Consider the following 113,589-nt stretch of genomic DNA (forward strand, 5'->3'; position numbering starts at 1 on the left):
ATATCATCACACTATAATCATGTTTTTTTTTATTTGCATCCAAAATACTATAAAAAAAAAAACATAAGTGCTTATCGTCAATAATATAGCAACTAGCATCCATTCCCGACAAAGGTGATTATTTTTAGATTATCACAATGCAACTATCATTTCATGTGAAATATCCAAGCTTTTGTTCTTCTTTTTTTTACTGTCACATCAGTGAGTAGATCTAATGAAGAATTGCACTGTTTTTCATTGTTGGAAATAAAATATATGAAATGAAACATTTGTGTAGGGCAATGGGAGACTTGTGAGGTAATGACATCATCCATCCTCACCTGATCGAGTATTTGCATATTCATATATGCAAATATCATTTGCAAATATATATAGGCCCTTTATACAGTATATATGCATAATGATACAGTGGACTCCCATTATAACGAAGTCCTCGGGACCGGCAAGTTTCTCTCGTTACATCGAAATTTCATCATAACCAAACAAATAAACAATAAAGAACAAAGAGCGGATAACTTTGCCGCCTGAATTTTTACTTTGTTGTAACCGGAATTGCGTTATAACCATGTTCGTTATAACGGGAGTGCACTGTATCTATATGGTTGCTTTGTAGTCCTCCTATCATGGTTTTGTAAAATCATACAAAACTAGAAACTTCCATACCTTTATTTTAGATCTGCACTCGTGATGAAAAGTTTGTCACTAATTTGATATAATGAGCTTACTGCATACATTGCGGCCATCTTAGGAAATATATGACATTATTTTTTCAGTTTACTGGTATTCAGAAGGACAATTTAGTGCCTGGATCATTATTAAACTGTTCTCACTCTAAATGTTTTCATTATTTTCTTTCCATAATGTTTTAGTGTAATAATCATCTGAAGGATTCTGGTCTTACGTGTTCATTCAAAATGAGCTGAACAGATAATAAAGCATTGGTTGTGCAGAGCTATCATTGTCATTGAAGTACTTGCCACCATGATGCAAATTTTATCACAGACATGAATAACTCTTTTCATAAAATACTAATGTGTACTCAGTCACACCACACCATCCACACGGCTTCATTTCTGGTGTTTGCTCCTCATGCAGTGGAATTAGACAAAATTCCAACAAACAAACAAACAAAACAAAACAAACAAACAAACAAGTTAACAAACAAACTTCTGCCCAAACAGGCAACCTGTCAGAATTACGAAACTCATTTTGCCTCATGGTCTGCAGTAAGTACAGCAAGTAATATGAGAGTTAGCTTTATCTTACTCACGGCATTGGCAAATTCATTACACAGTACATGATCTTATTTCATTTTGTCTAAACTTTAGCAAGGGACCTTGAAAAATACACTACACTCGTGGTTGGTGAGGCCTTACCCCAGCATAAATGTGTATGTGTATGCCACCGAAGGATTCAACATTTACTTATTGGATTATAAGTGAAGAAATCTCCAAAAGTATTTTCATGATTACAGGGTCATATTTTTTTTTTAAAGTTTGTGTTTGTTTGTTTCTTTTTTTTTGGAAGGAAACCAAAACCTAAAGAGAAATGTGGATTGAGTGAAAGCGGCAACATTAGTAGGACACATCTGGTAAAGTTTGAGGAAATCGGACAATCGATGCAAAAGTTATGAATTTTTAAAGTTTTGGTGTTGAAACCGCTGAATGAGGAGAAAAAAATAATTTTTCATGAAAATTACACATTCCATAGGGTAGCAATTATTCTCCCTGCTTTCTGAAAGCGGTTAGTCAAGTCCTCTTTCATTATGTTAGAAAAGTGAATTTGTGTGGAATTCCCTTTATATTTTCTTTATATTGTTGTCCACACAATATGATGTCATAACCTCTAGTAATCTCCTCATCCAGCAGTTCCAACACCAAAACTTAAAAAATTTATAACTTTTGCATTGATTGTCCAATTTTCCTAAAACTTTCACTGATGTGTTCTACTAATGTTGCCACTCTCACTCAATCCACATTTCTCTTTGGCTTTTGGTTACCTTTAATGAGGGAGTTTGATTATTGACTATAGTGACAGTGGATCGATTCTTTTCCTTGTCTTGTCATTCTTTCCATCTCTACTCCTCTATATGTTGTATTTTTCTCCCTCTATCTCTCACCCCCTCTCTCTCTTTCTGTCTCTCTCCCCTTCCTATCTCTCTCTCTCTCTCTCTCTCTCTCTCTCTCTCACTTTCTCTCTTACTTTATTGTTCTTTAGTGACAAGGGACGTTAAATCAAAATGCAAGAAGTAATTTCCTTCTTTTCTTCCAACACTCATCAAAATAGATCAGTAATATATGTCTTATAGGATACAGGTCAATTGATATTTTCATTCACTGATTTTTTTTAACATGTGTATCCTGTGTTCATTGAATGCAGAATAATTTTTGACATTTCTCTCATTTTTAGATACAGACTGTAATTTGTTCAGTATTACAGGATAAGAAGCAGTGCCCTCTGTTGTTAAGCGGGCATTCAGTTTCATGAACTATTGTATCATACACAGAAGTAGACACAGGTAATTCTGTAGTATTATACTGCACATATCTGAATTATGTGCAATACAGGCATCTGCTGCAAGATGAAAACTAACTGTTCACAGGAACATGGTCAATTTCATAAACATTTGAACCTTCTATCCATGGGAACTCTACAGCAATTTGTGATGTCATAATTGCAGAAGAAAATCTAAGGGGAGTTTTACAGACAAATTTTTATTTAGAGACATCAGCAAGAATGAACCTACAGCTCTCAAGACTGTTTATATGCATATGATATACATATATGTATATTTGAGTTTATGTTTGTATATACAATTATGTTATAGACAGATAGAAATTTTAGAAAAAGTTGAGGAAATGTTTACTTTAAATTATATTCTTTGTACTTTCAGTAGACTTTTCACTAATCGCTATGTATTTATTAAATCCGTGTACTGTACAATTTTGGAAAACTTTCCCTATAACAGAAGAATTTCATCCTACACTTCTATATACTTATTTATGAATATACCTCGCCAACTATTTTTGCTTAATTTTAATGATAATAAAAAATTTAGTTTGCATTGTATATAGCATTGCTTTGACAACTGAGATGCTGCATAGATGCCTAACCTTTAGTTGTGTGTTCAAAATGTAGTCAGTTTCATACCTTTTGTTATTGCTGAATGAAAAGAAAAGAATGTAAGAGATGATACCCAGGCCAGGTGTCTTTTTTCCCCTAGATGTAATTGGATGATGGCACACACTTTTGACGATGTTTGATGGAAATTCCGGAATCACATCTATCCCTTGCTACAGCTTTAGTATACATTACGTACATTGAATTTTTTGTTTGTGTTCCACGAGTTTTAGGCTCATACAAACCAATGAATGAAGTCATGAAACTCTGCAATATAAAGTATCAAAATAAAATTCTTTTATTGATAAAAGCCATATCAATGGACAAATACATCTCAAACATAACAACAGGAATTGCAATCAGTGAAGATGGAAAACAAGGAGTTAAGTTTATGCTAAAACATAAGGAGACAGTTAGGCACATTAAAAAAAATTTAAATTTAAAGCAAATAAACTAACTTTTATGAAATTCTTGTTTTATTTGAAGTCTTTCCCAATGTCTCCTTTTCCACAAGTTGGCAGATCAATTCTACAGATGGAATGATCTGTAGCATTTAAAACCATTTGGTCACTTTAACAAAAGTTAACTCATAAAATGTAAGCACAAGTAAATTCCACTGGATTCAAAACTGCCAAGACTTTACTTTGCCTATGGCTCATGAACATTTTAAAACATAATGCATCACCTAAAACTCAGTATTGGCAAAATGGTGTGAGACTTCTTCAGTGATGCAATTCGGATGGCATTCTTGCATTGCTAAATTACTTGGTTGACAACAAGTCAAACTATTTAAAACAAAAATGAAGACATTATACACATTTCACTGTTGTGAATAGTCGAGGAGATATATCACAACAACAAAAACAACATTGAAAGGCATTGCTAAGCACAATTGGTGACATCTGTGGAGGCATGTTAAAAACAAAAACCACCTTTACAGGTATGAATGTCAGTGGACAAAAAAAGCAAAAGCCAGACAAATTCTATTCAACTTGATATACAAAAAAAGAAAAAAACAAAAACAAAAACAAGATGTCCAGAGGGAAAACAATGTGATTGGCATGCTTTCCTAAAAAATGTCAATGTAGGTTACTTTAGTGAGAAAAGAATGCTACAATTAACCATGAACAATGCTCTCTTCTACATCCATAACAAAGGATCAATACATCTGGTTGAAACAAGTTTTTAAGAGGCTTTGTTTTAAGAAACAAAATTTTCACAAAATGATGTAATCACATATCTTTCAAATTGAGAGATACAAAAATCACAATGTCCTGCCCTATCAGAAAACATGTAATTTGAAATAAACAACAGTTAATATGATTGCTTTTCATTATGTTTTGATTGCATTTCGCGATGGACAAGGATCTCTTAAACAGTTTTTTTAAAAAGGGGCTGTGGATACTGGTAAGTAAATACATCAACTATAATTGCACTTGAATATCTACTAGCACCAATTTAAACACATAGGGAATTAAGGCACCTCTTTATCTTGAGTAACTTTCAAAATTCTTTTTTTTTTTCCTGTCTCTATCTCTCCTGCCAACATGTGCAGAGCAAAGTCGGGGAACAAATTGGAAACAATGTGCTTGCTTGATTCTTGTCCACCAACTGCAGTGAACATGGTTAATGTTGATAACCGAAATGTTAGCCACATCATTCATTTATGACCCATCCCCATAAGTACACCAATAAAGCTGTAAATATGGTGATTCGATTATAACTTTCTTTATACAACTGTGCTGTCTTGTGGCTATCTTTTTCTTCTTTTATTTGTGGGAGGGTTTGGGGAAGCGAGAGAGAAAGAAAGGAACAAATTTATATTTCAAACTCAAAATCTGGAAGATAATGCAAATGTCAGAGTGAAATACCAAATGTTCAGCAACTTTATATGATCGGGTGAACTTGACGATTGGTCAGAATTTCTGCCACTCTGTGAAATTCTGACAGCAACATGGCATCATATCATTGTGTAACTTTGCAGAATATCAGATCACTTTAGCCCTGCATTAAAATATCCATCAAATTTTACCAAATCACTGGAGAACTCCTCAATAGCATACACAAGAATTACACATATGACTTAATCAATCACAGAAATATTGAAAAGAATGTAAGTTTACACTGTGAGGTTATGCCTAAGGCTCAGACTTTAGAACTAGATCAAAGAGTTACAGGTTTAATGGACTGCAAGAGAATAACAAGATTACTGAGAACTCATTAGCATGCTGTGAGACAACAAACATAACAGATTTATCGATGCCATATTGTTTACTTCTTTTTACACGACATACATTAATACGATATCACGCAAATCCATGGTCATTACAGGATATAGAAATATATAATATATATAGTCAGATGGAGCATCTTCAAAGCAAATGAATTGAATCACAAAATACACAAAAACCACATGAGAATTAACCAATGCTCAAAATCTCATTACAAAATGAATACACTTATAGATATATTCACAGTATGCATGGACACACCATTCTTGCTGCTTCTCTGTGTAAAAGAGCTTCAATGTACAGCCACCTTGTCGTGTGTATGTACATAAAAGATTTTTTCTTTCCTCCCGGCAAGACTGGATAAGTCAGAATGGAAACAGAATCTCCCATCTCACGAAAAAGGATGCCCAAATTAGAAGAGAGAATATCAGCACATATATACATATAACATTTACAACAAGGCCTCTGTGGACTCCCCTTGGGCAATGGCACTACATCTGAATACTATTAAAAAGGCAAATGCTACATTTACCTGATTCTACACGTACATGAAATATATACACATCATCGCTGGCTTCCACACAGGGCAATATACAGGCTATCTGGGTATTGGGGGAAATAGACTTTAGTGGTTTTTAATCTCACATATTGTTAACATCAGCAGGCATTACTGTGAGAGCATTCTGGTATCACACATTCCAAATTTCTGCATGCGCTGCCCCTACATATTTTTCTTCCTTCTCATCAAGACTGGTACAAGTCTTTGTTCTGCAGTGACATAGTACTATCAGAACCTTTCTCTTTTTTTTTTTTGTGACCAGACACTGAATCAAATCTACAACTCCGTAATATTGGTTATATCCTGCATATTCTGTTTTCTTCAAAGTTTCATGTGCCTACATTTCTGAATTGACAAGCTTAAATAATGATGATTGAGTCCGTCAAGTCAAAACTTGTGGCTAGCCTCTTCTGCCTTTGCAAGAACAGTCACCCCAACAGAGCATAATGACTGTATATCACACCAGAATTATATTTCGATCCTGGTAATGCCTTCCATGTTTTCCATGTGGAAGGTATGGGGCTGACATGTATGCCTAACAGCTAAATGAGGAAATTACAGTTGTAACCCATTGAGGACTTGCTGATTTTGCTACAAAATGCATTCCCAAAGACCCCTGCCCGAGTATACTCCGGAATCGTCCTTAACAGGTTAAGCTATCCTTTCTACGTCACTGAAAAAACAGGATATATTTCCACAGGAATGCAACAGATACACATTTAATCTTTATTTCACAATGTCATATCTATTTTTCTAACAGGCAATGGCAAATACCTGAATACTCCACCTTTCCCCACAAGCTGAAAAAAAGAACTTTTGATAAAAATTCACTAACAGCAGTCCCAACTTTGATAGGGAAATACCTGACAGAAGTGTGAAACGGAACAATTTAGAGTGGGGTAGCCTGGCTTGTGGATATAACATAATGTGTTCTTCTTCTCTGGTGCACTGACAATGTAGGAAAAAAAACCATTAATCAACTGAGGATGTATTTGGGCTGATTCTGCTATATAACATACACACCTGCCCAAGTACACTCCGGACTAGTCTACAACAACTTGAAAAGTTGACAAAATTCTGCACATTGTAATCAAGTTAGAAGACAAAGGGAATAGGTGGAAGATCAGTCCATTTGATGTATTGCAATGTCATAGTTTAAGGCTGTTGTAGAAATAATGTATCATACTTCATTCCTTATTCCTAAGTCTAATATATGCACTAATCATGTCATCATCCACAGACCTTACAGAGATCTTACTTGGTATGACTTTATATAGCACCATTTGATAGAGCTGCTAACGTTAGCACACATTTTCAAAACAGAACGATAGGAGTCATATTTCTCTCACCCTCTCTCACACATTCTCTCACAGACGACTAACACTCATCGAAAATGACAATATTGAGGTATATACACATATATCGATACATTGCTCTATACATATCATACGAAACTGAAGAGGTGATAGAATAAAGCAAAATACAGGACTCTGCGACAAATGTCATCTTGTTTGCGACAGAATCCATCATCATTTGCACAGTTGAGGCAAGTCTGTGCTTGTGATGTCACAAACTCAAAACATCAGTCGCGGCAGAAAGCATCAGTATGGCAAGAAAGAGCAGACTACAGTCTCTTCGAACACATTGCTGGCGTAGAATTGCATCAACAATCTGATTACTTATATTTCACTATCATTTTGAACTCTTTCCCCTTTAATGCTTTGCTGACAGAGCTGGCAAGTGTGACGGCTGGGAATATTACATTCTCCTCAAAGTATTTGTTTCCTTGGATGCAGAGACGCAAGTTGTCAACAGCATTGTCAAACAGGAAGCAAGTTGCAGCACCAAAGAATGTCTTCTCCCACTCCATCTCAATATAGATGCTTTCCCTTCTCTGCAAGGCCATCAAAGAACCAATCAAATTTGGCGTCCTTATGAGGGAAAGTTCCTCCAGCATTTCTTTGTTGATTCATGATCCATCATAAGGTCATATAGCTTGCAGTGTTACCAAATATTGGCAGCATTGTATGAACATCATAGCACCACAGTGACTCCATTTTCATCGATAGCATCATTCTTTTGTTTCAGGGTAGAATTCATTTCCTTACACAGGTGGAAAGGCTGGTCTAATAATGCACTGGGACCTCCACTACCTTGCTGTATTCTGGCGGCGGGTCGTCATTGCCGTCCGAGCCATAACCACCTGAACGGAATCCGCTCGATGAGTCGGATGAGACAGACTCCTCACTCTTGCTGGTGCTGTTGCCATGGCGATGATGATGATGATGGCCCGTGTGGTGATGATGGTGGTGGTGGTGGTGGTGATGGAAGACAGGGTTAGACATGGTCTGCTGGAGTGACTCCAGGCCCGGCAGGCTGTTGTGCCGATGCAGCACTAGACGCGACGATCCCGTTGTCGTCGTCGTCGACTTCGTCGCGGAAGAATTGTCCAGGTCATCGCAGGGGTCGGATGAAACATCCGTCAGGCTGGCATGTATGGAGGTCGGCCGTCTCTCCAGGCTGCTGCACACGGGCCGCTCATCCTCCAGCTGGTAGGTGGAGGTGCTGGGGTTCTGCTGGTAGCCAGACGTGCTTGGAAGTGAAATGTCTGTGACCTCCAGGGCGTCGACCCCCATCACCACCTGACTGTCGGTGGATGATGTGGCAACGACCTCGCCATCCTCATTGTAGAAGGAGATTGGCCTCGACGCTCTCTGCTCATCATAGGCTACATCAAGGTCCAGGTATTCCTGTGGCACAATGAGCACATCAAAAGACTTGAGGATTTGACAAGAGGAAAGCAATTCAAAACACTGATTGTGTAGTATATTAGATACTCCACGGGCTGATGTTAAATATCAAAAGTTGAACAAGGAGCTCTTTCTACGACAATAGACTAACAGTTGTTCCCATCAATCAAACACATTTAGGCCTATCAGACACCATGTGGTGCAATGAACTTAGCTTCATGTCATGATCACTGAGGGGCAAGATGTTATTGTGTTCAACATCGGCAGGTGTAGTAAGATTATTTTCATTGGGGAATGATCTTGATCATGTCACGAGAAAGAGCTTAGATTACCATTACTGAGTACGAGTGGACATTTTTCATGCATCAGACACTGGACATCTTCTAAATCAAATTTGAGTTAAAAAAAAAATTCCTCTTTGCCATCTGTGTTAAGAAACAACTGAGTGAACCGCTGCAGAAACAAGCATGACAAGATGAAATTAAACAAGGCAGAGGTATGATGGTGAGCTACACCAACCTGCTTAACGTTGGCTGCTAGCTGGTCTCCCAATTTGTGGACCAAGTCGCTGAAGTTTGGTCTCTCCTTGGGTTCAGTGTTCCAGCAGTCCAGCATGATGTGATAGCTGCCAAACAGAAAGATACAAGCACATGCAAGTCAGCAAATATGATGGAACATGTTTATATGTGCCCATACAATGTCACAATTCCTGGATACTTCATAATATTCAATCCCCTGATACTCAGGCAGACTTTGGATAATTTTAGACATACACGGAACTTTGGTGGAGCTCAGTTCTAGGGATTATATAGGCAATGAATATTTGATGAATTGTAAGAAAAGAATACATTTGAAGAATACAGATGTCATCATAATTGATGAAATATCATGTGACTCCACCCAATTAATTTACTCTACAACCTTATTGTTGAAGAGTGCATTTGCTGTTGTAGCGGTATTATAGGAGTATCAAGTCTATAATTAAAGAGTGTCATATATCATGTCCCTAGTGAAAACGAGTGGGAGGAATATTTCGTAGAGTGAGCACAAAAAGGAGACTATTCCCTTTGACTATTACGAACTGAGAATATAAAAACAGGTGCATTCATTCTCTGCTGTTGCGCGAGGCCAGAGATTCAACTGAGGCTGTTGCTGCTTACATTTCGTGTGGCGCGTAGTCCGGTGCACACATCCGGTAGCCACTCTTGAGGCGTTTGTAGAACTCCTCATCCACCACCACACCAGGGTATGGGGAACCGCCCAAAGCAAAGCACTCCCACATGAAGACACCATAGGACCACCTGCAAATTGGTAACATATATGTCAGATCGCTGCAAATTGGCCCTCATCACACAGTACTCGGTCACGATTTTATAAGAAAACATTTCGAATCAAGGCAATCTATTGTCACATATTATTTCACTCATATTCCATCTTCTTTCATATTCATAGAGGTATTCTTGGTAAACATTAAAAAAAACAATAGGAGCATTAAAATAACCTCCAGCAAATTAAGTACTGTTAGATTTTCTCAAATAACACTTTTATATCAAATTCACATCCCTGTGGGAGACATCAGTGGAGTCTAGTGAAAGTAAAGTTGCTAAAACAGTCGGACCTTCACTGAAAATCTGCATGGAGGCTCCACTTAGCCAAGTTACATCATATTTTACATCTACGGGTGTATAATGTCTGTAACGACAGTATCCCACCACATCAAGGTCAGCTGCAGAGGTGAAAGGTTATCAGGGACACACTCAGAAGATGAAGCGAGGTCTACATGAGTAAATTAAGGACAATAAAAGAGACAATGACACATAGATACTCACACATCGCTGTAAACGGTGAAGACCTTGTCAAAGATGGATTCTGGCGCCATCCATTTAATAGGAAGACGACCCTAGGAGGAAAAACAACACATTGATGAGAGTCTACAGTTATTTCTACATGCAGGTGACAAAAGTGTGGATCTGGAAGTGAACAATATATATACCCATAAATCTGATTGAAATCTGAAAACTTTTGTAGTATCACTGGGTGGATAAAGCATTAACCCGTTGAAGATGTGTCCCGAGAATACTCGGGTATAGGTGCATGTCTACAGGAAATGTGTGCTATAGCAAAATCAGTCCATCCTCAATGCTCTACAGCAGTGCTTCTCAACCAGAAAGCCATGAAGCTTTTGCAGGTGGGCCATGATATCTTCTCAAAATAGGATTAAAAAAAGATTTGTATTCAGTCTAACTAGGCCTTAAAACAAACACACAAACAAACAAACAAACTTTGTAGGAGTCAAAGTGGGCCTCAGGTTAAAAAAGGTTGAGAAGTACAACTCTACAGAATAGGGCAGGTTTCCTTGTTTAATTAGTAGACTCTAGAAGGTTGCTCAGCTCAATGATAGCCAAGCACCAAATGATTGAAACCATCTGAACTACTGTCATTATCATTACAGCTTAAATAATTACATCACAAGTGTTTTAGCACAGTGGTTCAGTGAGGAATAACGCGACCTCTCTAACTGCATGTTTCCTGGGAACTTTTGATTGTTTTAATTTGATTCATGCATGCTCTACCGGGCTTTCAAGTTCTTTTTTTTCATATTCCCAAACCATCCCCTAAGTCTCCTCTTCTGATGCATCTGTGTCTGTCCAAAGGAAGTTCTGTAATTTTTTTTCTCTCTAAAATCAAATAAGTACCAAAACTTTAGAAAAGAAGCTTTTGACACAATTCCATGTTTAATGAGATGAACAAAAAGCTATGCTTAAATTCTCTGCTCCTACTTGGCATCTGAAAAATCAAGCACCTTGTGGTTTTCTGTTAACCAAAATGTATTTACACTTACCCCTGTCTGAGTCACATAGTCGGGATCTGAGTATATATCTCTGGAGAGACCAAAGTCACAGATCTTGACGATGTTATTCTCCCCCAGCAGTACGTTTCGTGCAGCCAAGTCTCGATGAATACACTATACAAAGGAAGGAAAAGTCACTGAAGTTAGTTCTCTGGAGCAATGAAAAAGGCCACAAGAACACAAGGAGAAAGAATTGCTTCATATACTTCAAGGCTCATCTTTGTTAAAGTCAGATGTTAGCAGAATTATAAGGCAGCACAGAGTTAATCACAAAAATGTCCTCGCTGAAAGAAATTTAGCATTTCTTACGAAAGAAAGCTAGGTAATAAGTTGCCATCTCCAGAGTGGAAAGACTAATCTCCTTTCACTCATAGTTACATATGTGTAGAGCGCCACCTGGAGTCCAGGGGTAGTGCAATAAACATGGCCAAGGGCCAAGTACACTGGAATCAGACATGCCCAAGACTGATTCACGTTTGTGACCAGATTAGCAAGTGATACGACTGTCATATCGAGAGAAGATAAAGAGAGAAACAGTCACCTTCTTAGATGCGAGGAATTCCATGCCCCTCGCCACCTGGAATGAATAGCAGATGAGATCCTTCAGGGTGAGTGGTTCCTCTTTCTCCATGTACTCAAACACATCGTCGTCTCCTACTTCCGTCAACGAGCCCCCCATGTGGCTGGCCGCGCCCGCCCCCACCTCGCCCCTGCTGCTGCCCCTCGAGGACCGGTTGGTGGTGTTCATTGGGAGAGGTGACAGGCATTCGGGCTCAGCAACATAGTTTTTCCGCTTGGTCTTGAGGTAGTCAGACAGGTTGCCAAAGGGACAGAACTCCGAGATGATGTACAGATCTGGCATGGTGGAGAGGAAGGAAGGATTAAAATCACTGTCAAATAATATTCATATTTATGCAGAAGTAGCTTTAAAAGTCAATGATTTACATTTAAGGGCCTAAGGAGACTTCTCCCTTGAAATGGCCGGCTTTGCAATCCATTCTGTAATGAACATAGATCAATAACCCTAACTTTCTTTAAAACAAGCGTATTGGGTGTTCTGCGTTTGTTGTTGTTGTTGTTGTTGTTGTTAATTCAATTTGTCCTTGTATATTTTCTATTCAAATGAAAGAAATTGTGTAAAGGAACAGTGAAAACTAAAAAATGTATCAGCTACATATCAGAGTGCTGGTCCAAAGAGAAACTATATAAAAGCCTTGAGACAATAATTATCATACCTTTCTTTGTGCAAGCTCCGAGCAGGTTGACGATGTTGAGATGCGGGCCGAGGTGGATCAACATCTTTAGCTCCGTCATCAGGGCCTTCTTCTCACTCTCTGCAGCATCCTCTGAGGTCGAGACCAATGACATTTACACAGCAATTAGTACAAAACTGGCTTCAGGTGGCAGACAGTTCATAGCACACAAATATCACATTGCACATCAATGTCAGAACAGAATATCAGACCACAAGACATTCACAAACTTGACACAATAATAGTCGAAGGGAGTCTCAAAAGAGAAAGTTGATTGTTTGATGCTCAAATCTCCTAGTGGAAAGGATTAATGTGATTGCTCTAGTACCTTCACCCGACATATTCGTGGGTTTCACGAGGCTATACAAAGTTTTGAATATTAAATGTCTCTGTAAAAGCGTTGCAACCAAAAAACAAAATGTATGTGTCATTGTGGATAATACTTGTGTTGGGGTCAAAACTTTCATCCACAGAAAACTCTTTCTTCCATGAGTTACAGAAAATACATTTAAGCTGCACAAAAATTGTACATATGTACAGACACACATGAGCATGAACACACATACAAACACTCAAAACAAGCACAAAACAGTAGACAGAAGCAGTCATCATACCTTTCAGCATTTTTACTGCAACAACTGTACATGTATCCACAGCATCAATCCCAAAAGCTGAGGCCTTCATGACGCGACCAAATGCACCACGCCCAATGATGGGACCTATTCAAAGAAACAACAAGTTTGATATCTTAACCCATTGCATGAGGACAAGCAGATTTTGCTATAAAACACATATTTCCCATTGACATCTGCCTGAGTATACTCAAGACTAGTCTTCAAAAGGTTAAGCTGTTTATTAGCATCATAACATGATTGGTAATTGCACTGTAATGAACAAAAAAGTCCAAACAAATTAGAAAATGACTAGAAGTTTCACAAATGACATCTGTTCAGGAAGAGACAGCATATCAGATAAGTATAATGAAATATGTAAAACCTTGACATCTAGCTGGTTTTGCAAAGTGGAGCTCAACTGGTCATTTGCCAGGTCCATTACAAAGGTCCCCAGCCCCTACTAACCTTTCATATGCACATGAAATATTTGATGAGCATTTGAAATGACTGAGGTATCCACAAACAGAGTAAAACAAAGTGATCCTAATAAAAAGGTGGGCCCCATCTTTCATTAGGATTGCTTTGCTTTGGATATCTCAGCTATTTCAAAATCAATTTTCATCAAATAAACTTTGAATTCCACTCAGAATTATATTCTCTCTCATATTTCTTAACAGGTTTCTCAGTATCTCTTAAAAGAAGTTGAAAACTTGAAGCCCCATCTCAACCAAAACTATATCATCCCTTTAATGCTTTAAGAGTAACTGCTACACCCTTCATCAGGATATGGGGGGGGGGGGGTAGAGATTGGTAATCACCTTCAGATTTGCTACCGCATGCAAAGGGGGGGGGGAGGCGGAAGGGGATGAGGATAGCGATGATGTCACTCACCTATCTTGAGTCTCTCTCGGGGGAATTCCCACTTGGAGTCATAGGGGAGGTGTTCGCAGATGTCCAGCAGGTCGTTGTAGTCGCCGATGGAAATAGGCAGAAGCATGTCGTCTCCACCGGCGATGTATTTGGGACGCAACTGCGGTGGGATAGACAAGAGGGACATACAGGGTTGAGTGAGGCGGTCAAGAAAATGTATCATAAACTATGCTTCAATCATTCTTACTTTCACTCTCTCTTTCTGTCCTTCTCCATCATGTCTTTCACTCTCCTTTAATAACACTTTTAATCCTTCTCTCTCTCTCTCTCTCTCTCTCTCTCGCACACACAAAAATCCATAAACAATGGTCCATTGATGTGCTTTATTCTTAAGGAATTACTGTATAAGTCTGTATAGCGAGTCTAATTTTTTGCGAATCGGGACTTACAGGCAATTTCATGAGTGGAGTATAGCACTGCACAGAGAAATGTATGTGTGTATTTCACATTCATATGGGGATCAGAGTTGACATTTTCAAATATTTTTAAATTGGCAAATAGCACCTGACTCGCAAAATTTGTGAAAATACAAAACCATCTGAAATCTTCCATGTATACAGTACTTTTTGTGACTGTTTGATGTCTTATCTATTTCATGTATTATTTTGTATCTTTCAATATCTTTTTCGTATTACCTTCTTGATCCTGAAAATGATGATTACAAGGACGATGACGGCAATGAAGAGCACGGCCACTGCCACGAGGGCAGTGTTACGCTTGGCGGTGCCAGATGTTTGGAGATGAATAGGCTCTCCACTGAGGTCTGAAAAAGAGGGAACTCATTCAGTTACGATGACAAGTTAGAGCATTTGGAATGCACAAAACCCTGTCAAAATCTATGATAATGATACAACAACAAGGGAGGTGATGGCTTCAAACAGATTCCTGAAAAGCTCAGTAGTATCTTTGGAGAGTGGAACCACGTACTGGACGAGTTTGATTGCAGAACGCTTTAAGTGCCATACTTAAATATTTTGAAGTAAGTCAATCATCAGATACAGCAAAATAAGCCTAAATGATACCTCCCTTGTTGCATAAAAATGAATATTCTTTAAGTTGTGATAAAAAAAAAAATCATATCTTATTATTTTCCTTGTATTTTAGCATGTTTAATTGCAAATATCTCAAATTGACAAGAATGGAGTTGACTTGTTTTTCAATTGAACTCTTTATCTTTAGCACCAGCTTCACACCCACCTATCTTGAGACTGACGGTGCGGATGCCGCTGCCCAGCCTGTTGGTAGCGTTGCAGGTGTAGGTGCCCTCTTGGGGCTGGTCGATGCCATGAAGCACCAGGACGCCCTCGCTGTTGTTGTACATGTGTGCTGGGAGGCGGTGCTTGCCGCGCCCCTCGGTCACCTCCCCTTTCCCCTCTTCCCCCTTTTCCTCCTCCGGCACTTCCGGCTCAAAGTGCCAGACGATGGTGGGCTTGGGGTTGCCTCCGTCGTGACACGTCAAATTGGCCGCGGCACCCTTGGCAACCAGCTCCACACTCTCCTTCACCTTGACGTAGGGTTGCTCTGGAAAATCAGAGTTTCACAGGGAATATTTTTGGCGATCGTCAGTCAAGTAATTCTGAGATTGGCAAAAGATATTTCTCTCAATGTGTGATACTGCTGCCACCAGCCAGACACTTTCCTCTCTTTCCATGAAGTGATATTCTCGACTGACAAAATCTTGCATAATGGTTCTTAAAGCAATACATTTCAACAGTTTTCTCGTCATTAAACTCGTCCTTATGAGTCATATTTACTTCTTCAGTGTGACATATGCCACTATCATAGTGCATCAAGGGCACAAGCTCTACAAGTTTTACCAATAAGTTATTACAAATCTTTTCTCTAGCTTTCAATTACTAATATGATAATTACATCTCAAAGCTATCAAAAAAAAAAATCCCCTTAGGTTTAGGGTAGAGCCTAATAAAAGTTCAGGGCCCTGTTTTATGAAGAGTAATGATTGATTATATTTCTATCATAGAAATTATTGATTGATTATCGATTGATTATATTTCTATCATAGGTCTATGGCAGCCTGTGTGGTAAGGGAATTTATGATTGATTATATCTTTTGGTACAACAGGGCCCTGGAGTATCATTGCAAATAGCCTGTTACAACGAGAACAACATTGCTCTATGAAAAGTTCTACTCTCATCTAGATACATTACATAAAAGACCGATAAGCATTGAGGGCAGATTCCACCATGTACCTTGGACAATAATGAAGGCTGAACTGTTCACATGACCTCTCAGGTTTGAAGCCAGGCACATGTAACGGCCGCTGTCGATGATGTCGATACGTGTGCGCTGGATCTCGGAGAACATGGTGATCCCATCCGAGAGCGTCTCAGAAATGGCCAGCGCCTCCAGAAGGGTGCCATCCTTGTACCACGTGATGGTTGGTGGAGGATCACCGGTCGCCTCACATCTCAGCGTGAGGTCCTCTTTACTCTTGTCGATGATGGTCGTGTTGAAAGAACGGACAATCTCAGGGGCTTTGGTGGCTGGATAATGGACATCAAAGGTTAGGAAAAATGAGATGATACAGTCTATAAGGTATAGCATAGATACATAGACAACAGAAGATGAACTAATTGCCCATGACAACAAGTTGGGTCAGGTATGTATCCAGTTGCCTCATTCAAGACAATGCGAAGCATCAAGGTTGTAGTTTGGCCATCTGATTTTAATCCGTTGAGGACAAGTCCCAAGTATACTCGGGCAAGTGTCTATGGGAAATGCATGTTGTAGCAAAATCAGCCCATCCTCAACGGGTTAATATAGCAAACCCAATCTACACCAGTGAAACATATGATGAAGTGAGAGAAAGAATGAGAAAATGAGTGACAAAACAACTCTTTGTCACTAAAAGTGAATGAAAACGGTTTATAGAAGTGGATGATAAAGAGATAATGAAGAATTACTACAGGCCCCTTACCTCTGACAGAGACAGTAGTGGTACTGGTATGTTCTCTCCTATGCTTCCTGTTGTTGTTGTTGTTGTTGAGGATGTTTTGGCCAACGCACATGTAGACTCCATTGTCAGAGCGACCGACATCACGGACGTGGAGCACCGATACATTGGAGAGGCCCTCAGAGTGCGTTGTGATGGTGATGCGCTGGGCTCGGGGGCGCAAGAGGCGTGTCCTGTTGTTAGAGCTCTTGAATTTCCACTGCAGGACGAAAGAGAATCATACAGATTTTGAATATTCCCTTTGTTAAGTTTGACAGACTTAACAACATTAAAAAAGTGTTCCCACTGACCCCGAGTCATAGTCAGCTATTGCTAGAATCTTGCTCTGTTTGTACATTTAATGTTACTTTATTTGAGTTTACAGAAGACATTTAACCTAAATAAATGCACAATGAAACTTACTCTCCAAAAATGTTAAAATTTTGGAATAGAACAAAGAGAAAAATAGTTAGTGCTTTACATAATACGAGCTGAATTTTCTCCTTTGAACTCAACACCGGTAAACAAAAGTAGCAATTACAGTGACATTTGTATACAAATGACGCACAGGTCTGAGTGCGTCAGTCGGAATTGCGTGCATAAGGTAACTATGGAATGCTTAACCCACGAGGCGAAGCCGAGTGGGTTTAGGCTAAATTCCATAGTTACCGCATGCACACTATATTCCGACTGACGCACGAAAAGACATGTGCGTCATTTGATTTATAGAATGGGTAATTTTCTTGTCAAAAACCCAGTTTTCTATCGTGTTACCCGATGACAAAATTACTGGATGCATTTCCTTTTGGCTTTCCATAAAGGGCATGCATACCCGTACTTACCGTTTTTACTGGATGCATGGCCAGCCATGCATCAGTTTTTACTGGATGCACGGCCAAGCTGAGTGCGCGAACGCTTGCTTTAGTGCGCGAACCTTTGTTACAAGTACGCGTACTCTTGCTAAGTGCGCGATAACATGTTTACCACTGTGACTCAGCGTGCGGCCAGTAAAAATGAACACATAGCTCTCGACCAATCAGATCGCAGGATTCTCGCTACCCATTCTATAATATGTAATGACCATATTTTCTTCTGCAACATGAGTGAGAATTTCTGTTCAAAGGAATGGAAGATATGATGTTTGTAAAATGTCCAAGTAGCCTTCTTTTAAAGAAATGGGAGTCTCAATCACTCAATCAGTTAAAAATGGTGATATCCACACATTTGATTCCTCACATGAAACATTCAATAAGATATTCAAAAGTTCTATCATTCTGTCATCATTAAGTGATAAGAGACAGTTTGTTATCCTCATGCTATTTAACTAACATTGATCTAAATATATTTGCCAAAATGGAAAGCTTCTTGCACCTATGGACTAGTACACACTGTCTGTCATAATCCACAGGCAGAGTCATATTGCTTATATATTCTCCAGAGGAGACATATTAGTATAAATAGATGCTTTATACGAATAAATATATTGTATATAGTGCACCTCAACATTCGGAATCATGTAGGGGCTGCTCTTGCATGCGATGGTGAGGTTGTGCTTCTCATACACCTCCTGGGTTTGGTCCACGATGGACAAGCCTCGGTCCACATCTAAAAAGGAACGATCAATAAAGTCACATGTAACCTGGAACCACATCTACTTTCTCTTGGCCTGCACATAATGAATGTAAACCCCATGGTTCTGAAAACTCTCATATGTGAAACTTAATCAGGTTGTTACACAACATTCCAATGTCAATATTGATATGAAATATGCAACAATAAGAATAAAAGTCTTGCAAGGCATAAATGAAATGAAAGACAACAATGCATTATTAGTGAAGTGTTTTTTTTCACCAATTACCCTTCCTGTTGGACTGAGGCACACAGCTACACTTAAGTGGGCTTGCTAATCTACAACTAGGTCACGTTTGAATGGATTGCTGAATGCTGAGTAAAAAGCTTGGTAAGTTATGCAAAGTGCCCAGCCATGTCAAAGGGTTAGGTATTTCAATGATATATGAGACTTCTTATTTGAAGCACTCTAGTAAGAATAACCCAATGCTACTCCTTTTAAAGTTGCATTGTCTACTATTACTGCCTTCTCTCATATCAAAAAGATCAAAGAAAGCATCTAAAATAATGAGGAAATTCAACAAGGAGCCACACCTGTTGGGATGACCTTCTGGTACTTGATTCGCGGTTCAAACCAGGTCGAATTGACCACACAGCGCAGCATCCTGGGTTGGGTCAGAACACTGACATCCACGGCGACCTCCGCCACATGGTGATTCGGATGGAGGCGAGAGGGGAGCTCCTTCCAGCGACCAGCCCCGCCCTGCTGCCTGGGCGTGAGGCAGGTGGCATCGGGCGTGGCACATTCCCCCCACTCCCACCACACTCTGGAGATGGGGCGGCCCACCGCTGTGCAGTTGAAGATGTAATGGCGGGTGTTGAGGAAGAGGACTGGATCACTGGGGTCCAGGGGGGAGGGGTGCGGAGACACTGTGATGGATATTTCTGGTTCCACTACAAAAATGTGAGGAAAAGAGAAAATGTGTTAAGAATAAATGAAATATGTGCATTATGATAAAAATGCTGTGAATGTTTAAAGTTTCCACAATCCATTTTTGATGGAGAAAATTTCCACAATCCATGTTTGACGGTGAAATAGTCTACATTTGGTTGTCATTGTATCATTCAAATTAACTAACACTCAGAGTACTACTTTTCTTAATACTGTACATCAAAATATTTCTGGGACTTCCAGAGACTCCAACTCTCCCGCTTTCGACGGGAGATCTCCTGCCGAAAGCCCATTTTTGCAAAATCTCCCGTTCTCCCACTTGAGATTTAATTTCTCCCACCCTGGCTCCTTGTCTCCCACCCTGGCTCCTTGTCTCCCGCTTGAAATGATCTCTTACTTAGTGTCATCATATGTCGAAAAATAAGCATGAGATAGCACAAGGGAGCATCTAGAACCCTAAAGCTTTCAGGGCCCGCTTCAGGGCCCTGTACCCCGGCCGGAAGGAACTTCGGGCACATCAAGTTGGAGTCTCCCAGTGCTAGGGGTTTCAGGCGATAGAATCTCCAGATAAGAAGGTGCTTGGGGTTGGAGTCTCTTGACTTCATTTTTATTGTGAGAGACTGCAATGTTAGAATCCTCTATGCCAACAACATACTTAACAGAATATCAAACTAACCATTCACATATCATAAAGGTTCTCGGAAATTAAAATAAAAATTTAAAGAATAGTGTTCATCTCCCAGAGCATATCTCTAATGCCACCTGTTTGGTCACCAATGATCTTACCATGGACTATGACCTGAATGGTGATGCTCTCCTGGACATCTCCGTTGTCGCCGATGAGGGTGTAGTTCCCGGCGTGGTCCTCCCCGATGTCGGTCAGCCTCACCAGGGCCAGGTCCTGCTGGATGCGGCCCCTGATGCGGCGCCGCTGGTTGATGAGCCCGTCCAGCTCCTCCCCGTCCTTGAACCAGGTGAACTCCGCCACGGGAAAGTAGCGCAGCAGCACCATGATCTTGTCGCGCTCTTGACCTTTGACCAGGTGGAGCACCCTCCCTTTCAGTGGGTTCATGTGGATGTACCCTTGGTCTGATGTTTATGGATTGAAGAGTACATAAGTGACAAAAGTGCCTTGATGATACCTTGTAAGCATAATTCCAGAGGTAATACATCATAAGACCACATCAGGGGCGAATCCGGGAATTCCGTAAAGGGGGGGTTCACCCCCCATTTTTTTCTTTTTATTTCTTTTGTTTTTAACCAAAAATAAGGGTGGCAGGCCCGGTACGCTCCCCCTGGATCCGCCACTGCACGCACTACAAAACACTGCACTGTACAACCAGCCTGCTAAGCAAACTTTGCAGTGTTCCAAGAATTACCTACTTCCAATGAGTCTGTAAGATTTGTGGTCAGTGGAACTTGGCAACGTAACATACTTCCTGGATTTTTTGGTGTCATTAGCTGAGGAGTACTTCAAAGGACACCCTGGCACTTTTCAGTGAGTACTCGGCTATCTGAGACAATACTGAACACTCACTTTTTATCAGCATAAATACTTGTGTACTCAATCAGAGACACATTTTCTGTTGCTATATATGGAGATAATTCTTCAAGCTCTGTTTTCATACATTTTACATAAGAAAAAAAAGTTCTCTGAAATTTATATAACAGATTAATCCATAAAACACAAAAAAAAACTCATATTTGCAGACTACCCCTGGAAATAGACTATGAACACTGACTTCTTGACAGACTCTCCTATGGGAATAGAGACTTTTCTTTCAATTAATTGCATCTATAAATACAGGATAATTGCTGCTCTATTCAGAGGGAAGACTACTTACTTATATTTTCAAAAATTGGACATAAACCTACCCAGGGTTTCGACCTGTGTGCTGGTGTTGCCGCTGCCCTTGTGATTACTGGCCGTGCAGGTGTAGGTGCCGTTGTCAATGGCACTAGCCTCATTGATGATGAGGGTACCCATAAACTGGCGGTAGGCACGGAATGTGTTGGAGCCCTCTACAGGCACCTTGACTTCCTGAGAGGTCTTTCTGATGATGTAGTTGTTTGGATCGTGAGGGTGCTACACAGACACAAATACAAGAAACTAACTAATAAGCAAAGATTAGAATTTGTGATGTGGTGCTTTGACAACTTATGCCAGGAATACCATGGTAGATATCATTAACACTGCCTTTACTAGTGGGTTGTGACAAATGTTTTCTTATAGATACTACAATAACACAGACATGCCACATGTGCTCTTCAGCTCTACACCAATGTTACACATTTTCTCTAAAAGACTGTTACATTAAACTGGCTTCTTGTAATTGATTATAGCTGATGCAAAATTTACCTGCCTTAAACACATTATGACAGTCCTTTGCAAATGGTAACGCACCCACTGTATACGCTGTTATTTTCGTGTACAGATATTTTCACGATTGATGAGGTCGCAGACATTTTCGTGAGATGTTTTTGCGAAACGACGCCAATGCTCAAGTTGATGATCTATTCACAAAGATAATTTCGCGTGTTGTTAAATTTGAGATCTAACTGTGATTCGCGATCTAACTGTGATTCGCGAAATTTGCGAAAATCAAACCCTTGCGAAAATAACAGCTTATACAGTAGTCAGTTAAAGTAGTTGAATCCACTGAGGAAGTAAAGATACTGGATACATGGGAGGTGTGTGCAAGTAAAGGGAGAAATCTGGTTATCTGGTTCAGATTGCTGAGTTTATTCAGTTTTTTTTTTTTGGTGATGCACTCATATCATTTAAAATTGTATGATGATATTTTGCAATATGAATTCATTAAATTTTATATTTAAAACAAAGTAGTATTTGAATAGTATAATCTATGTTCTACATGTTGTGTTTTAATTGATGAAATTATGTTATTTTTAGGTCATTTTACTACGTATACACAATTATCGCAATTCAGCCACTCAGCTGTGAAGATAATTGAATAAACCATGAATTGAAATGAATTGAATTGAAATATGAATCTTACATTGAGTGCTGGGTAGCTCCACTCCCACATCACCTGGACACTGAGGGGTGCGTCCACCTTGCAGGTCACATTAAACGTCTCCCCGTGGATGACCTCTATGGGACTCTCAAGCCTCGGAGCTGGGATCGGCGCCTTAGCTGAAAGGCAAGAATAGCAGGGACAAGAAAACAAAACACATGGTGAAGCTTTTCCTTTATGAGCTCATTGTAAGGCGTATAGGCACTAGTACTCTCTCGTACTGATTTATAAAATCCTTTTGATGTGCCCTTGTGAATTACTCAAAATATATACATATATGCTCAAGATCATTTTCTTATATCATGTTATGTTCTGTGGAAGAAGAAATAAAAATAAACTGGACTGAAACTGAAATTGAAATATATAAATATAGATAGATAGATAGATAGATAGATAGATAGATAGATAGATAGATAGATAGATAGATAGATAGATAGATAGATGCACTATTCAAACCTTTCATTAAGTGTTCAATTCATTAAAAACCAAAATGTACTTTTGTTTTCTTACAATACAACCGGTGGTGAGAGAGAAGGGTGACTTACGATTATGTTATATCAACAGAAGAGAGTAAGAAATATTTGTCAAAACTTTTATGTTTTGTCAAAAGTCAAAAAAGTAAAAAATTGTCTTTCTTGTCTAAAACAATCGTCAATGTTAAAAGCTCAAATTTGCATTATATAGATTCACATTGTTTAATTGTTTCAAACGGTGTCAGGGAAAAAGATTCTCTCTGAAGGATCATTCATCTTTTTTTTTTTTTCAACTGACAGGATCAGACATAAAGTTGGCTTTTTAAACATAATGAGTATAGATAGTTGATGGGTGCACACCACCTGGCATGAGGCGTAACGATGGGAGCCATTTTGCCCCCCATGCCACGAGTGGGGGAAGAAAATTTGTAGAGTTGCCACTGTCACTTTTTTGGCAGTGATGAGTGATTAAACACTTCCTGCAGTTTGCCAGGTTTCCATGGATATTGTAAAGGATTGAGACGGTTAATTTCAGACCCATTAGCTTGAGTAAAGGCTCAGTGACGTTGAGAGTATTTTCTTTGTACTTTTGAGGTGAACATGATGTACACAATTCATCCACAAGATCTCATAATTGCTGACTTCATTTCAAATATTGTTATTAAAGTTGATGTGTGAGGACCTATTCAAGAAATAATTGTGCTATTTCTTGACCTCTACTTACAAACTTGAAGTAGGTAAAAAGATAACATTCCTCACTCCAGCCAATGGAATTAAATCAAAACTGTCTCTCTCTGCATTAAACCTCCATGACTATGGTAAAGGATGTAGTTCACAGAATGAATTGAACTGAATGAAAGTTGAGAACAAACCAAACAATTATGGTACACAAAAAGATGGAATACGCTGCCACACAAGGAACATAGTCCTATGCAATCTTAAAAGTGAGGATCACTGTCTTTGCTGAAACAAATGTACATTCGTCAATCATTAAACTAAGATACATCTTCTGTGCAACTCTGCAAACATATCTTGTGTTTGCTGAGATAGCAGTTTTTCTTGGCTTCCTCCTGCAACACTTCCTACTGTTTCAATCTTCATTGAATGAATATCTCTTTACATTTGGATGAAATTATCCAAATAATACTACTACTACTACTACTACTAATAATAATAATAATAATAATGATAATAATAACAATGATAATAATAATAATAATAATAATAATAATAATAATAATAATAATAACAATAATAATAATAATAACAATAATAATAATAATAATAATGATAATGATAATAATAACAATGAATAACACTTAAATAGCGCTTACTGCTGGTGTTGAAAGTGCATTAATACAAGACAAAGAAATCAGATTCAAATACAGAATGTAATTACTAATGTTGTGATATAATAACAAAAAAATATCTTATATTGGGTCAGTGTGATACAGACGGCACTAAAATGACAGACCCTGATCGGTTCTCTCTTCCGGCCCCTATGGGCTCAAGGACATTGAGGCAAATTTCAGCTTAAGCATCTTATTACAGTGGTGCCATCCTGACAGGCTCCCCGATTATTTAGTTTGTGAGTCAGGTATGAGATTGGCTTGGATCAAGGCTAGCTGTGTCTGAGATCACCTATGCCTAAAGCTTGTGTAGCCGACAGTCTCTATGGGTCATGCGTACCCTCCCTTCCTCATTCTGAAACTTTTATATGCAGTATGGTAATCTATGATGGGTTATCATCACTGTTTATTTGTCCTTGTGAGACATTAAAAGTTACCATAAATATAAGCCTGCTCCTTGTGGATCTTTGTGACTGCAGGACTCTAAACCTCCCTGTTAGCTTTGTGTACATCCTAGACTTATTTAATGCATCATATCGATCCAAACGTGAGTGACAGAGTTATTGTGTTTTGTAATCATATACTCATATATCCCTCTCTCCCTTTTCTTATTTCTAAACATCTTGACCCTTTTCCCCCCTTTTTTTTTAGTATAAGCTAGCAGAATAAGTTTGCATTTAACATTTGAATGACTGAATATATAATTTTCTAGACATACAACAAGCCTATCATTGGACAAGGAAAGAAACTTAGGGAATTAGAGGACTAATTTTCAAAGTTATATATGATAGCTCAACACATTACTTGTCAGCCAAATAGCAAATCCTAGAATCTGCCAAGTAAAGCGTCACAGTCTTACTGTACCCACTCAATCTGGCACAGCTGTATTAAAGTAGAAGTCATTTATTAAACTACAGTCATTGGGCCCTCAAATTACACCACCTCTGTTCTTATCAACACATGACTAAAGGTACTAAACAGCACACCTGAACTAATATAACAACTATTAAGACGTACTTAGGATGATGTATCTTTTGACATTTTATAGAAAGTGGGATCTGGTTAAAAGGATAAATGAATGACTTGAATATCACTCAAACTCGCAGAAGGATTATTACATTTCGAAAGGTGCTGGTCCGTGAGTGACAGCTTAACCTGAATGCATAAGCCCTATACAAGGTGAGAAGACAATTAAGCTGTCAATCATACTGAAGGCAAATTGGCAACACTCCATAAACCCACAGTCTGGTTGGAGGAGAGGAAGTCTAACCCATCGCTCCAATTAAAGGCCTCTTCCGCTCGGAGAAACTATTTTAAAGTCTTGCCTCAATTCTTTCAATGAATAAAATGTGAAGTAAACCCACCTGCCCTTTTCAATGTCCTTCATCTAATAATATGGCCATTAAGGCTAAATGATAGCTAGCCTTCACACTGTATTCTACTGTTTATTGTTCGCTGTTTGTCCCTCTTTTCAAGGATAACTAATAATAACGACCTACCAACACTGATTTGTTTTTTCTTTAATCTCCAGGAAACAACTTTGTGCTGTGTATTGTCATAGTTAGTGTGTGTATTATATCACATCAATTTCAAATACTGGAAGCTGATTGGCCATTTGAATAGCCAATGAGTCTTGTACTTCAAAATGATTGCCACTCGTGCAACTCTAGGATCATGAGCCAAGTGTGAATATGTACGTTCCACTCAAGGCACCATACAAGAGGCTGAAACACATTTTTCAATGTGTAAATGTGAACGCAGCTGATGCATCTGTATTACTCTTTAAAGCAAGTCAGCGACAGCACGCCATGTCAATCATGGCTGACTGTTCATTTGGCATGTATCATCATTATGTTGCCTTGTAATAAATTGGGCAATATCTGCAGTGAATGTGAACAGTTATCATCAGCAATCGCTAATAATGTCACATATCAGTCTCTCCTGTTTCAAAGTATACCATGAATCTGTAATACTATTTGTGCTACTATTCGTGGCATACCAGTATCATCATGTCTTACCATCTTACCGGACCGACTATCTTGAATCTACACTTTCACTTTAACCCATTAAGGACAAGCTGATTTTGCTATAAAACACATTTCCCACAGACACCCTCCCCAAGTATACCGGTGACTAGTCTTCAACAGGTTAAACATAACAAATACACACTGTCATCAACCAAACTCACGTCATCGTCTTTCCCTTACGATCATACTCGCAAGTAAAACCAACTCGTCAGCCAATGGCAGTGGGAGATTCATACAGTCTACAATTTTAACCCAATGAGGCTACCATACCTTCAAACTGGATGAAGACGAATTTGTCGGCGGTGAGGTTGCCTTTCCTGGCCCGGCAGCACAAGATGGGATGGTGGTAGTCGCTGTAGTTGCCGGGGATAGAGAACCCCATCCTCGGGTCAAAGGTGATGCCAAATCCTTCCTCCGAGATGTTCTCCTCAGAGGCCAGGAGGGAGACATTGATTTTGGGGTCGGTCACCGCACAGGGGATGGTGAAAGGATAGCCAGCAATGACCTTTGACCAGTATATGGACTTGTCCACAAAGAACCTCTCCTGACCTGAAGAAGCAAAGGAAAAGAAAGCAGAGAAAATATCATACTTCCTTTGTCATTGGACACAGAACATGGGCAACATTATATCATGCACACATATTTTTTTTAAAAACTTTTACCCATTCTTTCCGCACTTTCTGTTTTTTGTACATTGCAACTATTCTCCTTTAATGCTGGCATTACAAATGGATAAATATTGACACATTCGTTATACCATTCTCAAATTCTGTTTGACATGTAAAACATTGAACAGGAACCTACATGCACACTTTCACATATTGACACACAGGTATATGAGCATACACTGTATGATATGCTCATATGTGCATATATATGCATGTATGTGCATATAATATATGCACATATCATGTGCATATATTATTCGCACATATATATGCACAAACATCCGTATATGGTTGCAAACTTGTGAAAATTGAACCCCTTACTCTCTGAGCTGACGTAGGTGTACACTTCAGCCTTGGATTCATTGCTGACACGTCCCGACTGGCGAGAATAGATGCACTGGTAGAGGCCCGTATCCTGATACGTCACGTTGGTGACGTGCAGGGTGCTGCGGAAGCGCAGAGCAAGGGGGCAGGAGGGGCACCCGATGGACTTCTGGGATACGCGCTGCTCGGTGGAGGGCGGCCACGACCACTCCAGGGGGGAGGAGCCTGTGCAGAGCAGCTCCAGGTTGTGGTGCTCCGGCAGCACAATCTCCGATGTGTTGATGTGGAGGGTGGGCGGACCGTCCTGGTGCAGCTGGGCATCTATGCAAATCAGACACAGGGAGGTGGGATCAAAACAAACCATTCTACCAATTGGCAGGTTACGATTACACAGATATTTGATTGTTTTGATGCATGCATTCTTGTCTTAAGTAAAAGTCATACTATGACTTTTCCATGATATATTCATAACTCTGCATTTTCCATGACTTTTTCAGGCCTGGAAAAACATTTCCAAAATTCCATGACTTTTCCAGGTTTTCCATGACCGTGGGAATCCTGAGTTAGGATCCATCTCAGGTTGGGTCCATGGATGATAGAGCATGATTCACAAAGACTAGTCAAAGACCTGCTGATCATCTGACATGATTACCTCATATTTGAACAGCTTCTAATCACAAGACCACAATTCCTCCGTAGAGACATACTGTATACGCCATATATTTTGCAGAGTTTTAATCTTTGCGAATTTTGCAAATCTAGTGCTCTTCGCACCCAACAACCCAGAAAATATTTACTCTAATCCCAACATGAATGCAACGTGCACGCATACATGCTTCCTTGTATACTTTAATCCAAGATCGTGATTCTAACCACTCCTGAAATTGTTGGGAATTTCTGTTTCGTGAAAATTAGACTTGCTAGATATATGCTGTGTACAGTAAGTCACAACAAATGGCAATTACTGTACTATAGAGTGCTGTTCTTCTATGACAATAAAGAGTGCCACATACCATCAGCTGTGACAAAGATGTAAACATCGGCAGCAGTGGCAGGGGTGATGTGATCCACGTAGCGGCTGTAGACACACTGGAACTGGCCGCTGTCCTGAGGCTCTGCAGCCTGGACGGTCAGTTTGCTGGTGAAGCGGCTGCTGTGGTTACAGGAGCGACAGAACTCTGAGACCAGCAGGACCCGTGTGCGCACGGCATCGGGGTAGAGCCACTCCAGCATGAGACCACCGGAGCAAGACACCTCCAAAGTGGTGTTTTCCCGCATCACCAGCTCCGAGGTGTTGGTGTGGAGGTGCGGAGGCCCGATTTCGTTCAACTTGCTGGCACCTGTTGCCGATTACAAACATTGAACCACAAGTACAACTGAAAATTGTAAGTTCATATCTCATTCAGACAGGCAAATAGTACAAATTCTTATTTCATTCTATTGAAATGATGCATAATGTTCTTTCTTTGCTATAAATATCTGATCATATTGAATATGTTGGTACCGCACTGGGAAAAAAAGCAGGAATATGAATATATATCAAAGGAAAAGTGACCCTTGCGGGAAAATATTGGAATAGACAGAGTCAAATCAAAGGGAACTTAAGTTTTGATCATTTTTATATCAGTCAACATGATAGATAACCTACTAAAGGTATCTCAAAATGATGGTCTCAGTCTCATCATTGCTATATAAAGAAGTTTGCATGGCATGACACATCCAGCTACAAGCAAAATGTCACAGATTTTGTAGCACCCTAACCCATTCCCTACTGTATCCTGGTCTGTCACACGCAAAGATTCGCAGGGAAAAGGTTAAGGAACCAGATTTAATCCTGTCTTGGCAACATCACATACACAGGAAAATAGTGGTCTGAAACAAGGATTAAAACAAGTTAATTACTTAATGCAAATCAGAGACAAAAATAATGTTTTTGCCCTTTTTACTGGGATAAAGAAGTGATGTCACAGTTTCACAGTCACATGATCAGGGAGGTTATTTTGAGGATCCACAGGATGTCAAGTTTAGATGATTTAATGACATTCACATTTTAAAAGGATTTTCACATTTCTTTCACACTTTTGCTCTACTTATTTTCCTGATCAGTTTTCCGCTTTCAGTTTCTTGGAAATTAATTTCATTACGGCATCAAATAACACATTATTAGTCATCATGAGTCAAGTGTTGTTGCTGAAGACTTGCCAAGCAGACTGTAAATTGTATGGGACCCCACGATGTGAAACCTAGAAAATCTAAACAAGGAATGTCATTCCCTCACAATTTACATTACTATATAAGGATTTTTTTGATCCTGAATAGAAATTCATTTGATTTGTTGGCAGTCGGTAGCTCACTTGTATGTCTCTGCAGTGTGGTGTAGAGAGGCATGGTTAACTTACCAAGCACATTTACAGCTGTCCCCTCGTAGTAACTGTCCCAAAAGTTGGTTGCCACGCAGGTGTAGGTTCCGTTGTCGTAGGCCATTGCCTGGACGACCTGTAGGGTGCTGACGTATTTCTGTACGTGGCCGGCGCTGCGCTCGCCTCCCTCCACCTTGTCCATCACGATGCGATAGTTGGCTTCCTTGCGCTCGGCATGCTGGGATACCAGAATGGAGGATGAGACAATGCGAGAGAAGAATGACATGCATGCACAGTGGGTTTTGTGGGTTTCACAAAGTCTGTTCACATGGAAAATAGTGTGCAACACTTTTATACTTATGACAGGAAACAATGTATATCTAGCATTTAATTGCCTTGTGTTGCCATAGCAATTTTACTGTAAAGAAACAAGAAAATAACACAACTTTGAAGCCCTTGATTCACAAGTGTCCATCCATCTTGGAAATCACTGACCTGCATACAACTGCTTAAATTCCATGCATGCCTGTACCCTTATTTGTGTGTCTGTGTATTATATGATATCTAAGAATGTGTGTGCATTATTTGCTTGTTTCATTCTCATCATACCTGTATTAATTACCCAACTCTGCAAATGAAACCTCCATTAAGATATAAAAAATCATTTTGTTGGAACTCCTGTTAGGCCGTGTGAAATTTTCTCATGTTATACATAAACTTTTTTTATACCCATTTTGCGCAATACAGTGCCAGGTATCAAACAGAATATGATTATGATGGGTTATGTCTTTAACTTTGGTGAAACAATCATGGTTTAAAAACAGCTATTGCAACACATTTTCATGACTCTTCATACCTATATGCAACTCTTCACTATTCGAAGGAATGAAATGTGGATATCCAAAGAATGACTCAAATTGATTGGTTAACACCATTCTGATGCTTGTTGCTCTTTTATCAATCACCTGTTCACAGAAATTTTGCAAAAGTAGACAAGTTGACTCAATGACAAAGTAATCCCTTCAGCAGCGACATCATTTCAACCCATACATCGAACAGGAGTGGGCCTGTACATACATCGTTTCTGAAGGAGTTCTTTTTTTTTGAACGGATGAAATTAAACTTCCTGTCTCCCTCTTTCGTTTTTATCAATCCCAGCCCTAGAATCATGACATTTCCTCTCAACTCAGGAGTGAAAGAGCCCCCCCCCCCCCCCTTCCACCTCCTCGCTCCAGCTGACAATTTGGGGTTAAGGAGTAGAGAGAAGACACAGACTTCAAAAATAGAAATCTCCCGTCTATTTCAGAAGCCACATGTGCCACCTTCAATCCTGAACAGGTTTGAAGAAGAACCCAAAATTTTACTTCCTTTCTCTCTATCTATCTCTCTCTCTCTCTCTCTCTCTCTCTTCAAATCATGACAATATCACCAGACATGGGGGCTAAGAGAGGTTGAGATGACTTCAGATGTTTTTCATTCACAGGGGGGTAAAACAGGGAGAGATGCCTACCCTCTCGTAGAGCACATACCTCCCAACATTTTGGGCCGGTAAACGGTTGGTATTTTAAGAAACCGGAAGGATGTTACATTGTTCAAGGGCAATCCAGTTTTTGTCCTTCCTGCTCGTCAATTGCCAATAATTAAAATCTGTGTGACAAGGTTGTATGTGCGTGTACATGCAACCCTCTGCTGACGAAGGGGAATTTAGTCCTTGGTTGTCAATTATCTTTAAACCATTACAAACTAATAAAAAAAGAACAAATATATGTCATCTCAACAAAAAAAAATCACAACAAGAAATATTGCCTTGCTCTCGATACATCCTTAATGCATCTTGATACAAAAAAGACAGAAGCTTTTGGGTTCTATACAGTATATGAATATTATTTAATTCATAAGTTTGCTCTGAAGAGAAGCAGATGATGAACTTTCTTTATCAAAGCACAGAAATAATGTTGAACACTGCCAGAAGACACTCAGGGCATTCAGACGCAAAAAAAAAAAATTACTAGAACGGTATAGCTACACGAAAATGGTGTAGCATTACAATGCATTTATACGTCTGAATGCTTACTATCAAACGAAACGACGTATAACGAAATGACGTATAGCGAAACGACGGTCAGAGCATCGTTTCCAACTAGAATTTGATAACGAATCAGCATTCCATCATGTCCATTGTGTGTCTGAACGTATGGCGACCACAGAATGGTATAACTTGATGGGGCTTAATGGGAGCGAGCACGAAAGGTGACCTCGTACCTGTCACTCATGACCATAACAACATGCGTAGTGAGAAACTGCACATCTATATGACGTTTTTCCGGAATGGTCGAAATTAGCATCTAAACAGTCTGTCGGCAATACGATGATTCTTTATACATCGTTTCTTTATCAAGTTCTGGTATAAACTGGCTTGCGTCTAAATAGGGGGCGAGAATGCCACTGGCTGCATTATCATCTTTCCCATGTTTGCAAACATGGTTTTAATACCCACTATCATGTAAATAATATCAAATAAACATATTTGCAAAGGATTTTCGGATTGCGTTTCTTGAGTTGTTGCATTTATCATCTCCATCATGAGTTGAGAGGTAGGTCTTGTTACTGTGCAGCTCCACTGCGCATTTTGACCTGAGGAGCGGAGTTGTGTAGTTGGCAGTGGTTGGCGTGGGCAGGGAAGAGCTATGCAGGCATTTCAAAATGACTTTGCATTTATCATCTCCACAGAAACACGTTTCTGGCTCAAATGCGCTTGCCATCGCACTTTTTTTGGTGTTTCAGAAACGTGTTTCCAACCCCACAATCAAAACAGCTTTGCGTTTATCAACTGCCCAAATCCTCCTGAAAGTTGTCTCAAAACCTTAACTCTACACGAGAAGTGAGTTGATAAACAGGCCCTAGATTTCACCAGAAAGCGCATGACATGTGATATTTTTCAGAATCCTTGGGACACCTTTAACCAGTTTTGATGCAGCTAGAGTGATCAATCATTTAAAAAAAATGTGAAACTTCAGCACATTCAACATATTTAATAATAGTTCTTCCCCTTATCTGCAGGAGCAGATCATTCTGTGTTCAATCTGCCTTGTCAACTGATACCAGCATCAATCTGGCATGCACACCAAAAGTTATATAGGGCCTACATATTTCATGCTCACTGCAGGTTTGCTAGCCAGCTGTGCGAACGGTACGCTAGCGGAATTCTGACCGGAGACTGGGGATTAGCTCGCAGACCGCAATCATTCAGTTTCTTCAAGATACTATATAAACAAAATCTCACCCCCCCCCCCCCAAAAAAAAAAAAAAAATGAAAATAAACTGCAACATTGTGCAACAATCTTTAAGAAGGCTGAAGTTTCCCCTGAAGTTCTCGTTTGTATGTTTTGTTGCTATGTTATCTTCCTGGCTCTGCATGCCATGCACTCTGTGAGTAAGAGTTCAACTTCCTATACAAAAGGCAAAATATCCCCCCCCCCTAAAAAAAAAAGAAAGAAGAGATAATAATAATAAAAAGGAGAGACAGCAGGAAAAAGTGAGACATCTAGGCTAGACATGTGGTTGGAAGTTGCTACATCTGTATCAATTCCTGGCAGCTTCCACTTCACTGATCCTCTGGAAATGGAGTTGTTTTTGCAAAGACAGAATATATAGAATAAACCTTGAGAAAAAAACAAGCAAACAGCTCAACCATGAAATCTTTTAGTTTTTGTGTTAGAGTGTCTTGATCTCTTTTTTGTTAACTTTTTTTAAAAACAATATGCCTTCACTGGAAACAGCCAGTATATCACATGGTTCCTATTGCTTTATTCTTCCTTTCTTTCGTTCTTTTTTTTTTGGGGGGGGGAGATTTAATTACATTTTTGCAAAAAGTTAATCATTAGATAATATAGTGGTCCATTATGATAATTTTGTACATATCACAGAAATAATCACAGTCACTTGTAATTTGGAAAAAGAGAAGCTTTAAAGGGATGGTATAGTATTGGTGGAGATGAAGATTGGGCTTTTACCTTTTGCGACATATCAAGAAACCACTTGTGAAATAGTACAGAGCACACTGTTCTAGGTGGAATTCAAAGTTTATTTGATGAAAATCGGTTTTGGAATTGCTGAGACATCCAAAAACAAAGTAACACGAAGCGATCGTAATAAAAGATGGGTCCAACCTTTTATAGGATTGCTCTGTTTTGGGTATCTCAGCCATTTCAAAACCAATTTTCATTGAATGAATGTTAAATTCCTCTGGGAATTACATGCTCTTTCATATTTCATATGAGGTTTCTCATTATCTCACCCCAAAATGTTTGAAATCTGAAGCTAGGTCTCAACCAAAACTATATGGTCCCTTTAAGCATGAACAACTTTTAGCCCAATTGAACACTTACTAAAAGCCTTTTTCCAATTATGAAGCTTATTGACAATTCTCTTACCCCCTTCTCATAACTAAAATATGCTAAGAAAGTTTATTTACACACACACACACACTTGATGAAACTCCAGCAACAATGTAGCATGGAGTACCAATATTTTTTGTTTAAAGAAAGCAGATAATTGTTCATCTTCTTTCAATGCCTTTATCACTTAGTTCAATGGGTCCCAATCAAGAGTACAAAAACCTAATGACCAATGGTGGCATTGTTGTTTGATCAATCATTTGATTTATTAGAATAAAAGATCACAGAAGCGAAGAAATGATTGAACTGACATCCCTGATGATCATGCTACTGAATAGCACAAAGTGACTTTTTTTTCTCTGACTGGCAGTAAATGCATCTAAAATCTAGAATCACTGCTCTTGTGTTTGGTTATTGGGTTTTCTTATCTTAATTTTATCGTGCTTAAGTTTTGCAAAGTTTTTCCCGCTGGGAGAGAAGAAAATGTGACATCACAAATCCCAAGGCGGATTTGCACTGTTCCCCTCACCCTTTGAACACATGCCAAAACAGTTTGCGGTTTTCGAGACGCTTCTTCTTGGCCCACGGGCTTGTATCCAATCGCTCAGCGCGGCGGATTAGAGCTCTTGGCTCATGCCTGCCCTGCAGAAGGACCTGATTGAGGCTGCTGCATGAGCAAAGCCAGATAGTACGAAAGCTGCTGGAAGTGTTTGCCGCATCAAAACAAACACATGGGATCATGGGATAGCCATCTTGTAAGTGATGAATTTTGCACAGCCTCCCACCTAGACCTGCACAGGCTGGCTCAGTGACATGCTCTTGAGCATGATGGGGCCTACAGATTGTACACATACAAACCATACATGCTAAAATTATATTTTCAGTAGCCTTCACAAAGTCATTTGAAATTATAACAATGCAAGTCATTATCGTAACTGAACTGCCACATTTATTGGATTGGAAAGCAATGCTATCAAGGTACCTCAAATAAAAAAACAACAACCGACAAATGCCAAAAAGACAATTCTGTTTCAAGCTGATATATACAACATCCCACTTTTCTAAGGTAATCCAATAAAAAGAGAAAAACCTCAAATAGAAAATATCTTCAGATATGATAGGTATGATTTTCTTCAAATTGAATCTCTGATACATACATCTGTTATCTAAATACCAACAAGATCTCCATGAGGAAAATGAATCTGAGAAGGAGTGAGATGAAAAAGACACCAGCTTGGATCTGGGAGCATTTTATGTTGTACTTTGATATCAGATGGGTGCATTTCTTACCGCTGCAGCTGGATAATCCCACGTTAGCCTTTCCACGCCATCAGAGGGCGCCCACACCTCACAGGTGACGTTGAAACCTTCCAAGCCCTCCAGGACCTCATGTCTGTTGACGGAGACTTGGGGCTCAAGCGAGGGCGCCTTTTCTGTTGACAGGTAATAAAAGAATGTACATCAGAAGTGAATCTTTAATATACATGTATACAATCAATGAAAAGGGGCACCACTGTTGGCCAAAAATTGTGGGTTCTTTGTTTCAATGTGAAACACGTCTTGGAGACCTAGATTTCATCATTGCTTTCAAGTATAACACTGAATGAGAACAGCAAGTAAGATCTCATAAATTGCGAAAATCATGCTGTGATATCAGAGACTCCAACCCGAAGCACCTTCTGATCGGGAGATTCTCCCGCCTGAAACCCCTAGCAAACGGGAGACTCCAAGTTTATGTGTGCGAAGTGCGAAGTTCCTAGGGTTACAGATGCTCTCTGGTGCTATCTAAGGCTTATTCTTGCAACATACGATAGCAATAAGTAAGAAATACTTTCCAACGGGAGACATTGAGCCAGGGCGGGAGAAATTAAATCTCAAACGGGAGAACGGGAGATTTTGCAAAATTGGGTTTTCGGCGGGAGATCTCCCGTCGAAAACGGGAGAGTTGGAGTCTCTGTGATATACATATTTGAATAAGAAAGATATTGAATAAGAACATACAGAAATTATGTTCCAGATTGTCACATTAGACACAGGTCACGTGTGTGTGTGTGTGTGTGTGTGTGTGTGTGTGTGTGGTGTGTGTGTGTGCTGTATAAATAAACATCATTGAGCAAATATTCACAGACTTTTTCAGACAGTGTGACTTAATCTTTCTTGCTAAGAAATGTGAGAAATAGATCTGGACAAGTACAAGTTACAATTCATTAACTTGCACTCCTCTAATATTATAAAACTGTGGAGGTTAGTTGTATTCTGGGCTTTTTAAAGGTAAAGGTTGGGTGGGTTAGAAAGGAAACCGATGTGTCTTGAGTTTAGTATTTTACTTCAAGAACATGGAATACATAAACAATGTATGATATGTTTAAATCTCTTGTAGGGCTACTTGGTTCCATTAAAAAAAAAAGAAGTATAGCAAAAAGAACAACAGAGGGAGCTATCCCACATTTTCCATTTCTGTGGGTGGGTTATTATGACTCACTCAAAGTTTCACAGTCACTGTGATCATCCTACAAGCTTTGATTGCTAATCCACATAAACTCAACATTGCGAAACTGTTAGGAACTGATGATTTCAACAGTCAGTGACAGTAGATAACACTGTCCTTTCTTGCAATTCGGCTTTCCCATACTGTAACTGCTGGGTTGTGCATCAAGTTCTGAAGACTATCATATATATCTCAGGCAATGGTTTCAGTTAACATGCTCATAAACTTTTTTTTTTTTGGGGGGGGGAGGAGGGGGTCAAAATTCTGCCTGCCAACAACTCCATGTTATCTAAACCTGTTGCATTTTGAGATATGATAAATTCCCCCTAGATTTGATGAATGGTGAAGCCAGCTTGTGTCTGCTACAGGTTAAGGGTAGTATGTCTACCGACAAAATTGTGAATCTCCTGAAGATTAAGTGAGTCACAAAAGACTCTATAGTGGGATCTGCAGTTGAACGTCGGTGGAGAAGCTGACCTTTTCAAGATGTTCACCTTAACATAGCATTCATTTCATCTGCGTCTGGGGCTTCACGTTAATTAGTCACATACACTGAACAGACGTGCCAGGAGGCACAAATATTCAGTGCAGCGGGACGGGAGAAAGATTTGGAGTCGAGTTGGAGACAAGGTTCGCGATGAGAGATGAGCAGGAGAGATAACCGCCCAGCGAGAAGAGGATGTGATCGTGGCCGTGTCAGAAGGCAGCCATGGACTTGAGAGCGGACGTGGAAGTGACGGCGTTAGGGGGAGTCATGGGGGAAACAAACATTGTATGAGGTCAGAGAGACTGGGGAAGTCTAGGCTGGATAAAACCTTAGTTCATCCTGTGTCACAATACTAGTATCATGTCATCATTCTGAATTTCCACTGCAAAGAAAGTAAGGGAAGACAGGAATATTTCAATGGGGAGACAATGACTTCAGAAGTTCCAATCAGTTTCTTGATGAAGATTGCCTGTCATATGGCTGCAATGACACACATCTGTGAAAAACACATCCAAAAAATCTGTCCTGAACAAAAATGACATAATTTTCATAGTGTATAAGAAATATGTGGAAAATCTCCTATATATATTTAGTAAAATATTCATTATAGACTGTATGTCATAGTTTAAAACTTATATGGGGTCGTGTAATACAATTGACATCTTGATTCATGCCAATATGATTTTAAAGTAAAGCCTGGAACAATTTTGAAATTGGTATTCCCTATAAAACTCTAATCCGGGATCGGATGGTCTTTCTTTTACACATCACGTGCACAATGAGACGCATTCTGTGACGCATTTTCAAAAATTACGCCTTCAAGGTTCGATGAGGGAGTCTGAGAAGATCAGCTTCAATTTCCCGCCCTTTGCTCAATCGACTGCTCCTCGACACAAACTTTCCAGCAAATTGATCTCGGCACAGATCACAGGATATCCGTGCATCGAAAAAAAGAAAAAAAAAATGGAGGAAAGTCACGGTCTTGGGACAGAACCGGAGTCACTGATACCAGGGAGAGGAAATGCTCAAGGACAGAGGGGTGCAGAAGCACACCCCTTGCTCAGGAGCATACACATCTATGGAAGTCACATTCATTATCATGGGGTACACATTTACTTTTTCTGTGAACAGCCTTTGGATAAAATTCTATCCCTATGTTTTGCCATCCTTTCTAAAGTAAAGATCCTTCATGGTAGGAAGGAACTTAATTGTGTCAGTCCTTTCCACTTTTTCCCCACAGCGCCTCTCCGAAGCAAAACTGATAATATGTTTATTTAGTCATTTCTACGGGGAAAGCATTTCCAACTGTAACCGAGACGGATTTCATAGATATACACATTGATAGCATCATCAATGAAATGCTACCACAGTGATTGGTTGATGAAAGTTGACTTCTCTGCTAACAGAAAGGCTAAGTATTAGTCTCAAAGAAGTAAGAGTGAACATCACACAAATTACTTGCAACCTGTATAAATGCATACCTGGTCAGGTGTAAATCTTGCGCTAGTTGAATAGCGCACACAAATACAGGCAGAGATGGACATGATTAAGATTTCAGTAATGTTCTGTTTTCTGTAGCAGGTTGAGGCACTCAATTTTACATATATATATTAAAAAAAAACACACACATTTTGCACAATAGAAGGGGTGACACTGAAAGACAAAAACCCAATGTGAGATTTAACCCATTGCATGTAGGAACCAAGTGTGCCATCGTATGGACTCCATGGGGAATTGCAAGACATGGCAGGTGATGGGTTAACGTACATTTTGCTTGTTTGCAATGCTTATTCACACTGACTCACACACCATATGAGCACCACCTGCCGGTGTATCTACTTTCTATTCTTAGCTTGGCAGAGGGGACATCCCAGGGCCATGCAGGAGGGCTAAATGACGGATGATGGCGAAAGTCAAGACTCTGAGTTCATATGGAGGCTGATACCATCTTTCTCTCACAGTTGTTTGATACTTTCAATCCACCTGCCTGTATAAATATGTAAATATCTGTACTCATCATGGCAGAGGGTAAAGCTAAGCTCTGCCTCCCTAATTCTCCATGTTTAAAACTGTCCACTGTTGCAAACCATTCAACCTAAAAATGTCACACCCAGAATTTAAAAGTAAAAGCATAGTTTAGCAGAAAAAAAATACACATCTGGCAAAATGTGATTAAAGTGATTAAAATTTGCTTTCAGACTAATATTGAAAATTACCCAATTAGTATGAAATGAGTTTATCAAACACATGTATTTGTTGTTGAAGTTCTTTGCTATCCTGAAAGGGCTCATGGACATGCATACCTCTCACTAGTATCTCTTAACCAGTTGAGGACGGTTTGATTTTGCTTCAACATGCATTTCCCACAGACACCTACCCGAGTATACGCAGGACTCATCCTAAATGGGTTAATATTAAAGTCTTCACACAGTTTTTATCCATTTCATCTCCAGCCTTCCTTGATCGCTGTCAATCAGCCTCAAGGTTTTGTGACAAAGGAAAATGTTCTTTGATTTTTTCTTTTCTTCAAATTGTGTGGCAGTCGTTCAGTCACCTCAAGAGTAACATTAGGTAATTCCCTTCTGTCATAATGTGTCACAGTGGTACATTCAAACAGGAATCCAGAATGGCGACGTGTCCGCTCCATGAATCATCATCAATCTGTGCAACAGCAAGGTCTTTTCTGATTCCAGACTTTAAAAGTTGTTTCACCACGACAATGCTTTACAGTCATGGTGGCGAAAATATACTTAAGGCTCCAAAGGGCTGTTCCATTGCGTCTTGGTTTGGCTCAAGGGAAACGATTACCGTAAAACCAGAAACATTCGTAGCATGAAACTTTCACGAATTGGAGCAGACAGTATTTTCCACAGCATGAAACTTTCGCGAATTGCTGATCATAACGGAATAGAGCATTGCACAGGCAATCACTGCATCATGCAGACAAAACCTTCCATGGGCATTTTACTTTTGCAAATCTTGTCTCCTCGTGACATTTGCAAAAGTTTCATGCACGCAAAAATTTCTGGTGTTACAGTAACAATTTGCCTCTGAAATATGGCAATTGATAATGGAATTGTCATTAGTGTTTTCGGTTCCCCAGGCACAAAGGGTTAAATATTAACACACTACCCATGGCAACTCGGTGGGTGATGTGGACAGCCTGTGGGAGTTTAAAGTTTTGCAGTAAATGGCATAATTTTTCTCTTTAATCTGCAGCTTTCTAAGTACTCAAAACATAGGCCATTACATTCAGCTAAATTAGTCTGATGTCATTTTATTGTCTAACCACAATAAGGACTCTTAAAGCCTCATGAGCAACATAGAGGATCATATCTGGTCTTTCTCATAAGTTACTGTCCCTGCTGGGTTTACCAACCAAAGGCTATGTTATTTGAACATTTTGAATACTTGAAATAGGACCTACTCTGACTTCTTAAAGGCAATGTTACTTTAAGATTTTGAATACACTTGAAATACACTGACTTCTTCCCTGAGCCAAGATATCCCAGGGAAATACTAGCTCTTAGGTAGCATAAGCTGGACATACTACTGTTAAACTCCATGTGCACATGCAAAAAATAGCTACCAATATCTCATTTTAAAAAAAAACATAACATCAAACTCCTGACCTTCCAGGCTGAAAGATTGTTTTGAGACTCCTGTTCAGGATGTCGCTGAAACCTTGTAACATGCAGCCATCGCTCAAACAGCTGTACTAACCTCACTACAGATGAAATCATTCAGTTTACCTTGTAACATGGCTCCACTTTGGGAACAGAAGCCAGAGAATCTCATAAGTGTGCTACATATGATGCTACAGCACTATTATGGATGGAAAAAAAAAACAGGCATGACTAAATCTGCTTGTAGAAAGGTATTTAAAGATTTGTGAACACATGATGATACCAACAGAACAGAACAAGAACATTTCTAATCTTTGAGTCATGTAATTCCACATCTTAGGAAGATCATAATCAGTCATGAAAAATAAACACATTTTCTAGTTATTATAACTCTCCCGATGACATTTATCATCACACTTGATGACAAATGTTGACTAGTTTTCTCTTTTCAGATCCAGGATTACAGCTAGGGTTTATTTGAAGGTACTAGTTCTCTGACAAAATTGCATCTGAAGGTTCAAAAAGTAATGGTTTTGATGTCAAAATTGCATTTTTTTGTTTTTTTCTGATTTAAAGCAAGCTCTTGTAGGCTTCAGAGTGACAGAGGAATCAAGGTACTCCTTGAATATCCTTCCATTTTCTGAGATGGTATATGACATCTTAAATTCAGCACAAACATAATAACTACAAAAGTGAATGTATATTTATGACTTTGTATAGAATAAAGCAGTATGTTTACCAAGTAAACTATCAATTTAAAGTGAAAATCCATTCAATGTTCAATGTTTGATAACAACGAAAGCAGGAGCAGGTATATCAAACCGATATACCACTGAACATTTGACAGAAATTGGATGGATAGTAAGAAATTGACTTGGAGTTCGGAAGTTACAGATAATTTAATTCCCCCCCCCCCCCCCCCAAAAAAAAAAAAAAAAAAATTGATGTCAGTCAAAGTCACATATGCACATTATTAAAAGGAAATTATGTCATGGCCTCTGAAGTTTTACATTAGTTTGCACTGAAATTTTTGATATATTTGCACATCTATAATTCATTTGAAATTATACCCCTTCCAATCAAGGTGTTCTAGAGTGGTAAAGTTTAGAAATTCATATGACTGTGGAAATGGAAAGGTGGATATTGTTATTGAATTAGTAACAAAAATGACTAGTATATAACATTTCTTTAGAAATACAAAAAAGGGAGAAATTCTTGATGAAGTGGCTTCCTTGCATGCCTAGTCTCATTTGCATATAAGATAATTTTGAACATATATGAATGTTTAAAAAAATATGTACAAGTTGTAAAAATTTAATAATCTCTAACTTTAGTCTGTCAATTTAAATGAAGCTGTCTGCTATGTTTTGTGTGATTTTTCTCTTCTCATACAAGTAATTGTGAACACAGAGTGTAATTTTCTTTCAAGCCAAAGTTGATTTTGGTTTGGAGACCACCTCTCTGCCATAGAGTGTCAAGAAAGGCAGATACAAATACTGATGCAGACATTCTTCATTAGTCTTTCGTCCTTTCTTCCAACAAAACAAAAAGATAATTGCCATCCAGGTGAAAATAAATAGACAGAATTTTAATAATCATGGTTCAGACATAATACATTTTTTTAAATGTAGCAAAAAAAACCCAAAAGCTGCTAAAAACGATGTATTCAATAGTGGTGAGCCAATGCTTTTGATCCTAGCTTCCCTATATGTTTGTCATTGTGCCTCTGACGAAGATTCTGAGCACTGGGTTCGAATGCTCAGGCCCCTTTTGACTACATTCCAGAAATAATACATCGAAAAATGATCATAACAGCCTTTAATCATACCATGGAAATATCAAAGCTGCTCCTTGCCACTGATCTTCCATTTATCACAAAGGCATTTTCCTGTCATATGCCTTTTAGCAGCGGTTAATGGGTTCATGCACAAGTAGGGAGAGGAAGACAATACATTCTCCCTAAACACTTTCTAAAGTGATGGGGATCAATGTATCAAGGACCATGGCACCAGAAAGCTTTAGAAAACATTACATGAGCAAATCTGTTACCTAGCACATCCCGTCAGCATGCCTTGCTATGCGTAAATGCGGGTCATATTTCACCACACCCATTCAGTGATGATTAAGAGGTCACAGACAGCTCTGCATGGCGTGATTGACAAAAAACTGTAAAAAAGAGAGCCACTGAGGGCAGTCTAGGTGATTTCATAGCCATTCCTATAATTGCTATTATGCTATTTTGATAATCATAATGACTGTTAAAGATAATTGATATTCAATTAAATTAGTTGCTAATCATTCTGAAAAAACAAAACAAAAACATGTTTAAAATATTGTCTTCAAAACAAGTAAATAAAACTGCTCTTTATGTGTCACAGAAAACTTAATCAGCATTTTGCCATTCAGTTAAAGAAAAATAACAGATAATCCTTTTAAAATGTACTGACAAATGGTGTTCAGATTTAATGGAGTATGGGATCATTAACCAATGGAGAAGAATAAGATCTTTTGTTACTCATCTTGGTGTTGGTTTAAAATAACACTACAACTGAGGAGTAACTCTACAACAGTAAAGTAAATAATAAAGTAGCAGATAAAGAAACAAAGCCGGTGAGGTTTTTTGAGTATCACATATTTGCTATTTTAACAACAGCACACATCATCAGTTATTCTAGAGTACTCTTTAATCTCACAATAAATGTTAATGCCCATTATGTGCATGAGAAAAAGATATTAGCTCACTAGCTTTCTTGGAAGATATTCTTTACAGACAACATGCAGTTGGCAGTATGTCAAATTTATCATAGACATCAAGGAAAATGAATATCCCACTTCCTAACACCAAGGCAACATAGAATGCATGGAGATGTTTCTCTTGTAATACAACACACATCTTTCCTTTCGACTCAAATGCCACAGACTAGTTCTGCTCTTGCATAGTTACGACTATACATGCATCTGTTGCACATATCTCAGGCTTGGAGTGGATTCTGGACTGATATCAAACAAGTGATGTAAACCTGGAGACAGAAAGAGACATTTTGTTCCCCCTCCCCTCAAATAGAGTGTGTGTCTACTCTCTGTGAGAAAAGACAAGAAATGATGAGTGTACAGTGAATCACAGGATGTTGTCAGGGCGCCTGGGGAATGGGGGGAGGTGAGCTCACTGGGTTCAGTCCACACGGGGGACTCCCGCGAGTAACAGGGCTTGCTGCGGCAGTAGGCGTTGACATGCAACGAGGCTTGATGTAAGCGGGATTTTCCACTGCTTTTGCTATCGTTTTGCCTGGTATAGGTGGATTAAACTATGAGAGAGGGTGACTGTTTTATCCGTATGACATATTCATATATAAATATAATTATATATATACATATATATATATGTTTGCCATGCCGCATCATTAGCACAATGAGAATTCAAGAATACGTTGAGGATTACATGTTACATTAGAGGGGCATTTTCTAGCTTCAGATATCAGCAGTTCCTCCTTAATTGGTTTGATTTGATGAACATCATAGATATGAATACATGGAATATACTGTTAATCAAAGTGTCTACTTTTTGGTCATTGATATATCCTGTTCACGATAAGATGCGTGTAGTTGAAAACATGTAGATGAAAATTGTGGTCATCTGTGAAATTTATGGCCTATGACCATATCTGAAGTATGATGTCTCTGCAAGTAATACAGCATAATGTCACATTTTGGAAAATTTGACAGATGAATGACATGTGCTGGCAATACAGTAAACAAGAGTATCGAAGTATTGCTATTATGTAATGTGTATTATGCCAAGCTTAGTTTGAGGTCCTCAGACACCAGTTCTTTGATCCTGCATCCATATCATATATTCTGATCTTCTTTAGTTTTACTATGGCTTGCAAGGCCTGTAGTATATATCTATCTATATATATATATATATATATATATATATATATATATATATATATATATATATATATATATATATATATATATATATATATATATATATATAATACACATATAAGTAGTATGTTCTCACACATTAGGGTTCACATTCAAATATTTGGGCTAGCTTTTAAAGTGCATGATGATCAAAAGGTAAGTGTTATTCCTATTCTACACAATACTTCAGATTTTTGAAAGTGCTTAGGAAAAGATATAAGAAACAATGGAAATAACAGGTGAAACTTTTGATCATGCTGTACTGATAATCATGAATCAAGACAAGGACACAACCCAGGGTATTTCAATCATCTTAGACCTCCCTACCCCCTTCAAAAAAAAAAAGAAAAAAAAAGAAAAAAAAGAGGGGGAATGGCTTGCTAAAGTGGTGGCATTCACATTACAGGTATTGACTCATTGTCAGTACAAGTTCCTCCATTAACACAGGGTTGCCTGGAAAATGAGAGTGAAAGAGTGTAGTACGTAAGGCCTACAGACTAAGTCAAGATATTACCTTTTTATTACACAATTTCAAGCGAGGGTATGAAGTATGCACACATGCAATTGAAGCTTAGTATGCACAACAGCTTAATTTGATTTTGATAATATTCCATTTGGGGCATACTATTGTAGATTCACAGATTTTCCCTCTTTCCTAGAAAAATATGGTTTTGCAATTGAAATGGCTAATCAGAGAATGTTATATACCATAACAAACAGCACTGCCCATGGTATCAACCTGTTGAAGATGAACTGATTATCCTGTTACACGCATTCTCCATTTAACCCAGCTCGAGAATACTTTGGTCTATCCTTAAACAGGCTAAAAGTACAGATGCATCTCCATGCACACTGCACCATCATGGAGGTGAATTCCCCCTTTAAACTATAGCCTTCAAGGAAGATTTCAGGCTATGTCAGATCTTCAAGAAAGACACAGGAAAGAGGCAAAAGGCACCTAATTGGGCAGATCCTGTCTACGGCTGACCATTGCTGAGCCCGGACCACGTTTAATCACCTGTTTACCAAAACCCTCAATTTCCGTTTTGGCTTTTTCTCTCTCAGCAAGACACGAAGCACACACGAACCCTAAAGCATGCAAGCACAGGCCAAAAACATGGCTTGCCACTCAATATGGATGTGTGTATACAACTGTCCAAAATTCTCGCAGTATGAAATTCATTTGTATATGCTTGTGTACACGCTCAAGAGATAATCTGGTGTAATTCAGGTCAATAACAGTGACTGTTATACTGTATAGCCAGGTAAAATCCTTTTATACTGGGATATAATGAAAGCTTAATCTGTCTGTAAAGTGATTTCAAGTGAAATACATTATATGTGAGTCATCAACCTCTACAAATTCTGAAATTAAGATTCAATCAATTGAGTTACAATTACCCTACACCAATATCTATCAGTACCGGTAAGTCATCAAAAATAGGGTCTTGTGTTCATCTCCAAATTATTGTTCAAATGACTGCATGCAACATCTTGAGTGATGAAATCCTACTTTGCGTATGATTAAATGAAAACACTGGTTTTTGTTTGGTGGTTTTGGGTTTTTTTTTTTTTAAGTTGTATAATATTTAGAATACTCTGCTTCCAGAGGTCGTTTTTGCAATGACAACATAACTACGATACATCTCAAGTAAAAAACTGGAGACACATTAACCATCAAAGGAGATGAGAGTTACAGATTCCATGCACAAAGCAATATGTTGCCAGAGATCAAAGTCAGGTGGGTAACCTGCAATGATTAACAGATATTCAGATGACCATAAATTTCATAACATTTGCCTAATCTAATCTGTGTGTAAAATGTTGCCTACTCTAGATTTCAAATGTGTTTGAATATGCTGAGCATTGCATATATAGATAGTTGGTTCCCAACTCTTTCACCCTCTCTAACATACAAACAAACAATATGATTCCTCCCTATTAATGCCAAGTGTGCAATATGATCTCCGATACAAACATGTATACTCAGATATGGGACCTTATACGCTATCCAAGCATATCTTTGAGGGAAGCATCAAACAGAAGTACAGACGAGGGTAATTTCAGCAAAATCTGGTTAAAGGATGGAGATGTCCCAAGCCCTCTACAAGGATATGAGCTGTGACAGCATAACCGATGTGACTCACAAATTTTAAAAGTTCAAGCTTATTGCTTTGACTATCTTTTGCGATAAAAGCGTTCTCAGGATGGGTAATAATCTCTTCAAACACATAACTCTCCTAATTTGAAGAAGGACACATGTTCCAAGATAAGGATTCAGTCACGCTAGAGGAAAGTGCCCTACACTGGTTGATTTACAGCATGGAGGATTCGACTTGCAATTCAAACCAAACCGAATCCCTTTCTCATTTACATATCACTCAAAATTCTTTTTAAAGTGAAATCCCTCAATTTGTTCATGTTCACTGTATTTAAAAGAGGAAACCCAAAATGATAGAAATTACATCAAATCACACATAAGAATAGGAAGTTACATAATTTCATTATTTCACTTGTATTCACAAAACAAAATCAGTGATCATAACCATATAGGTCAGTCAGATGTGAAGACATCATCACCTTGATCACATTACCCTGAACACAATTTTTCTCTAGGTTTCTTTTGTAACATTGAATCAACAAGATTGTGTGCATGTGAGTGTGTGTGTGGTTATGTGTGTTGGAATAACTCTTCTATTTCTAAAATAGGAAAGGATTGCAATTGCTGAATGCTTGACAACCACCCCCCCCCCATAATATTCAACAATATTTTGTGTGCAGATGAAGAAGAGAGTTGTTTTGAGTTGATGACATTATCCCCATAGGCACGTACAGCAGTGACTAACAATATTTGAAAACTCACCTTGAAATGAGAGACGGAAGCAGGCTCTGTCAACGTGTTCTGCCAATCTGGTCTCACAGCAAACGTCCCCATCAAGTTCCCTGTGATTAGCTGATATGTGGAACCCCTTGGTTGGCTCGTATCTATGGAAACGGCGATCTGTCACCTCAACATCCATTTCTGCATTGACGAGAGTGACGTTAAGATCAGGACGAGTGGTCCTACATGGCAATATGAATGGATGCCCACTGTAGATCTTGAAGTGGCGTCTCTCTGGTGGAACAAATAATTGCTCTGGAAGAAAAATGTGGAAGAAAAAGATGACGCAATCATAGAACAGAATATTTGATCTGACTACTATACACTGCATAACAACAATGGTGGAGTTATCACTTTCAGTATACAAATACCAGTCTCACAAAACTGCAACTGTTTCAAATCTTCATCCATGTATGAATTCCACTCACCATTTGAGCTTACGTAGACATAAACCTTTGCTGCTGTCTCTTCATTGACTTGATCCTCGTATCTCCTATACAGGCAATGGAAGCTGCCGGTGAAGCGGGCCTCGGCCCGTGCTATCGTCAACGTGCTTCGATGCCTCTCGCTCAGGTCGCACTCCGGCGTTCTGCACTGGCTCTGCTTGATGGAGATGTGCATCTTTGCGATGCCCTCCGGATGCAGCCATCCCAGCTTAAACCCGCCAGTGCACGTGAGCTGCAGCCTGTCCCCTTCTACGACGATCAGTGGTGACGTCCGTACGTCCAACCGTGGAGGACCAACTCTGTGCAATGATATACCTGAATCGAGAGAAAATGAAACACAGACAAGCATGATAGATACATTCAATTCAAAACAGGTCTGTATCTACTGATCACCAGTACACAAATTCATATCTCTTAGCTGCATCATAGATGGAAAACCTCAGTCTGTCGTTGTGAAGTTTAACCCCCTGATAATCATATCGACACATTTTCACAAATTGAACTCACTGCACAAATATAAAGCATCGATCATCAACTGTAAATGTTTTCCTTTTCATCATGTTTGTGTATAAACATTTTGATATATCAATAATCACATATCAATTTATAGAGTGCAGAGCCTATGTAAGGAGTGACCCTTAAGAATCTGGATCTACTACAGATTGGCCAAGCACAGGTATTTTAGACTTGCTACATTCAATAGCTTCAGCTTATATTTCATTCACAAATGTCAGTGCTAAAAACAAGGTTAGGGCCTCTGAAAAAATACTTGGGTATATGGCTGGGAAAGGATATCTCAAGATGAGTAGGAACCCTCTGATTTGTGCACAAACACTTTAACCCGTTAAGGACGGACTGATTTTGCTACAACATGCATTTCCCATAGACACTTGCCCAAGCATAATCGGGACTCGTCCTCAATGGGTTAAAGACAATGAAGAGAGGCTTGGGAGATCTAGTATGCCTGGAGGAATGGAAGGGCACAGATAGACACCAAAAAAAAAGGGGGAAAGGCTGAAACTCGGGAAGTACTTACTTGTATACCAATGACAGTGAATTAGTCTAGCAAATTGAGACTTAATCTAAACCTTAATTCACTATGCGTACTCCGCTCATGCATGTGCCAGTGCATGTTCGTTATTGGATGTCCATTGGCATCATGCAGTATGTCACGGGCATTTATGCATTGTGCATAATCCACACACTAGATTTAATTTTGCTTCTTTGAATTTTGACCCTGATGTCTGAAACATCATTTAAAGCCATGATTGTAATATTCTTCATAATCTGAAAATATTGTATCACATATTCTTGAACAAAATATTCAAAATTCTTCATATATCATAGTTGATAAAAACCCTACAGCTATGTGGTATTCCACCTTCTGCAAGTAAGTCCCCTCTGGTGACATAATTCAGTCTTTCAGTTATTCTCCTGGAACCACTAATTTCCTACATCATTTTCTAGTGAGATCTGAGATTGGCACCATCCAATGTAAACCATTTGATTTGGTGTCATCGCATCAATCATCAATAGAGAATCGACAGACTCATTATCGTCTGGGAAACAATGAGGTGGTATAAAACTTACAGTACCTGACCTTAACCATTCACTCCGTAATAAAAACTTACACTGTTACCACATTTGAGAAATTAATCAAAGATCAGCCCCCTTTACTTTCTGACATAAAAACTTTATTTTTACTTTATAAGAGAAATGCACTCAAAATCTGGGGGGAAAAGCTTTACAAACCAACTAAAATCTAGGGATTTCTTGGTGTTCCTCTTCTGCATTCCCCACCCCCCTTAGTTACCATTTGACAGCCAGTGATTAAAGGTTAAAAATTTCACAAATGTTGCAATGTTTCACTATCAGCCTGAATGCCGACAAACAATAAAAGGCTTAGTCCTACCCTCATGTTACTGTGAAATGTTATACCTCAGTGAATTTCCACTTTAAGCAGAAAAAATGCTCAAAACAAATGACTATTCCTGATGACAAGAGGTATTTCCTGGCGGAAAAACAGCTACACAAACAGTTTTCCTTGTTGTGTCATTATATTCAACCACAGACACCTTGCTGTCACCATTGAAGTACCGCAAATGTAAAAACACATGTAAGCATTTCCTTGAACATTAAACTGTTAGATAATTATATAAAATCCATTAAAACCCAAGTGAAGCTTTCATAACAGTTACAAACATTTGTTTTCAATAGATATTGTCTCAACAGTTGAAATTACACACGAATTAACACATCCTCGGCCTTCACTGAAAAGCAAAACAACAAATTCTGCAGCAGATCAGACATCTTTACAGACAACACCACGACAAGTACTTTTGTCAAAGTGTCTTTATAAGATCCAAATACCTACTTCATGTAAAAATGAGGAATGTTGTGTTCATTTTAATTCTGCAAATTTTGCAAGAACCAAGATTCGTAAAATCAAAATACACGCAAAAATTCTTGTTTGCACTGTAGGCATATAATGCCAACGGCAAATTCGCAAAAAATTTCATGCTGTAAAAGAAGCCATCACCTCCACTTCACGAAAATTTCACGCCGCAAATAATATATCGTGTTTTACAGTATTTCAAAATTGAAAGATAAATAACTCCTCCACCAGTTTTGGTTCATACTTTAGATTAATGAGGTTCCACAATGTATTCTTCAAGGCTATGATTGTGGGTAACCTATGTTAAGCTGTGTCCTAATGTCAAATACGTGATTTTGTTTGTGGAAAAAAAAAATCCTGACATAGAGACAAACATGGCAGGAAATTGAGCTGAGCAGTGATTGAAATTTGAACTTTCAGCTACGATTGGCATTGAGACGCATCAGACCACAAGCGCAAATCCATTTTAGGCGGGTGAAACTGTGGCGCAACGTGCAGTCAAATGCATCAGATCAAATCCATGAAATAAGGCCATATGTACAAAGTATTTTCAATTCTCTGAAAGGTGGTTTTGTTGAGTTCGCCTTTTCTTTTGTATGTGTATGGGGGGGGGGGTGTGGTGGGGGGTACAGAAATAGTCAAGGTGGTTTATGGCTTGTAAATTATCCTCTCATGCAATCTTTCAACAATTCCAGTCAGCTTTATATGAAATATGACAGGACAAAAATGTTCTGCCAGTGTTTATAGAAACTTGATGTGGCTTGTATTTGATACAGTGGATTGGAGGGTTGCCATATTATGGAGGCAACAGGCCAACAGATTACTGGCTGCTGTCTGTGATTGAGACTACAATGATATCATGCCTGACAGTCAGAAAAAAAAGAAGGAAATTTAGTGCCTTAGATGCATCCATTCATTTCTGTCAAGTGATGTAGGTGTCTCTCTGTTGACACTAGATGAAAATGGTACAAAATTCCTCTACACCATATAGTATTGATACAAAGTCACAGCTGTGTTTTGTTCTCATTCACTAATCTATCACCCACCACAGTTTGGTGGCCCATGTCTGCCGTCTACCTGTGTTGAAAGAGAGACCGTTTTCAAATATTGTTAAATGAAGTTGAATTGATCTGTCAAGGTGCGATGCAAGATTGGAACATATGTCTTTCACTTATCTTGAGAATAACTATGAAAAAAAAAATTCTTATAAAAAAAGTGACAATTTTATTCACATGGTCAAGCTTCTTCCTGCAGTTTTTGATTTCATTAATACAATTCCATGAAATATATTTTTCTCATTCAATTATTTTTACTTCTGATAATTTCTCTTGAGAGAATAAGACTCTTTTCAGGATAACATGATGCACCCATCTTGTTTCATCAATAGCAAGTCATCTTTGGTATGAAAACTAGCCTCACTGTAGGAGGTCCCTTCTCCCTTTCCATTATAAACAAAATTTTGACCCAGTATCTTTTGGATCTTTTTTTTTTTTTTTTTGGGGGGGGGGGGGGGGGTCATCTCTATTTCATAACATGAACCTAATTTGTCAGAAAAGGTTTATGAAGAACTTTTCACTAAGTGGCTATGCCAAGGTTGGGGTTATTTATGGTCAAAGCTATATATTCTAGTGCTAAGACTTCCCCCAAACTTACGATTATTCTCAACTCTTGACACAATCCCTTTAACTTTCTTTTTCTTCTACTGCATGGTACCTTTTCAGTGGTTGGACCCATCCTTAATCATGCTAGCTACCTTTAAAGTTGGCATAGCAAAATGTTTCAGCATTCATGGAAGAGAAAGGTAATGGGGGAAGGGGCACAGTGAAGTTTCTGTTCACTTTGAAACCAGCACAAAGACCCAACTGCACAAATAAAGGTCTGGAAGACAAGACCAAGTTCAGTTGAGAGCAGGCTCCACTCAGCAGACTGGATTTAGCCTTCAGGAAGTGATTTAGCTGTGACCTACAGGATGTTATCTGTCTGCTCTTTATCACCAGCTCATAAATGCTCCTCACTAGACACCTATCTTTTCTGAAAAAAAGGCAAAAACACAAATGTTTCCATAATCCTTCCTTTGATGTTTGCACAAGTAAAAAAAAGAAAAAAAAGAAAAAACGAGGGTAGACATTATAGTCATGGATCATAAGAATATCATAAACTCAACCCACGCTGACAAGAAATCGGAAGAAGAAAGAGAAGAGGGTAAAGCTAAATACAACAAAGCTAAACATTCTGACCTCAGCTCACCTCACTTTTAAGAGGTGCACACATCCTGTGGACTTTCTTTGTGAGAGGCTCACTATATTTGACTTTGGGACCAAAGTGTAAGCCAGTGTTTATAGGGCCAAATAAGGATCACCTCCAATCAGTATAAACAAGATGGAGAGGAGACTGAAATTTCTCCAACATGTACGCAATTATGAGTAAGTTTGATCCGTCTGGGAGGATGTGTGTCTGTGTATGTGTCTGTGCATGTGCATGTGTATCTTGATGCAGAGAGCGATGAATAAAATGTTCCCAAGATGTCGTACACAAGTGGCGGATCCAGACGGGGGTACACTGGGCGCGCACCCTCTTTATTTTTTGCTAAAACAAAAGAAATAAAAAGAAAAAAATGCGGGGGGGGGGGGGGGCGCTACGCACTCCCCTTTAATTTTGTAAAGGGGCCTCCCCTTTACCAAATTCCTGGATCCACCCCTGGTACAGTGTACGTTTCAACTATGGAGCTATGGAGCTAACCTGTCGGAATTTATTGGCAAAATTTTAGCCGAGACAACAACCAAGGTGGGCTACCCAACAGAGAATCCAGAGATTGATGTTGATGGAGTTGATGCCCAACATAAAAACATATATGTGGGGTACGCTTGAAAAGAGAGTGCTGAGCTAACAAAGACTTTTGATTACCCGTTTTCACTTTAAAAATTACATACCAACAAAATAGCTAGGATTTCTGGGCAGCGACAGCAAAAAAGTAATTTCATTGATAGCATTTACGAAATTATGAAGTATATAAATTACATGTCGTCGTGCGCATGGCAGATTGTCATTACAGCGCCTCCTTGCGCCTGGCAGATTGTCGTTACAGTGTGGGAGTGCGCATGGCAGATTGTCGTTAGGGTGTGGGAGTGCACGTAGGGTTAACAACATTCTGCCATGCGCACGGAAGTGCGCTAACAACAATCTGCCATGCGCACGGAAGCGCGCTAACAACAATCTGCCATGCGCACGACGATGTACAATTTTCATCTGTTTGCACATTTTAAACCCATTGAGGCTGATTTTGCTACAACACACATTTCCTATAGACCCCTGCCCGAGTATACTCGGGACTCGTCCTCAATGGGTTAAAGAATATGCATACTTTCAATGTTTATTGCTTCTAAATTATTAAGTCCACTGCATCGTTATGATAAATGCATGCACAGTAGGCTTGCACTGGTAAGGTAGGAATTTTTTTAGATTTATATATTTGTGATATTGATAAATGGCATATCTGAAACAAAGCAAAAAACAAAGTCCTTGCCCTGCAGTGTTTTTGTTCATGTTCATGAACAAGTTGAAGTTGTTCATGACTGGTTCTTAGTATGTACACAACTTGTATTAGTTACAACCACATGGCATGGTCTTTAAAGGGATTAACTTCATACTCCCAATCAAACAGCTGGTACCCGTAGCTGACATCATTCTGCATATTATGTCCATTATGTAAGTTAAACATAGTAGGGCCTATCCACTGCAACTCACAGCTGCCAGTTTGATACAGATCTTATACTGTGTTTTACATTGTTGCCAATTGTAAGATTTAGGGGACTTCTTTTTTTATCATGTTTACTTTCACATTAGATATCATTTATCATAAATAAAGATGAATTTCCTATGCTTTCCATTACGTTCTCTGTACCCAAGAAACCAGACACATAAAGGTTTATGTTGCAGCTGTCAAACAGGTGTCGACATGCTCTGTTCTGTTTCTTTGGAGCAAAAATGAGGAGTGCTACTCCAAAGGGCTTTTTACACTTGTAAATTTTTGCTTAGCCCCGGACCAACGGTGGGGCTAAGGGGGGGCCTTAGCCCCACCGTTGGTACGGGACTATCCTTAGCCCACTTTCTGTTTACACTCGTTTTTGCCAAAGTGGGCTAGCCCCACCGATAGTACGGTACTATCTGGCCCTGCAAAATAGCAGGAGTTAGCACCGCAATTGCGGTGCCAAGCAAGTGAGTGTAAACAGAACGAAAAAATAATCCTGGGCTAAGTGACGGAGACGAAGTCCGACCCTCACTGACCAATCAGAAAAGAGGTAATCAAGCGCTGCCGGTGCGTGCGTGTACGTGTACAGTACACAGCGTAATTATGAATATTCATGTGGTTTGGAAAGTCCGGGGCTAAGAAATGCGAGTGTAAAAAGGTCAGTTTTCTCCTTAGCCCCGGACAAGAGATAGTACGGGACTAATTGGCGAGTGTAAAAAGCTGAAAAAATTGGTACGGGACTAACGATAGTCCTGGGTCAGAGAAAGTCCGGGGTTAAGAAACACAAGTGTAAAAAGCCCTCAAGTTTCCTGTCTGAGGAGCATTCACGGAACTATGTGGCTTGTTCCGTTCAAAGAGGGCTTTTTACGCATCATTTCCGTTAGAGAAAATTTCAAGCAGCCACATACTGCCAGTAGGTGGAAGCTATTGAGGCCACTAAACAGCTCTGACTGCACTCATGATATACATATTAAAAGTTTTGTTGAAACTATACAATCACTATGTTTTGTTTTTTTCTCTCTCTATGACCTCTACAAATAGAGATTTGAATTAATTCTTTCAGGTTTATGAATGCACTGATGTGACAAAATATTGAAATACTGAAAGTAAAGTCAGAGGGGAACTCTCTGGCAAATATGGGATATATAAAATAAACAGTTCACACTGATCATACAAGCAACAAGTTACAATACGCAGAGAAGAAATTTCTTGGATTCTTCCCCAATCGCTCAAAGCCTGCATTCACATGAAAAGTTGCAAGCAAATACTGGTAGTTGCACCTGGTGGCCCAAAGAATAGCAGAGAGAGCAAAAAAACAAAAAGACAAAACAAAACAAAATGGAAATAGCAATAATTATTACTGCAGTGATGATTACGGCATTTGTCACCAACTACACGTTCTAACTGTCACAAACTGCGATGAGAATAAAGCTGCCCTTTGCAAGAGTGTGGCAGCCAATAAGAAATCGGCGAGCACTGCCAAGCTCTAATGCAGCCAGACCACCACTATCAACCTGATGCACACATTCGGATTGACTCTGTCGGCTTCTTCCGATGATGCTCCAAACTCAAGTTCATGACTCTCTATCTCCCCCTCTTCCGTTCCTCTCTCCCTAGAAACATTTTCCGTCCTTTCTTTCTCTCTTCCTCGTTCATCTCCCATATTTTCTCAATTCTCCAATTACTATTTTTCTTTCCTTCTCCCTTGTTATCTCTTTCTTTTCTTTACTTGCTCTCACAGTCAGAGCGGAAAGATGACTCCCCAGATGGGGTAATTTAGGGGTAAGCTTGGCACGGAAATGTCTTTGTGGGTAGCGCTGCTTACCCCCAACAGCTAGACCAATAGCAAGTTGCAGTGTACAAGCATGCATTAATGTAATGTAAACAGTGCATATGTTACAAAATAGGGAAATGCCAAAAAAAAAAACTACCAAAGCTGAGATGGTTGTAAACTTTATTCCTAAACATAAAGAAAGAATTCCTGAACTGTAAGATGTGGCAATCTTTTCATCCATGTTAATGAAACATCCATCGGGAGAAAAAAAGAAATCATCTACAGTGTACGGTACAGAACACTCTCAAAGTATTTTATACAATGCTGACTTCTGATATGGTCTTTCAGGAACACAATTTTTCCTACTACAGTAAATTGTCGAAAAATTACTGCTCAATTTCATCAGATGGAAGATCAGACTGCCACACAGGGACTGCATAGCATTTTCATCATACACATGAACATGTCATATTTTCATGGGCTGAATACTTCCAAATCTAAACTTTGACACTTCATGCTTTCCACCTCTTTTTTCTTCTCTTTCCTTTTTCTTAATTTTTGTTCCTACAGCTTGACTCTGCATTTACAGATTGTCCGAAAAACAGTGACAAACTTTACTCTCGATGAAATCACACATTTACAACACAAAGATCATACTGATTTGAATACATATTTTGCTGATTGCAAGATCTTTCCATTTGCAGGCAAATGAGACAGAGAATACAAACTTTGCTTCATGACAAACGGTACGGTAGTTATTTTACCGACACAGTTCTCAATACCTGGGCCAAGACAATATGATAAGATTTCTTGGAAGCAGTCAAAGCAAAGGTCAACTAGAGGAGAACAAAATTGGGAGTAATCATGTAAAATAGAAGGAAGGGTGGGAAGGTAGAAAAGGGATGGCAGCGAGGGAGGAGAGAGAAGAGACGGAACGGGAGAAAAAAAAGGAGAAAGAAAAAGAAACCATGGCTCCAACTTGCTACCAGAGGGAGCATGGTAACCACCCGAGATAATTGGTTTCCTGGACTGGGCAGTAATTTGGGTCCAGCGTGGGTTCTAAAGGAGGTCATCCTATCAGTTACTGCCACTCCAACATGAAGGCAAAGAGGATGTACTCCATTTGGACCAGCAACAGCACCAGTGACAAACAAACAACTATGCTATATCTGATGTAGGCCTACTTTCTTTTTTCTTTTATAGCTGCATTTACTGTAAAACATGATATATTCGCGGCACGAAATTTTTGCGAATTGGAGCCGACGGCCTTTTTCGTGGCAAGAAATTTCCGCGAATTGCCACTTGCGTTCAATGCATATAGTGTAGATAAGAAATTTCGCGTGCATTTTAATTTCGCGAATCTTGGCGCTCGCGAAATTCGCGAAATTAAAATGCATGCGAACATTCCTCGTTTTACAGTATCTAACTCCAGAGAGAGAAAAATGTTTCCACAGACGTTTCAAATTGCGTTTACGAACGTGGTTTGAAATGCAAATCTTGGGGTGCCACGTTTATTTAAACATCATAAAAACGGTGATTCGAGAGTGTTGTCACTGCAGAGCTGCTTTGTGCCGTTTGACCTGGGAAGCAGATGTCAACTGAGGTGTGCACTTTTTTTGTAACCAATGGTGTGTACAGTATACTGGCAGTTGACCTTGGCAGCTCCGAGAAATGCGTTTCAAAATGGCATTTCATTTATCTACACACAGAAAGGCGACCATGGTCTCAAACAAATTTCAAATCACCCTTTGAATGGCATTTTACATCAGCGTTTCTAAGCATGTTTGAAAACACAGTTGCATTTTTCTATCACCCGAAAATACCTTAAACGTGGATTAGGATCATAATTCCTTGCAGAAAATTTTTTACATAAATGCACCCTAAAACCAGGGAGGTGGAAGAAAGATGGAGTGTGCTCTTTTGAGTTTCCTTTGAAGTCATGCGTGGCCCCGACAGCATTTTTTTCCCCCTCCCGTAATCCCATTACTCACGCTCGGCGCACTGCAAGTCGTAAATCTTGTGGCGGAAACTCACGACGCGAAATGCATTGTGGTCGGGGAATAAAATGGCGTCCTACGGTGTGAGCACAGAACTCTGTCTCTAGAGTGTAAGCAGTGGTGTAAGCAGTGGTGGTGGTTCTGGCGATCGTGATTTTGACGGAGACGAGTTTGTTGAGGAGGAATTGCTTCTTTAGCAAATTCAAAATCACATTGACACAGCAACTTAACTAAATTTGATTTACAATTGAAACTGAAACTCAGAAAGTTAGTTGGGCCTTGGCTTGGAAATTGGAGGCCAATTAGGCAAGGGCAAGGCTCAGGACACTGTTTAATAGCGCAGCGTCACCTCAGGTATGCTGCCTAGCAAAAGCATACCTAACGTTAGTCCTAGCTAGTAGACTCTAGTATTTCACAAACTAGAATCTAACCACTGTTAAACGTTAGATTCTACTAGCTCCAGAGGTGTACTCTACTTTTCAATTCATTTTTTTGTAACGTTAGCATGGGGTAGAGTCAAGCCGATTACCGTATTTACCGATGAATGATCGAGGGAGAGCGAGGCGAAACACTGTATACTAAGCTCTGTTTTCCCCCCTAAAATATACTTACAGCATCATACATCTAGGCTTTTATAGATATCATCTTTAATTCTCTACGGAAAATTATTATAATCAAGGCTGATATGTCTAATTTACACTTTTCAACACTCAACTTTCCATTCCAATATGTATTTACTAGTAACTCAAATTCACCGAAACGACGGCAACGAACGCTGTCCGGACGCCTACGCGGCGGCCCTACAACAACCCGACGAGTACGCTGAAAAGCCCCAGCTCGCTCGGGTGCAGACGAATGAAATCCCGCTTCGGTCTCTATGAAGCACTACTTTTACACTCGATCTGTTTGAAAACACGCTCGAACACGCTCATATAACTTATATCATTTTGAAGATCAAGGTCAGGCCTACCTCTCTAACTATAAAAAAATTGCGGAAATGTGCGGAATTTCTCATAATCGATACAGAAACAATATGATGACATCTCTAGCGCACAAAACTAACTGCTCAGTAACTCCGTTGTTTGTGTACCGATTTCGCTGGTTCAAACGGCAATCTCCTCAGCACAGTCTGCTGAACCAGCGAAAGGTATAGACATACCACGCTACCCAATTTTTGAGCCATAAGTTGTAGCTTTCGAAGGGGGACGTCTTTCACTAAATGTAATAGACTGCCAAAATGTTGAATATGACGTCATTTTGTCGGTGCCACGCATCGCTTCAAAGCCCGATTTTTACGAGCGTGTGTTTATGGAAGGCCTGGAAAGGAGATCATGTTGCGTCACTCTAGTGCGCCGGAGGGTGATGGGTGGACCAATAAGGCCAGATTTTGACATATTTATCACAGAATGAGGGTTGGATTTCAAGACGTTAATCGGTGTAAGACCACTTGATTTTTTCTCTGAGGGAAGCTCTCAGAGTGCCATCTCCATCTTTCTTCCACCTCCCTGCTAAAACTTTACCTTACCTTTTTGGTACAAACACAGAGAGAAAAATGGTTACACTGTGCATTATACAGGATGAGCATTGCTTTACGAGCCCCTGAAATGGAATATGCCTTAAAGTTTATAAGATTAAGTGGAGGAGATGCCAACAACAAAATACAGCTGTATGTGTCAGGTCATGGAGTTCATGGACCACAATTAATATCCAAAGGGAAATACAGAGAAATGGATTTCCCCTGATAGTCTGGGTACATTGTTTTCAGATCAAAACATTATATTGAAGAGTTTCTTGAAATAAATCATGATGCTTGAGCTTTTTCTGCATACTCACGAAGTGAGAAATAATAGCTCTTTTTTTCCCCCACTGTAATATTCCCTGGGCTAGATAGTCTCTACTATGCAACAACAGCTAGGGCCTACATATATACTGCGTAATGGAACAAAAGCTTTAATAAGCACCTTGATGCACGGTTTGTGTGTGGTCATGGGGGGGGGGGTCCATAACATTGTGTGGAAGTCGTGTGACATATACTGTATAAGCTGTTATTTTCGCGAGGGTTTAATTTCCGCAAATTTCACGAATCACAGTTGCATCGCGAATTTAACAACAGACGAAAATGTCTCATTGCGCTTTGTTAATAGTGCAAGCGTCGGCATCGATTCGCAAAAACAATATCTCGTGAAAATATCTATGACCTTGTCATTCTTGAAAATATCTGTATGCGAAAATAACAGCGTATACAGTATAACTATTTTTTAGTGTTCTCTGCAAAATGTCACAGTTAACTTCACACGAACACACAAAAATCACATTCTGGTCTGCAATTTTTCTGGCAATGTTTGAGGTGGATATTGGCACAGTTTCCTTGTGGCTTTTACCAAATTGGCAAATGTGTTTGCCAATTTGGGCTGTGCTATAGTGTGTTGTAAATGCATGCAGAAATTTTGACACATTCTGTGATTGTAATATCCTGCTCATGCACATGGAAGTTTGTTCCTAGGTCTGTAGATTCATTTACGGCATCCCAACCACACTTTACATTAGCAGTCGATTTTATTGCAGAACCCCTCCCATTTGATATAAGAAATACAACATGATGAGCTAAACTACAAGATATGATCATCATAAAATACAACAAAAATCTAGCTTCCACAGATCAAACTGGTATTTGTACACAAAGCTTATGATATAGAATTAAAATTCACTTCCTGTTGAAATCATTACTACATTGTGCCTTGTAAGCTGACATTTATCAGAGCCCGACATTAGCAGTGGCCCCGGGCCACTAAAACTGATGTTGGGCCACCAAATTTCCCAAAAGGTTGTCTCTTGGTGGCCCAATCAGGCAGCTCAAATTCAAAATGAATTTTCCTATTTCTTCTTAATATTGGTCACCAAAATTTCAAATTCAAGAAATATTTTTTTTGTGTGGCAAAAATGGACCACCACAGAAAATAATTAGCATCGAGCCCTGATAACAATAAATGGCTCGTATGCACACAATATCATACACATGTACATATCTGAAGGTGGTCTGACAGGGCTAATAGAATTGTGTCATATGCAGACAGTGAAAAAGATGAGCAGGGAAGAATCTTGTTGATTGTCAAATCAGTAAAGGAAACTTAACACTTCTCCAAGGTACCTACACAGAGAATTCTGCATTTGAATGTTCTATTTAGAGAGCTCCACATGTTGCTTTTTGATATGACGAACAGATGTAAGGAAAGTAATGATAAAACCCTTTCCCCTTGCAACATTTGAGGAAGAAAGGCTCAATAACAACCAGAAAGGATAACAAAACTGCTACAGATGCGTTTTTGACTTTTGCCTAACTCTGGGTCATACCATACCGATCATCAGAAATTGGATAACGCGATTAGACAAATTCCGATACCATGTTACGTTCTACTTTGAACGTTTCCGTGAGACATGACACCAGAAGTCTAGCAAGGGTGCAAATTGACCCCCTGAAGGTAAGAAAATTGGTTTGGAGTGGTAGATCGGAGGAGGACTAATTTGGGTTCAGGCGAAGGGTGACTTGGAAAAACGATGAGTGACGGGGCAAGAAACACCACAAACCATGGAGATTTGGAGCGGGAAACGACATCTGTCAGAACACTGAGCACTCATTCATATTCTCTCTTACTAGATTTCGGAAGATTGTCTCTCTCATGTTATTGTGTGTTTCTGAACTCTGTCCTCTTCAACATTTTTCTTGTAATATCATAATAGTTCAATTATGTTCATCGTTGCTGATATTATATGGCAGTGTCTCTTTGAGTCAAATATTTCTGAAATGAGGTATTAGGCACAAATGAGGTGTTTGCCACTTTGTTAGAAACAAGACTAAAAAGATATTTGAAAGAAACCTCCATGAAAAAGAGAAGACAGATGAAAACTCTATTAAAAGTTCATATAAAATGGAATATTCATTAAATGAATGTTTCCTCCAAATATACAGAGGTAAATTAAATATGTATGACAAAGAGATACCATAGAAGGTTGATATAGCACATCAGTAATAGGGTAAACTGACAGAATGAGAGAACAAGACTTTCAATCACTCTTTAATGGCTAATTGTGGTAATGCCACTGAAATAATTTCAAACAACAGACAAAGCATAACGTGATTCCTTTTTGCTCCACTGCAACAGTATTAAAGAGATTGTATAGTTTTGGTTCAGACCTAACTTCAGGTTTCTAACTGTTTTTGGTTAGATAATGAGAAACCTCATATGAAATATGAAAGAACATGTAATTCTATGAAGAATTCAACATTTCTTTGATGAAAATTGGCTATGAAATGGCTGAGATATCCAAAACAGAGCAATCCTAATAAAAGGTGGGACCCACCTTTAGGATCGCTATGTTTTACTATGTTTTTGGATGTCTCAGCCATTCCAAGACTGATTTACTTATGATAAAATTTGAATTCCTCTCAGAATGGTATGCTCTATATTAGTTCATAAATGGTTTCTTGGTATCTCGCAAAAAGTTAAAAGCCTGATCCTCATCTCCACCAATACTATACCATCCCTTTAATGCTCTTTAATCTCTTCACCCACAGACAGTAGAAGTTGCTTTTCTTCCCATTCATGATTATTTGCTTATATTGTATTTGACCAATGAAACGTGGGCTAACAATAAAGAGATCATAGAATGGGAAGTTCATGGCCAAAACAGAGTAAACTGAACAACAGGTTCAGGATATCCTAATTCCTAAACTGCCGTCCAGTTTCCAGGATGCTACTGTCTCTTTCCTCCACTACACATCTATTCATTGTCTCTGTATTGCTTCCTAGGCCATGCTGGTCTCATCTCAAGACTTTCAGAGCAATTTATTCAAATTCACATCGTGCTCACCAACTTTTAGCACTTTTCTCATTCTTCCTTTTCCTTTTGATTTGGTTTCTGTACACAAGGTATGTCTACAAACATTGTTCTGTAATCCATAAACAACTGCAAATATCAGTTGAAACTGACTAACATGTGTAAGCTGACTTTGCACAATTTGGTATGACATACCATATGAGAGTATTTTCGAGTTCTGCGAACCCCCCCCCAAAAAAAAACCATCCCCCCCCATCCCCCCCCCCCCCCCATCATTTGCTCCTTGGTATTTCAGTATGTGTAAAATAACCACGGAAATTTAACCGAACGAAAAAGGTCTACTTTTCTAATACTGAACCCACCCCCATAAAAATCCTAGTTACACACCTGCCAATAGACAAAAGTTTCAAGAAAGTTCAGCTTCAATACTGTACTAGCAAAGTCCAGTCAAAGTAGAACACATCAACCCTCTTCGCAAAACATCTCTTCAATCAACTCCACATTTATGTCCAAATTCACCAACAGCGTTGACTAATTTGTCTTTCGTGGAAGATGGGAATATTTGTGGGAGGGGAATCAACAAGTTCCTCTCGGAGGGCAGAGGTCATGAGGCATCCTGTTAGCAGTGACAATGCCAGACTTATGGGGTCAAAGGTTAGAAGATGCACTCTCTAGATTACACACATTTGGGATGATGGTCTAGCTATTTCTAACACATAGCCTAGTCTTACTTCTCCAGGCATTCCTACTTCTCAGTAAAAGGCATGACACCCCCTTTCACTTTCAGCAACATTCTCTGATGTCATTCGGCCGAGCTTCAGAACTTGTAATTCTGGAACAGACCATTCTGCAGCCTATCACTTTGTCAGAATGCTAACAACACTAAGATAAAGTTAAGAAAATAAATATTCTGAATGCCAGCTTTAGATGAACTAATTAGCTCTGGTTGACATGGGTGACTTCTTCTACAAATTGGTACTGATATATACGGAGACTGACATACAAATGTAGGGTGCTTTTATCATTTTTTAAAATCAAGAATCATGATCCTAAATGCATTTGAGGCATTTTTGGCATTACTTAAACTCAATCATGTTTTCACACACATTTAGAAACGGTGGTAGGTCTGAGCTATAAATGCATTTCAAAATGACTTTGGGTTTATCATCTCAAAAGAAATGTGTTTCTAGCTAAAATGCATTTGTGATTGCATTTTTTTCAGTGCTTCAGAAACATATTTCTAACCCTATGATCAAAACAGCTTTGCGTTTATCAACTGCCCAAATCTCCCTGAGAAATTGTTTGGAAACCTTCATTCTATGCCTGAAGTGAGTTGATAAACACACCAAAATATCAATCTCCTGATTTTAGAATCTTCTTATTCTCCTGATTCTGGATTCTTTCCAATGACAAACAATTTGTTTATTTTTATTTCAGACATTCACCACTGAATCAGAAAGACGGCCAGTCAACAACAAAATAAACACTGTTTTGATGGATTCTTGCATTAAATGACCTGACAATCAAAACACAAAAGGTCATACAAAACACCATTATAACTCATCTCACAAAAAGTAATAATTATTTAATACATTCTTAGAATTATAGATATGGACATACTGTATGGTACAATGTAGGGCCTAGTAAAAAGTCAATTTCAAATTCTTGCACAAATATTGAATTTCTCCATTTTCAGTCTAATCACCTCATTTTGCCATTTTCTTGGCTTTAATGGCTGTGACCCTAACAGGGTAAATTGGTAGTGGGTCACAGATATCATGAATGCCAGAGTTTCTTAGCTTAGTTCCTGCCTGAAAACTAACAAGATGGCAGTGCACTTGGCAAGCCACACGAAGCGATGCATGTGAATGATGGACGATTGTGATTATCAACATTATGCCGTAAGATCTAGAAATCACTGCAAATACTAAGAACTGCAGTACAGTATACGCCAGTCTGTCTAGCTGTCTCTTATTTGCTTGGCTTTAAACCAATCTCTTCCATGGGGCAGAGGAAGGAGTACATTTCCCATCGTTTGGCACCGAGTCCCATCAGTGTACAGTCACAGGATCAGAGAAATAAGGCATCCTATGGAGATATAATATGCTGCTTATTACTGTTTGAGTTGTGTCTGCTACTAATGTTTGCATGGTAAGCTGATGAATGCCCACAGCCACTGGAGCAGATGAGAAAGTTTACACATTTATATCTACTCGTCGGTGATAAATTAAACCAGCCATATGCATGCTTGAGAATGCAAAATACTAAGATTTGAAGTTTCCTTGTACTCTAGTGGTATAATGTGTGGGCTATCTTGTGACAAAATTTACAACTTAAATTTGATATAATTTCAGAGAAAAAGTGGCTTTGCCAGAAAGATTCAAATAATAATAGATAATAAACCATCAGTAATGATCAATAAACCATCCAAAACAGGAAAAATAAACCACTTTCCAAGTCGAAGACTGAGGAAAACTGACATCATTTTTCTATCACATCAATGCCAGATGCCTGAAGAAGAGGAAGAGATGGGGTGGAGGGATGGAACAATGTGTGGGAGGATCCATACTAATCTCTTAATGGTCCTGTTTACCTTTGGGAACAGTGATTTTAAAAAGAATTCCAAGATATCACATTTGATGCATATGAGTAGGTCTCTTGTGTCACAAAACATCTAACCGTATAAAGTTTTTGCAATAAAGTCTAAAATATAAGGAGATATCAGTATTTTTCTTATCAAACCATAACTGTAGACAGTTAAGTCTGGCAACATTTTTATTATAACTATTGTTCATATTTTGTCTATTTGACAATACTTAACATTGATTATACCGATTCTAATTTTTACAGTGGTTGTTTCTATCCCTAACTCACTTTTTGGAACTATTTTAAAGCACTAATGCTGGGCTTTTGTTTCATCTGCAAATGGTAAATTATGCCTTTTAAGGCATTTTTTACTCTCTAAAAAAAATCGAGTGAAAATTTTAACTCTAAAAAGAGTGAATACAAAAAAGAGTGAATTTCGAGTGAAATTGGAGTGAATTTTGAGTGAAAATGCTCATTTTCACTCATTTTGGAGTGACGTCAGGGATCACTCGAAGATTTTGGAGTGATCCCTGACGTCACTCCAAAATGAGTGAAAATGAGCATTTTCACTCAAAATTCACTCCAATTTCACTCGAAATTCACTCTTTTTTGTATTCACTCTTTTTAGAGTGAAAATTTTCACTCAATTTTGTTTTAGAGAGTACCATTTGCAGATGAAACAAAATCCCAGTTTTAGTGCTTTGTAGTTCTAAAACGTAAATCCGGGATGAAAACATCAAATGTGAAAATGTTAATCAGTATGATCAATGTTAAATATTGTTAAACACATGGAATGTGAACAATAATTGAAGAACTTGCTTCCAAAATGCACTAAATCCATCATTTTTCAATGGATTTAGCACCTTTAGGTTGAAAGCTCTTCAATTATAGTAAAACTGTTTCCAGACTAAACCGTCTACAGTTATGGTTAATTGAGAAAAATAGTGATATCTCCTTATATTTTGGGCTTGATTGGGAAATGTTTTCTATGGTAGAATGTTTTATGATACACCTGACCTACACATATGCATGAAATATGATAACTCGAACATCTTTCAAATCACTGTACGCCAAATGGTAAACAGTACCTTTAACCAACCAACAGAGACTTTGGGGGAATGTGTAGTAAACACTGTGAGACTGCCAGCTGACTGGGAGGAAATACATCATTAAAACACAATTGCCTCCCACTACCACCACAATGACTGAGGGGTAGGTAGAGCACATTTTGGATGTAATTTGAGAGAAAAGCTGCATGTTTCTTGACATATTTTTAGCTGTGACAAAGTCCTGGGTGAATTTCATACTGACTTGTTGCCTCATATTTGAACTTTCTGAAATTCTTGAAGCAAAAATTTGGCAGATATTCACAGATAGGACAAAGTGACCTACAACTGAGAGATGGGAACAATATTATTGAATTTTTTAACATTTGTGAGATGAACTTTTGGAAGTACAACTCACAATACGCAGTATATACAATGCAATATAAAAAATGAATACATCATCTTTAGGATATTGGAAGCATAATAAAAATGGCATAAGATTACTTTGGGATCATAAATGGAATGTAATATATCCATAATCTGCTTGGCAATATTAGCCTCAGTTCGGTGCAGTTCAATTCAGTTTAATTTGGACTTGCACAACAGTGAACAACAAAATGCCAAGAACTCGCAGTCTTCAAGTATAAGAATAATATAGTTTTAGTGAATTAATCATTACACCACTGGAATGATACATGAAACTCTTTATCTGACACCTCCCCCCCCCCTAAAAAAAAAATGCTCTCAAAATATTTCCCAACACAAAATGTTAGTTACAAAATAATGTAGATGAATATATTTGGCTGTGACACATAACTCAAAGGCGTCATGAAATCTACACTTTTGATTCTTACAAATCCAACAACGATGAGCTAACCACAAGTCTGAAATACAGTAGTAAATTAGCATTTGTAACTGAGCAACAGATTAATCATGAACTCAGTTTATGGACTTACAGACCACTTTTCCCTATGAATTCTCCAATCTCTTCATTTACACCACTTCTATCTGATCCGCCAGAGATATTCTCTTTTCACTTTTCTCTGAAGTAACTCTGGGAGATCATCTCCCCTAAAGAGATGGTGGTCTTAAAGGCTCAGCGCCGATTCTAAAAATATCTCGGCCATGGAAAAATCTCCGTGAGCCGGCACAGAGTTTACATCCGTAAAGTAATTATCCATACTCTTCAGAATTATCATGCAATGAGTCTGAAAATAGCGCTTCCTGTCATTTGCTCCATGATGCAAGTATGCACAGATGGGATCCACAGACATACGATTGTAGGGCAAAGCGAAAATGAAGATGATTTTTAGGCCTATTTATGTAAATTCACTTTTCAATTAAAAGGCTTTTGAGAGAAAAAAATTCTAACACATTTTATGTACACATGTGGATACATATTACTCTTCCCCTCTATATTACAATCATTTCTCACTCAAAATATTTGACGGAGGAGCTAACCAACTCTCCTGCACACTGGCAGATGATTGACATGTGTACTTGAAACTCATACCTCTCCCATTAGCAAATTGAAACACAGATCATAATGAAGTGCTAAATGACTGACTGATTAAAATCACGACTGTACAGGCAAAATGTTCGGGGGGGGGGGGGGGGCCATTTCTGTGGAAGTTGAGTTGGTGACTGCAAGGCCATCTAACCACTCAGTCCTTTTTCTAATGGCTTATTTCTAATGACGAGCAATTAGCCTACCAAATTTCTTTGTCATTTTCACCCCTGCACACCCACAAATCAGAGCACTTATCACTGCTTTCCAGGTCACTTTCACTCCGCATTTGCAAGGGAGTGTCGTAATTAATTGTAGGTGTGAATACACACCCGTCACTTGTAATCAGTCAGAATGCTTCCAGATATGTATATGTTTAGAAGCACCATTGGAAACACTTCACTGAGAGAGAGAGAATTTCACACAAATAAAAGAGCTCGCTCTAATATCATTTCTGAAATGCATTTTCCAATGTGTGGAGCAGACCCTGTATTTCTGCACAGCAATTAGTCCCCTATCTACACTGTAACTGCAATAATTATGAAGACAACATTATATACAATATAAATATGTGTTATACCCACCATGGCATATCCATCAAACAAACAATTTTTAAAATGCTTATCTACCAAAGTAAATCCAAGATCAAGCTATGCTTTACCTCCTCTTTGATATTTAAGTGGTTTCAACTTATAAGAGTGTGCATAGCCAATGGAGCAAAACTCTACATGAAATATCCCACAGATCTCAACTGGCTGAGCATGATCTAAGAATCACATTATGGAGAAACATCTTCATTCACATTCATTTTCAGAATGACACACAAATGACTGGGCAGCCATGAAACAAGTTTTGTGAAACAAGTTCACAAACAAGTTATTTATGAAGTGTGAACGTCCTGTCGGTCTCATACAGTGCGTCTCGGCGCTAGCAGACCCCCTTGGTGCGTGGCATTTCTAGAGGTCTCTATACAGGAAGCTTGTAAACGATTCAATGCCTTTCATGTGTGGATGTCAAAGAAATCTCACTTGCATATAAAGTTCAATCCCTAAAATTTTCAAGGGGCAGGCCTGAATGAGGCTCTGCTCGAACTCTACAGAGAAATCTGTTAGGCCACATTTCATCCTCTTTGTTTTTACATTACTAGTAACTCAAAATTCCTTCATTTTTTCCTACATAAAGCATAGGGAAAAAAAAACAAAAAGTCAAAACATTCATTTGCATAATGCAACACATACATGTGTATGTTAAAAAAAATGGGCAGGACAACAATCAGATTATTAAAAAGAATGAGAAAATATGAAAACAATTGCATATATATGTTATTTCAAAATTGAGTTTTCTGGAGTATTTAGATTGGTCACTAGTTTCTAAAAAGAATAAGGTAACATTGCATTGTAATGCTGTGCATCCTATGAATATTCAATTGGAGATTCATTCAGATTGTGTTTACCTTCATTAGTGTTTGTGTACAAAACAAAATTAACAACTACCAATGAAGAATATATGGCTTTGATTCAATATTTCACAGTAACTACAAAAAAAAAAACTATTTTCTATCAATTCTAAATAATTCAAAGTATCAGTAAATTAAGGGCCTGTAGAGTACCAACGTATGGTGTCACAGCAATTTGCCCGAATGTCTGTCTGTGAACACTATTGCTGCTACATGTAACAATTCTCACACCTGATTCCAACTAAAGCTACAACTAAAGACTGTGACATCATCACTTGGATACTTTATGCTAAGCCTAAATACAGACAAAAAATTCTACATATATATATATTGTCATGCAAAATTTTCTCTTTACATATAGACAAAGCTCAAAGCAGGTACTAAATATGACATATAATCCCTTGATATCCGCGAGCCTTCTCTTTGTTGACACCAATCACTACACAAACATCAACAGTACCGGGATGACAATCGGTGAATCAGAGGTCCAGGCTGGGGGTGACTAGGTCAAATATTAATTCACCTTAATTACACGACTTGCCCCGGCTCATGATCACAGTGCCCTAGTATCCATTACAGAATACCTCGCTTTATGAACTCTGTACGACAGGTTTTGATCCAATATTGATTTCCTCTGTACATAATCACAAGTCAAGGGTTTGCACTCCACAAATCTCAAGTGCAATTTAGAATCATTATCACAAATTCATCATAGTACAGTCACAGACAAGGTGTATATAATGACCTACCTAGTACTTTGGACTCCAATACTTTGCCAGCAAAATCAAGAAGACTATCATTAGCACCGGATATTGTGAGCAAAGATAACGTGAATAAAATTAAGCAAATCATATTTAATATATGTATGATATATATATATATATATATATATATATATATATATATCGCCTATATATACATATATAAGAAGAAAGAGTCTCACTGCCTCATATATTATATATATATATATATATATATATATATAATGTGGTTTTTGGTACCCTGGGAACCAAAGAGAAATCTGCCTTTTGTTGAATTATCTTTTTAGTGCTGTACCTGGGGTTACCAAAAAATAAAAAATAAGAAGGGTAAAAGAAATTTTTAGTGCTTTAGAGCAAAAAATTTTGTTGCAACAATAAGCTCCACAATGCAGCAGCATCATAACATCAGTACAAATCACACACAAACTACACTAGCGATGTACGCATCACGCACAGACGGCAGCACCGCACTATGCATTTAAACACCAATCTAAGAAAGACATAAAATAAGTAATCCCAAGGAGCGGAGATGTGTAGTTGACACTTGGCAGTGGTTGGCATGGGCAGGTCTGGGCAATAAACGCATCTAAAAACGACAGTGCATTTATCATCTCAACAGAAATGCGTTTCTGGCTCGAGCACGTTTGCGGTCGCACTTTTTTCATTGTTTCAGAAACGCATTTCTAACCCCATCATAAAAACAGCTTTGCATCTATCTACTGCCCAAAACTCCCTGAAAGTTGTTTGGAAACCTTAATTCTATGCCAGAAGCGAGTTGATAAACATCCCCAAAATGAATACATAATCACAATGCAGTGAACTTTTCTTCTTCTTATCCCTCATCCCAGTTTGCGTGAGTTGCTGGAAAGCGCTTGGTGTTACGAGGGCCCACATCTGCTCGTCCACGCACAGACATTCTTTCAAATTAACCTCTTAGGGCCAGAAAATTGGTTGAGAAAGCTTTAGCAGCTGGTTCCATTACGGGCTGTCCATGGCGGAGCAATCACAGCCACTACGGCTTCTACACGCAGACAGCAGAATTTTGTTTTTTTTCAAAGGAAAGAAAGTTCATCCCTCAAAGAAAAGAAGGTTATGAATGAAAGCAACATTATTTAAGGAATAGATTAGTAAACACATTTTTGCAAGACCCTTGACCCATCTGGGCATCCTGTATTGTATTGTACATCAAAGAAGAACTTTGCCAGATAGGCAACTGTGGTATTACTTGTGAATAATGTTCTGTTTGTGACATAAGTTTTCACTGAGTTTAGACAAAACTTCTTCAAAAGGCATTCATCAAGAAACTAGCTGACAAGAAAAAAAATACAACCATACAATGGACTATTTATGTCAATGAGGGTAAAAGTCAATTTCCTCCCAGAAATTTGAAAAAGATTATACCATAGTTTGGAACTTTGCAGACAATATCTAATAGATTCATAGTCATGGTACCAAAATGTACATGGCTACTCTTGTTATTGTTTAGTATCCACTGCACAGGATGCAAAAGTTCCATCTGATGTGATATACTAGTGTTAAAACTGGCAATAAACTTTCGTCTTATCAGGCTATTTACTTATGCATTTCAACACATTTTCTCATCATCAGTAGCTCTTGTTCTATTACAATCTCATCAAAGAGGTGTTAACAAACCTCCCTGATCTCATGTCTGAGAAAATAATCCTTCCAATGGTTGCCTCTGGACTGTTTGAATGATCATGCTCAGTCTTGTAGGCCAACATTCTGAGCCCACATGGATGTGCACTTCTGTGAACCCTGGTCAATTATGAGGAAAATCACTTTCCCAACTGCACTGACTTGCCCATAGATATTACAGTGTATGTCCCAAAAGCATGATATGCACTTTACTTCTGTAAGTTCCCAAAATTTGTAACAGGAGCCGAGTAGGAAGTATGCCTATCAAAAGCAAGGATGTATGCATATCACAACATGTCAGAGAGTCAGGGACAGTGTTTCCTATCCTTGGGCTGCTGTTCAATAGTCAAATCTATGCCTTCCTAGTTTAATGTGATTAAAGGATAAATCTGTCTTGTAAAATTTGGACAACACAGGCTGGAACACATATTTTGATACTGAGAAATTTCAATATTTTGGAATGATATATGACTAAATAGCAATCCCTGTTCTAACTTGTTTAGCAGGCTACCACACAGAACACTCACAGACTGTAGGCCATAACCCTTTGATTTTACATGACAGACTGCCACAAATTTCTCACAAAGTACAAGTCAATTTTACAAGGTTTGAACCCTTTTTGTCAACTGTTGCTTTCCAGAGATATTAGAATGAAGATGTGAATAACTTGCGGTGATATCATAGATTCTCTTGGCTGCTAATCAAACCTAGCATTGGTTTCAAGACTTTTATGAGACTATGGCTGGGTTAATCAACTTTCCCAAGTTTTACATCTCTGTCTAGTCGATTTCGAGGCCTTGACACTGCACAGCTCCATTGTGCAGTTTGACCAGAGGAGTGGGGATGTGTAGTTGGCAGTGCTCGGCATGGGCAGGTCTGAGCTATAAACATGTTTCAAAACCGACTTTGTGTTTTAAACTCTGCAGAAACGCATTTCTGGCTCAAACGCGTTAGCACTCGCACTCTTTTCAATGTTTCAGAATTCCCGTTTCTCACCTCATGATCAATACAGCTTTGGGCTTATCAACTGCCCAAAACTCCCTGAAAATTGTTCGGAAACTTTTATTCTACACCAGAAGTGAGTTGATAAACATACCCTATACAGAAAGAGAGAAAAGCAGATACAGAAAACAGAAAAAAAACAAATTTTCTGACCTTGAACGGTAGAGAAAAAGAGGGAGGGGCATACATGTACAAACTATTAGCATTGTCTTCTCAGACAAAGCTAACTGAAATCAAAACATGAATTGAAAAGAAAGAGTGTATCCTTGAGCTATTAAATACCCATGAGTAGACTGAAAATCTTCCACCCCCCCAAAAAAAAACACCCTTTTCCTCCTTTCTTCCAACCAACCCCCTCCCCCTCCTCCCCTCCTCTCTCCCTCCACCCCCCCCCCCCCCCTTTCTCCTGGGAGGTGTCAGAGCCCTGCAATCACAACCCTCCTGCATCATGGAGATAATGCTACCTTGGGATAATTGGAAGCACATGTGATATCAATTCTTTCCATGAATTTATATCTGCAGTTAGCCTCTTTGAAAGGCCCCTAAGCTGTTGTTTTGCACTGACAGTAGCAAGCGACGAGCAGCGAGAGAGACGAAGCTGAGCGCATCAGCATGAGTGCATTTAGAGACTTCAAATACACATAATATTCATGACTAGGATAAAAACCAATAACTGGCACACCATTCTTGCCGCACAATTCAGTCACTGAATGATGCAGTTAGTCACTTTGACTAATGAAATCCCTCAAAGGCTCAATTCGCCCTTCGGTCATCGTTTTGGTGTGAAACGTGCATGCATGAGCTTCTTCAGACATCGCTCTGCCGATTGGTTGTGATCTTTAGGTACAAAATGCTCGCAGCAAAATTTGGTACGTTAATTCAAAGGTATAAGTTCAACAATTCAGGCGGATCTCCAGAAGTCCTTTTACCTGGACTTGGTTCTCACTGGTGGCTTGACTAGTCTTGCATGAAGACCTTTCACTTGCTCATCTTGCAGTCATTAAAGTGGAAGGGCCTATAACAAAGGCTAGTCAGTAGCAGGTCTGAAGAAAGCCTACAGGGTGACTAGCAGTTCTTACACAAAAAAGTACTGTATTGCCATTATAGTAGCTGACTGTCATATTTTTCTCAAAATTTGTTTAAGAGTTCATAATGTCCCATCCTCACACATACTTCAACCTCCCACTGCTATCATATCCATAAATCCCATCTTTCCTATGATATCACGAGTCCATATTATTGCCTCTAACATGCATGGACCCCCCCCCCCCTTTCATGCATCACATTTATCTTACATGCAATCCATCACGCATGGTCAGAATGACAAACCACTCAAGTTTCACTAAATGTACCTGCTACATTGCACTAGCTCTTATTTTGGATTTTTTAATAAAATGAATGGGCCTAAGGATGACAAAACTTCGCATTCAGCTAGTAGGTCCAGCATAAATACAATTGTACATATACAATATAGGTGGCGAGCTGACCATAGCGCAACTTCTCTCTACAGCATCACAAAGGGTAGAAAATTTTTGAAATACACATGGGTGATAATCATTTTCAATGCTGAATGAACAGACCATCTTCTATCTGCACATCCTTTAGCAGGGCTGTAAGAAATTAACTATGTCCCTAAAGAAAACAAACATGTCCCGTCATCTAGTTCAATAGTTGCTACTGACTATACTAACATCCCTGCTCTACCAAGATCTTCACCTTGTGGTTTGAACCCTCGACCACAATAATAGTGATGACATCAACCAACGGACCAGGATACCGCTGGCAGTACATAGGCCTATTTGTTTTGTCAGACTGATACACGCAATGCCATTATTCTGAAATAATTACACTCTGCCTGTCACTTCACCTACATTTTTCACTCCATAGTCAAACAATTTCTATTGTTTGTGGGTTTTTTGGTGACAAAAGTTCACTTTGACACAATAGCATAATTATTGTGTTGTTGCATCACAATAGTACAGAGAGTATGGAGAATCATGAGCAAAATTCACAATTTATGCATGTTTTCATATTTCTCTATATCCCCAACATTTTCGCATTTTACAAGTTCTCGTAAGTACCTCAACCTCTTAAGACCGAACTACCTATCAGATAATAACAATTCTGTGAAAATATTTGATTTATTACCATTATAATCATCATTATTATAATTACTATCATTATCATCATCATTATTATCACTATCAGTATTATTACTACTACTACTACTATTACTATCATCATTATTATAGAATATAGTATTATGTATAAAATAATAACTGAACCATGTATTTTGTGATAAACCTTGAATCTTTTTTAACCTCAAAGTTGAACTTTTACACATTAACAGAAGAGCAAATATGAGATACACTGAGAAGGTTATATAAACAATCTAGATAAGTTGTTATCTATTGAACAATGTATTCAGTTAACATCAAACAAGAAAGCGTGACATATATTGTATAACACTCCTGTAATATCATGTATTTGAAAAAAAAAATGGCACACATATCATTCTTTTTCTTGTAAGAAGTCTGATCTAGGGTCTTGTGAAAACTGATGTGAGTGACAAAGAAGGTTGAATTAAGATGATAAATCTATATGATCCATCCTCTCCAAAAACATTGCTTGTGATTGTAACATAGTAGGTGCCGCCAAATGTTTTCCACCTTCCTTCCTGTATGCAAGCCATGACTTGGGGGGGGGGGGGGGAGGAGATCTGGGGAAGGTTCATGTCCGACGTCACTTCACTAGTTTTTAACTGCCTCCGGAGAAGGCCGACCCATTGGAACCTTTCCATGGCCAAGCAACCGCTAATGGCAGATCAAATTCAAGATGTTTCATGTCGGATGGTTGGCAGTGAAACCCAGCCCCCAATCACAGATTTCAAAGGTACATCTCTCCCTCTGCTCAGCAGATACATTTCAAACTTTATGTCCAAGAGTATCAATTATATATTTCTACTAAAGCTCCTCACTTCCCTTATGAATGAAATGCATGACAATAAGCATCACAGATGACTACAAATTCTGATGTAATTTCCAACCTTTTAATCCACATGTAAATGTTACTAGCAATTGACATTGTTTATTCAATGTAATATCAATATAGACCAAGAAAAAATAAAAATGGTACAGTTTGCCATGTCAAAATGCTGACTCTGCAACAATTTAAAGAGCTACAGCTGTATGTGACAACAACTGTCATTTCTTGCCGACTACTGCACAAGATGACGGAAATATTAAAATCATCATTCAACATTATGATAGTATATTTAACAATGTACAGTAGCATAAAAATAAACTATCAACTCGTCATAACTGCATTACAATGAGAGAAAACATAAATATGAAACAAGGATTATGTTCCTCAGTAGGGAATAAGTAATGTATGCCACGTCGAGTGAAAAAAAGTAGATCACCAGCTGACGGTAATGTAACTGACAGAGTAAAGAAGATGAATTGCGAGCTGCGATCTCTTGAATGGCTCTCTACTGAGAATCTCAAGGAAGATAGCAGTGTCAGAATGCAAACTATTTGATAATGGCATCAACCCTCTCAGTCCTCTCCAAAGACAAGGGTAGATTGGTCAAATGCAGTAGATAAAATGTCTGGTAGTTACAGTGATCCTTTTTAATCCTCTTTTTTCTATCTTTCTCCTTGTGAGTCTCCTGCTCTCTTCTCTTTCATTTTTTCTTTCTCTCCTATTAACTCATCACTCACTCTATCTCTCCCTCCATTGTTTTTTTTTTATCTCACATATATAAACACACAAATTGACAGATACAGATCATTCCACAAAACAATAGAGTCTGATACTTTGGTTATCTCTTGTTTCCTACACTTGATATTTCTCCAATTTCAATAATTTTATGCTTTCCCATTCATATAGAAATCTTTACAAGATTTAAACACCTCCTCATACCCTTGCTTGTCACTGTGATGCCACAGCACTTCATAAAACCACAAGAAGCTTCCTTTAAAGTTTGCTTTATGGGGTCACTGACTCATGTGCTAGGAATAATTTTGCAGATGGAATTACTGGTACCAGTACTACATGTGTTCATTATTCAAGAACTTATTAACCAAATAAAGCGGTAATCTTTTTGCCCCATTATCTACAAGAAAGATTACCAATCAAAGATGACTGCTACGAGGATATTGCTTAATTTGCTATCATTAGGAAAAAGAAGAAAGAATCGAAACTAATATTTGTGTGTGTGTGTGTGTGCAAGCATAATACCATCTTAAAGAGGTTCATCCATTGGTCATGTTGGCATATCTGTGCAAGTTTGAAGAAGCATGCATGTTGTATGATAAGAAAAATCAGAAGAAAACAAAGCTAATACAATTCATCTGAACTATTCAAGTGCAAAAAAGAAGCCTTTATTGTGGTGCTGCAATATATTCAGTTTTCATTTTGCTTGCACACATTTCGGTGTGTTGCTCTCAAAACTTCATCCAAAGTACACTTCTGTACATACAAATTGCACCTAGTACATTGGGTATTTGTATGACATCATATCATACTATACTGTATAACAAGGAATTTTCGCGTGCATTTTAATTTTTCGCGAATTTCGCGAGCAGCACCATTCGCGAAATTTACATGCATGCGAAAGTTCTTGCCTACACAATATGCATTGGATGCCAGTGGCAAGTCACGAAAATTTCATGCTATGAGAAAGGCCATCGCCTCCAATTCGCGAAATTTTCATGCCGCGAATATATCGTGTTTTACAGTATACTGTGATAGAAAAGAAGCCCAAATGACCTCATTAAAACCATGGAAATAAAAAAAAATGAAGAAGGCCAACAGCCCTAACATCCAATCAAGTGACGAACCCATTGACCTGTCAAAGGGTTGACTGTTAACTGACACTCAAGAGGAGACACTGGGACTACAGAAAACCATGGCCTCCTTGACACCTAATGGAATGCTTCCTAATACCCACTTCCAATCAACTGAACATGGAGAAACATGAATCAACAAAAAGTTTGGTACCAAGAAAGGGGGGGGGGAAGGGGGAGGGGTTGGTTGCCTGACTAGAATACATTGGCATCACAGTGTGCACACACAATAACAGTGAAAACCATGAGACACATACATGTGGCTTGACACCACAAAAGGTCTATCCCCCTCCCCCCCCCCCCCCCCACACCTTCAGCATTCCAGGTTAGCACATCATCCCAGTCACAGGATGTAGCTGTTTACGGCCCACTAATGAGTGACTTTCAAAACTCTCTTCGCAGACGTCTCGCTCAGCGAGTGACAAGTCAGGGGTTCAGAGGCCCCGCCTACCGATTATTCGGTCTTCTTTTGAAATTTTTCAGACTTCCATTAGCAGATGGACAAAAAAAATGTTTCCACTCTTGGCATTGACACTCACCATGGCAACCAGATGTGTGAGTGACAGATGGCCATCATAGAGCACACTTTAAGTGGAGGGTCGAGGATGTCCTTAATAAAGGCAAGGAGTGGAGCTGGAGGTAGAACTTACTTACATTGTAACACCATCTTCCCTCCTGGCTCGAGCCCATTAGAATTCCCATATGGGTCAATGACAAGGCACTTACAGTACATTAGGCCTACATTAAGTACTACAGTGGCTTAAAATATCAAACTTGAAAGCAGTGTATAAGGTCTTTGGGACTGTGTCAATGACAGAAGAGGAAAAATGACTTATCATGAGATTATAAAGCTTTCTATTCATAGTCAGAATGCAGCATTCAGAGCATGAGCTTCATTTTCTTTATACGGCTCCGAAGAAACCTTCGAGGACAAAAACAAAACAAAACATAAATTCAAAGAACGTATGGGCATATTACACAGTAGGTGATTACTGCTGATAATACATCACATTTTTTTCTCTCTCTCTAAGAGTAAGAAACCTCTGTAGTTTTTAATATTTTCCTGTGCCCTTTCATTTCCCATTTTTATCATTCTGTCTTGTCGATACAAGGTTTGTCAAATCCATCCAATAAACGTGTGCTATTTAGTTTTATAATTTACTCTGCCAAAAGCACTTACAACCTGTTAGCATGTAATGTTAATGACAGTGTGAAACCATGGGACTCCGAGAGTTAATGAATTATCATAAGATGAAGAAGTGCATAACTTTGGCTATTAAGACATATGCTCTCCATGCATAAAATTCCCTAGATTTGCTAAGTTTACAAACATTCACCACACAGTGAGATACCCCTTTCAGAATGTCTATATTCTGCTTTGCCAATCATTTTGGAAACTTTTTTCTTTTTTTTAATCTCGCTGATAGGGAAAAGAAACAAACCGCTGTCCTGAGCCACAGCCTTCTGAAAAGTCTGTAGGCCTACTAGCAACTGTTGACCTGAAATGAAAGTCTGCATATAATGCAATGTGGAAAATGAAGTCACTGTAGCTTCACAGACCAATGCATACTAAAGAGATAAGCAGATTCACTTGCCAAATCATAACAAAGGAATCTAGGGAAGATGTGAATGCACAGACTAAATAGGGAAGAGTTTGGAGCATAATGACACCTTTCTCTATCATTCTTCACTGGCTTTCAACTGAATTGAAATTTTCATTTTTGAACAATTTATCTTGCAAACAGTGTCCTTTTGATGCTCCATCATTCCTTCACTCATTCACAGTTAGTTTTGTCTGCATCCAAGTTTCAAGGTTGCATGTTGTTTTCTTCTAAACTGTCAACAGGACTTTACTGAACTGAAGGTATCAGTCTGGAGAAGATCCTAGTCTTCCTTCAAGACTGATTGCTGTGTTAATTCTGCCTAAGCTTGGAATAATCATACTCAAATTTTCTTACTTCTACAACCAAAATCTGGATGTTGATATTCATAGAACATACCTAGAACCACATTCAGAAAGTGAAATTATAGGCCTACATACAAATGATTTCTATTGGTAATGTATATTTTGAAAGAATATAAATACAGGACACTTAGAGGGTAAAATTAGTTTCTAATAGGCAGGTCAAGTAAAAACCTGTGACATATAACACAGGTCTACAGGTGTATAGATGTTGGTTCACAATTACAGTGGCAGGCTTTACACACTATGACAAATCCTTGGACAAATAAAACTGTGTTGACTGTTGTATCCTGACAAGCAATTAGATTTGCTATTACAGACTTTGAGAAAGACTAGCTAGGTGTCTCATCTTGGATACTTTTGTTTGGTGGAAATGACTCAACACATAATCACATGTCCGTTCTGATGACATACACACATCCAGTCGGCATGACAGAAATGCTGGGCCGAACATTAAAGCACAAAACAGTCTGTTGCCTCCGTGGCCGTGAACTCAACACTGCAAAACACTAAATGCTAAAGCACTTCATGGCAACCCTGTTAACATCATCAATATCATGACTTTAAAAGTTCAACACAAGATGGATTTACACAGTGATGGATCAAAAACAACACAATGACATAGGGCCTATATTTTTACAAGAAATACACAAACATTGCAAACTCATTTTGTAAAAGGAATATTAAAACGATTACACAAGGTTGACTCAAATTCACTAACTCCAAAGCTCAATCTTCTCATTAGATTTCATACATGTACATTACACATTGGCTTCAGTATGAAATGAGTCAAGTTCTCTTACTCTGAAAATCCAGTCTCACACTATGAATACTGCAAGGCTATAGAAAAAGTCATCAATATGTATATATAAAAAGATGAATGGCATACATCATGATATATATCTTATCAACATAACTATTTTAATCGGGGAAGTAAGAATGTGCCTGTTTATAACTAGAAAACTTTGCATAAATTGGGGAGAATTGTTCTGTGTGGTTTTGAGACTACTAAACATCTGTACATGATTTACCACAATGCAGAAATGAAAGCAGTCAATATTTGTTTTATAAACAAGCTATATGTACACAGATATGCGGTTTATTTCAAGCAAACAAAGGGACACTTCCGCAGTTTGCCTTATCGGATACTGACACATGTCACATTTTTTCGAACTTGACAAGCTTTATACGATTTTTTCAGGAATAAAGAAGATACTGATCTTAGCCACTCTTCCCCTCCCCCCCCCCCCACATCCTCACTTTTTAGTAAATTAGATTAAGAATCAGTCTTACAATACATTCATACACAATTATTTTCATAAGATTTTCATAAACTACAATCTCATGTCTAAATAACCATTCACTTTGCATTAGGTTATGCAAAGCACGTTACAGTTTCTGCCCATCGTGGTTGCAGATACCCTGCAACTTTCACAATCATGTCTTTCAGCAAGCTTGTGCATTTAGGATGATAAATCCATAGGGTTGATTGATTGAAATACAAGCAACATGACAAGAAAAATAACATGACGGTTGGTCTATCTGTCGTGGGTGTGCAGCATAGGGTTGGGCAAGCGCATCAGTATGGCAATGGCACTCCTAACCTAGATACCGGTAGATTCAATGAGTGTATACAAACATTTTGAATGTACATTAACATCATACATAACTTGTTATCAATGCTTCCTTCCATGTTTGATGGATGGAAATTCCAATCTGTTTTTTAAAGTTGACTTACATTGTACATGTACAAAAAAAGAAAGAAAATAGACTCAAACTAAAAGAATAGAAACTGTTTCATTAGACCAGACAAAATCATAAAAATGTACATGAAATGAAAAAAAAAAGATCAAGTTTAACATGCTTCTGTAAAACAAGAGTATTGGGCACAATCATGTATGTAAATGAAATAAAGTGATGATGTTTCCACATTGTTCTGCAATAATCATTCTCTCTCATTACACTGTACAAATATATACAGTGTTGTGCTTATAAAACTCAATACCAATAGCCCTGTTACTCTTTACAAATAAGTCATCGCTAACTGCTTCAACTTGAGAACAATTTGATGTGAAGGATCATATTCTTCTTCTTGAATTAATGCCCAAAATAGGAAATCTCCTTAAGACTTGTGTTACAAATAATGTGGCAACTTATGAGGCTATGACATCATCATATCATCTACAAAATATATAATATAAATCATGTCACTATGCTGGGGAAAAAAAAAAACTTGTCAAATTTAAACTGCCATAACCTTCTCATTTCTTTCCTGATTTCTATGAGATTATCATTGTTATGTTTATTCAGTTTTGTTCTCTTTTATATCAAAGTCAACTTGAAAATGGAGAAAGCTTACATTTTTATACAAATATTCTATTTCAATAAAATATGACCAACACGTACATTTCAAAATAAAAAATATAGGGAGAAAAGAAGTGATCGCCAAAGTGGAATGGCAAAATGTGATGGAATGTGAATCATATGTTTGGGGCCATAAATAGATTGTATTCAATTTTGGAGTAGAACATGAAATAATGGAACGAAGATTTAGAACTTCCCTTTAACCAGCAGAGCATGAAGCACAGTCTGGTTTGATGAACCTGGGCAAACAGCTGTGTCTGCGCTGTAATTTGGCATGACAACCAGTTGCACTTTGCTGATAATTTACTTTGACCAGCCAGAACACAGGAAAGACTTTTTTTCTGGGCCAAAGTTTAAGAGTTGTTGTTGGGGTTGGGGTTGGGGTTGGGGGTGGGGGTGGGGGAGGGGAGGGGGAGATGAATTCTACGTATCTAACCAGGATAGGGATAAACAAAGAAGAGATCTATTTTTATTTTTTTTTAATATAAAGAAGGGGTAAAACGGAGGGACATGAAGTATGGAGAAGATATTGAAACCTTCCTCAGCCGAGATAGGATCAGAGAAACACAGACTATAGCCATGACAACCACTCCACAGGCTTGTTTCCTGAAGCGCTGTTAAAATCCTGCCAAAAACTCTTTTCATGTGGCAATTTTCCTCTCTTTTTTTCTTTCATCCAATTTTCATCTGAACATTCCCAGTGAACTTACTGTAAAGCTTACTGTAAAGCAGAGTCGCTCCCTTAATGCACATGTGAGATGTGATGAGCCATATTTAGCATGCCACAAAGTTAGAACCATTTTTACTGTCAGAATGGTCTCCCGTTCGGTAGACTTTCCTGAAATCTTGCTATCTACCTACATGGCAGATCATAAGTGCCACTTCAAAATTGAAGGCATCATCTCTACAACAGAGCTCAACATGAGCATGTTATTCAAATTCATGAAATTCTTTCATTGAGATTTATGTTGATGTAGGGCAATTTGTCAATCAGTTCCATGAGCACGTTGTTGTACATGATGTCAGAGTCGTGTTGCAGGTCACATTTCAAAGTGGGCAATGATGACATCTGTAAACATGGTACTGTAAAACGAGGAATTTTCGCGTGCATTTTAATTTCGCGAATTTTGCGAGCGCCGAAATTCGCGAAATTAAAATGCACGCGAAAGTTTTTGTCTACACTACATGCATTGAATGCCAGTGGCAATTCGCGAAAATTTCATGTCACGAAAAAGGCTGTCGGCTCCCATTCGCGAAAATTTCATGCCGCGAATATATCATGTTTTACAGTATTCAAAGTCCTTTACACATGGTAACAAGCCATTCCATCCATGTCTATCTCTCTTTATGCTCCTCATAGTTTGTAAATTTATAAAAAGATAATCAAATTCTATGTTGGGTCAGTAATGCAATAACTGCAACCCCATCCCTAAGTACTCATAGCTCAGATTACAATAATCATACAATTGTTTGATCTGACAGACATAATCTACACTCAGTGTAATCTTTTCCAGTTTTGTGCACAAGTCACTTGGAAGCTTGTGAGGTGAATGAACTATTGTGATTATGTGATTATAACCAACAATGCTTTTCCACGTCAGCAACTGAAAGTGCAAAACTTCTGACAACTTTCTGATTTCCTGTTCATCCACAATGAGACTTCTCCTCCAATGTCTCTGCTTTAAAATCTTTGATGTTACTGTATGTATTTTATTAGAAGACAAGTTGGACATGAAGTGCAACGTCACTCTAGTTTCTATTAACCCTCGGTATGCCATGCTCGCAAACCTGGCGATGTCAGTCAATGGCATGCCAACTTTTGCTTATTTTTCCTCAAACTCACAAACCGATCTATAAATTGCAATATGCCACAGGACATCGAGAGTGCCATAGCTACACAGCTTTGTCATAAAACATGCATCACTGCAAAGCCTGCAATTTTCAACCATAAATACCTCTGCAAAATGTTACATGGCATTGAAAAACAGAATATTTTCCAAAAGAACTCATGCATTGCAGTCTCAGAATAATGCGGTACACGGGGAGTTTATACCATGGGACACAAAGAATTGAAAGAATAATTCACAACAGGCTTTGTATTCTTGGTGGTTGAATAGGAAAAACATGCTATCAAAAGACATAACTTTTAGATGTTGCTGAAACACTTTTTGATATCTGATTAACTTCAGACATCACTGTACAGTGCACTCCTGTTACAACAAACACGGTTGTAATGAAATTTCGTTATAACGAAGTAAACTTCTGGTCCCAAAATTATCGCCATTAAAGTCTATGGTACAAAATTCGCTTATAACGAACACAGTTATAGCGAAATTTTCGTTATAACGAAGTCTTTTCCGAGTGCCACTGACAAAGAAAAACAAAAGAAATGTGCTCCGTTATAACTAATTGAGGATCGCTTTCGAAAATACGTAGTGGAACAAGCATTTAATAGCGTCTCTGCATGGGTAAACGCGTCACATCACTGTGTGTTCGCTTGGTGTGTCACTCACAGTTTCGGAGGGGAACTTGCATTATTGTAATATAATAATCTGAAATTGAATAACTATTTGTTTTATTGTTCACATAAACTTTCTAGTGTATGACGAGTATTCAACAAACAGAATATCATATATGCGTGGCTTCCTTGTTTTCGTTATACATTGTATTTGTTCGGTTATAACGAAATTTCGTTATAACGAAAGAAAACTGCCGGTCCCGAGCATTTCGTCGTAAGGGGAGTGCACTGTATACAGCCGAGGTGAGATATCCACCTCCCAGATTTATGGCAAACCTGCTCTTATCACTGTAGACCAAACGACACCACTTTCCTTGTATACAAAATGAACTAGAAAGTCCAAGTTTGGATCGTTTACCTGCTGGAGACCGCAAAGAAAGGTGATTTACGAGACTTGGGACAAGTCCGTGCAGTTGGGAAGAAAATTATCCCATGAAGTACCAACTGCTATCAATAGTCATAAATCCTAGGTGAATAAGAACTGTAAACTGTAATGCAGTTTCTGCTTTTTATCTCTTTCTTGGGGGCGGGGGGAGGGGGAGTGTCAAAAATCAAGGAGGATAGAAAAGATATGATGTATCATCCATTAATGGACAGATGTGAAGGTGGTTCATGAGTTCCTACCCACGCACAGCTATTTTGGTATCTATACATCTCAGCATATTTACAATGGTCCACATCTATCATCAAAGCTGTTTCTAAGTGGGTTCTCTCTGTTTTCATGTAACAGATTTCTAGATGTGAAAAAAAAAATATATGAAATAATTCACTGCATCTTTAGGCTTGTTCTTCCTAGAAATGAAAGAACTCACTACACGAAGAGAGATAAACCTTAAGACAGTGACACACTGGAGATAAAGCATTATGAGTCAGCTTTTAATACTGACCTTGTTCCTACCTCCCTGTTCCTACCTAAATTCACCAGTCAGCTAGTGAGGTTACAAATTACACTAGATATCCTGCATGCTCCTATACCAACTGATGACTGCAATTTCTACAACAGCCTGCTTGAAAATCTTCTTGAGCTGCCAAAACATACCAGTGAAACCATACAATCTGAAATTTTTGCTGGGATGAAACTTTCACAAATTTTGTGAGCAGCCAAGATTTGGGAAAATAAAATGCATGTGAAAGTGTTTGTCAGTCACAATGTGTTGAATACCAGTGGAGATTCGCGAATGTTTCATGCCGCGAAAAAGGCCATCGGACGCAAGATGCGAATATTTCTGATTTTACAGTATGATGTGAAAGTAATTTCACTGAGCTTGGGTCATGCCCAGTACTGCCCTTTGCACACGTGCTTGAAGCATAAAGCTACAAACAATGTAGGCTATGCATATCCAAATGGATGCTAAGCTTCTAGTGTCATGACTGTATCATTTGTTGATAGACTGAAGGAGTTTTGTAGCATGTACATTGTTTTTGTTCATGGTGTGATAGGTGTGTGCATATCCCACCTTTCACCACACTCAAGAAACCAGACTATTGTGGGGGCCTCAAAGATTCTGAGTCACCCGTCACTGAGGGGCAAACTTTGGAAGAGGGTAATCCTTGTTTGTCTAATGGGGTTCTCTTCCAACTTTTCAAGTTACTACTGAGAGAAGATGGGGGCCTAAGTCTGGCTTTTGGAATGATTTTCAGGATAATACTTTAGTTGATTTAACGTGATCATGATACAATGAAAGATATCAGTCACATGATCATCATGAAACATGCCCAATAGCTAACAGTAAAGTTTACACAGAAATGGATTTTATTTTATGACATACTGTACCTTGGCAATGGACATGTGTATATACAGTCAAACCTGTCTATAGCGGCCACCCAAGGGATGCGGAAAAAGTGGCCGTTATAGACAGGTGGCCGCTATAGACAGGTAATCCAACTTTGTGTGCATTGCCTACATGTACATATTTGTGTGTATGAATGCACACGTGTGTATCATGCATAACACAATGCCGGTGTTTATGAAATTGTTGCACAGTATACATGTAGCATGTGCATAGTGGTGAAGAAAGCTTAACACTAGTGCATTATTATGACTGAATAAGTGGTGAATGCAGCAGTGGCGATCACTCAATGTTGCCCAGGAATGACTGGCACGGCTAAAAGGCAGAAACACATGCTGAATTATCGGCTCGGCTACGGCTCCATCGGGTTTTTGGCCGCTATAGACAGGTTAAAATCTACCGCGGGAAACAAAATTTGTGGCTGCTGGCCGCGTTAGACAGGTGGCCGCTATATACAGGGTCTTTAACATGGCTTTTCTCTCGAGGGGATTTTTCAGTGGCCGCTATAGACAGGTGGCCGCTATAGAGAGGTGGCCGCTAAGGCAGGTTTGACTGTATAAGTGGATTCCACATGAATGATACATTGCTTTTTGTAAGAAATCATCTCAAAATTTTATCAAATTTGATACTGCGTGGTAAAATTAACCCATTTAAGATATGGCAAAAGTTGCAGATTACAGTCATAAGAGATGATAGCTATAGGCCTACATTATATCTCCCCACAAAAAAAAAATATATGGTGCATAAATTCAATCTCCCATTTAGACAACATACTGAGAGATAGTACTGTGAAGAAGATTATCTTACATATCCTGGCTATCAACTACCTGAAGTCATCTGGTAGGCAACATATAATATACTTGTCAGTTACAATCAAAATAAATTCAGTAGCAATGTTTAGTACAGTGTCATTACTCATAGTAGGTTTCATTTGTGACATGGCGCACGCAGGCAAGAGGCAGAGTGCAAAAAAAAGTCAATTGCTGCCTCCATAACAGACATTTTGCTGAGTCAAGCAACAGTGCCATGGTAACGGAGAGTTTGCCCCCTCAGATGAGAAGGCAGAATCGGCATGCAAATCACATCTGTAACTTCAAAATGATTTGTAAATTACCTGTACTGACGAACTCTCCTAAACTGTGGCTCCCTGTCCACATGATAGTTGAGGCACTTTCTTGGTCTTGTGTTTTGTGGACTTGGTTCAAACATTAACATTTCAGAAATGTATTCTCTGCCATTAACTATATGTTTGCATCTGAACATTATTTTTTTTTTGTACACAACATGAAAAGCTTAACAGCCCACCATATTCCTAATACATGTACCTAATTGTACCTATTAGTTTCACAATTCCTTCACTTTTATTCCAGTGTTTTCTCACCAGGGGGCTTACAACAATTTTCCCACAGAATCGCATCATAGACAAATAAAATTTAGTATAAGAAATAATCTCTTACGGTTATGCAATATATCTGCCTATGTCCATGGTGATGGTCAAATACTTTTTCCTCCAAAATAATAGAACTATTTCTTCACAATTATGACATTTCACCCTTGCATACTATGTGGCACACATGTAATAACAATGTTTTAGTGTTCACTTTCCCTCCTTACCACTCACATTCACTCATTCACTGTTTTTTTCAATCTATTTCCCTCTGTATATTATGCGTGTGTTCACACACATCCGTGTGTGTATGTGTGTGTGTGTGTGTGTGTGTGTGTGTGTGTGTGCATGTGTGTGTATGTATGTGCCTATGTATGACCATGGTATGACATATGGGTGTAGGCTGCTGAAACAGGACCAAACAAACCCAAAACGGAGTACCGGTATAAAGCTAACACCCCCACCTGTTTAGCCTTGATACATTTGTTTTGGCAACAGTTTTGACAAATATGGACTGCTTTAGGGGAGAGAATCTCCTACTTTCCCTAGGCCACCTGTCTCCCTTGGCCAGACTTTCCTCTGGAGGGAAGTTGGAGTCATGGACCCTGGACCTTGTAGGCTTACAATCCTATAAATTTCCTCCATTTGTATGAACAATATGCGGACAATCGTCTCAAGAATCAAACATGAATTGGAAGTATCTCTCCATACAAATAGCATACAACACATCACTTAATTGTTATCACCTTGTAAGGTTTTTTCTTCCTTTTCTTTTTAGACAGGGGATTCCACTCACAGTAATAGTTTAGAGATTGTTGGCCATGTTAAGGTCAGGCAGTTGAAGCTGTGATTACCATTCAGAGCATTCAAGAAGTAGACCTATATAAAACGTGATAAAAACTATGCTATTGTCTAGGAAATGAATACAAAGTTGAGTAAGTTGATCTTTAAGAGGGAATCAGAACATGGGTGATCCCTATGGGAATACAGGAGAATGCACTGTATGTGTGTCATCGTACTTTTTTACTGCAGACACACAAAAAGTCTCTTGGTGTTACTATAGTAACAGATGTCTGTGCATGTCACTCTCCTCCTTATACATATATTACATTATACTGTCTCAAAGCCATCCTACATCAACATGCCCTGTTCAAGGGTAAGTCTATCAGATCAATAGAACCCTAGCTTCTGAAAGTTTAAGGGAAGTTCCCTTTCACAAGCCCCAACGACTTCATAACACTTATGGTGCTACATGTAGTCTACAGGAGTAAATTGATACAATGCAGTACATGTACATTTTAGCTCAAGTACTAGTCCTATGCAGTAGTTTAATAGCAGCAAGAATGAAATTGTCATTTTTTTATAGAGCATTGAATGATTTTCCTGTCACTCTAAAAACATGTTAATTCATAATGGTAACACTAGAACAGACTGATGAATGATTTCATTGATTTATTTCATAACTGCATGGAAGAGTTATCATGAAACTTTACCTTAAGTGTTCCAGTAACAATCACCAATAAGCTGCCAGGATTTCAGCTTGTTGCTGCGTTAGTCACTTATTATGAACAATCTCTCTGAGACATTGTTCTTGAGACAGAAAGGTCTAGTGATAGTGTGTGAGATGTCCAGTAAAAGAGATTTAATCTACGTTTAGGCATACACAGCAGTCTATCTGATTAAAATGTCAGCAAATATTCACTAGATGATGGTCATAGATTCAAGTGAACTTGGAAGAGAATGCATAACAATCACAAAATTTAATGGGCACTTCATTAAAAACAGTTTATCTCAGAATGAAACCAGTAAAAATTTCATTCCATTGTTCTAAGTGAAAGAACAATGCAAGCAATATCACTACACATTATGATAACATAATGCCGATTGTCATCTATGAGTAAAAATGAATTTAAACTGTTGTAGGTTTTTACAAAAAAAGGCTCTACTACTTGTAAAGCTACATAGAATCCATATGATACACACACCTAACCATTCAGGGAAGATAACTGTATGGAAGTTAACTGAATAAAGAAAGAAAAAACAGGGAAAAAATATGCCTATGGGGCACTGACCCTCTATGATAAATGTTTCAAATCATCTGGAAGCTATCAACAGCACTGGGAACAGAATGGAAAAGAGTCTGCTGACAGATAGGCTGGGGATTAACCTTGTTCATCTGCTGACAAGCAGCGCTTTCACACTTACATTCAAATGTGTTTCTTTATAGCTAAATGTGTTTCTAAAGACATTACAAGTACAAATTGATGAAGAAATTTCAGTTAGTTTGGATATAAACCTGAATAATGTTTCTCCAACACATTATTCTAAAATGAATAATCGTGGACTGGTTGGTGGTGCCTTCCAACTGTGGTACGCTTGATGTCAGGTATGAACAGGCTGACCTCCAAAACATAAATGATAAAGGGTACCTACAATGGTGAGTATCTTGACCATGTTCTAACTTCTATCATGGTGCAAAAATGTATGTACACTAGACCATGAAGTTTGTGAATAAGTTGTTGTGAGAAATGTTGATAACAGTTAGCAGTTGGCCAAGACAGAAAAATTAATGCACCTTAACACTCAACTCTAAACACGTCTAGATGACTATGAACCAGGCTTTTTTCTAGTGTGAGACCTCTCAAGCTTACTCTACACTACATGGACTAAAGTCAATGAAAGAACCAAATTCAGTTCAGCTGAGGGGTCATACGCTTTCATGTTTGCCTTCCTCTAGCGTCAGAAATGGAGCTCTGCAAAACGTGTGAGGAAGGATTACTGAGACCTAAGCCTCTGATTAAAGTCTGCAGTGATGACTGAAATGTTCATGAGATGAAACTTTGTCAAAAAGTTGGATCAAAGTGATTAGACAATAAAAACAAGAACAAAGGTGTGGCTTGGTATAATGTATAACAAAGTATTTGGTATTAAAGGACAGTGTTCCTGGCGAAAGGTAAAGTAATACAGGGACAGAGTGGTGGAAACTTGAGAAAAATTAGACAAGAAATGATGTTATCATGTAGTGCAGTAGATTTTCTATTTTTTCCAAATGCTGAATGATCATTCCCAAAAGTGCACAGCATCATTGAAACAAATTGATATTGTTATGTTTGCAAAGGAAAGTAAACTCAACCAATTAATAATTTGTCAAAGTGATACCCAAAGAAGGATTCTCTCTTTTTGTTATTGACTAAACAAATAATGGTTCTCGATATCTCTATCCCTCACAGTCGGAATAACACCCTTCTCCCCAGCGCCATGAAGTTGAGACAGAGTTGGCCAAGTTTGTTTGTGGAGGCGGGTGCTCTGTCTGAAACCAACCTGACCTTGGTTGTCCCTGTATCTTTCATTATACAGGACACTGGGAGAACCACTTGGGATAGTGCATGTTCCCCCAGATTTCATGTGCTTTCAATTTAGAACGCTTCACCAAAACATCCCCATCAACTTTTTGGGGCCCCCGAGGATCAAACAAGGAGTCAGTAATATTTGTTTGTTTCTTGTTTCTGCATGTGGTAATGGAAAGAACAAATAAGGTCTGCATTTGGCAGTATTCAAATCAGAGCTGGTTGTGAATTAAAACATGGTTGTAGGATAGGTTACACACAGATGATAATGAATAGAAATATACACAACCAGAATACCATGCAGAAACATTCCTAGAAAGCATACAACTACATTCAAGAACCTTCATTCATATATAATAGTAATTTGACAAACATTTACTAAATTATTCACAGAGCAGTATAAAAGAGAAAAGGAGTGAAGAAAATATAAGACAAAAAATAGAGACTTCACTGAAATGACATGACACTAAAACCTCATGTAGTATTCATATAGTTACCACAAATTGCACCCATCGAAGTGTAAAAAAGTAGTCTTACAGAAAACTTGATATCAATTATCATGCTTTATACTACATACATATATGTTATACATACATAATAATTAAGTTATACCCAATATAGGCCCCATGTGTATATCATATACAAGCTGTCAAACATGGTTAGTGGACTCATACAATAGAAGAATAAATTGGTGCCAATGTCTGCCATTGTGATAAAGTACAAGAAATCACATATTTATTGGAACAAAATGTAACTGTTACGAAAGAAATAGTTGAGCTCATACAATTGTACTTTGAACCTCAAAGGTTCTACATAAAGTCAAATATATGGACCACTGCTTCACCAGCTGGAGAATGTACTACAGGGTACAAATACATAACAACTAAAACTGTTAGAAGCGAGAGAGCAAAAGAGAGAGAGATAGCTGATAGAAATGAATATATATATATATATGTGTATATATATACATATATAATTACACATAAAGAAATATACATTGTAGGCCTATGTAAATTAGAAGTATGTTTATACAAGATATATCTGTACACATTTGTGCATGGAATTACATGAAGGATCCTATGTATACCACAGGACCATAGAAAGTTTTGATGCCTGTGTAGCGTTCAGGCGTGGTATATAATCTTTTGTTGCAGTTGTTGTTGTTGTTGTTGTTGTTTTGGTAGATTGTTAAGCAAAGGTATAGGTCCTACTAAAGGAATTCCCAATTTTCAGTATGAATAATTCTTAAACAACATAAGAAGGAGAAGACATAGAAGTTATTTGGTTTAAGAAAATTTGCTCAAAACATAGAAATGTTAGAAGTATAGACTGAAATCTATATAATACATTAATAAGTTCAAATTTGATATATTTTACAAAGTTTTCTCTAATGAATCTATTGATTGTACAGGTAAAATTTATCTCCAAATATCTATTCACTACATCATTAAAAGATAAGAGAGCATCAACTGATAAAAATAAACACTATTCAGTAATAGTGGCTTATCCCATTAACATTTCTCCATGACTAGTTTTCAACAATTGCATCTAGCAAATCTGGCAAATTCACTTTAGATATATTCATTTATCTTAAAATATGTTACAAAAATGTTTGGTGGTGATTTCTTTCCAATGTGTAAGAACTTTCAGAATGATAGGGGGAAAACAAGTCGCCTGTGACCTTGAGAAAGAGATGAAGAAGAAGAGATAGAGAGAATCGGGAGAGAGGAGACCAGTTTTACGCCACCTGTTGATGATAAGAGCCCGTCCTGACCACGACTCTACCAACAGCGAACCCCATGACCACTAGCTGGCGGAGTAAAGCAAAGACCATGCAGCACTATGCACCTGACTGCCTGACACAACTTTTTTTCTACGTCAAAACAATCCCCAAGAATTAGAATTTATAGAACACTAGATACTTTTCACGTTACAACGCACTTCGAGGTACTGTACAGAAGTAAGTCTAGAGATTTCGGACGAACGGCCGAATTCCTTACAAAGCAACATCATCTGGAAAAGTCATAAACTTATCTGGGTTCACTCGATTTCATAGAGTTCGTTGGATTCCGCTGACCTAGTCAACTCGACATACCCCTTCCTCACCCAACCGCGCGCGGCTACTTACCCGTGGCTGAGTACACAAGAGATAGGAGTAACACTGAGCACGTGAAAACGGTAATCCACTTTGAGATCATTGTTTCCAGCATCTGCAAGGGCACAAGCTGTGTGTTATTCCAAAGAAATCCGTGGCATGGATTCTGTCCTATATAAATAATGATCCGATTTCGATTTCAATCATTGAAATCATGGGGTTAATTCCAATAAAGCTTTGGTACGCTACCTAGAAGTTCTCATGTTGAACAATGTCACTACGTATCGGCTCTGCAGCATCTAGCCAGCATTTGGATTCGGTCACTCGCGCGCGTGTTCGCTCCTGTGTCAAGATGTATATGGAGTCGGGTATCGGACTGCTGTTCGCTGCGGAAACAGTGTGTTGCGCCGAACTTCATCTACGCATCATCAACACACGATCCTGAGCGGAAACAGTTCATAATCAAGAAAGTGTATTTACTAGCTGTTCGTTTCTCTGGCAGCCCTCCCCACGATAGGAAAAATTGCATCCCGCAACTATCAGAACTGTTGAATGAAAACAGGTATCACAATCATAAGCGAAAAACTAAAGTAACATATTACCAATATTACAAAGTAAAAAACAACATATATTTTGCTATAGTAAGTATAGCTTAGCAGTTATCCTGTTGACGGCAGGAGGAGTATGCATTTCATTTCGAACCATCATAAGTGGGCGGGGCAAATATTAAGTCAATCAAGGAAAAGTTTTGAGCGAGAAGCGTGCGGCTCTCGTGTCCCGCGCGCGCTCCTTGAGCAGCGGGGTGGCGAAATAACAGGATTTCGCGAATAATGTGTGACTCACCTTGTACACGCCAGTTCGGTGTGACAAGTTTTTAGTCGCGGGGGAAAGGACGTTACATCTCCACTAGATAATCCATATAATTTCTCAAGGACAGTGTCAGAGAAATCAACCTGCTAGAGAAAAGCTCCAGATCTACAGAGCAAGTGGCCCGAAAATAATGTTGACGAACGCAGTAAAAGACAACGCGCAATTCTCCAGTCTTTGACCAGGGAGGTGGACTATGATTCCACCTCCCTGCTTTGACTATGCTTGCTTGTACAAACTTGCTTTACGTATAGTCATAATCGATTCCATATACTCATTGTTCTGTTGTCCTTCTTTTCGGTCTTTTTCGTGTTTGATATTCGCAGCCGAACAGAAACACAACTCTTTAAAAAAATAAACTTATTCGACTGTTTATATAACAACCTCCGCTCACTGAGTGTTTCTGGCAGTGACAAAACGATTAGCCTTTCTTTCTCGAAGTTCGTCCTGTACTAGAAGAATAATAGTGCCCTCGTTTCGAGATAATAATCTAGCGAGGAGCGGTCACGTTCAAAGGCTACTAAATGGAACACGAATAATGCTAGGCCCATACAGCCAAGGTCTCAAGATTGATCAGTAAACAAAGAATTTGATTCGGCATTTCCTGTGGTAGCTATATACCAACACGGAAAAACAATACTCGTATAGCTTTTTGTGCGCTGAGAAACCAATGTTTCCTATACTTTTTTCATCACGCTCCTGATAACCGTCGTTTCGGCATCTTTAGCTCAATTTCATTATTTGAATTTTTTATATAATGACGTTCACCTTACACTGGAAAGATTTTCAAGGCTTTGTTTCTTCTTAATTTTCACGTTAACGAAGTGTGATAATATTTCAACGCAAAATCTCTTATCTATACACGTAATGCAGAGACATGGAATATGCAAGGGCCATGTATCAAGGAAAAAACGTGTGTTATCAAGTTTTTTTGTCAAAACTTCAAGTAACGGTGAATACCAGAACTTAACTTCATCCAACGATGTTACGTCCTATGTGCTGCAAACATTTAGGAGTACAGAGAACTTAACAAATTAAAAAATATATACATTATTTTTACATCGTAATTATACCAATATAGCAGTTAAATAGGTCTACTCTGTTTTAGATGAGTCCTATAATAATAATAATTATGTAGACACTTGCCGTCTTGAAAACAAACACAGTTTTCGGAAAATATTTGATAGAGATTATAAGAGGTGGTTAAATTGCTAAATACGGAATTTCTTTTTCAGATCAAACATTTTTTCAGATGATTTTCAAACAATCAAGGAGGTATAAGCAGCTACAATGGCATAGAAATAGCTATCGGAAACGTCGCTTAGATTTGTTTGTGTCCCCTAAACACTAATATCGCGGAGCTTCTTCGAAAAGTATATAAACAAACTTCCACGCTGTGGCTAAACGCGGATTTGGGTAATAAAACCTCGGGCCTGGCGTTGCGTAACTTCGGCTTATCTTCACGAACAGAGTAATCACTGTGCCGTCATGATTCCCCGTTCAAAATGAGGTGATATGGGCATTGTTTTGTTCTCTCGACCTGAAACTTTTTAGCGGCTTCAGGAAAAATCCTTTTTTCAGTGGAAGAAGGAAGTACGGTGACGTAAAAATGACATTGTAAAACATGACAGGTATAAGTACAACGAGGTGTTAATTGTTAAATTTGGTGTGACGCAAAAAAAATAGATTAATCTGTAATGATATTGCTCCACGTCATATTTAAAGTCACACAACAAATTTAACAATTAACACCTCGTTAAAACAATCACGTCGATAGCACTAAAGAAGTGGAGGTGTTAATGATTAGGTGGAAAACCGACATTTTTTGTCTTCTCTTTACTGTATTCATTATATTCATTGCTGCAATAAATATTGCAAAAGATATTCTTTTCTTGCCCATTAGAATCTGCAAGAGCTAATGGTTGTTCAACTTCCCCTTATAACAATGCTAACTTCTAATAATGATTGATAAGTTCATGATAACAATATTGATAACAACAATAATGGTGAAAATACTAATGACATTAACATGATGATAAAAAAGTATAATGCTTTCCATGAAAGTAATGCAGATTGTAAAGTGTATTGATAATAACATCCATTTACCCCTGACTAAAAATTCTATCCAACTTTTTCCGAGCTCGTTGCGAAAAAGGAAATAATCATTCGTAAGTATAATACCAAAATATCGCTCCTTTCTTTATAGGAGTGATGTGTGGTCCCGAGTGCGTGATGATTTCCAAGCCAAAATGTCTTTGTTTTTTAACAGGGCAGGCATAACATGAGCTGGTGATTTCAATTAAATCCTGAATGACTTAGACACACACTTTCTTTTGAATGATATTTAATGCACGCAATAATTTGCAGCAACGTATAGGATTCTACATATTTCAACAGTAGGCCTTTAGCAAGAATATAGCCTATACACCCTTAGCAGCCTATAATCATCTCAATAACCATTGATTATGCTTTCGCTATATAGGCCTATGCAAACACCATGAGCAAGAATGCACTTACACATTTAAAAAAATGTATAGGCTAGATAACATGTCAATGACTGATAATATGGAGTTACAAACTCTTTAAGAATATATTATGATTATTGTGTCATGCCTTATCCAATAACACTGCAATGACATTGAAATGATAGTGGTATAAGTTTTGTTGGGGGTTAGAGAGAGAGAGAGAGAGCATGGCCGTGATTCGTTTTGTGTTTTGTTGATTGAAAATACAGAAAAGACTACAAAGAAACTATGTATCACAATAATGCAGGTTCAGAGTTTATGGCTGTTGCATTCAATTTGCGATGTTCTCATAAAATTGTACTTTATTCCATCAGTATATGAATTACAGAGGGTGTAAAATGTCTGTTTGAAACCTTCCGAATTTTGTTCGGTAACTTCTGAACGCATGCCTATAAACTCCTCGATAAATAGGCTCTCTCTTTAAAGAAAAAAAAATCCACCCCCAAAATGAATAAACTTATCATTCTATAGAGAATTTTTTTTAAAATCTTTCTTTTGAAGTTTATTAAATTTGGACTGGATATTCCCTTTAAAGGGCCATGCCTTGACCGGTGAGGCACGAGGTATTTGGGGATAGTAAAAATGAATTGACATGGCCGAGGAAGGTGCAAAGTGCGCAATAACATTTTCCCAACAGACAAAACATTACAATAGTCCCTATGTCACAGCTGGTAGACAGGTGCAGAAATAAATTAAAAAGCAATGACAGACAAAAGGTCATATGTAACTGTATTTACATTTTATATGCCATCAAAAATAACACAAAAACTTGAGAAACATAACGATTGCATCCAATAGTTACAATGAATTACGAGGTTGTCATGTTCTCTGTCCCTTTCTCTCCCTCTCCCCATCCCCTCTTTCCACTCTGTGTTTTGCAATAAGAAGGAATAGCCATAATACCTTGGGTCAAGTATATGCAATAAAACTTTTTCAAGTCCAGTAAATGACCACGACTAGACGAAAGAGGAACATAAAAACTTCGGTTGAAATACATGGACATGACGGAATTGATTTGTGTCGGTGATGGTCTATTTCATTTTCCAATTTTGTGCTCACAATCGAATTTATAGAATGATTTTAGAATGTAGGGTATATAATTTAGTGGGATTTCGATACAAGTGCTATAAAAGACGCATTTCAAAAAGTAAGCAACCCAGGCTCTTTATACAATGATTTAAGAACATTGAATCTAATAAGTTCAGTTCCCAAGCAAAGTTTGAAGCGCACAAATACACTGTGTGATTTGCCCAAATGGCTGCTAAATCAGCGTTTTTTAACTCGTGAAATCTATCAATGCGCTTGCAAGAGACATGCAAGAATATAAACAATGATTTTCCTACACAATATGAAGCAAAAGTGACCTATAAGGGCTCAACAAGTTGTTATTAGCACACAATATCAGTATGACGATGTTGTTTTAAATTTCCATATTGTTGTAATTATTGGTGTTTGTATAGACGATAAAATATTGATCCTTATTATTTGTCCATGCAATTTACAAACTTATTTAGAAACCCTTTTAAAAAGTCCTGCACAATGTAGACTCCGATATTGAATGAATGTAAAACATTTGATATCATGAGAATTTCTTATATGACATTTTTATCAGTTTATATCCTTTTTTTCTCAAATCATTTCGCTAATCTATTCGATAATATTTTAGCATAATAATCGCCCTGCCGATTCTAAACTCTATGATAATTCTATGCGATATAACCGATTACCGTTCCACTGACGTCATACTTTATTTTAAGGATATTGTTCAACAGGTCTTCTGTGCATGAAATCAGATAGTTTAGCAAGCCTTCGTGTAAAACCTGACAGAGCTGACTGGCCAGGCTTTTGTGTCTTGTTTTTCCAACATTGTGTCCCCCCGTCGCTTGATTTTTTTTCCACCGGGTGTAAATAAAGTTTGAATTTGAATTTGAATTAGAACACAAATGTATTCAATTAAAATTTGGATAATTATCCCTGTTTTTTGTACACTGTAAAAACATCGGTGTTAGATTTAACACCATGGGTGTTAAATCTAACACCGATCAAACTTCAAGATAGAGGACCACACCCACAGGTGTTGAAATTGTATTGTGACGGTGTTAAAAAGTGTTCGCCTGGCACTTCGTGGTGTTAATTTGAGACTGTGGCTGGTGATATTTTTGACGCTGCGCTAGAGTTAATTCAATTATGACACCGCATGGTGTTGATTTGATATTGGTGGTGTTAATTGCAATGGTATAACACCCGTCCAGCTTCAATAGGGGACCACACCAACTGGTGTTACTGTGGTGTAAATTTGTTTACACATTTTTTTTTCAAAAATCAAGTACTTTATCGGAAAATTCTTTATCGTCTTGTTGAAGTTCAAAATTAACAAGAAGTGCAGTAACTAAGAAACTATTCAAAAAACAATTTTAGATTTTGAAATGACACCCGGAGGTGTTAATCTAACACCATGAATGAGCACCGGAAATTTAACACCAGCTCGGTGTTTAGCTCGGTGTTTCATATTTAACACCGGACTTTTTGCAGTGTACATTCAGTCAACACTGAGGAAAGCAGACCTGACTTTGAAAATTATGGGGCTAAACGGTTGAAGTAAAGAGAAATCTCGATTTGGATGAAACCTTTACCATTCTGTTTCTACGCTTCACTCTTTCCGTCAACGTTCAATTCAATTCAATTCAATCATAGTTTATTTCCAATCAACGAAAATCAAAAACATAGTACAAAGTATACATGTCATTAAATAATATTGTTCAAACGTTTGCAAAAGATTCATGTAATATACGAGACAAATTATAGAACAACATAATGTACAATAATTAGGAGGAACACTGTATAAATACTTCGTGGGCGAGCGGAAAATAAATTCGATTATGGAAAATAGTGATCCACTAAAAAGCAAAGCTTGTCGGACGTGGATCGCTAGATAAATAATGAGTAAATGATATACTATTCTATAACAATATACATTGTTAACATGGACATGGACTAGATTGACATGGACTAGATACAGGCATAATTATTTGAATTATATGAGACCTCATGGATGAAAAGACAAAAAAAAAATGTGCATACTTCTATTCAAATGTCTTCTCATTTTACCCAAATTGGTAACTTTTGAGTCCACGACAAACACTAATAGCAGTATACTGTGTGTATCTTTTGGCTATCTTCTTCTTCTTCTTCTTCTTCTTCTTCTTCTTCTTCTTAATCTTCTTCTTAACGAAAAGTTTGTCGGTAAACTTGAGAGTCGTTGTCGCACGACATGAAAAATTAAGAAATCCATTGAAAACAATCATATAACACGATTTCTGTGCAAATGAGGCAAATTTGCACAAATTTCACATACATAATATTACACACCTATAATGAACAGGAAACCAGTGTGGCACACAGAGGATGTGTGTGCTTTCTGTATGGTATCTTCGTGGAATTTGGCTTGCATATTCAAATGATCACATCCTACTTGAGTGGTTATATATTTTTTACGTCATTTAATCACTTTGAGAGAAATTTTATGGACTAGAGACAAAAGAATGGGCGGTACGATGGAATAAACGAATAGGGTGTACGAACCGCATAAAGATAACAGAAGTCTGTGGACGAAAGAAGATGTCTGCCCCGATACAAGAGCTGCTAGAGTCCGCTCGCGTGTCTTGGCTTACGTCTCCGCCACGCGCACGCTCGCTCAGGACGGAAACGGTGACGTCACAACTCGGCGCAAACTCGACAAACTTACGCTGTTGTTGTTGTTGTTGTTTAGGGCTTTATTGTTGATTTTTGGTCATCTCTTAAAAGGTCCTTCGTCAGAAACCTCTTGGTGCTGTTAACATCTCTTGTTGACATTACTCAAACACCTTGCTTAGGAAATTATCGTTTGTTTGCATGGCGAATTTTATTCTTCGAGAGCGTAGCGTTTGCTCAGAGTAAGTTTGTCATTATTCATTTTGTTATGAACGTAATGACACAAGCTTTGAATGCATGAACATAATTATAACGAATCACAGGAACACCAGGAGCTTATGACACTTTTTTTTTAAAGCATAAACTGAAGTATAGCAGTATTTGAGTCATAAGACTAGGCAGAATCAATTGTCCCCATGCTGGGTTGAAAGCGGAGAGAAGAAAAAAAAAAAGAAAGAAAGAAGAAAATCATTTTATTATCTACCCGATCCATTACGTTTTGTTTTGTTTTGTTTTTTGTTTGTTTGTTTGTTTGTTTTTGGTCTTATATTGAGCTGAAGCTAGATCCCTACGCTGGACAAGTTGAAGCCTGCCTTCAGGAAGTTAAGTCTCTGTGAGTTCGATTTTTTTATTATCAAACACACACACACACACACACACACACACACACACACACACACACACACACACACATAAATGCGGTTTCAATGACTGTTCATGCAAGATGACTGCTATATATTTCCAATCTTTTGGGAGGATATAAAAGTAAGACAGTAAGAGAAATGACCTTGTGTTCAAAAGTCTACCAGTTAGAATAAAACATCTATGTCAAAAACATGAGACTGTTGCTCTTGCTTTGTCGAAATCCACCTAATCACAGGAATATTATTGTTAAGAAGACAAAGGATTCGTACAATTCAATTCTCTCCAAAGGTCTGGACTATTAAGACTATGACGGAGCCTGTTTACGGCGCTCCTAGAGCTTCCAATATTATTAAATCGTACCCTATCAATCAGATTCAACTCTTGAAGGGAGAGAAGAGCGAATCGCCGAAAAGAGGGAGGGGGGAGAGAGGAAAAAAATCAATTTGATATCCACAGATGGTTGGTGGAGATAAGATCGCCAAATGCGATTCATAAATGGAGCCCTGTCGCGGTTTGGTACTCTGCTGGGACCATCTCTAGCGGAGGAAAGACCGGTCGGCGGGCGAGGCTGGCGCGGATAGCAGTGGTACGGCGGGCGACGATGGTGGTGGTGGTGGTGGTGGTGGTGGTAGTGGTTTATGATGGTGGTTAGTAGCAAACATTGGAAGAAACTACAGGTAAAATGTTATTCACCAATTCATCCAGTGTGTGTGTGTGTGTGTGTGTGTGCGTGTGTGTGTGTGTGTGTGTGTGTGTGTGTGTGTGTGTGTGTGTGTGTGCGTGTGTGTTGTGCCAGTGATGTAACTCTTTGATATTCAATTTACAGAAGGGCTAGCCTGTGTACCACTGTTTTATCGGTGCCAACACAGATGGTTGCAAACCCCCCCCCCCAAAAAAAAAAAAAAAGTCTTAGTTGGCACTGTACGATAAAGGGTATAACGCATTTGGGTCATCATCTTCAGCTTCATGTGAATAGATGAACGGTAAAAGTCTCCGAATCAGACGCCAGAAAAATAGGCTAAATTGAAGAAAGTGGTGAGTTGCAAACCAGACAAGGGCGAGGGGGCAGGCGAACTGGTGGGTGGAGAGGGGTGGAGGGGCTGTAAGTTAATGGCGGCTTCACTGACAGAAAAAAAAAATGGGGGAAAAAGAGATTTCTTGGCAAATGTCATAATAATGTCATGTCTGCGTACTTCTGCAATTTATTTGATTTCCATCTTTAAGTCCATCCTCGCTCTCCTTCTTTTACCAAAATGAATTATGTCGGGCACCCCCTCCCCTTGCATAATTATCTTTTTCATATTAGGGTTGTGAGTGAGGGAGCTATACATACTAATACGCTGACTGCAACTCTGAATTCAACAAAAAAAAAGTAAACGTGTTTTTAAAGTATGTTTTATTTTGGATGCGAGAATAAAATAGAATTTATTGGGATATTATTTAATGAAGTTGGGGACAACTTCATCATGACGACCAGAAATCAGTAACTTGATGTGAAATTGTCTGACGTCATTTCTAGTATCTTTCCATCCGATATGAAAGGTATAAAACACGGAAGTGGCAACAAAGCACTGAGTTATAGACCATGTAGCTCTATGGTTGGACGATTTGTTTCATGTTTGTTTCCATTTTTCAGCACGACAGACGTGAGACGAGATTTTGGCAGTCATTCCATTATTTCCCAATTCTATTCTACTGAGGAAATAGACACACGTCACAAGCCTTCCTCTCGACATCACAACATGACGATAATCTTTGCCAGTATTGCCAAAATTCCTGTCAAAAATCCCTAACTTTACTTCCAATTTCGTTTTGTTTTTTCTTTTGCAAGAAATATCATATTATGAGATCACTTATAAAAAGAGAAAGATAGAATGCTCGATATACTGATGATGACTGACTTAACATCGCCCGCCCACCCATGGGCATAAAACCAAGATGTACCAGCGTCCTTGTCCGCAGTCTGAAGAAGATTTGAATATCAAGAACTTTTGAACATGAAAGTAGACGCTCTAACCCCGACATAATACTCCTCTAAGGATGAGATGATGACGCGAACCGCTGAGCAGAGAACGCCGAGTAATTAATGTCCCGCTGGGTTTCTTCCCGCGGGAGTACCCGGATGAGAGCGTGGTCTTGGGTGTTGACCTTCGTCAAGTGTAAACAGACGCCCGAAAAATTGCGGCGCGGTGCCGAGAGAGGTCGCGTCCCTGCGGTGACCCTTGACCCCAAGGCGTGCGCGTGCCGATAGAAAAGTCGGATGTAAAACCGCGGCTGCGACGGAGGCAGTTCTCGTTACCCCGCGGGTGGTAAGAGAAGGGGGCGGGTGGGGTTGGATGAGTAAGGTAAGTTACCCATGGACATGTGCATGGTAGTGCGTGATCGCATGTCCACATCTAATGCAGACAAGACTTGCCACTGTAAGATAGTCATGTTTCTCAGCGACAGAGTGTCTGGTTCTTGCTAGTTGACTCAATAATTTAATGAGACCCGATAGTATTCGTCAGAGAGAGAAAGATGGGAGGGGGGGGCATGATGTAGACACACACTGGATTGGTTGTGACGGAATCAATGAATCCATGAAAACGGTACTGGTAATATAGCTGACTTAGAGCAAGACTTATTGTTCAGTACGGATTGGTTGTGGTGGTTTTTCATATGACTGGTATTGATAGTTGTTCTATTGCAGAAAGGTAATTTCCCAACCGATCACTTGTCCATCGCCAAGTCTGCTCCCTTTCAGCTCCCCCTTCCCGGTTAAGGGTGGTCTGTATTTCATCGATGTTGTTTTCCTCGTAGTCTGATCATAAGCTTCCCAGAGCTGGGGCGAAAATATATCAAAATTGAAGAACACGCTGTTAAAACAGAGGGTTGTTTTGGAGGGACCTGGAAGCAGAGCACACAAAATTGTCTCCTCTTCTTCTTCTTCCTCCTCCTCCTCCTCCTCCTCCTCCTCCTCCTCTTCCTCCTCCTGGCAACGATCGAAGCTATGCCCCCGTGCTCTCTTCTTGCCCATTTCCCCTCTTATCGCCACGTGGCTCAAGTCATTATTCCCGATGTCTCTCAACAGCGTCCATGTCTCGAGAACTCCCAGGGCACAGGCTGTTCTTGAGGGGATTTAGAGGAGGATTTTACGCGTCCGATACGCGATTGATGTTGGCGAAGATATCGCCGAAATCGTCCATTACACTTCGCCAAAGCTCTCGGAAAACCCGTAGGGCGTTTCATCCTGAGTGTCCCGTGTGACCAGCTTCCGAGGGAAGAACAGAGGGGCGAAAAACAAACAAACAAACAAACAAAACAAAAGCCGTTAACTATTATTAACAACAAGAAAACAACAGTCATCAATGAATAGAGTATTCATGACAATTATTATAATCATGATTATCTCGCTTTTTGATGCACGCGACAGACGAATACTATGCTTCTCAAAATTTTCCGAGTCTATTGGTTGCTTTTCATCCTTTAAAACAGTCTTAAATGATTACAGACGATCTGACCCATCCCAGTGCTATCACAACTGTACAATTGACCTTGGATTTTTGCTGTCATCGCAATATGATAACTATGATCGGTTATTACTAAGAACTACACACTCTGCTGTTACACGTTAACGTGATCAGTACATGGCACTTCGGAAGGCGAATGTGTGGAAATGCATGATATTTTGCTGTATGGAAAACTTGGGGCAAGTCACGCATCATTCATACTGACTTCTTAATTCAAGGTAAATGTTCCACCGAAAATGGGTTAAATGAAGAAATTATACCATTCGAACGATTCCTCCCAACTAGTAGTACGAACTTGCAGTGAACTTTGCGCCGGGCAGATGGTGGAACGATCCAATAATCGGAAAAGCAGTCGCTTTATTTTCGTCTGAATTTCACCGAAGAGCCAGGACCACATTCAGGTTTCCGCCTTTCGGGTTTGCCTGGTCACGTATTCACTGGTAGAGTTCGTCCTCCGAATAGTCGCCTTTGGATGTGCCGATGCACTGATGGTGGTATCATATCAAAGTGGGGTTGATGCTCGTTATGCCGAAGGTTCGTTAAGCCGAAAATGAAATAAGTTTCGTTATTCCAAAACACTCGAATTCCGCAGACCTGGATGTTCGTTAATACGAAAAAAAAAGGAGCTATAGTTAATCCGAACATTTAGTGTGGCTTTATTCCAATGGTTTGTAATTCCGAACATGAAAAAATAAGGTTAATCGTTATTAGATTTCCAACACACACAAATTCCGTATACCTATAGATGTTCGTTACTTGAAAATGAAATGGGTTCGTTAATCAGAACATTTGTAGCGTAGTTTCAAAGATTCGTTAATCCGGAAGTGAAAAAGATTCGTTAATCCGAAAATGAAAGAAAGTTGGGTACTAAAGAACCTTCGGGATTACCTTGCCTTATATAGTTCGTTTTCGGATTAACGAAGTTCGGAATCACGAGCTACAACCATTAAAGTGCAACTGGACATCATGGTCACGTAGACTTTAAATGTTATAAGTAAAATCAGAAAAAGAGAAGGGTTGAGATTTCATCAATTCCCAACCTTCAAAAAGAAATTGGAATTTTAGCTGAAGTTTCACAGGCTTTCACAAAAATTGAGTGATAACTATCAGGAGCAATGAAAAATCACATAATTGGAGTTGATGAGGACTCGTTATTTATCTCCCGAGACTTTTTTGACCTGTGCGTATTAAGTTTTTCAATGACTTTCCTGTTATTTACATGACTTATCAAAAGAAAAAAGTTATATCCTTCGCCTGAAACTTATTTTAGTCCTGTAATAACTTAGCAATGATGACTTGTTAGGTGGGGGAGAGGATTAGTATTTACTGATTACCGACAAAAATAACTATGGGAGACACGTGTATAATGATTATGACTATAACATTATTATGATATGACTGCCATTATTACCACCACAATCAGCAAGTCTCCTTGCATAACCAGTATACCGACGATACATTTCATTATTTATGGCTTGTTTTGGTTTGTGAGTACACATCAACTTCTTTCCATATCAGGCATTGGCAAATTACTTGCTTGAGAATTAAATTGATAAAAATCAATTTACAGATGGTGCATTGGCACTTGGTTAAGAATGAAATAAAACACCTGATTCAGAGTATTTTGAACGCATCGACTGTGTAGCAGCATCCCGTGAGTATAGCAATTGATGAATTAGCAAAGAAGGCATGACGTTCTAATAAATAGACTGAATGCTTGTTTTAAATAAACCAATGACATGGTACAGAGCTACATAAGACATATTGTCAACGACATGTCTCGTGGTCATCCGATCAAGTCGATATTGTCTACTGTAATATGATTTTTTTAATGGTTTCATTGCCTATGAAGGGATACAATAACACAAATTAACAGACACCAGACGCATAAGAACGAAAATAAAGACTGTTTAGAAGTTTAGTGGAAGCCTTATCTAATCTTTATTTAATATTTCGCCACGTCTTCGTTGATTTACATCCCTCCAGAGAAATATCCGAGAAGATTATGTTGATATGCTGGATATCCGCAGGAAGCATTAACGACGGTTTGTCTATTAAAATATAGGTTCGTGGCCATAATCACGTACACTGCGTATTTGACCCGCGTGTGCCAGTGTAACGACTTCCGGTCATTTACAGGTGTGTCATCCACAGACAAATGACAAGAAAAGAGCCCTCGGGTCACGTGGCAGCAGGAAATGACAGGTAGAATATGTCCATCATCATCACAGCTTGATCTGTGCATATTTCGAGCTTTCTCCTCTTTATAACTTTGGCACGTGGTATGCTGGGGATGACTATTTTAGAGATCACGAGACCGAATTGCATAAACTCCAATGTGGAATGAACGTCAGGGTTCATAATAGGGCCGGTGTAGATATCTATTAGACGACTTCCTATAAATCAGCAGCAAAGGAGGGGTGGGGAGAAGGAGCGAGGGGCCTGGAGAAGTTTGAAGATAAGGTTATAGGTTCTGCTAAGAACAACCAAAGTCACATTTTGTTTTGCTTTGTTTCGTTTTGTTAAAACCACACCACATAAATTTACAACAGTTATTCAAGAATTATGTATATCATAGGCTGAATAAAAAAGATTAAACTGAATCTTTATGATTTCATCCCAGACCCTGCTATACCATCAAAACTGAAACCTCGTTCTTATCTTACTGATGGGGATCTACTTTTTTCAGCTTCAAAATGAAATATACAGACAAAGGGGCAAAACCTCAAATAGATTGCTATAAGTACGTCAAAGAGGAATATACATTATTAGCGTTTGATCAAAAGTTTGAAAGTTATAAGTGTCATCATAACACACTGGTATCATTATCTTACATATACACGATTTTTTTTTAACAGTGTAAGAAACTGTCCGTGCTTGATATTTTGATTTATTCACAATTATGACAATTGTGAGAAGTTATATCGTATAGTTAATTGTACATGGTCGGACCGTCCGGTTATCTTTTGTATCATTATAAGACAGATAACCGTCGGGAAAAAAAAAATCTATAATCAAATTCTATAATCACATATTATTTATGTTCAAATGTAAAAAAAAAAAAATGATAAAAAGATGTAGGTCCTATCATCGTGCGAGCTAATGAGAGTCGAATGAATTTGATATTTCTTGTAGTCATTCTTCACAGTTTCTAATCGCTCACAACTTTCTCTCTTTCGCTCTCAATTTCGTCGTCATCGACTGAAATGATGTCACAACCGTTGTCCTAATCCGTTTCTCTTGAGACATGATACCAAAGCAGTATTATCTGCGAAGCCATATACGTTTCACTCCAGGTACTGTACGTCATAATATAACATCATCTATCATATTCCATGATGAATAAAAAACAACAAAAAATAACAGACCAACTCCCTAAATTCCTTAGATTGAGATGAGGGACAAATCCAAAATTAGATTGAAAATCTAAATCTAATAGATTTAAATGCCAATCTATTTTCTCAATCTAATTTTGGATTTGTCCCTATATCCACAATCTCATAGATTGGTTTCCAAGGCACTTAGAGAGAACCCAACAATAATGAAGAGGACCATTGTCTAAGGAAAATAATGATCCTGACTGCATGTGAATTAGTTCTGCCGCATCCAATAAGGAACATAATAAAATGTTAATAAAATTTTCAGGCAGCCGTACTGGAAGGGTTAAAAGTCAGACGCGATACGCGCGACAGGTTATAATGGTCAGGTGCAAGTCCGTGTGGTATGGTCGCGTGCTGTGCCCGGGAGGAAGGGGATTAGCATCAACCAGTTCCCGTTTGAACGTGATCGTGAGCCAGTTCGGCCTCGTAATCAGGCCACGACAAGGAAACGCAATTGTAGCCAATCGCATTCGTGCTAGATACAACCTGCGATAAGTCCCATCGTAACATACCGAGTACTCCGGGGGAAAAGTTCCACTGAGACACCATGAGAATTTCGGCGTCGTGAGGGGAAGTGACTGTTTGGTTAGATGAATGTGTTTGCTTTGCAGCTTGCAGTTTCTATCGTGGTGAGGAATGTGCCTAGTGCATTGTGTGTGACAGTAGAACATTGTTATCCGCGCAAATCAAGTCTTGCAATATTATGTTTTATTTCTCAAATTGCGTTTAAAGAAGGGAAGAAATGATTTTTGTTCATTTATTAGAAAAATGAGTAAGATAACAACGCAACAATACATTGTACGGGAAAGTCGCCAATAAAAGATCAAGATACGCAACATCAAATCAGATGTAAAGTATGCCAATAACTGGGAAAAGTAAATTCAAACATACTTGTATTGATATTATAAATGTGCACATGGCTCATGCTTTGATTCATTAAAGACACCAATGAAGTAAATACTTATTTATGCAAAGTTTTGTTTCTCTTAGGAATATATCGCGCATCTTTGCGGAAAATGCAACGATCACTTCTAGTTGGTGCAACATTATGATATGAGTATAAGATTTTGGAGTTCTTTCAACGAGTCCTAAGCTCCGATGTTTAACATACATGTTTTTCACAAGCCGCTTGGACATGCTGTTAAAAGAAAGCCTGTCAAAACTTAAATGCTCAAGGACAAAGAACGGTGTCTGACGAAACTTTTGCCAAGTTTTTCTTCAATGAATCTGAGAGTTTTTTCTTAAATTCTTTTTTTTTGTCTTTGTCACTCATTGTCTGGTCAGCTAATTTATGACGTCCATTCCCTCACCTGCAAATGTCCATAATTTCGGATGAGATCCCTTATCAGTTATTACTCATGGGAAGTCAACCAAGACGAAATGTCCGTCAATAAGATGCCCCAAGTCGCCTCCGTTCCCTTGAAGAGAAATATGAATAAAAATTGATCCGTTGACATCGAGACTATTTTGACAACGACTCAAACAGTGTCATATAATGACACTATATAAATGCTAGCACGTCTATCATGTCTATACTCATAATTGATGTTATAATTTGTAACCCCATGTTTTCATAGGTCAACTAGGCTTGCTTGTAAGCGTGTTTGACTTCATAAGCTAAACAGCAATTATGAGCTCTATGCATAGGGCATAGTTCGGCATCTGTATGCTTTTGATTCAAGACGCAAAAAGAAAAGATATAAAGAATTTCGATGAAACTGTGTTTTTAGAAATGAATTTAGATGGCAGATTTAAGATGGAATTTCCAGTTCGTCTTCAAACTGACTTCAATGGAAAGAGTATATTCACACAAATGAAAAGAAGACGCTTTCATTGAAATAGAAATAAAAATAAAGAACTTACTGAGGTGAAAGTTGTAGCAAAATGCAGATAATCATACAAATTGGTCAAAGTCGCATATTCAAATCTGTTGAGACTGTATTCCTGATGAAATATACACCACTCTTTTACAAATCCGAGGATACTGAAATATTTTGATACCGAAAAGTGTAGTTGTGCATTCTTTTATTTTACACGGGATGACGTCATGTACCATGATAATTGTCTGAGCAATGAACAAATATCAGGATATCTTATACTGTAGGCAACTTACCGGTTGATGACATTCGTTATAATTCGTTGTATCTAAACTATTTAATTATTCCAGTTTCGTCTAAAACAACAACAACAACAACAACAGCAATATATGACATATGTTTTGAGTTTTACGCTCGTATCATGAATTCGTACGATAAAGATGTGATTGTGTTGCATTAAGAATAACTTAGGATTTTTTTTTTTTTTGGTGATTGATTTTTGTTTGAAATAAGAATAGTGTCTTTAATACTCAATAAACAAAAAACTGAAACTGAAAAGACGCGACATCGAATTGAAGGGCTTGCGCTACATCGCCTGTATTCTTCGCCCGTAGAGCTCGCCGTGTTGGTCATGCGCAGATCACACTTCGTTTCCCAGGACTCTCCTATATGTACCAAAACTGCCAGACATTCATGAATTATTTTCAGGGAAATAGGTGAGTCTCGAGACAGTTCTTCCCTTGACCCATTGCTCTCACATTAATACGGAAATGAAGTGTTAAAATGAGTAGAATCGTCTTGGTTATCACAACTAATCACTGAGGGAGAGAGAGAGAGGGATATATATATATATATATATATATATATATATATATATATATATATATATATATATATATATAAAGAGAGAGAGAGAGAGAGAAAGAATGGCAGCGTACTAGTAATAACTAAGAGATGCGAAACAATAATAATAATAATAATAACAACAACAACAACAACAACACTCGAGTTTGCAAAACATGCAGAGCTCTAAAAACAGGTTATTCTTTATCTTTCTCCTCCTCTGCTGCATGGTCATAACGCCGTTTTTCATCCTCATTTTCACCCTATAGATCGTCCTTCTTCTTCTTCTTCTTCTTCTACTACTACTTCTACATACTACTACTACTACTACTACTACTACTACTACTACTACTACTACTACTACTACTACTACTTCATCTTCTTTGTCCGTGCTGTCTTCTTTTTCTAACCCGTCTTTTCCATTTTTTTTTCTAGTTATGATTTCAAGTACACGGTTGAGGGATGCATCTTTTTCCTTTTTCTTTTCCTCCTGTTAGTCTCTCCGCCACCTTCCCATTTCGCTACATCACATGGCCGTGCTTTCGATGTGGTGCCATGAAAATGGAATATGCAACATAATACATCGAAAAATAACTTTCAGCACGAGACCTTATCACAAGACAGTGCTGCAACTTGTTTAAGTAACTTTCGTCAAACTTGTGCGTCAGCAAAAAAAGAAAAAAGAAAAAAGGTCAAAACACATCAAGAAAAAAAAAATCAAGAAGTCTGAATCCTGAAAACAAAGCTTAATATTTTGTGCATCCATTTACTGCAAATTGCTTCGTATTGTCGATTTTGTTTTTCAGCTTTCACCCCGTTCCTTTGTGTGTGTGTGCGTGTGTGTGCGCGTGTGTGTGTTGTTTTAAACCTTATTTCTTGTAGATTTTGTTTTTGCTGTTATGTTGGAGGGCTATTTTAAACAAGAGGATTGAAGACGCCTGATGCTGTTTAACTCTCGTTTATTATAGAGACCGACCGGAAGTGGGAAATGTATGTGGGTCAAGACGCCAACTGATGGAAATAGATCATAATTAGTGATGACAGTACTATTGACGGACAGACAACCTTTTTCCTTATCCTTTGAAGTGGATTGCATCCTTATAGACATTCTTAAGTGGTATTTTGAAAATCATATTCAGAAGAGCAAGAGAGAGAGAGAGAGAGAGAGAGAAGGCGAGAGATATAGAAAAAGAAATTGTCAAATAGTTTGACATGCGCGCGCAGCTCTGCTGTTCCAATTTGTGTTACTAGTAAATATTTCATTGTGCAATTAATTACCGATAATGATTGTGACAATTCTCAATCTATTTCAGCGCATGATTCAACAATGTCATAGGCCTGTGTTCTTTTCCGTGTAACAATGAACAGAAAAGATAAGACTTATGATAAATTTTGACAGAACTAACGATGGAAATCATATCATCAATAATCGTCATGATAGCAGATGAAATAATGATGACAACAATCGACCGAAATTCGCTCAGACGCCTCTCTTATATTTGTACATTTTTTAATTTCATTTATCTGTATTCATATGAATATACAAATATTATGATAGGCCTATATGCTTATACTTATATAAACTTATTATGAGTATTTACACCATTGCGAATGTTCTTATTCCACTGTCATTATTATTATTATTAGTAGTAGTAGTAGTAGTAGTGGTAGTAGTAATGATGATAATAATAACAATAATGATAATAATTATAATAACAATAATAATAATAATAAGAGGAAGAAGAAGAAGAAGAAGAAGAAGACTAAAACTACTACTACTACTATCATTGTTATCTTTATCATTTAGAATATTATACCACTACTAAATATTTCTGTCAATATCATTATCATCATTATTGTTATTATTGAATTTGTTTTGTTATTACTATACAATTGATATCATTGTCTTCATCAGTGATTATTAATACTGATATGAAAACTGATCATTACTGGTCGTGTGCGAGTGAGCACCACAATGATATGTCTCGCTGTTTGTTTGTGTTTGTGTTTGTTTTTTTCATCCTCGATGGAACAGAATTTATGAATTGTGTATCATCCTCTTTTTTTTTGTAGTTGTTGTTTCTATGATTCAACCATGATAGTAATCCATGAGAGACGCATTCACTGTCAAAAATATTATTCTGGACTCTTCTCCGCTAGTCGTCGATCACTCATATTTGGCCACTAGTGAAGGCTAGGATTATTCAAGAAAGCACCGACATAGCAACAATAGTGGACGACAACAAAGAGATTAAACGCTAGGGCTTAATTTGTTGTCTAGACAGTTATTACCTTTACGATAATTACCTCTTAAGGTAACCAGGAATTCACTAAATTCTGGAGGGGATATTTTTCCTAAAATCTCTCGAGACTTAGTCTTCTGCGAACTCGTGCGTTCTTCTTTTCATCTTCTGACCTCATCTTTACTTATTATTTGCCATTGCATGTTCTGATTTGTGTCGATTTATTACTGCATGATTTAACTAAGCATCCATGGTTTGTCAGGTATTTTAATGTAAAGAAAGATATCAGTAAGAATGATTATATTCTGATTTTAATATCATGCTTCTGCAACAGCGACTGAATGATAGAACAATGTGTCTACGTCACATCATCCAGTATGTAAATTCAGTATGTTTATAATGTATGCGTGTTTGAATGTGTGTATGTGCGTGTGTGAGTGTGTGTGGCTGTGTGTATGCACATGACATGATCAAAATGTAAATTCAGCCTGTTTGCATGTGTGTGTGTGCGTGCGTCTGTGCATGTGCGTGTTTGTGTGTTTATGCTTGGACGTGGTGGATGCGGAGAGGAGCGGGGGGATAAGGCTTATATTTATTTATTTATTCATTTATTTATTTATTTATTTATTTATTTATTTATTTATTCATCTATCTATCTATCTATTTATTTACTTATTTATTTATTTATCTAATGGTTTATTGATCAAACTTCGCAGCC

General features: G+C 38.4%; 1 protein-coding gene across 1 annotated transcript; it reads right to left on the minus strand.

The window, feature by feature from the left end:
• Positions 1-8,036: 8,036 nt before the first annotated feature.
• LOC139737500 (vascular endothelial growth factor receptor 1-like) lies at positions 8,037-93,581 on the minus strand. Its single transcript, XM_071648172.1, has 25 exons — positions 93,386-93,581; positions 48,257-48,589; positions 47,811-48,083; positions 35,707-35,849; positions 30,059-30,257; positions 28,673-28,999; positions 27,657-27,980; positions 26,938-27,216; positions 22,801-22,937; positions 21,659-21,869; positions 20,570-20,872; positions 18,761-18,867; positions 17,248-17,482; positions 16,520-16,813; positions 15,506-15,829; positions 14,944-15,071; positions 14,270-14,408; positions 13,379-13,483; positions 12,747-12,857; positions 12,053-12,366; positions 11,503-11,625; positions 10,490-10,560; positions 9,821-9,961; positions 9,180-9,285; positions 8,037-8,660 (listed from the first exon to the last, which is right to left on the minus strand). Exons 1-25 carry the CDS (start codon positions 93,465-93,467, stop codon positions 8,037-8,039), a joined length of 5,433 nt encoding a protein of 1,810 aa, XP_071504273.1. The 5' UTR covers positions 93,468-93,581.
• Between the last annotated feature and the right edge of the window lie 20,008 nt (positions 93,582-113,589).

Source organism: Diadema antillarum, unplaced genomic scaffold (assembly GCF_040938485.1).
Source record: "Diadema antillarum isolate AM-2024a unplaced genomic scaffold, OU_Dant_1.0 seq00000693_RagTag, whole genome shotgun sequence".
Taxonomy (NCBI): domain Eukaryota; kingdom Metazoa; phylum Echinodermata; class Echinoidea; order Diadematoida; family Diadematidae; genus Diadema; species Diadema antillarum.

What these genes read in the sequence shown, in the direction of transcription:
- LOC139737500 (XM_071648172.1), bottom strand. Translation starts at nt 93,467, where the DNA reads ATGCTGGAAACAATGATCTCAAAGTGGATTACCGTTTTCACGTGCTCA. An exon ending in CACACAGGTCGAAACCCTGG is followed by an intron (nt 20,873 to 21,658) that starts GTAGGTTTATGT and finishes CATAAACATCAG; the next exon opens with ACCAAGGGTACATCCACATG. An exon ending in TAGCAGCCAACGTTAAGCAG is followed by an intron (nt 8,661 to 9,179) that starts GTTGGTGTAGCT and finishes ATTGTGCCACAG; the next exon opens with GAATACCTGGACCTTGATGT.